Source organism: Scyliorhinus torazame, chromosome 8, assembly GCF_047496885.1.
Source record: "Scyliorhinus torazame isolate Kashiwa2021f chromosome 8, sScyTor2.1, whole genome shotgun sequence".
Classification (NCBI taxonomy): domain Eukaryota; kingdom Metazoa; phylum Chordata; class Chondrichthyes; order Carcharhiniformes; family Scyliorhinidae; genus Scyliorhinus; species Scyliorhinus torazame.
Window position 1 is genome coordinate 43488454 of NC_092714.1, and position 144179 is coordinate 43632632.

A 144179-nucleotide genomic window follows, 5' to 3' on the forward strand; every position below is an offset into this window, starting at 1 on the left:
TGTGGATGAGCAGAGGGATCTAGGTGTCCATGTACATAGATCCCTGAAAGTTGCCACCCAGGTTGATAGGGTTGTGAAGAAGGCCTATGGAGTGTTGGCCTTTATTGGTAGAGGGATTGAGTTCCGGAGTCAGGAGGTCATGTTGCAGCTGTACAAAACTCTGGTAAGGCTGCATTTGGAGTATTGCGTACAGTTCTGGTCACCGCATTATAGGAAGGACGTGGAGGCTTTGGAGCGGGTGCAGAGGAGATTTACCAGGATGTTGCCTGGTATGGAGGGAAAATCTTATGATGAAAGGCTGATGGACTTGAGGTTGTTTTCGTTAGAGAGCAGAAGGTTAAGAGGAGACTTAATAGAGGCATACAAAATGATCAGGGGGTTGGATAGGGTGGACAGTGAGAGCCTTCTCCCGCGGATGGAAATGGCTGGCACGAGGGGACATAGCTTTAAACTGAGGGGTAATAGATATAGGACAGATGTCAGAGGTAGGTTCTTTACGCAAAGTGTAGTGAGGCCGTGGCATGCCCTACCTGCAACAGTAGTGAACTCGCCAACATTGAGGGCATTTAAAAGTTTATTGGATAAACATATGGATGATAATGGCATAGTGTAGGTTAGATGGCTTTTGTTTCGGTGCAACATCGTGGGCCGAAGGGCCTGTACTGCGCTGTATCGTTCTATGTTCTATGTTCTACAGCCAAACAACACAGAGGGGAAAGTGTAGTGGAAAGAGAAAGAAACTATTAATAAAATAAAAGGATGAAGATCTTTGATGCACTGGGATGACCTCCGGTTAATGTCTCTCCGAAGTTCAGCTTTCATTTTGATACTTCTTCCTTCTCGGCTTGAGTTGGTTTTCCCTTGCTAGGCTTTCTATCTTCTCTGCATTATTCCAAGTTCACAGCATAGGATGTACTGGACACTCACTGCTTTCAGAACAATAAAGCAGTTCTTTCACTTCAGTGAGCAAGACAGAGCATTCCTTTCAGTTCTGCCCAGTTCTCTTAGAAAGCGTCATGCAGGAACCAATCGCTGACCATTGCCAGGCAGGACATTGTCCCTGGCCAACCCATCGGTTGCCAGCCAACCAATCGATCCGACTCCCTCCAAATCTGGTTCCTAAGATCCACTCAGTGTCAAGGGGCAAAATTCTCCCCCAACGGCGCGATGTTCGCCGACTGGCGCCAAAAACAGCGCCAATCAGACGGGCATCGCGCCGGCCCAAAGGTGCGAGAATGCTCCGCATCTTTGGGGGCTGAGCCCCAACATTGAGGGGCTAGGCCGGCGCCGGAGGGATTTCCGCCCCGCCAGCTGGCGGAAATGGCGTTTGTTGCCCCGCCAGCTGGCGCGGAAATGCGGCGAATGCACGGGAGCGTCAGCGGCCGGCGACAGTTTCCCGCCCATGCGCAGTGGGGAGAGTCACTTCCTCCTCCGCCATGGTGGAGACCGTGGCAGAGGCGGAAGGGAAAGAGTGCCCCCACGGCACAGGCCCGCCCGCGGATCGGAGGGCCCCGATCGCGGGCCAGGCCACCGTGGGGGCACCCCCCGGGGTCAGATCGCCCCCCCAGGACCCCGGAGCCCGCCCGCGCCGCCTGGTCCCGCCGGTAAATACCAGGTTTAATTTACGCCGGCGGGACAGGCAATTTCTGGGCGGGACTTCGGCCCATCCGGGCCGGAGAATTGAGCGGGGGGTCCCGCCAACCGGCGCGGCCCGATTGCCGCCCCCGCCCAATCTCCAGTACCAGAGACTTCGGCGGGGGCGGGATTCACGGCGGCCAACGGCCATTCTCCGACCCGGCGGGGGGTCGGAGAATGACGCCCCTGGAGTCTGACCTTTCCTTCCTAAAAACAAAACCTGGAAACATTTAGTGTCCTGACAAGCAGGCTACTTCAACTTAGAGTCTCCTGCTTAAAGGCACATGTCGATTATGAGTCCACTGACCAAAATAATAAAATAACTTAAAAAATATGGTAACAAAGGAAATTAACAGGAAGGATTCTTACAACAGGAAGTTATTTTTTGATGAAACTAGAGGCAATCAAATAACTTTAAAAGGGAAAGAAAAGATCATTGTTGAGACGACCAATGTTAGTTGTGACAGAATGATGGTGCAATTGCAAGTGTTGATTTATTTTGCATGCTTTTTCACAGAAGCTGGATGAGGCACACATCGCAATTTTGACCATCATTACCGTCATTCTGACAAGAGGTAAGCTTGGATTTCAATTCAGCAATTATTCATACAGGCGTATTTTTATGAGTTAAAAAACACTAAAGCAATTAAGCAATGATCAATTTTTGTATTTTGGTGGTTTGTGACTGTTCTTTGTAGGGCAAGGGCCAGGAGGAGTGTGACATCACTGGGGGAGGGTTGTGACATCATAGGGGCCCAGAAGTGAAGGTGAGAGCATGGCCCCACAAAGTGCAAGTCCATAACTGCAGGTGGGGTTGTTAAGTACATTGTGGTTGGCGTGGAAGGGCTACTGGATCCAACAGGTCAATGGAATGGCATTTACCTCCTGGATCTAGCTGTCTTCGCCGTCCTTTAGGTGCCAGTTACCTGCAGCCTGGGAAACACACTCCAACAAAGTGAATAAAGGTGAGGTTACCAGCTTCCCATCCTGTTCCACCTCAGTTAAAACTGGAGGTGAAGCAGTTTGTGTTGGGGTTCAGATTGTTAATACGTTAACCTCCCCCCCCCCCCCCCCCCCCCCACCACCACCATCCGTCCTATCCATAGATGCCGATTTTGGGGGTAAAGCTACAGAAGTGGCTCCCTTGCTGATCTGAAGACTGCCAGTGAGGAATTGTTTGAGGACAGAGATGGGATAAATCTCTTCATTGAAGTGCTTACCTTTGGAATTCTCGACCCTAAGAGCCGTGGATGTTCTGTTATTGAAAACATTCAAGACAGAGAGCAATGGATTTTTGGATAGTAAGCCAATCAAGAGATATATGGATAGCGTGGAAAACTGCAGCTGAGGTAAAAGATCAGCAATGACCTTAATGAATGGTGGAGCATGCTTGATTGGCCAAATGGCCTACTCCTATTTCTTGTGTGAAAGCTATTACATAAATGCAGATTCGCTTCTTTCTATCATATGAAATATCCTTTTTTTCAGTACAACCTCTGTATTAAAAAGCATTTTATTGAAATGCACAAACTTTGAACAGTGTTGTCATCTGAATGACCAGATATTGATCCTAAATAATTCATCCGTGAGATCAGACTGCCCATTTCATCCATCAATGGTCCTATTCTTTACTGGGGGCACTTGTAGTGTTCACTGGATTTTTGATTATTGGGCTGGACATAGTGGATCAAAGGTGGAAAATGAAAAATGGCTGTTAGTCATTTATCTAGTTAATGTGAAACTTATATTGACATGGCTGATCAAGTATCTCCGTGATCTTTAATAAGAATATAAAACAGGTTATTTCAACTTGTTTCACTTCTTAAAAATGCCACAGTTGAAACACAGGTTGAAATTTTCCTGGTCCCGCAGAAGCAGGTTTCAAGGAGAGTAAGCATGTCGGTGAGGGTGCAGATCTGTGGACTGGCGATTTCCCACATCTGGACACTCTTGCTGGAGGCCGACGAATAATGGCACCTGGCAGCGACAGGTAACCAATAATTAGCAATTTAAGAGCCCATTAAGGAGGGAGAGAGCTCCGTCAGGTTCTTCCCAGTGTTGGGGCTCGCACACTTTCTATTCTGCTGGATCCCCACAGGTTCAGGGAGTTATAGATTGCACATAAGTGACGATGCAGGTGCCCTCAGATCACCCAGCAGTATTCATCGATCAAAAAGAATTTAGCTCCATCAATGTTCAGCTGTTACCCAATCACTGAAAGATCATCATGAATATCTGGCAAGATACCCAGGGAGCTGCCATGATCCCCCACAAAATATTAACGTCTTCATGCAGCGTCTGCAGAGATCTGCTTGGAGACAAAGGCTGTCATCTCAAGACTTGTCAAGGAGCCCAACCACTGATGCCCAGAACAGGTACAACCATATGAACAAAAGGAAGGTCAAGCGAGATCATGGCTGGTGGTACAATTCAGGTGCCTGGACAGACCTGGCGACACCCGTCAATATGCACAGGCTAGCGTTTCCAGAATGACTGTGCCATGCTGCATCATTTAAAAAATAAATTTAGAGTACCCAATTATTTTGTTTCCAATTAAGGGGCAATTTAGCGTGGCCAGTTCACCTACCCTGCACATCTTTGGGTTGTGGGGGTGAGACCCACGCACACACGGGGAGAATGTGCAAACTCCACACGGACAGTGACCCAGGGCCGGGATTCGAACCCGGGTCCTCAGCGCCGCAGTCCCAGTGCTAACCACTGCACCACCGTGCTGCCCGCCATGCTGCATCTTGCTTGACATGGTACAGCAGCAAGCCTGGAGCTCAAGGTAGAGAAAGGTAATGACTGCTCTACATCTTCAAACAGTGAGGAGGAAGCTACTGATCTGACAATGTAGCAACTCACCCAGTTTCCAGGGATGCCCAGGATGGATTGAGTCAGTGGCAGAGGCAGTGCAACCACCTGGTACAACAATTTGAAACCGCCACCCCTTTGCCCGACCAGCAACACCCCCACCCCCTGCCAAAGCCCAGAGCAATCCTGCAATTAGCGATGCTTGTAGAACTTGTGGGTGAGAACAGACATAAATTAGAACTGACAATGTGTGAGGTCCTACGTCATCATTACGCAGTTTCTCACAGTTCAGTGTCTGCTGACATCAATGATCAGATTTTTGGGATGGACTCTGAAGCCCTTTAAAAATGGCGAGCTGCCATTCGGGATCCCATTTTCGGAATTTTTTGTTGGCACAGAAGAGGGTGCAGGCAGTTAGACTTTGCAGGCTCCATTGTGGGGATGAGAAGTTCAAACCTCCCTCACCACCGTCAGCCCCTCACCCTCTGCAATTCCAATGGTGTCCAGAACCTTTGCGAAGTAGACGTAGGTCGCAACCTGTCACAGGAGTCATAAAACATGGGGGAACACCAGTTCCAAATGGGGAACAAAGAAAGTGTCTCCTGCTCCTGGAATTCTTTCATTGACAAACTTTGAAATACAAACAAAATTCACTCAGTTTCTATAGTTAGATGACATCTTGTAAGGTCCTCTGGAAACTTGGTCCTCAAAAACCAGATCTGTGCAAAGACCTCTATTGTTAGGGACTGTGGAGGGTGCCCAAAAAGACCCAACTCTGCCTGAATTCTCTGAAACATAATGGCTTTCAACTTGTGCTTCTCAGCTCTGATTATTTCCTTCCCCCGTAAGTGTTTTCGCTGAAGTGATTGACAATAAGACTGTCCTACAAAGGTAAGTTGATCATTATAGTGACCAAGATTGTGTAAGTGTTGAACTACATTAGTCATTTTTCCATTGGATAAAGTGCCCATATCCATTTATATCTGATGAAGCACTGTTTGGGAATGTTAATATGATGATGCGAAATGATTTAAGCGCCCAAAGCCTTTTAAAAGCTCAAAAAGATGCCATCAGCAGCTGTGAGTTGGAGAGAAAAAAAGCCTTTGTTCCTGGAATGCGTTGATTGACAAGCCATCTGGCATAACTAAGAAAAAAACTCAGCCATCTGCCTTTTGAAATATCAATAGACTCCATTGTCTCTGAGCTGGAATGATTTGTTACAACAGCTGAGCCCATTATGAATGCTTAGCTGAGTTTCAAAAAGTCCAGAATTACATACCTCGGCAGGAGGGGGGGGGGGGGGGGGGGGGCGCTGATAGACATCTTAATTGTTTTATGAGGTATTAAATAACTAGCTGTTTTTGAGGGAATTCAATTCTTTTTGTGATGCCCTTTTTTTGAAGGAAAGTTGATTTCAACATAATGTGTTTGAATATGATTTGACTGTTAGAAGTTTATATTTTTTATGTTCATTTCAATGACATCCTGAGGACTGGCGATAGTGGATAATGGGTCATTGGCTACGGATGGTACATGGGAAGCATGCAGGCCTGGCAGAGCATATTAGAGGGCATGAGAGTATATAGGTTATGAAGAAGCACGAAGGGCATGAGAGACATGCTGGAGTATGGAAAGGAGATGGGAAGATGAGAGGACCTGGAGGGGGCACAGTGAAATGAATGGGCATGACGAGAACAGGGTGGGGAGGGGGTGATAGGGGTGAGAGGTTTTCTGGGCCTGCTATTCACCATTAAAACTGATGTCCCAGTAAATGGAGGTGGACATTCTAGCATTCCAGCCCTACCATTTTCTGCCTCAGACCTGCCTCCATTCAACTTCCTCTCCCAAGAACAACAATATGGTGGGATCTCGTCCTTTTAAGCGCGATGGGTCTGCTGATTTGGGAAGTTTCCTGACTCGACCTTCCTGCCCCTTTCAATCAAATCTGGCCCAAAGTCTCCACAGGTGAGTGTTGTGTAGATTGTTTTGAATTCTGTCACTGTGAAGTTTGGAGAACCCCAACTCTCCATCTCCATTGGCCACGCATGATGACAATTTGCTTCTCTGCAGACCTCCCTTCTCGAGAACTGCCACAGTGGAGGTGCCTCAAGGGCTGGCTCTAATTCTCGGCCTCGCTGACTGTGCTCTCTTCCTGCAAGGAGAGAAAGGGGCGACCAATGACTGAGAGAAATGGAATGTCTTAAAATGATGGAAGGACATATGTCACTGTGAGGGTTGTGAAGGATATTACAATATGATCATGTTGGGTGTCAGTGGTGGCTGGTCAGTGGGGATGTCAGGATGTGCCTCTTTAACCCGAGAGAGAGGAATAAGTGCATGCACAAGGTGTGCTGGTCTGAGGAGAAGAGTTGTGGAAGGCAGAGTGAGGGGGTTTGTACATAAATATGTAATGCCACTCACCTGGTCTACCCTGCCCAGAACACAAGACTTCTTGCGACACTGAATCCAGGAGCAAGGCAATACTCTGTTACTGACCTCCTCAGTGACTACCATGCCTGTGTGTTCTCTGAGGTTGCCTTCTTCCCCTGTTGTTTTTTTTTCTTTTTTGTGTTCCATTATGGACTTTGAGAGTTCTGGAAACATCTTTGTGTTGGCGCCTGAATGGGAGGGAGGGAGGATACTAGAGAAGATAGCAGCGAGCAGAAGGAGCTGGGGAAGACAACACTGCTGGAAACCCTAAATAAAATGTTCCTCCAGAGTTCACAGTTGCAGATAAGGCGTGTACGATGTGTAACGTCTGGGGAAGTGCAGGTTGCCATCGTGCTGAGTGGTGCAGAATGCGTGAGCAGAAGAAGGAGGTGGAGTGAATTGAATTGTCGTGATTGTAGGAGAGTGGAAGAGGGGGTGTTGTCAGTTTTGGAGGTGGAGGTGGTGCAGGTGTGAGGAGAGTGCAATTGCAATGAGGTGCAGGGTTCTTACCTTCACAACTCTGCCAAGATCATTGAGCTTCTTCTCTCATTGCAGCCATATGCTGGCAGGTCTTTGCATTTTTCTCTTCATGCCTCTTCCTGCTGTTTTCTGAGGTCCTGCATGAAGTGTTCTCTGTATTTCTACCTCTTCCTGGGGGAACAGGATATCCCTCGTTCTGCCAACAGCTTGGAGAACCAGAAGCACGTTGCTGCCCCCTATGGGGCTTTTGCAACCATGTGAAATCTTTCAGAATGTTCTGTCCCCTTGAAGAGGTGCTGTCTATCTTTAATTGGTGTATGATTTCCCCCTCTCCAAGCAGGCACACACTTGGGTAGTGCTGCCTGTCTCAATATAATGAAGTCCCAGTGCCAATTCCCTACACTACCTTACCACTACTGCCCACCTCCTCAATGGTCCAGCGCCAGCACCCTCCACTCAATGGCCCTGCTCTCCCTGCCGTTGGAGCCCCTGTGCTCCATCCACCCTGTGTGGCCAGCTCTCAGCCCTCCCTGCTTCTGCTTGCATTGCCCCCTGTGCATCCATTATCATCAAATCTCCAGATCATAATCTAGAAAAATGTGCCTTGAAAATGTGATTTCAAGTATAGGATTTGGATGACACTCAGGAACCTCAAGACCAGCGGGCTGATCGCTCTTTGACCATCTTTCATTCTCCAAATTGCAAACAAACAAAAAAATTACAACATGAGATTGCAATGGTCACATATATCTATTATGTACACTTCACATTTTATAATGCCTAAACACTGAAACAAGAAACCAGATGTTGTAAGGCATGGCTTTTAAACCAGACAACGTTAAATATAGTCTTGAAAGGTCTACTGAAGTGAACTCTATTGAAAAGACAAATGATCTTAAATATCCCTTTGCAGATCAGGCAGCAGAGTTTTCTAATTCACTTTCTTGGATATAACTTCACAATGAAGATTAACACACAGGTCATCCTTCTGCTTTTTTCGATACTCTGACTGTGCTGTTAACTCAATGCGAAATAAAGTTAAAAGCTTCTGGTCAGACAAACATTGCCCTTTTAAGCTCCCGGCCAGTCTACTGTATAAAGTGGCAGCATTTGATGTGAATTTAACTAGAAGGTACTGGCTGTCAGTCAGCCCACTGCCAGTTACTGGCAGCAGCTGTTCTGAAAGATAAATTGAATGGATCATTAAAGTGTTTTTTTCCCCCCTATCTGCCAATTTGACATCTAGTTTCGAATGGGATCTAGTCAAGATGAAAGTTTAGTTTATCCTGACAAGATAGCTTTTTCTTTAGACTATTAACCTGATCAGTGACATGTGGCAGATTGGGACAGAATGCAAGAAGCTGAATCTTGTCTTCCACTGCCGCCCCCCCCCCCCCCCCCCCCCACTCCCCTTAGGAATACTGGTGTACCACTCCCCTTAGGAATACTGGTGTAAAGAGCAGACTAATGATAGTCCGCTGTAAGAATGCTTTTTCAATGAACAAATCACATGTTCCCTATTAATTTTTGTTATGAGCTACAGGATATCTCTTCTGGAATATCATTCCTGCTGCAATATTTAAATGTCTTTTGCTGTACTCCTGACCATGTAACAGGAAGCTTTTGGGTATATTTTAACATATTTTATCAGCAGTCCTGTGAATAATGAAAAATCCTTTCCGTGAACTGTTACATTTAGGTAGGAAGAACAAAGAGAGGAAGAACAAAATAAAGGGTATAATTTTGAAGGGTACAATTCTAAGGGTTGCAGGAGCAGAGGGACCAGGGGTATAATAGTCTCTTTGCAAACAAAATAAGTGGTCAATAAAATTAACCAATGCATGGGAGCCTCAGCCTCTGATGGAACACCAACAAAAATTTCAAAAGGAGACTTACAAAATCAGACCATAAATATAATTTCCGGGTCATATGAAGCATCTCAGCCTCTGTGGTGCCCATCGGTCACGGGAGGCCACAAGTGTACCGGTGGACACCTTGTGCTCCCTCTCCATGACCATCAAGCCGTGAATGTAACCGTGGAGAGGGGTAGAAAGTCAGGTCGGATGACCGCCCACTGCCTGGGCCTAATGGCTTATGAGGAGGTCCTCCTCCCTTCCTGCCGCCACCTCCATGCCAGGTGACCAAAGGCCAGGAGCGTGGAGCTGAAGTACAACCAAAGATTGAGGAGAACCCCCTTCAAATAATGAAAAAGGAGATGAATCGCAGGCAATTCTACGTACACATGGAATCCGGACTCACTTTTGCTATAGAAAACACATGCGGCCAGGAACCAGGGGTCTTTTGAATTAAACAAAAAAATCAGCAAATGAAACAAAAATGATAGGAGATGATAGCCCAGGTGGGACGCTGTAACTAAAGCAAAATGTCAAAGGAAACTTAACTAATTAAACCAAAGTATAATTCCATGGGGTGATGATACACCCCAGCCCCTGAGGCACCCACCAGTCACGGAAAGCCTGAAGCATACCTATGGCCACTTTGTGCTTCCTCCCCAGGGTATCCAGACCACATATGTACTTGCGGTCGAGGGACAGGCAACCTCTTGCTGCCTGGAGCTGGTGATGGCCAGTCCCAGGAGCAGGCTTAGGAGGAGGTCCTTCTCCCTCCCCTTTGCACCAGGTGACCAAAGTTCAGGAGCGTGGAGCTGAAATACAACCAAAGATTGAGGAGCAGCCCCTTCAAAGAATGAAAAAGCGGCTGAGCTTCAGGCAATCTACAGACACATGAAATCTGGAATGGAAAAGCTGATGCCAGTAAGTGTGACCATGAATCTCTTGGATTGTCATCAAAACCAATGCGATTTAAGCAAGGGAATTTGCCACCCTCACCTAGTCTGACACATGTGACTGCATCACAGACCAACATTTAACTGCCCTGCAAGCCACTCAGTTGTATCAATCCTCTACAATGAAGAAGAGCCACCTTCTCAAGGCAATTGAGAAAAGGGACTATAAATCATAGAATCCCTACAGTGCAGAAGGAGGCCATTCAGCCCATTGAGTCTGCACCCTACCTAGTCCTGCTCCCCTGCCTATCCCCATAACCCCACCTAACCTTGGGATACTAAGGGCCAATTGATCATGGCCAATCCACCTCACCTGAACATCTTTGGACTGTGGGAGGAAACCGAAGCATCCGAAGGAAACCCATGCAGACACGGGAGAAAGCGTAAATTCCACACAGGCAGTCACCCAAGGCCGGAATTGAACCCGGGTCCCGGGGCGCAGTGAGGCAGCAGTGCTAACCGCTATGCCACCGTGCTGCCACTTACCGGCCTTACCGGCGATATGCACGCACAAGATTGAGCAAGAACATGACCTAACCTGTGAATCACAGAATCAAGGAGCCACAGAATTGCAACAGCACAAAAAGTGACCATTCAGCCCATCATGTTTGCAGCTGATCTCAGAATGAGCAACTCATTCAGTGCCATTTGTCCACTTTCTCCCACTAACCTTCATATTCTTCCTTTTCAGATAACAATCTAACTCCCTTTTGAATGCCTCAATTGAACCTGCCTCCTCCACAATCTCAGAAAGTGCATTCCAGACCTTAACTACTCACTGTGTGGAAATGTATTACCTCATGCCTCCATTGCTTCTTTTGTCAATTACTTTAAATCTGTGCCCTCTAATTCTCGACCTTTTCATGTGTAAGAATAGTTTCCCGCCATCTACTTTGTCCAGATCCCTCAAGATTTTGAACATCTCTATCAAATCTCCTCTCAACCTTCTCGGGGATTTTCACAGTAACTTCATTGCAGTGTTAATGTAAGGCTACTTGTGACAATAATAAAAATTATTATTATTATTATTATTAAATAGTCCCAACTCCTCCAATCTAGCTATGCAACTGAAGTTCCTGATTCCCGGTACCATGCCCATGAACTTTTTCTGCACTGTCTCCATTGCCTTCACATCTTTCCTGAGGTGCAGTGCCCAGAACTGGACACAATACTTCCGCTGACACTGAACTAATGTTTTATGTAAGTTCAACATAGCCTCCTTGCTCTTGTACCCTATTGCCTCATTAATAAAGCCGAGTATACTGTATTCTTTATTAACTACTCTCTCAACCTATCCTGCCGTCTACAATGACAGGCACTTCCAATTGCACCCTCTATTTTATATTGTCTCTCCATGTTCTTCCCGCCAAAATTAATCACACCACATTTCTCCACATTGAATACCATCTGCCATCTGTCTGTCCATTCCACCAACTTGTCTGTGTTCTTTTGATGTGCTGAACTATCCCCCTTACAGTTCACATTGCTTCCAAATTTCATATCATCCACAAATTTTTAAATCATGCCATGTACATCAATGTCTAGATCATTTAATGCTGTAGGGAATGAATAGTGTGAATGTAAATAGTCTATTTAACTCAGATTTTGAGCAGTGATCTAGACAACTTGAGGAAAATGCTAATAAGCCCCAACTAAGTCCATATATGAAAACAAAACAAAGTAAACATTCGTCCCACAATGTGTGGGATATGAGCATCAGTATTTTAAGTACTAGTGTTATCCAACCAAGCCCACCTTGCCTGTAACCTCCTGGTTGGCATCCTGAGTTCAACTATACACAGATTTCAACTCACCTAGAACTTCCCTGTCCACATCTCACCCTCGGGACATGTTCAACTCTCATCCCTGGCATGAACGTTGAGAGGGTGAGGCACAGTGACACACCTGATCATTTTCTGTCAACACGCTTTTCAATTCTCTTACCCATTTGATACATGTATGTTCAGTATTAGAACGGCCTACATGCATAATCATTCTTTTCTAAGTTAAGAATAAGTTGCAAAACTCTCCCAGGGAAACAGAGGCTGGAATTTTACAGAGGTAATGGCCCTGCCCCTAGCTGAAACACCACCTTCATCTCCACAAGCCCTGACCTGATTTTACGTCCATCGGGCTTGTTAATTGGCTTATGCTGTGGCTCCCATCACCATCTGGGAGGAAGTCCCGGCTCCGAGAGCTGCTAGCCAATCAGATTTCTGGCAGGTCTCCAACCCAGTAGTGCCACCAACATCAATGGCACTAATGGAACTAGAATCAGTCTACCAAAAGGATCATTACTGGAGGCCGGACTGAGGTGAGTTGGGACAGTTTCACCAGGGCCTGCGGGGAGCGGCGGTGTTCGGCAGCGAGAGCGGAAAGTATTGCGAAACGACCAGTCACTTTCAGGTCAAGGTCAAAGCAGAAAGTGATTGTGCCCTCCCCCCATCAGTGGCGGGCCATGTTTTATGACAAATTAACATATAATTATCCGATCCATAAGCTGGAATCATCACCCCATGTTAAAAAATCCATCCACAGTGATGTGATGGCAGAACGGCATGAAGCATTACTGTTCTCAGAAGGTATGCACCTGGCAAGCAGTACTCCCAGGAAAGCTCAGAGGTGAGTGCAGCACTCAGCAGGGAGAGGGTTGTGCTGGAGTGTGTGTGCAGGGCAATGCCAAGTAGGTGCCAGGATGAGTGCCAGAGATGTGCCGGGGGTGCACCTGGGTGAAGATTGTTTCCCAGCTTGCGAGCTGAACACTGGACCGGCCTTTCAAAATGGTACCCCAATCATCGAGGGCCTAATTTGATGGGGGGTTGGGGGGGGGGGGGGGGGGGGGGAGGGACATGGGTGAATCAGAGACTGCCCCCAATGATACGTGGGCGGCAAGGTAGCACAGTGGTTAGCGTTGTGGCTTCACAGCACCAGGGTTTGATTCCAGGCTTGGGTCACTGTCTGTGTGGATTCTGCACGTTCTCCCCGTGTCTGCGTGGGTTTCCTCCGGGTGCTCCAGTTTCCTCCCACAGTCCAATGATGTACAGGTTAGGTGGATTGTCCATGCTAAATTGCCCGTTGTGTCCAAAAAGGTTTAGGTGGCGTTACTGGGTTACGGGGATAGGGTGGAGGTGTGGGCTTAAGTAGGGTGGTGTTTCCAAGGGCCGGCGCAGACTCGATGGGCTGAATGGCCTCCTTCTGCCCTGTAAATTCTGTGACTCTATGATCCCATGAACAAATGAGGAAAAACACCTTGCGTCTCAGTACTGGCTGCACTTGAATCAAGTCACATTCTGTATTTGTGATTATTAAACATGTGGCATGTCAGAGGGCACAGCTGGTGATAAAGAATGAACAGCAGATCCACATTGTTGTGGCAGCAATAATGAAAGGATCTAAATGAAAGGCCCTGGTTTATATTACCCCAACATATTTTTAGATGTCCTGGTAATGATTCTCAGCTCCAGCGAATGTCCTATTCCTAGATGATTATACAATGCAGTTTCATCAGGTCAGATTCTTAAATTGTTCCATACATCACAAGTCAATTGGCTTTGTACTTGGATCACAGCTCAAGCTCTTTAACAATTTTATTTGTTCAATTGCCCTGGCAACTGCTTCCAGGTCAAACAATTAACCCCAATGGTCGCAACTTAAATACTGAAATCTTCACAGGATCTCGACTACATCTTTAGCCCATTGTAAATAGCATAAGATGAAGAGACTCTCTTACAATTAAATAATATATAGATGCCAATGTGTGTGATGCCTCACCATATCCCTCTGCTAGAAAGTTCTTCATGAAATATGTAAACCAAATACTCATGGAATTCATTAGTTTGAATGCCTCTCCAGCAAAGACCAACAAACACAGAGAGATGCACACATCTTTTTCACTCTTCATTCCTTTGAAGGGTGAAGAAACCATACTATTTTGACATGACATTAATGCAGATAACCTTACTATTTCTCTTTGGCTAATTTTCCATGGACTCATCTCTACCAGCCATTGCAATGGAGTCCCTTTTATTGTTTCATGGGACGTGGGTGTTGGTGTAAAGGCCAGAGTTTGTTGCCCAGCTTTAATGACCCCTGTTGGTGGGAAGATACCTTCTTGAATTGCTGCAGTCTATCTGGTGTAGGTACACCCACAATGCTGCTGGAAAGGGAGTTGCGGGATTTTGATCATGTGGCAGTGAAAGAATGGCAACATGATTCCAAGTCAGGACGGTACATGGTTTAGAGGAGAGCTTGCAGGTGGTGGTGTTCCCTTGCATCTGCAGCCCTTGGCCTTCTAGCTGGTGGTGGGCTTGGAAGCTGCTGTTGGTGGAGATCTAGTGAGTATCCTCGGTGTGAAGCTTGCATATGGTACACATTTCTGCCACTGTGCATTGGTGGTGGAGGGAGCAAATGTTTCATTTGGTGGATGGATTGCCGATCAAACTTTGTCCTGGATGGTTTTGAGCTTGTTGACTATTGTTGGAGCTACGCTAATGCAGACAAGTGGAGAATATTCCATCATACGTCTACCTTCTCCCTTGTAGATGGTGCACAGACTTTGGGGAGTCAGGAGGTGAATTACTCTCCAAACTCCCAGTTTCTGACCTGAACTTGTAGTCATTGTATTTATATGCGCGGTTCGGTTCAGTTTCTGGTCAATGATAACCTCAAGGATGTTGATAGTGGGGGATTTAGTGACGGTATTGACATTGAATGTAATGGGGTGATGGTTAGATTCTCTCTTGTTGGCAATGACCTGGTACTTGTAATGTTACTTACCAATTTATCAGCACAAGCCTGAATGATTTCCAGGTCTTCCTGCAGCATGGCATGGACTGCTTCAGTATCTGAGAAGTCACAAATGGTACTTTACACTGCGCAATCATCAGCAAACATTCCCACTTCTGACCTAATAATGGAAGAAAGGACATTGATGAAGCCAGCTGAACAATAATTGGGCTGATGACACTACTGCACGAATGTCTTGGGATAGATATGATTGACCTCCATCAACCATCTTCCTTTGTGCTAGGTGTGACCCCAACCAGTGGAGAGTTTTGTCCCAATTCCCATTGACTTTAATTTTGCCGGGGCTTCTTGATACCGCACTCAGTCAAATGCTGCCGTAATAAGAACATAAGATCTAGGAGCAGGAGTGGGTAATTCAGCCCATTGGGCCTGCTCCGCCATTCAATACGATCATGGCTGATCTCATCTCGACCTCATCTCCACCTTCCTACCTATTCCCCATAATCCTTCAACCTGCTACTAATTAAAAGCCTATCTCCCTCCTCTTTGAATTTGTTTAGTGTTCCGACATCTACTGCACTCTGGGAATTGCACAGATTCACAACCCTTTGAGAGAAGTAATTCCTCCTCCTTTCTCTTTGCCACCCATAGCCTAAAACTATGGGCTCTTATTCTAGAATGTCAAATAAGGGGAAACATCCTCTGTGCATCTAGCCTGTCAATCCCCTTTACCATCTTGTATATCTCAATTAGATCTCCTCTCATTCTTCTAAACTCCAGTGAGTATAAGCCTAAACTTTTCAATCTATCTTCATAAGACAAGTCCTTCATCCCTGGAATCAAGGGATGAAGGACATGTCTAGATGTCAACGGCAGGCGCTCTCTCCTCCATCACCTCCCGACTCCCTCTCCATGAACCCCACGAATAAGAATGATCCCAAATGCCAGAGAGGAAGGATAAAGTGAACACCCCATGTCTGTTGTGTGATGTCTGTATTGACAGAAGGTGACAAGGTCAGCATATCAGATAACCCAGGGAAACTAATATCGAATCGGGCCAGCGACTCAACAAAATAAACATAAGTGAAGTAACAGCACTGAAGAAAATAAGGACTAAAGCCTTTTGAAATCTGCAGGACCCAATGATTTCCTTCTGTGATAGAGAATTCCACAGGGAATTCTCCAGGTCACTACCCTTTAATTGAAGAAACGTTTCCTCACATTAGTCCTAAATGTTCTACCCTGTATTCTGAGAGTATGTCCACTGTTTCTAGACTCCCTAACCAGGGAAAATAACCTCCTGCATCTAGTCTGCCCAGTATTATGTTGTCTGGTATTATTAAGGTTACAGATATGTAGGTGAGGCCATTGATAAAGACCCTTGAGCACTAATAAAGAGACTTCATGCCCTTTAAGACTCTGTTAATTTGTTTAATTTGTTTTATACTTTTATGCTCAAGAGTGTAGTGATCGGCAGGATTCTCCGATTCAGCACTGCGTTGGAGAATTGGCGGGTACATGGGAAATTCTGATCACGCCGCTCCGACGGCGGGATACGATTCTTCAGCGACCGTAAAATTAGGGACAATTGCAACCGTGCAGTTGCCGCGGCGCCAGTCAAGGGCCGCTGAAAGTGGCCCCCACGGCAATTCCCCGCGGGCGCCCGGCCGAACCCCAGCCGCGTCCCGCCAGCGTGGTTCAAACCTGGTACCACCCGGCGGGAGCTCGGACCTGCGGTCGCGGTGGACGTCCTGCTGGGGGGGGGGGGCGGGGGGATCTGACTCCGGGGGGGGGGCCTCCACGGGGTCCAGGCCCGCGATCGGGGTCTTCCGATCGGTGTGCCCCAGCGATCTGGAGGGGGTCTACTTCCTTTCACGCGGGCCCGCTGTAGGTCTCTGCCATGTTGCTCGGAGGCGACGCGGAGACAGCAACCATGTCTCTGTGCCGGCACGGAGACATCTGTCATGTGCATGCGCGAACCTGTGCCAGGCTGCCTTTCAGCGCCAGAGCAGCGCACAGCACTCCAGCACCGTGCTGGCCCCCTGAAGACCGCTGAATTGCTGGACCAGGAGGCCCGTTGACGCCGGCGTACACCACTACGCCGGTGTCAACACTTGGCCGGGATTTCGGAGAATCCCCGCCGATATGTACAATCTAGGGAGAGTAAAGGGCTAACAAAATGATCTTCATGTGTTTCAACACTAGATGGCATCACTGAGTAGTCTTATAAAAGGCTGCATCTCTAAGCATTCTGGGAGAAGCAGTTGGCGAAGTTGATGATGAAGGACAGTGTGAGGTTGAGTTAGAGTGTAGGTTGTATTAGAGAGAGATAATTAATTGCTATAACATAGGTCCAATACTATTATTTTGTTAGCTGTTACTCAGTAGAGTGTGCAAACCATTTCAAGTAGTGTAAAATAAACTAGCTTTGATTTAAACAGATAGCTTTATGTTCTTTGCAAACACTATGACTTTGGCTAACTTGGAGAACAATACAAGGAACATAACAAAGAGTATATAGAGACTTCTATCCATTGTCTTGTAGCACGGTGGGCAGTGTCCCTGGCTCTGAGCCAGAAACTCTTGGTCCAAGTCCCACCCCAGGGCTTTCCAACAAATCTGTACTCAACACTTTGTCAAACAGGTGATTATCAACCTGTATATCCTTCCCAGCCCAATGGCAGGCAACAAGAATGAGAGATTCTTGCTTAGCCATATAATGGAAAGAATGTTGGAGGTTTTGCGAATCACAATTCTTGGCACCTGACTACAACATGCGTGCGAAATTGCATGTTGCCACAGCAACTCAGACTCCCCGTGTGAGCTGTGATGTACCAACTCCATTTTGCAAAGGTAAATATGGACAGTGAATCGAGTCATGAGTGAACCCTACGTGGCATTTACACAGACCTCTGGGTCATTGGCTTTTGGGGGGAGGCAGTCAATTGAAATGTTGTATTCTGTATTAAGATATAAATCTACATTGGTGTCTGATTTCCTACTTCATCGACTGGCCCCGATGTGAATTAACATGGCAGCAGAATGGTTGCAGAAAGGTGAAGATTGGAAGCTAAGAATTCTTTTTAAGACAGAAGATTGTAATCTGAGTTGCTTTTGTGAAAAAATGGCTGAAAGGCGGTATAATGTGTCAGAGTATGATTACCCACTGCTGTTCTCTGAATATGAACCTATTACCAGTAGACAAATAGAGTGGATATGTGTACAAGTGTAATGGCATTACTAAAGGTAAAACAAGGTATGTTTTGGCATTGTCAGTTCCTGACAAGTAAAATCAATGGTTTGTGAGCTGGATGCTCAACAGTTCGATACTGGTGAAGGTTTGGATATTCTATTAAGTTCCGTGGATAAAATTTACAGGAAAGGTGACTAAATGCCTATGAGGCATGGCCAGACTTTGATAGATGTCAAAAAACAGGCTGTTATTCCACTGAGGAATATATCATGGACTTTAACACACTGTATAAAAGATTGCAGAAATTCAGTTTTGAAATTCTTTGTTTCGTGCATGCATGTAAAGTGCTGAATTGGGCCAAGGCACGTCATGGACGGACTGCTGGTCTCAATGGGGATTAGATTCTCAGCAAGGGACAATCTCCTGGATCAAATGTTACATGTTTAAAATAATTCCTGGGAAAGCAAGCCTTTCCAGCAGCCACGGGGATATTCACAAAAGATGGACGACTGAATGATTGTGGCCTTTTGAGATCATTCAGATACAGGGTACAGGTACCCATACAATGGAAGAATGCTGATATAGATCAGTTTGAGGTAATTGTTTTAATCACAAGAAACTTTAGTCTCATGTATTACTTATGGATTCATTTAACAGTGTGTAGTTAAAATGTTATTTAGATTCACTCAGTAAAGGGTGGCACCGAGGTTAGCACTGTTGTTTCACATTGCCAGGGACCTGGGTTCGATCCTGGCTTGGGTCACTGTTTGTGCGGAGTCTGCATGTTCTCCCTGTGTCTCCAGGTGCACTGGTTTCCTCCTACAAGTCCCGAAGGACTTGCTTGTTAAGTGAATTGGATGTTCTGAATTCTCCCTCAGTGTACCCGAACAGGCACTGTAGTGTGGCGACTAGGGGTTTTCCACAGTAACATCATTGTAGTGTTAATGTAAGCCTACTTGTGACAGTAATAAAGATTATTTTTATTATTAAGAGCGAAGTAAGTTCGGGATTATGAAAGTTTCAGGTTCAGAGTTGACAACACATTAAGGTTACTAAAAGAAATGATGATTCCTTACAAGATATCTGGGGTAAGCCTCTTTATTAGTACCAATAGTAGAGTGAGATACCCTTGCTGCTGAGCAAACCTTCCATGAAAAATGTACAAATTGAACTGCACATGTAACATGATAAAATGGTTGTTTTTGAAAAGTCAATGGATCTGCAGTTTACACAATCAAGGCATTACTGCATCCCTTAAGAAAACCTAATATCTCTAACCAGAATGTTAGTGGTAATGGCATCAGGAGATAAGAATCATGGGAAAAAAGCAAATTGTCCTAAAGTTATATTTACTCACCCTTGTCAAAGATTTAAAATCCTGCTAAAGGATGTTTTGTTACCTGTGTTGTTAGGTAACATGTGCTACTCAATCCTTGGTTAGTGATGAGGTATCCTGAATCTCGATGAAGAAGATTCGAACTCGTCCAGTAGTAACAAAAGGTTTATTGAGTAATTACAACAATAATTGCATAAGTTCTTTACCTTAACTTTGATACTAGTGATAAGGCTAACAAGATCTAACTATGGTAACTATACATAACTCCACTAGCCATCTGAACTAGTCTGCTATTGCCCTGGTCACTGTGCACTCAAGAGAGAGCGAGAGACCCAATGTGGCTGCCTTTTATACCCCTGTTGGCTCGACCCTCTAGTGATCATGTGGTGCTACTGATTACACATTAACCCCTTGTGTACATGCACATATAGAGATCACTATATCCCCCTTTTTTTTGTGTTCCATATTTTCTGTATGTTGTAAAGAAAATTGAACAAACAATTTTGCTAAATGCATTCCATAAAATCAATGAGTTAGTCCGTCAAATGTTAATACATTTAGCTTCTTAGGTTTTTTCCCTTGCATGAAATAGGTAGACAAATGATGTTATGTACAAGTTGTGATGATCTTGATGATTATACAAAGCCAATTAATATTTATGAGTCCAATCTTAATTTTAAAAAATTTGTGAGTCCATACATTATGAGTTTGTTAGGTCGAGTTGCTTTCTTCTTCTGTTGTTGAAGTGATGATGTTGTTGAAGTGGTGATATTGATGTTGTTATTTCTTTGTGAACGTCGTCAGTGTTCCAGTGTTTAAGTAACCAAGAAGTCATCAATGAGGTATTTGAATGGTCAAATCACTTTGTTGTCTAATTTCTGCCTTTTTTTCTATGCTTGTGGTAGCGATTCTGTGCGACATCTTTGTTGTCTGACCTGAACCTTTTCCTATGCTTGTGGTATTGATTCTGTATGTCATCTTTGTTGAAAGCTGGTTTGCTTGTTTGTTGTGGAGCAAATGTGAATTTGTGAGATTTGTTGTCATGCCATGGCATGTTTGTACTCTTGCCATTGTTTTGCAGTGTGCTGTGGCATTGTCCTTCATGTGCAGAGTTGTACCATGTTGTACAGGTCGTTGTTTCATTGGTGTCATTGCTGTCTTGGTCGTTTTCATTGTTGTTCTTGTTATTGTCATTCTTGTTGTTGTTTTTGTCGTGCTTGTTGTTTCTGTTTTTTGTTTTTTGTTTTCGCTGGTGTTCTTGTTGTTTTTCTTGTCGTGCTTGTTGTTTCTGTTTTTGTTATGCTTCTTCTTGTTTTTGCTGTTGTTCTTGTAGTTTTTGTTGTTACTGTCGTTATTCTTGTTTCTGCAGTGCTTCTTGTTGTTTTTGTTGCTCTTGTTGCTCTGCATGTTGTTTTCGTTGTTGCTGTTGTTGTTCTTGTGTCTACTGTGCTTCTTGCGGTTTTTGTTGTTCTTGTTGCGCTCAATGAGTGTTCCGTGTGGATGATGTGAGTCATTGTCACAGTCATTGGTGTCAGTGTCCTTTGTGGTATCTGTTACATTGAGCGTTTCGTCTTGAGAATTGTGAGAATTATCTGATGTTGCATTGATGTTAGTGACATCAGTCATTTGTGGTGGATTTGATCCCTCTTCTTTGCTTCCTTGGTACTCCTCTTCTAGAGTCATTGCTGGTTCAGAATCATCTGTGATCCCTTTGTGCTCCTCTTCTGGAGTTATTTCTGGTTCATTTGAATCACCTTTGGTTTCTTGGTGCTCCTCTTCTGGAGTCAAAATCTTCAAGATTTCTATTGACGTGGTCTCTCTGGACTCTTGGTGATCCTCTTCTGGAGTCAAAATCTTCAGGATTTCTATTGACGTGGTCTCTCTGGACTCTTGGTTAGCCCTCCTCTGATTGTTGAGTGCTTCTGTGCAGACGAGCTGAGATCTGTCAGTCTCGCTGTGATCCTGCACATCCTGTATGGGAATTGTGATTTCTTCGTCACTTGTCTCACATACAGTGGGTAGACATTCAGTGTCTTCTTGTTGGTGAAATGAGCTGGGTAGACTTTCATAGTCTTCTTCTGGTGGCTCAAATAAGCTGGGGCGACTGTCATAGTATCAAATAAGCTTGATAGACCTTCATGGTCTTGTTCATGTATGGACTTCACTTTGGAGTGATTGCTTGCTTCCGTTTTTGAGTCTGTCACAAAGCTGTCTGTGGAGGCTTGCGTCGCTCTCTTTGTGGAGGCTTGCATCGCTCTCTCTGTGGAATCTTTCATCGCACTCTCTGTGGAGTCATGCAGTGCTCTCGCTGTAGAGTCGATCTGTGCTCTCTCAATGGAGTCATTCTGTGCTCTCTGTGTGGCATCGTCTTCGTCTTGGGCATTGCGGTCATCCAATGTATCGATGATCTGCCATGGCACCATGGTATTGGATTCATCTACCATGAATAGAGTTGTGTTGAGCTTTTCAACCGTGTTGCTGATGCTATGATCAGCATATCCGAATAACTCAGCCATGTCTTTTTTTAAATAAGTTTAGTGTACCCAATTAATTTTTTCCAATTAAGGGGCAATTTAGCATGGCCAATCCACCTACCCTGCACATCTTTGGGTTGTGAGGGCGAAACACACGCAAACACGGGGAGAATGTACAAACTCCACGCGGACAGTGACCCAGAGCCGGGATCGAACCTGGGACCTTAGCGCCATGAGACAGCAGGGCTAACCCACTGCGCCACCATGCTGCCCAATTCAGCCATGTCTGAGTAGTATTGTGTGTATTGTTCATAAGACAAATCATCTCTTTTTGTTTCGGAGTCGTTATTGTTCTCTTCATGTTCAATGAACAAATCATCTTCTTGGGTTTCGGATTTGTCATTGTGTTCTTCACTTTGGGTGGTGCAGACTGCTTCTTCCGGGGTGTGGTTAAAGTTATTTTCAACTGCTGGTGTAAGTTTTGGCATTGTTCTGTCTTTTGAGGTAAGAAAATTGGGTTTTGCAGCTTTAAATTTCTTTTTGTTCCTTTTCGTGCATTTCCCTTTTAAGTGGGCGTGGTCCGGGTCCTCTGACGTCATGACGCTCGTGACGTCATGCGTAAGATTCGATTGCGCATGCGCAATTCAAGTTTCCTTTACTGTGTGCTCTTTTCGCAACTGCGCATGCGCGGCTTCTCAAGTGTATTTTGCCTTTTTCCTTCTTTTTAAGAAGTACGCATGTGCATACTGGCCGGAACGCTCTCACTCAAGATGGCTGCCAATCAAAAAGTGCTGTTGCATCGAGATGAGTGTTCGCGCCATTTTTACCGATTTTGTTTTCTAGATACTGATTGTGTTTGTAAAGACTCACAGTATTGATTTTGTTTTTGTTCATAAGCAAGGCATTTTTATATAGCAGTTTCTAGAGTTAGATACTTATCTTTTGAAAGTTCTTCCTTCAAATTTTTGTCAGATAGTCCATAAATTAATTGATCCATTATCATAGTGTCTCTGAAATCAGCATAATCACAGCCTTGTGGTATTAACTTGAGATTTGTTATAAAATCAATGATGGGCCCTCCGTTTCTCTGGCATTTATGACAAGAGTTAAATCTTTCCAGCATCTTACCAGACTGACTCTTACAGCGTTCAGCAAATGTTTTGAGTATTACTTCTAATTTGGTGTTGTCTTCACCTTCTGAGTAATTAAAGCAATTATAGATTTCTCTAGCTTCATGCCCTCCTATTGAGAGTAGTAGTGCTATTTTCGTTGCGTCAGAGATCGTGCTTTAATCATTAGCTGCGATAAATATTTGGAATATCTGTTCAAATCTTTTCCAGTCATAACTTAAATTACCGGTTGTTTCCAGCTGCCCCAGTGGTCCAATGCGTCCCATAGTTAGTCGTCGAGGATCCACTTGCTGCAAAGTCTTCCACAGTCGAATATCCGGTCTGAACTTTCTTCTCTTTTTGTCTAATCTAATCTAACTAGTTCTGTTAAAGCCAACTCGCCTGGTACCATGTTTTGTTACCTGTGTGGTAGGTAACATGTGCTACTCAATCCTTGGTTAGTGATGAGGTATTCTGAATCTTGATGAAGAAGATTCGAACTCGTCCAGTAGTAACAAAAGGTTTATTGAGTAACTACAACAATAATTGCATGAGTTCTTTACTTTAACTTTGATACTAGTGATAAGGTTAACAAGATCTAAGTACGGTAACTATACGTAACTCCACTAGCCATCTGAACTAGTCTGCTATTGCCCTGGTCACAGTGCACCCAAGAGAGAGCGAGAGACCCAATGTGGATGCTTTTTATACCCCTGTTGGTCCGGCCCTCTAGTGATCATGTGGTGCTACTGATTACACATTAACCCCTTGTGTACATGCACATATAGAGATCACTACAAAGGATACTGGTAATTGACAACGAGTGTACAAGACTCATCAAAGAGCCTAGTACAAAGTGTAACTGATGTAAAAGGTATTGGAAGACAAAGCCATGTCCCATTGTAAGCCTTCCATTGGAAAGAGACATGAATTAAGTAGTAGCCATGGATTTAGAGGTGCGCCAAAGGCAAACATTTTCATTTTACACTTTATTGACATTGTAACTAGATTCAGCCTTTCTACAATAACAGCAAAAAAAGTGCGTGTAGTTAATGTCGTGGAGAAATGAATCGGGATTGAACTGTGAGCCCCAGCTAAACTTCTGTTTAACAATGGGGGAAATTTATTAATGACAAGTTTAGAGACAAATGTGAAAATAGGACCAGTATGTAAATGTTGCAGCTGGCAGTCCTTTCAACAATGGACACTCTCTCTTTAACTACCATGTCCTGCAAAGGTGTTGGCAAACATGGACTCGCATGGTTACGCTTGCCAAAGTACTGCAGTGGTTTTCCGTTGCCTTTTACAGGCTCTGGCTGGCTGACTCTCCCATTCTTGCCATCCACCATAGGTTTGGAAGAATAATCAATGACCTGTTTGGCCACATTCTGAATACACTTTCCATGGCTGCCAAGTCCCAAAGTGGGGTTTGAGCTTAGAGCTTCTTGTCCAGACATAGAGCTACTAGCATAGTGCCACAAGATCTTGGCTAATTAGTCAACTGTAAGTTAACAATTACACTGGCCTGGACACACCATGACATAAATTTGCTTCTTATGGTTGAGGTGGGAGCTGAGTACTTATCAAAAGGCCCATGGAAGAAATCCCAACTTACCTTCTGTGCTGTATGATAGTCCTCCGTCCTAGAATTAGTTTCGTTTTTTTCTGCACACGTGTATGCTTTACATAGTGGTAAGCAAAGGCATGGGGGGAGGCAATGGTGTAGTGGCATTGTCACTGGATTAGTAATCCAGAGACCCAGGTGGATGTTAACATTTGAATTCAATTTTTTTTAAATCTGGAATTAAAAATCTAATGATGACCGTGAAACTATTGTCGATTGTCTTAAAAACAATGATCTGGTTCAATAATACGCTTTCAGGGAAGGAATTCTGCCATTCTTACCAGGCCTGGCCTACAAGTGACTCCAGACCCACAGCAATGTGGTTGTCTCTTAAAGGCACTCTGAAATGGCCCAGCAGGTCATGCAGTTCAAGGGTAATTAGGGATGGGCAACAAATGTTTGCCCAGCCAGCGATGCCCACATCCCATGAACAAATAAACAAAATACATGAATAAAGGATTTATTAAGGCTGAACATTCAGAGCTCTAAGATATTATATAAGTCAGTCCAATATAAACGTTAATCTTGTGCATTCCAAATGGGAGGAACATAAAGAGTAGGAAGGTCTGGGTAATGGTGGGAAGGATCTAGGTGTGATGGGAAGACTGTGACTCTCCAACATGGTAGTCAAACTATTAAGGTCCATTCTTCACAATTAATTGGGATTGATAACACACTTTCATAATCTGAGTTAGTAGAAGATGATGAGGCACCCTATACCTCACATATTTGTGTTTGACAGTTATGAGGAACTGAATGCAGTTGATGAAGGGCCAGATGGTCTCAGGCAGAAGGACAGGGCTATTGAATCCAAATGATAATTCTGTCAAATGGTTACTAGGATGAGGCACCAGAAGAGTCCAGTGAATGGAGGGATATGACAATTCTGAGGAGAACGGGGGGAAGGTGACAGCAAATTTAAACATTTGGCTGAATGCCCAAGTTAATGGACAAGAAGTAAGATAGATGGACTGGCAAAATGGGATGAAAGAGTGGAAAGCAAGAAAATGCAATTAAAGTCCTCATAGTGTATCTGTGAGTGACTCTTGTGCTGGAAAATGATCATGTACCAGTGATAGAACCTCTGATCTTGGGAGGGGGGGATCCTGTAGTAGTCACCCAGAAAGACATTGGAGGGAAAGTATAGGCCATAGCTTGACTAGATCTCTCAATAGAGCAAGGATTATAGAACAATCTAGAAAAACTATCAGAAGTAGTGACTTGCGGGACTTAATGGGTGTCAACAAATAAGAAGATTAATTACTAAGAGAGGCAGAACAAAAAAAATCGGATAGTTGGAAGGAATGTGACGTCTACTCTGAAGTGCCAGATAAGGAATAGCCAGCTTAGTCAGCCAGATGGATATGTATGGGAAAAGGTCCTCCCAGGTAGTACTTGTAAGGCTAAAGTAAGGTTAGTGGCTTGGGATTTAGAAGAAAAACTTGGAGATCGAGATGTTAGAGTGGACTGACCCAGAATGGGAAAAGTCATCCTGAAAGTTTCTTCAGCACTGCTGGCCACATATTCATGGGAATGTAGGTTGACTGATGCAAAAACCACACTTTTGCAAGGAGAACATTTTCGGAGAAGTGTTTTTGAAATCACGTAAATAGACTAGTGATGTAGAAGGGAATCTTCGGAAATGTATTTATGATTTGAAAGATGCTTTGAAGTTCTGGTACTTCTCAGTTAGATTTGTTTTGCTGAAGGTGGTGGGTTCTGTTTTCAACTGAAAGAAGATACAGCAATGTTCTATCAGTACCACAAAGGGAAACTCTCAGGCATCTTTATGATGCAGGTTAATGATTTACTATGGGGAATTTCTATGGTATTTGAACAATTTTTTATAAATAGGTTTAAAAGGAAATTTTCAGATTGGAAGTCAGGCTTTAGTAACCTTGAAATATATCGGCTTATACATTTATCCAGAACATGTTGGGAATAATATTGAATCAGCAAACTTGTCTCAAAAGCATTACTCGTATCTTGATAAATTAAAGTCCGTAATCACAGACAGATATTGTTACATCTAAAGAAGAAACAGAGCAATTAAGCCGCTTGATTGGGAAGTTGAATTGGCTATGCCCTCAGACAAGACCAAATGCTAGTTTTAATGTGTTGGAACTTAGAGGTACTGCCAGTCCAGGATGTTTTATGGGTAAATGAAATGTTAAAAAGATAAAACATGGAGAAAAAAATACTCATGTTTTCAGCCCTCGGGGAGCTGAAATGCATGAAACTAGATGTTTTTAGTGATGCTTCTCATGCTAATTGTATGTATGGGTATTCAAGTACAGCTAATTTTATAATATTCTTAGTGGATGCAAATGGAAAATTCTGTCCCTTGGCCTGGGAAGCTTAAAAAGAAGGTTGGCAAAAAGTACTTCAGCTGCGTAAACTTTGGCTCTTGTAAAAGCAATAGATATAGAGTTTGGAAATTCTATACAAGGGGTATTATGAGAATAGTTTACTCATTCAGTGTTACAGAGATGATCATTCCTTGTAGAATAATGTACAGTTAACCAAAAATTGACTAAAAAAGGTTAAAGATTGACTTTGCTTGTGTAAAACATCAAAAAAAGGTAAGTGCATTGGAATCACATGCTTGCGTGATTGGAATGCACTTAGTGATTGAAATTCACTTACCTCTCTTTGATGTGGTTGATGTTTTTAAACATTAGAGCTTCAGCACTTCGAATCATTCATCCATGCAGGGAGATGAATGAATCAAGGAGGCAGCTGTTTTATTGAAGCTGTCAATCACAGCCCACTACAAGAAATGGATGAATGGCTTGCAGCTACAGGATCTGAGGGTTTTAAACACAGGTCACAGCTGTTTTCTGTCCAGGAAGACATGTGCTGTTTCCAGGTAAGTGTTAAAACTGTAATTTCTGTCACTGCCCCTGTCCCCCTGTCTGGACTGCCGTCGAGCTTTCAGATCAAAGTTTTTTTTCTGAGGGCCTATGGGGGAGTCCCTCTAGTTAAGGGGTCTCTGTGGGGGCTTCCAGTAGTTAGGGGTCTCCCTATTAATGGGGTCTCTGAGGGCCAACTCATTTTAAGTGGGCCCGGTAGGGGAGGGGGGGGTCTTCCTAGTTAAGGACTCCCTGAGTCATACTTGGGGGAGGGAGGGACACCCAGAAAATCCGGGGGTTGGGGGCTGCTTTGCATTGTGGAGGGGGTGGGGGGCTGTTTTGTAATGAGGGTTGGGGGGGCTGCTTGGCGATGCAGGGGTTGGGGGCTGATTTGTGATGTGGGGGGAAGGGGCTGATTTACGGTGCTGGGGGGTGGCCAGCCGCTGGATTTCACTACCAGGCAGCCCACACAAAATGGCGGCCTGAGAGCGGGATTCCTTTGAGAATTCCTCCTATTCCTCACCATGTATAAATTTGCTTGGCCAAGGATACTGAATTGTTTCCTGATTTGCGCTCCCAAGGGGAATGTGAATCGGTAGCAATTTTCCGGCGGGAGAATATTGTGTCCCAAACGAAGAATCTCGCCCGAGGAGACATTTCTTCACTCACCCGCGGAGACGTTTCTCTCCCACAGAAGGCTGTGGATGCCAAGTCATTGAATATACTTAAGAAGGAAATAGATAGATTTCTAGTCTCGAAAAGTGTCAAGGGGTAAGGAATAGCGTTGGAGTATGCACTGAGATATGCTCCTATTTTCTATGTTTAATCAAAATTAGCTAAGTTTCCTTTCAAGATTTGGTTTGGTTCCAGCCCCCCTTTAAGGAGGCTGTCAATTTGTCAATTTCATTATTGGTTTGCTGAAAAGAGTTAGGAGACATTTCTGGCCTGGTGAAAATGTCCATAAACACATCCAGGCAGTGGGCAATTGAGGGGGCTCTTTGACCTGACTGTTTGCTTCTCTTTTATGGTTGCGTCCATGCCCAGCCATGAGAGGGAACACACGTCGTCCACTGGTACACTTGTGGTCTTCTGTGATCATTGGGCCCCACAGGGACTTGAGTGCATCATCTGCACCCTAAATGATATTTTAAGTTAATCATGATAAGCTCTCTTTAAAGTTTGGGATTTTGTTCGTGTCTCTTCAAGGGGTGGTTCATTAGTTAATTTGTTTATTCGACTTACTCGAGAGAGAGACTTGTGTGATACGAGGGCCTAAAATTCTCACTCCCAGGCAGATTGCACAGGGCTGAGACATTTCCCTGGTCTCTGAACCCAACCCGGGGCAATGTGGCTGTAAAATGTTCCTTTCAGTGGTAGACCGGGGTGCTGGATGAGAAGTCTGTCTCATGGTGGCATCATGGAATATCAAGGTAAAAGATACGAAGACTGAAGATATGTAAATAATTGTATTGAATTGTGAGCTCAAAACACAAAGCATGATGGTCAAGTTCGTCAAGTCAACGCTTTGCTAGCATCAGCAAAGCTCTGCAAAGTTACCTAAACTGTAGGAGGAATTGTACCATGGAAAATAAGCAGACAGTGCCTCATTAAGCACAGTAAATGTGCCGCTTTCCCCCAGTTTTGAGACTGATAACAGTGTTGGAGATAGCAAAGCATAGTTAAGCTGACTTGAAGTATGACCTTTGAATGGGGCCTACCAGGGACATCTGCGAAGGCATGGAAATGAGCACTAATGTAATTGAAAACCAATTAAATGAACTGAAAAGCAAGCTTTACCTTTCGCAAAAAAAGGTTTAAAGAGAGATCCCACATAACCATCGTGGATATAGTGGTTGAAACAATTTTGAAAGTTGCTCAGAGGATGCGCACGGAGGAATTCAACATCAGATTGACCACTGAGACAGATCTTGACACACAGGGAAACTGAGCAACCATTATTGTTGTATGTACTGTTGCTTAATGGTTCAATAAAGGTCGATCACCTTGGTGAAACATCATCCAAGTTGTTGTGTCAGTTTTATCCAGATCAGAGACAAAGGAACCTTTAGACCAGGTAGCGGGTCTACAGGATTCGCGAGCCAGCCCAGGATTCTTGAAGATAAAGAAATAGCAGAATGTACTATGGATGTATTCGTCATGAAGTCCATGGCAGGAAAATTGCCTCTTAAATAGAGGTGGGTTTGGGTTATCCTGGAAGGGGACAATACAGTTGCTGAGGCAGAAGAGGGTCCATTTGTGAGGCTGCATTGATGAAAGGAGTTTGACTGTTGGAATATCAATGACAGTACAGGAAGACAAAGACAGTACAGGAGAAACAAACAAATGCTTCAGCAGGAGCTTGAGGAGAGGGACGGACGGCATGTGGCTATTAATGGGTTAATGAAACAGCAGGCAGAAGAGAGTGAGAGATGAGGAAAAATGACAGCAAACGATTCTAAATCTTCTAACGTTCCCTCAATTTGGATACCGTTCCTTTAGATTGGAAAACTGTACACGTCATTTCACTATTTAAGACGATGAGAAAGGAAGCCAGGGAATTATAGACCAATTAGCCTTACATTAGTTGCTGGAAAATTTCTAGAGCTTAAAAATAAGGATGGGATGGGCAGCACGGTAGCACAAGTGGCTAGCACTGTGGCTTCACAGCGCCAGGATCCCAGGTTCGATTCCCCGCTGGGTCACTGTCTTTGCGGAGTCTGCACGTTCACCCTGTGTCTGCGTGGGTTTCCTCCGGGTGCTCCGGTTTTCTCCGACGGTCCAAAGACGTGCAGGTTAGGTGGATTGACCAAGATAAATTGCCCTCAGTGTCCAAAAAATAAAACATGCTCTACGTGCTCTCATCCCATGTACTCTCTGCATTGGAGATCTCCACTGCCTCCCGAAAATACATAAGGCCAACACACCAGGCCGCCCTATCGTTTCAGGCAATGGGACCTTGTGTGAGAACATCTCTGGCTACATCGAGGGCATCTTGAAACCCATCGTACAAGGTACGCCCAGCTTCTGTCGCGACACGACGGACTTCCTACAGAAACTCAGCAACCATGGACCAGTTGAACCAGGAACATTCCTCGTCACAATGGACGTCTCGGCACTCTACACCAGCATCCCCCATGACGACGGCATTGCTGCAACAGTCTCAGTACTCAACACCGACAACTGCCAATCTCCAGACGCAATTCTGCAACTCATCCGCTTCATTCTGGATCACAACGTCTTCACCTTCGACAACAAGTTCTTCATCCAGACGCACAGAACAGCCATGGGGACCAAATTCGCACCCCAATACGCCAACATCTTCATGCACAAGTTTGAACAGGACCTACTCACCGCATAGGACCTTCAACCGACGTTATACACCAGATACATCGATGACATTTTTTTCCTTTGGACCCACAGCGAAGAATCACTGAAACGACTACACGATGACGTTAATAAGTTCCATCCAACCATCAGACTCACCATGGACTACTCTCCAAAATCAGTTGCATTCTTGGACACACTCGTCTCCATCAAGGACGGTCAGCTCAGCACTTCGCTTTACCGCAAACCCACGGATAACCTCACGATGCTCCACTTCTCCAGCTTCCACCCTAAACACATTAAAGAAGCCATCCCCTATGGACAAGCTCTCCGTATACATAGGATCTGCTCAGACGAGGAGGAGCGTAACAGACATCTACAGACATTGAAAGATGCCCTCGTACGAACAGGATATGGCACTCGACTCATCGATCGACAGTTCCAACGCGCCACAGCGAAAAACCGCACCAACCTCCTCAGAAGACAAACATGGGACACAACCAAAAGAATACCCTTCGTCGTCTAGTACTTCCCCGGAGCGGAGAAACGATGTCATCTTCTTCACAGCCTTCAACACGTCATTGATGACGATGAACATCTTGCCAAGGTCATCCCCACACCCCCACTACTTGCCTTCAAACAGCCGCGCAACCTCAAACAAACCATTGTTTGCAGCAAACTACCCAGTCTTCAGAACAGTGACCACGACACCACACAACCCTGCCATGGCAATCTCTGCAAGATGTGCCAGATCATCGACATGGATACCACTATTACACGTGAGAACACCACCCACCAGGTACGCGGTATACTCGTGCGACTCGGCCAACGTTGTCTACCTCATACGCTGCAGGAAAGGATGTCCCGAAGCGTGGTACATTGGCGAGACCATGCAGACGCTGCAACAACGAATGAATGGACATCGCGCGACAATCACCAGGCAGGAATGTTCCCTTCCAGTCGGGGAACACTTCAGCAGTCAAGGGCATTCAGCCTCTGATCTCCGAGTAAGCGTTCTCCAAGGCGGCCTTCAGGACGCGCGACAACGCAGAATCGCCGAGCAGAAACTTATAGCCAAGTTCCGCACACATGAGTGCGGCCTCAACCGGGACCTGGGATTCATGTCGCATTACATTCATCCCCCACCGTCTGGCCTGCGAAATCCTACCAACTGTCCTGGCTTGATACAATTCACACCTCTTTAACCTGGGGTTACCCCATCTCTGGATCTGTAAAGATTTAATCACCTGCTAATGGTCGCATTCCAAGCATTATTTGGCATCTTTGAATTTGTCTATATATATGTTTCTGGAACATACCTCTTCATTCACCTGAGGAAGGAGCAGCGCTCCGAAAGCTAGTGACATCGAAACAAACCTGTTGGACTTTAACCTGGTGTTGTAAGACTTCGTACTGTGTACTCACCCCAGTCCAACGCCGGCATCTCCACATCAAAAAATAAAAGGTTAGGCAGGGTTATTGAGTTATGGGGATAGAGTGGAAGTGAGGTCTTAAATGGGTCGGTGCAGACTCGATGGGTCGAATGGCCTCCTTCTGCACTGTACGTTCTATGTCGTGACAACTGAAATTTTCAGCTGACCAGAGAGTATGGATTTATAAATGTTAGATCATGCATGATAAACCTGATTTTTTGAAAAGTTGACTGAAATGGCTTCCAGTAGATATTTGTTAAGATTCCCCCATAAGAGATGATTGTTTTAATTAAAATTGAAGTTCATGGAACTGAAGAAACTATTGAGCTAGTCTGGAAATTGACTGAGTTGCATGAGTCAGAGTAAGAATAATGGGCAGGTATTCTAATTGGCAGTAAGGGCCCAGTGATCTCCTGCAAAGATTTGTGTTGGGGTCACTCTGTTCACCATATTTATTAAGGACTTACATGTTGGGATAGAAAGTCATATGTATAAGTTTGTCAAGGACACAGAGACATCAAACAGTGTAGATAGAGGCATGAAAATAACGGGACAGAAACAGAGTCCCGCTTCCGGCACATTTAGTTGCGTGTTTCTTGGTCCCGAAAGCATCGAGGAAGACCCGCTATTGAACGGCACTTTGCCAGATTTTCTTTTAAATGTATTTCATTACAAACATGTAATCAAAACAGGTTACAGCAAATAAACACTCCGGGAAACATACTTCCCAGCAATCAATTATATAGTCTACAGATTTTTCCCCTTTTTCACCACCCACCCCCCGCCTGCGACGAACAGCTCCTCAAACACGGTCACAAACATCCCCCACCCATTGGGTCACCCAACCATGCTGCTACCCACTGGCGGCGATGCCGACCCCCACTCAAGTAAAATTTGCCGCTGTGCAATCAGAGAGGCGAAGGCCACGACATCGGCTTTCCTCCTCTCCATGAGCTCCGGCTTCTCTGAAACGCCAAACACCATCACCGAAGGGTCCGGGTCCACCTCCTCCTCCACTGTCCTGGCTAACACTCCCGCCCAGAATCTCCCCAATTTTTCACAACTCCAAAACATGTGCGCGTGATTCGCTGGCCCCGCCCACACCTCTCACACTCATCTGCTACCCCCTGAAAGAACCCATTCATTCACACCCGAGTCATATGCACCCTGTGCACCACCTTAAACTGTTTCAAGCTCATCCTTGTGCAAGAGGAGGTCCCGTTTACTCTACGCAGTGCCTCACTCCATACTCCCCTATTGATCTCCACTCCCAACTCCGCTTCTCATTTCTCCTTGATCTTCACCACCTGTTCGCCTCCCTGCTGCCCCAGCCACTTGGATATATCCCCAACTCTTCCTCCCCTTCCACATCCGGAAACAGCAGTCACTCTAGCAGGGTGCATCCCGGCAACCTAGGGAACCCCCTCCAGGCCTTTTGTGCAAATTCCGTAACCTGCAGATACCTGAGCTGACCCCCCTTTGGCAGCTCTACCCTCTCCCTTAGCTCCTCCAGACTGTTGAACCCTTCCTCCAAATACAGATCGCTCACCTTGACCAGCCCCACTTCCCCCCCCCCCCCCCGATTCTCGCACAGCGGCGTTAACACTGACATCCCTTCCACCCTAAAATGCTTCCTGAATACCGACTCGGAGCCATTGGCAATGCTGCTATCACCTTAGCCTTAAACTAGGCCAGTTTTATGGCCTTGGCAGGGAACGCCCCAGGGATCTCTATTGGCCTGGGAGACCCCCAGGTGCCATTAAGCCTTGCCCACATTTGTGGAAGCCAGTGCTAAACGACGCTATGGCAAGGTCTCCCAGGCTTGGCCATTAGCTCCCGGGCCCCGGGACAATATGGCGCAGACGTACTTAAATGAGCCGAATGGCTCACTTAAATATGCTAATCTGGATCTCGCCCAGTGAGGGCGAGATCCAGGTCACGATGTTTCATGAGATTCTCTTAAATCTTGCGAGACGCTTTGAGCATCACGATTCTCGCCTCTCCTGAGATTAAGCAGCATGAGGAGGCAATTAAATCACGCTCCTGGTCTCCAATGGTTAAATTATGGGGAGACATTACACAAACGAGGATTGTATTCCCTGGAATTTTGAAGGGTGAGGGGTGATTTTCTCAGTGTTTTTAAAATATTAAGGGAAACTGATAGGGGAGGAACAATTTCCTTTGGTTGCAAAGTCTCGGACTGGGGGTATAGTCTGAAAATTAGACTCAGACTTTTTAGGAGTTAAGTTAGTAAACATTTTCATGTGCATAAATGTGAGAAGGAGGAAGCCAGGATTAAGGTAGAAGGTACCTGTTATATCCCCTGGGAAGTAAGGGTGTGCGCAATATCCGATTCCCATTACTTCATAATGAACACCCCAGTGTTTGGGGGCGGAGCTTCCCCCTTAACAGGGAAGGCTCCACAGTATTAAAACCATGACCTGGGTGCAGGTCGGGGAGGGCAATCCTGTGGGGCATGGGCGTTTAATAGTGTATCTGAATAAATCTCTGTGATATACCCTACCGTATGTCCAATGAGTGTTTCTCGCCTGTCGGATTCTACAGTACCAAACTGTGGTCAACAGGGAGATCCGACTTGCTTGAATTAGCTGGCCAGGACAGAAAACGGCAGGAAAATTCAGAGGTGCATTAAATCAAGGAGAGTGAATGATACCGGAATACCAATTCTGCATATAGAGGATAAGTTATTGCTGGATGACAAGGAAAATATAGGTGCTCTTGGACTCTTAAATCACAATTCCAGATTGTCTTCGGGAAAGGATTTGAAATGTTCTTGTCGGATGGCCTGATTTATATTACAAGAACACTTGTAGCTAAAGCGATAAATTTATTATTAACATTAACTGTGGGTCAACTATATAAAAAACAACAGATGAATAACAATATGAACATGCACAAGTAATCCCTCTCCCAGCTCTACAGTCAGCCTAAAGTCAGCTAACTGAAACATTCACTTATACACTAATGAGACTCCTAGTGGTCAGTCGATGAATTACAACAGAACCATGATATAGCTACATCCACTTTCCTTTGAAGGAATAAATTATTTACATGTATATTTATATGTGATATCATTAGCCTGTGAGTTTAACAGTATTAATTTTTTTCTTTAAAATTTTTAAAACTGGTTTAGCAAATATATATATATATATATATATATACACACAAGAACAGCAAGCATAGTAAGTATAAATAGCCCAAATCTACAAATTGAATCGATCAGATTTTCTTCACTTTGATCTTCTCAAAGTTTGATCTTGCTGCTCAGAACTAGTAGATTCAATGTTCTCCATGATATTCTCATGCTCAGAAACTGCTTAACTATCTGACACTGCAGCTGACATTGATTCCGACGTAAATTCGTCATCCATCACGTTTTTGTGAAAGTCTCCTGTTTTTTTTCGAAGAATTGATAGTAATAGAATTATTTTACTTGTAAGCATCAGCAAAAGAATGCAAAGCATAAAGTCAAAAACTTTTGTTTATCAGTAACCTTTTTGACAAAAAACAATACCAACAAGGCTTCAAACATCCATGTGTCACGGCCTGAACGGTTATGCTGGCTTTTCACCAGCCCGTGACATTCAGCATTGACCCAGCCATAGTTCAGTGATGGGGGTGAGTCATTTACCTCGTGAAGGTAGCCACTACTACCCCACCTCTGGCATCTGCCTAATCAATGCAGATGGAAAACCTGGCACCCACCAGGCACCGGAGGTGGGGTACTGAGGGGAATAACTGCGCAAAACACCCACGCCCACAATGTCCCTGTACAGCCACATCCCCGGTATCTGAAGTCTTATCAGTAAATCAGCAGTCTTGGCACAACTGTCACAATATATGTGGTGGCTACGGTGTAGACTGCTGGCATAAAAGAAATTCTTATTACAAAAATAAACAATAGAATATCAAGTTTATTCCAGAAGAAGATCTTAACAATGCCCTAGTGATGATTAAATTAAATATTCCACTGCTCCCCATTCACCTTATTTTCTACAGACAGAGAGGGCATTCATAAACCATAAATGGAGGATGGCAAGGATCCAGCAATGTGAGGGATCTCAGATCACATAGCTCACTGATACTACAGGCATGAATGACTTATGTGGCCCAGTAATCTGAGTGGTAATTGTTTATTGGACATTCATTTCTGATTCTCTTTTTTCCCCAAAATCTTCCCATCATAAATATTTGGGGCCAGTCTGAAAGTGCCTTGTAAAATGGCAAAGCGTTATTTATCCCAGGCCCCCTCAGTCTGGAGGAGGGACGGAATGCGAGGGGGAAGTGCTGGGACTGGAAACGCGATCAGATGCAATGCTTGGCAGCTGGCACAGTGTGAGGTGATCATGTAGAGTGGGTTCCCGCTGTGACAAGTTCAAGTCATAAATCACGGCGTGGAACCACCAGCTCATGCAGTGTGAAGGAAAATAAACAAGAGTGCCATCCTGCTAATCCCAATGAAGAAATAAATGTCAGTACGATGGAGTTCATTTAAACAAGAGGCGTTCACAGTTCCCCATGACAGTCAAACGGCCGCAAAGGATTCTCATAAACCCATGCTTCATTTTCCTTTCTCTTTTTTTACAGTTGTGTAAATTGTCATCACCGACAATGGTTCGGGGGATTTACTGAACCCAATAGCGTAACTGGAGTACAGTTAGCATCAAAATAACACTCTTACAAGCCCAGGATGATTCAGCTACAGCTGTGTATACATCACTTTGGTTCTGTCACATCACAGAGCTCAGATCCGCCTTCAATTATATTGTCACCAGACCAGCAAAAACCAGCAAGCAATCAAACAGATGTTAGAGGTTATCTCAATTGTCTTAACTGATTGATTGTAAAGGATCTCCTGGTTGCTTTGACATGAGCTACAAAAACTAAAATGATGATTATATCCAGGATCTGATATTTTCATTGTGATCATCATGAAAAATTGTAACTTACTTAAATTGAATTACATGGAATATCTAGCATAGAAACAAGCCATTCAGCCCAACTCGTGTGTGCTGGACAACTCTCACAACTCTTCCCCATTTCATCTGCCGCTTCTCAGCACACCTTTCTATTTCCTTTACTCTCATGTCTAGTTTCCTTCTGAAAGCAAGTAAGCTACTTTCCTCAAGCACTCCCCGTGGTAATGATTTCAACTTTCTAACCACTCTGAGTAAATACATTTCTATTAGATTTGTTGGTAATGACCTTGTATTTAGGGCTGTTGGGTTTGGAAGTGGCAATATTCTCTTCACATCTACCCTGTCAAAGCCATTTCCCTTCCCTCAGGTCACAAAGGAGGAAAGATTTAACCTGTTCAATCTTTTATTGAAATCCCTTAGTTCTGATAGATAATTTGATGGACCACGTAAACGTCCATTGACCTCGGGCTGAAATTTCCTGTCTTGGGGCAGATGCCACCAGACGATCCCGGCCTATGTTCCTCCTTTAGTATGGGGAGCACAGCGCTTTAGGGGTGGAATTTTACACTGCTGGGATTGTCCCGCCAAAGACAATGGACTTTTGAATGGCTTGCTGCATTTTATGACCCTGCCCCCAATGCAATGGGGCCATAAGATTCTACCGTATCTGTGGCCGGACCAGGGTTCCATACAAATCTAATACAACTTCACTTGCTATATTTAATTCTATATCCTAGAAATAAATCCTAGTGCTTTGTCAGCATTTCTAATTGCTTTGCTGGCCTGCAATGATATTTTTAATGATTTGTTGACCCGTATTTTCCAGATTTTCAGGCCTATCCTGCTGGCAGGATCTTCTAATCCCGTCAAAGTTGACCCCTGCTGCAGGTTCCCTGGTGGTGGAGTGGGCGAGCCATACAAAATGGCATAGACTTCGGTGAGAACAGTGTGGAAATGTACAATGTGGTACTGAGCCCTACAGAACAGAGAGATCCCACAATCAATTTTCCTTTCAGGTCCTCAATTAGATAAAACAAAAATAGGAAAAACTCAGCAGGTCTGGCAGCGTCTGTGCACAGAGAAACAGAGTAAAGTTTTGAGTCTGTATGACTTTGGGCAGCACGGTAGCATTGTGGATAGCACAGTTGCTTCACAGCTCCAGGGCCCCAGGTTCGATTCCGGCTTGGGCCACTGTCTGTGTGGAGTCTGCACATCCTCCCCGTGTGTGCGTGGGTTTCCTCCGGGTGCTCCAGTTTCCTCCCACAGTCCAAAGATGTGCAGGTTAGGGGGATTGGCCATAATAAATTGCCCTTAGTGTCCAAAATTGCCCAGAGTGTTGGTGGGGTTACTGGGTTATGGGGATAGGGTGGAGGTGTTGACCTTGGGAAGGGTGCTCTTTCCAAGAGCCGGTGCAGACTCGATGGGCCGAATGGCCTCCTTCTGCACTGTAAATTCTATGATAATCTATGATAATCTTCTTCAGAGCTGTCGAGGTAGCAATGTGATGAGTTTTATACTAGGAATATAGTATAGTGGGAGGGTTTAGCTGCTGTTGAGAGACGGACGTGAGGCCTCGCCCTGAATCACTGGGCCCAACCGCCATCTTTCCCACCATGATGGGCTGCATTAAATCTGGTCATACTTAATTGGCTGTAAAATGTAGAGTCAACATCAGGAGCATATACTTTTAAATGGGCAAGAAGGCTGGCTTGGAGTCGGGCATGGAATGCGAGTGCCTAGTGGAACATCTTTGGTAAGCAGAACGGGCACTGCGGGCGACCACAGCGCTGTTGGGGCCTATAGTCATCAGGAGACCTGAGAAAAGGGAAGAAATTGGAGGAAAAAATGACTCAGTTGGAAAGTTGGAAAATTTCAAAATCCATCTGGAATGCCTCACAACGTCTGTTTCTCATTTTGCCCAAAGTAGATTTAGAACCAGTAGGAAGAAAAATGCCTTGTGTGTTTATTTATTCCTTCCTTCCTTCCTTTCAGGGCAAGCCAATTGTGATTGAACATCCTGCTTCTGTATCTTAAATCAATTGCCATCGCCACAGTGTAACCCGAGAATCTATACGCCGCTTCGTTCTCAGTCTAGCATGCGAAGGCCACCAAGTACTGATATGCTTGCAGCTAGTCTTGTTTAATATTATTGTGCTGACACAAGCTATTTGTTGCTGTCTGAGACAGCTGAGTTTGAGATGATTATTGCTTTTACCCCATATTTACAGCCGGAATGGAGTGTGACAAATACTCACCTGATCCACGATTGGTCTCCCCAGTGTAGAAGAGATTGCACCGTGAACAGCGACTACAATATACTGGAGGAGAGGAAGTGTAAACCGATGCCGAACATAGAAGAGTGGTTAACAGCCTGAATTGTACATGGGAGGAAACAAAAGGACAGAGTTGTCTCTCCTGTTGTGAAAAAGGAAGGTATCGCAGGATCGTCTTGCTGGAGAGTGGAAACAGAGAATCAGGGTGGCGCAGAAGGAACAGCTCTTTTAAAAAGTATTGAGGGGAGGAGGAGATATGTTTGGGGATTGGGTCAAGTCGTAGGCTGTGTACATATTAGGAGATGATTCTGGCAGGATCTCCCTCCGCACTTTCCACTCTTGTGGCTTCTGCATTCACCAATCATGTGAGGAGGAAGAGGGAGTAAGAGCAAAAGCAGGAAAAATGGGATGGACCCAATCAATGATCCGAGCGAGAGCGAGAGGAAAATTCGACTGAAGAGAATGTAGAATATTTCAGGTGCAGCAGTGCAGGAGATGGAGTCATCAGATCAGATGTAATGGAGCCAGAAGAAAGGAAAATAATAATAATTTTATTATTGTCACAAGTAGGCTTACATTAATACTGCAATGAAGTTACGGTGAAAAGCCCCTAGTCGCCACACGTCGGCGCCTGTTCAGGAACACCGAGGGAGAATTCAGAATGTCTAATTCACCTAAGAGCGCGTCTTTCGGGACTTGTGGGAGGAAACCGGAGCACCCGGAGGAAACCCACGCAGACACAGGGAGAAGGTGCAGTCTCCGCACAATGACCCAAGCCGGGAATTGAACCCGGGTCCCTGGCACTGTGAAGCAACAGTGCTGACCAATGTGCTACTGTGCTGCCCAGCACCTGTCCAGCACCTGTTCCAGATCTAGTCGGGGGGGGGGGGGGGGGGCTGCCAGGAAACCTGCGCCAAGATTTGTGGTGGGAGCCCTGATCAAACTCCTGGATGGTGTGCAGCAGAGGTGGGATCCTCTTCTCGCAAGATCACCACCCTCGTCTGGGAGACTGTCGCAGCCTTAGTCAGTGCCAGCTCACTGCAGGAGAAGGCAGTGCCACAAGAAGATGAATGACCTTCTTCGTGCAGCCAGGGTAAATCTGCCCCTCCAGTCTCCCGCTGCACCGTCTCAGACACCCTCGCACCTCCAAGGTGATCTGTCACACAGCCACCTCGCGGGTTACCAATGACTATCGAACAGCCCTCTTCCCCCTCCCCCCCCCAACCCACCCACCCACCCACCCTCAATTCCCATGGTCTGCCCCAGTAGCTACTTTGTTCCTCACATCTCTGCCTCCCACTCAAGTCCAACGCATACCGTACCTCATCACCATCTGAACTGGCAGGACGTCCACCTACACTCTCCTGACTTGTCTCTCCGCAGGGTAAAATCAAGCATAACAGGGATGAGCGGGCGCAGTCGGCTGGAGTAATGCCTGAGCTCCGATGCCTCACATCCTTTGAGGAAAGAGCCCTTGATCTGGCTGGAGGGGACGAAGACCTAAGCAGAGGGTGAAGTGGGGGAATGAGACAAAAGTGAGAATCATCAAGACATCCAGTCATAGTTCAAGCCTCACATGAGTAACCGTTCCTCCCCATCAGATATCGCCAGGGATGTACCAATGCCACCTCCACCTCAGATAATCACACATTGGTGGGAATAAGTAGTAGGCAGCCTTTTGAGCCACGCACTGGTGAGCACCTCACAGCTGATGATCCACAGCAGGTGGAGGCAGAGACCTTCCAGGTTCCGTCATTCGGCAGGATGCTGGAGCCCAGGTCTCAACTGAGCAGGTCAAAGAGACACAGCCTGAGTGAGACACATCCAGAGTGGGAATTTGGAACTTGGTAATTTGGTGCAGTGAGGTAATCAGGCAAGGGAAAGAACCAGAAAGCATCTGAGACCCTCGGAAGGTAAGTAAGTGATTTTTACTCATTTTTACTTTTATTACCTCTTCAAATTGTGTGTGTGTGTGTGTGTGTGTGTTGGGGGGGGGGGGGGGGGACTGAAGTGACATCACAGAAAAGCTGTGACCTGATTGGCTGGTTGGGAATGTACACTAAATCAAAAAAATGAATTAAACATAATTACTTAATTATAATTTAGAGGGGTATCTAAGCCAGAAATTGGAGAGTACTGTATTCAGCTTTCACATTTATAGTAGAAATCTAGTGCTAGGAAACATATAGTTACCTTTTTTTTTTACTTTTAAATTTAATTTATTAATTAATTGACGCAATGTCAATTAGAGAGGTGCAGTGCTCTGACTGTGTGATGTGGCAGATCCGGGAGGCTTCCAGCGTCCCGGATGGCTTCATCTTCAGGAAGTGCACCAACTGGAGCTCCTCACAGACGGCATGGTTCGGTTGGAGCAGCAGTTGAATGCACTTAGGAGCATGCAGGTGGCAGAAAGCGTCATAGATAGCAGATATATAAATGTGATCACGCCCAAGGTGCAGGCAGAGAAATGGTGACCACCAGAAAGGGCAGGCAGTCAGTGCAGGAATCCCCTGTGGTTGTCCCCCTCTCTAACAGATATACCCCTTATGATACCTGTCGAGGGGTATTGCTTATCAGGGGAAAACAGCAGCAGCCAGAGCAGTGGCACCACGGCTGGCTCTGATGTTCAGAAGGGAGGGTCAAAACGCAGAACAGCAATAGTCATAGGGGACTCTATAGTCAGGGGCACAGATAGGCGCTTCTGTGGACGTGAAAGAGACTCCAGGATGGTATGGTGCCAGGGTCCAGGATGTCTCCGAACGGGTAGAGGGCATCCTGAAGGGGGAGGGCAAACAGGCAGAGGTCGTTGCACATATTGGTACTAACGACATAGGCAGGAAGGGGCATGAGGTCCTGCAGCAGGAGTTCAGGGAGCTGGGCAGAAAGTTAAAAGACAGGACCTCTAGAGTTGTAATCTCAGGATTACTCCCTGTGCCACGTGCCAGTGAGGCTAGAAATAGGAAGATAGAGAGCTAAACTCGTGGCTAAACAGCTGGTGTAGGAGGGAGGGTTTCCGTTATCTGGACCACTGGGTGCTCTTCCAGGACGGGTTGCATCTAAACTGGAGAGGCATAAATACCCTTGCCGCGAGGTTTGCTAGTGTCACACGGGAGGGTTTAAACTAGTATGGCAGTGGGATGGGTACTGGAGCAATAGGCCAGAAGGTGAAAACATTGAGGGAGAACTAGGGAATAGGGCCAGTATGGCTCTGAGGCAGAGCAGACAGGGAGAAGTTGCTGAACACAGCGGGTCTGGTGGCCTGAAGTGCATATGTTTTAATGCAAGAAGTATTACGGGTAAGGCAGATGAACTTAGAGCTTAGATTAGTACTTGGAACTATGATGTTGTGGCCATTACAGAGACCTGGTTGAGGGAAGGGCAGGATTGGCAGCTAAACGTTCCAGGATTTAGATGTTTCAGGCGGGATAGAGGGGGATGTAAAAGGGGTGGCGGAGTTGCGCTACTGGTTAGGGAGAATATCACAGCTGTACTATGGGAGGACACCTCAGAGGGCAGTGAGGCTATATGGGTAGAGATCAGGAATAAGAAGGGTAAGGATAAGAATGCAGTCACAATGTTGGGGGTTTACTACAGGCCTCCCAACAGCCAGCGGGAGATAGAGGAGCAGATAGGTAGACAGATTTTGGAAAAGAGTAGAAACACCAGGGTTGTTGTGATGGGAGACTTCAACTTCCCCAATATTGACTGGGACTCACTTAGTACCAGGGACTTAGACGGGACAGAGTTTGTAAGGAGCATCCAGGAGGGCTTCTTAAAACAATATGGAGACAGTCCAACTAGGGAAGGGGCTGTACTGGACCTGGTATTGGGGAATGAGCCCGGCCAGGTGGTAGAAGTTTCAGTAGGGGAGCATTTTGGGAACAGTGACCACGATTCAGTAAGTTTTAAAGTGCTGGTGGACAAGGATAAGAGTGGTCCTAGGATGAATGTGTTAAATTGGGGGAAGGCTAATTATAACAATATTAGGCGGGAACTGAGGAACCTAGATTGGGGGCGGATGTTTGAGGGTAAATCAACATCTGACATGTGGGAGGCTTTCAAGTGTCAGTTGAAAGGGATTCAGGACCGGCATGTTCCTGTGAGGAAGATGGATAAATACGGCAATTTTCGGGAACCTTGAATAACGAGAGATATTGTAGGCCTCGTCAAAAAGAAAAAGGAGGCATTTGTCAGGGCTAAAAGGCTGGGAACAGATGAACAAGAACAAAGAACAAAGAAATGTACAGCACAGGAACAGGCCCTTCGGCCCTCCACGCCCGTGCCGACCATGCTGCCCGACTAAACTGAAATCTTCTACACTTCCTGGGTCCGTATCCGTCTATTCCCATCCTATTCATGTATTTGTCAAGATGCCCCATAAATGTCACTATCGTCCCTGCTTCCACCACCTCCTTTCGTAGCGAGTTCCAGGCACCCACTACCCTCTACGTAAAAAACTTGCCTCGTACATCTACTCTAAACCTTGCCCCTCTCACCTTAAACCTATGCCCCCTAGTAATTGACCCCTCTACCCCGGGGAAAAGCCTCTGACTATCCACTCTGTCTATGCCCCTCATAATTTTGTAGACCTCTATCAGGTCGCCCCTCAACCTCCGTCATTCCAGTGAGAACAAACCGAGTTTATTCAACCGCTCCTCATAGGTAATGCCCTCCATACCAGGCAACATTCTGGTAAATATCTTCTGCACCCTCTCGAAAGCCTCCACATCCTTCTGGTAGTGCGGCGACCAGAATTGAACACTATACTCCAAGTGTGGCCTAACTAAGGTTCTATACAGCCGCAACATGACTTGCCAATTCTTATACTCAATGCCCCGGCCAATGAAGGCAAGCATGCCGTATGCCTTCTTGACTACCTTCTCCACCTCTGTTGCCCCTTTCAGTGACCTGTGGACCTGTACTCCTCGATCTCTTTGACTTTCAAAACTCTTGAGGGTTCTACCATTCACTGTATATTCCCTACCTGCATTAGACCTTCCAAAGGCCTGTGTGAAGCCTGTGTGGAATATAAGTAAAGTAGGAAGGAACTTAAGCAAGGAGTCAGGAGGGCTAGAAGGGGTCACAAAAAGTCATTGGCAAATAGGGTTAAGGAAAATCCCAAGGCTTTTTTCACGTACATAAAAAGCAAGAGGGTAGCCAGGGAAACGGTTGGCCCACTGAAGGATAGGCAAGGGAATCTATGTGTGGAGCCAGTGGAAATGGGGGTGGTACTAAATGAATACTTTGCATCAGTATTCACCAAAGAGAAGGAATTGCTGGATGTTGAGTCTGGAGAAGGGTGTGTAGATAGCCTGGGTCACATTGAGATCCAAAAAGACGAGGTGTTGGGCCTCTTGAAAAATATTAAGGTAGATAAGTCCCCAGGGCCTGATGGGATCTAGCCCAGAATACTGAAGGAGGCTAGAGAGGAAATTGCTGAAGCCTTGACAGAAATCTCTGGATCCTCACTGTCTTCAGGTGATGTCCCGGAGGACTGGAGAATAGCCAATGTTGTTCCTCTGTTTAAGAAGGGTAGCAAGGATAATCCTGGGAACTACAGGCCGGTGAGCCTTACGTCAGTGGTAGGGCAATTACTGGAGAGAATTCTTCGAGATAGGATCTACTCCCATTTGGAAGCAAATGGACGTATTAGTGAGAGGCAGCATGGTTTTGTGAAAGGGAGGTCGTGTCTCACTAACTTGATAGAGTTTTTCGAAGAGGTCACAAAGATGATTGATGCAGGTAGGGCAGTGGATGTTGTCTATATGGACTTCAGTAATGCCTTTGACAAGGTCCCTCATGGTAGACGAGTACAAAAGGTGAAGTCACACGGGATCAGAGGTGAGCTGGCAAGGTGGATACAGAACTGGCTAGGTCATAGAAGGCAGAGAGTAGCAATGGAAGGATGCTTTTCTAATTGGAGGGCTGTGAATAGTGGTGTTCCGCAGGGATCAGTACTGGGACCTTTGCTGTTTGTAGTATATATAAATGATTTGGAGGAAAATGTAACTGGTCTGATTAGTAAGTTTGCAGACGACACAAAGGTTGGTGGAATTGTGGATAGCGATGAGGACTGTCAGAGGATACAGCAGGATTTAGATTGTTTGGAGACTTGGGTGGAGAGATGGCAGATGGAGTTTTAATCCGGACAAATGTGAGGTAATGCATTTTGGAAGATCACATGCAGGTAGGGAATATACAGTGAATGGTAGAACCCTCAAGAGTATTGAAAGTCAGAGAGATCTAGGTGTACAGGTCCACAGGTCACTGAAAGGAACAACACAGGTAGAGAAGGTAGTCAAGAAGGCATACGGCATGCTTGCCTTCATTGGCCGGGGCATTGAGTATAAGAATTGGCAAGTCATGTTGCAGCTGTATAGAACCTTAGTTAGGCCACACTTGGAGTATAGTGTTCAATTCTGGTCGCCACAGTACCAGAAGGATGTGGAGGCTTTAGAGAGGGTGCAGAAGTGATTTACCAGAATGTTGCCTGGTATGGAGGGCATTAGCTATGAGGAGCGGTTGAATAAACTCGGTTTGTTCTCACTGGAACGACGGAGGTTGAGGGGAGACCTGATAGAGGTCTACAAAATTATGAGGGGCATAGACAGAGTGGATAGTCAGAGGCTTTTCCCCAGGGTAGAGGGGTCAATTACTCGGGCCATAGGTTTAAGGTGCGAGGGGCAAGGTTTAGAGTAGATGTACGAGGCAAGTTTTTTACACAGAGGGTAGTGGGTGCCTGGAACTCGCTGCCGGAGGAGGTGGTGGAAGCAGGGACGATAGTGACATTTAAGGAGCATCTTGACAAATACATGAATAGGATGGGAATAGAGGGATACGGACCCAGGAAGTGTAGAAGATTGTAGTTTAGTCGGGCAACATGGTCGGCACGGGCTTGGAGGGCCGAAGAGCCTTTTCCTGTGCTTCACTTTTCTTTGTTCTTTGTTGATCCCCTGGCCAATGATGTGGCCCTGGGTCCAGACGTCCCAGAGCTGCTGAAGCTTGAAAGGCAGAGTTGAGAGCATCAGGAGGGGATGGCAGCATCCCTCCCCGGACTGGGGGAGTCCCATCGCCTTCTATCCGAGTTGTTGCCATCACTCCGATGCAATGAAGCCAACACTGTGAGGCTGGCAGCCGCAGTGGAGACTTTGGTGCAGGATGTGGACTCCATGGCAGCAGTTGCCCACTCCATTGTTCAGCTCATGATCTCCATGGCTGAGGACATCAACTCCATGCCGCAGGGCTTCAACTGCATGGTGCAAGCACTAGTGGGATCCACATATGCCATGCCAGAGGACGGCGGGGCTTCTAGATCTCACTCCAGTTGCCCCTGTCTTCCATGGAATAATGTAGGGACCCTGGGCACGCGAAGGGAAGAGGATCAGCAGGAGCGCAGCCCAGAGCCCACCACTGAGGAGACCCTTGGGGTGTCCAGCCCATCTGACACCCCCCTCCCCCCACTGTGAGCAACACACCTCCAGCCTCGCAACACTGAGGAAGGCAGCACTGCAACACCGTGTGGCCCGAAAGCAGGCTGGGACCCTCAAGGTCCTGGGGCGTCATTCTCCGACCCCCCAGCTGGTCGGAGAATGGCCGTTGGCCGCCGTGGATCCCGCCCCCGCCGGTTGCCGAAGTCTCCGAAGGGTGAAAAGTCGGCGGGGCGTTAATGTCGCCGCTGCCGTCGGAGAACGGCACAGGTCTGCGCAAGGCAGCCGATTTTCGGCCTGCCGATATTCTCCCTTCCGGATGGCCCGAAGTCCCGTCGACGTGATGACCGTTCACGTCGACGTAAATTAAACCTTCTTTTCATCGGCGTGACCCTGTGCTCCAGGGTCACACCGACCAGCGAGGAGGTGAGTGACGGCCTGGGGGGTTGGCTCTGGGCAGGCGATGGTGTGGCCGCAGTCTGAATGTGTGGGGAGAGGTGTGTCTCGGGTTGTGTGTGTGTGTGTGTGTGTGCGGCGGGGGGGGGGGGGGGGGGGGGGGTGGGGGGGGGGGTGGTTAGAGTGGGCTGGGCTCCGGGGAGTGCCGGGAGGGGGGTCCGTGCCGGGGAGGGGGATGAGGGGTCCGTGCCGGGGAGGAGGTTGGGTTCCATGCCGGGGAGGAGGTTGGGGGGTGGGGGTCCGTGCCGGGGAGGGGGATGGGGGGGGGTCCGTGCCGGGGTGGAGGTTGGGGGGGTCCGTGCCGAAGAGGGGGATGGGGGGGTCCGTGCCGGGGAGGAGGTTGGGGTCCGTGCCGGGGTGGAGGTTGGGGGGGGTGGTCCGTGCCGGGGAGGGGGATGGGGGGGGTCCGTGCCGGGGTGGAGGTTGGGGGGGGGTCCGTGCCGGGGAGGGGAATGGGGGGTCCGTGCCGGGGAGGAGGTTGGGGTCCGTGCCGGGGTGGAGGTTGAGGGGGGGGGTCCGTGCCGGGGAGGGGGATGGGGGGTCCGTGCCGGGAGGAGGTTGGGGTCCGTGCCGGGGAGGAGATTAGGGGGGGGTCCGTGCCGGGGAGGGGGATGGGGGGTCCGTGCCGGGGAGGAGGTTGGGGTCCGTGCCAGGGAGCAGGTTGGGGGGGGGTCCGTGCCGGGGAGGGGGATGGGTGGGTCCGTGCCGGGGAGGAGGTTGGGGGGGGTCCATGCCGGGGAGAGGGATGGGGGGTCCGTGCCGGGGAGGAGGTTGGGGTGGTCCGTGCCGGGGAGGAGGTTGGGGGGGGGGTCCGTGCCGGGGAGGGGGATGGGGGGGTCCGTGCCGGGGAGGAGGTTGGGCGGGGGTCCGTGCCGGGGAGGGTGATGGGGGGTCCGTGCCAGGGAGGAGGTTGGAGGGGGGTCCGTGCCGGGGAGGAGGTTGGGGTCCGTGCCGGGGTGGAGGTTGGGGGGGGGGGTCCATACCGGGGAGGGGGATGGGGAGTCCGTGCCGGGTAGGAGGTTGGGGTCCGTGCCGGAGAGTGGGATGGGGGGTCCATGCCGGGGAGGAGGTTGGGGGGGGGGTCCATGCCGGGGAGGGGGATGAGAGGGCAAGTGAGTTGGTCCACCTGGCCAGGTGCCAGCCTCCAACAGTTGGACCCATGCGGTCCATGCCACCTGGCTGGGGGGAGGAGGGGATATGGGCAATGATGGTCGTCGTTCCCCTCCCCCCCACCAGGCCGTCATGTTTTCCGATCATCCAGCGATGTTGGCTGCCGTGGCGGCAGCCGCTAATGTCTATGTTGCCCTGGATGAGGAGGAGGAGGAGCGTGCCAGAGAGGCGCCGCAGGCTGCCGCAGAGGGACAGGCGGCAGCCGCCCAGGCTGGAGGGACACCTGACCGACAGGACGAGGAGGGGGAGGAGGACGTCGCGGCCCCACAGCAACGGAGGCACCCGAGGGCGCCCCGTGTGTACCGGCCCCGGCAGTCATACCAGGACCTACGGACTGGGAATGCAGGAGGAGACTCCGGATGAGGCGGGAAACCGTGGCACACATCTGCCACCTGCTGGCACACCTGTCACCGCGTGGCACTGGCGGGGGACACCCTCTCCCCATGTCCGTCAAGGTTACGGCGGCCCTGAACTTTTATGCAACGGGGTCATTCCAGGCACCGAGTGGGGACCTGTCCGGCATATCGCAGACATCGGTGCATCGGTGCATCCGGGCAGTGACAGATGCCCTATATGCCATGGCGCACCGCTACATCCGCTTCCCTGTGGACCGGGCCAGCCAAGATGCCCGGGCCCTGGGCTTCTCTGCCGTGGCCGGGCTCCCCATCGCCCAGGGTGCGATTGATGGGATGCACGTCGCCGTGCGGCCACCTGCAGATAACAGGGCCGTGTTCACCAATAGGAAGGGGACCTATTCGATGAACATACAGGTGGTCTGCGACCACCGCATGATGATCCTGCACGTCTGCGCCCGTTACCCAGGCAGTGTACACGACTCATACGTGTTGTCACGGTCATCCATCCCCGGCATGGACGAGGGACGCCATCCCCGGCTGAGGGGCTGGTTGCTGGGCGACAGGGGCTACCCATTGCGATCGTGGCTGATGACGCCTATACGGAGACCACGCAATGAGGCGGAGAACCGCTACAATGATGCCCATGTAGCGACAAGGGGAGTGATAGAGAGGTGCTTTGGCGTGCTGAACATGCGTTTCAGGTGCCTGGACCTCTCTGGGGGCGCCCTCCAGTATCGGTCAGATAGGGTCGGCCGCATCATTGTGGTGTGCTGCGTCCTGCACAACATAGCCCAGCAGAGGGGCGATGTGCCGCAGGCAGAGGAGGGCGGAGTGGAGGAGCAGCAGGAAGAGGCGCAGTCCTCCCCAGATGAGGGTGATGGGGGTAATGGTCAGGGCAGACGGGGTAGACACAGGCGGGTGGCTGTCCACCGTTAACGGCTGGCCCAGCGGGCACGGGACAGACTGATAGCCGCCCGCTTCACTGACTAGATGGGCGTGGGAATCGGGTAGTATGGCCACAGACCGCACACCATGGCAACAGCCGACCACCCACACCCCCCACCCATCCACCCACCCAGCACCCTCACCCCCCTCCCCAACCCCAGCCACCCCACCCGCATGCACACCACCCCCCCCCATTGCCGATCCACCTGCGGCACAACGGGCCGGGCTCACACAGTTGCGGGTGGACGCGTGTCTATTGCAGGCCATGGAGGATGATGACATCCCGCCCTGCGGTGAGCTCCTGGCTCCACATCGTTGGACTATGTCTGACCCATGGCCACAGTACCATCATCCACCCGGACCATCCCTGCATGCGGCTGTGACACTGCAGCGCACGGTCCCGTCCTCTGCCCGGGGGATGTTGATGGCGGCCCAGGGGGAAGGGGGCAGACTCACCTGCGGCTGAGGTAAGACCACCCCTCACACACACACTTGCGCTCAACGTACATGACACCCCCGCACGCTTTGGACAGAGCACAAAGGCAGCTTCTGTAGGTGTAACATTGACTTTAATAACCAAAGGAGTTCATGCACGTTCCCTAGCCCCTAAAACTCATCTGTGCCCTGCACCCATGCCAACTTACTCAGTGTCTAATTGTTTGGCCTTACGGGCCCTTTGACTACGTCTACATGGTTCCCCAGACGGTACAGCAGAACTGGAGGTGGATTCCTGTGATTCCTGCCCTCTGACACTGGATCCCTTTGGCGGCCGTTTCCTGGGGCGTCCTGGCCTAGATGGGCCAGGCTGCGGCCCGGGCGACTGGGATGGCGAGCTGCCAGCCTGTCCTGCCCGTTGCCCACCCGATGCACCTGGGACGGAAGGGGGGGAGTCCGAGGTGTCGCGGTGTACCAGGACCTCCCCTACAGGGGGAGCCGGGACGGACCACACCACCTCCTCCTCCCTTGGGGTGCCCAATGGCCCCCAGGCCTCTACATGGGTGGGGGATGCGAACGGACTGGCAATCCGACGCCCCCCGACATCTGGCGCTGCCAGTCCTGGAGGCCCGTGCTGGTATCGACAGGGGTCTGCAGGTTTGCAGCCATGGAGCCCAGGGGGTTGGCAAAAACTGTCTGACAGTGCGACGCCGGCTCGCACATGGCCACGGGCGCCGATGCCCTCAGCGATAGCCTGCAGAGACTGGGCCATGGCCTGCTGAGACTGGGCCATGGCCTGCAGAGACTGGGCTATGGCGTTGAGCGCCTCTGCCATCTGGCGCTGGCACTGGCTCATGGCCTCCTGTGAGAGGGCAGCCATGTCCTGGGCCACAGACGCCGCCTGCACGGAAAGCCCCAGGCCTCGCAAACCGTTCCCCATGTCTGACACCATCGCACCCATTGCCTCCACCGCGGACGCCACCCGTGCGGTGTCAGCCTGGGTGGCACGCATGACCGGCACCACTCCCAGCTCCTGGACGCGAGTGGACTCCTCCACCTGCGACTGCAGCCGCCGCAAGCCGGCCGTCACCCTCTTCGCTCGTCTCCGGGTCGGTGGTTGCATCGGATCTATGTGTGGGTGTGGTAACTCCAGGAACCCGGGATCCATCTGTGCGGCAGATGTTCGCTTGGGCTGGGCTGCCCTCCGACCGCCCGGCCCCTCTGCTGCTCCTACCTCCACCTGCTGTACCGGGACGGCTGTGTTGTGCGCACCAGTGAGTGTACCAGACGCCTCATCACTAAAGTGCCCAACCGAGGTGAGTGTTTCTGCGATGGTGGAGGGTGTTGGTGACAGCAGTGGCATTGTGTCGTGCTCTTCGTCCCTCTCTGAGTCCATGGCACTTTGGGGTGGGGATTCGTCTCCACCCATCCACTCTGAGTCACTGTCCGGTATTTTGTCTTCCTGGGTAGTGCTGTCCCGGGTAGGGGTGTCCTGGGCAGTGCTGTCCCGGGTAGTGGTGTCCTGGGTAGTGGTGTCCTGGGTAGTGGTGTCCTGGGTAGTGGTGTCCTGGCTCGGATGTGACGGGGGTCTGTGGCTGCCCCCCTCGTCGCTGGGTGGTCGCTCCCGCACGTGACGGGGGTGTCGTCTCCCTGTTGCTCCAGGTCGCTCCGTCTCCCATGGTGTGCGAGGGGCATCCTGCGGACGTCGCATGCTGGAGGGTCCGGGTCTCTCTGTCTCCCGTGGCCTCCGAGGGGCATCCTGCGGGCGTCGCATGCTGGAGGGTCCGGGTCTCTCCGTCTCCCGTGGCCTCCGAGGGGCATCCTGCGGGCGTCGCATGCTGGAGGGTCCGGGTCTCTCCGTCTCCCGTGGCCTCCGAGGGGCATCCTGCGGGCGTCGCATGCTGGAGGGTCCGGGTCTCTCTGTCTCCCGTGGCCTCCGAGGGGCATCCTGCGGGCGGTCTGCATCTGCGGGGATGGGTGCCTGGACGTTTGGTCCTGCGATACACAATGAAGCATGCATGGTTAGACATCAGGCAGTGATCAGGTGATATGGGGGAGGGGGATATAGGGGAGGGGGGATATGTGGACGGGCTGTCGGTGGCTCACTTGCTAGTATGCCCCCGACCTCTGCATCAGCAACCTCCCGGTCCTCAGGTCCGCCAGCCAGTTCCAGGGCCCTTTCCTCGTGTTCGGTCAGTGGCCTCTCATCAGCGGGGCCTCCTCCAGTCCTCACATGCTCCCTATTGTTGTGTGCGCGCTTCTCCTGTGGGGGGGGGGGGGGGGTGGCAGGGGTAAAAGGCAACACTGTTAGGCAGGTATATGAATGCACGCCATCGGTTGCGCGTGCATTGCAGAGGTTAAGGTTAGGGCTGGATTCACTTGGTGATATGGGGGATGGGGATATGGGGGAGGGGGATATGGTGGATATGGGGGAGGGGGATATGGGGGAGGGGGGATATGGGTAGGGGGGATATGGGGGAGGGGGGGATATGGGGATATGGGGGAGGGGGATATGGGGAGGGGGATATGGGGAGGGGATATGGGGAAGGGGGGATATGGGGGAGGGGGGATATGGGGGAGGGGGAATATGGGGAGGGGGGATATGGGGGAAGGGGGGATATGGGGAGGGGGATATGGGGGAGGGGGGATATGGGGAGGGGGGATATGGGGGAGGGGGGATATGGGGGAGGGGGGATATGGGGGATATGGGGGAGGGGCGATATGGGGGAAGGGGGGAAATGGGGGAGGGGGGATATGGGGAGGGGGGATATTGTGGAGGAGGGATATGGGGGAAGGGGGGATATGGGGAGGGGGGATATGGGGGAGGGAGTATATGGGGAGGGGGATATGGGGAGGGGGATATGGGGGAGGGGGGATATGGGGGAGGGGGGATATGGGGGAGGGGGGATATGGGGGAGGGGGGATATGGGGGAGGGGGGATATGGGGGAGGGGGGATATGGGGGGAATATGGGGGAGGGGGGATATGGGGGAGGGGGGATATGGGGGAGGCTCACCCTGCCTGCTCTGACGATGTTGTTCACCTTCTTGTGGCACTGGGTGCCTGTCCGTGGTGTCAGGGCCGCAGCGGTGACGGCCTCTGCCACTTCCCTCCACAGACACCGGCTGTGGCGTGGAGCTACTCTGCGCCCGTGCCCGGGATACAGGGCGTCCCTCCTCTGCTCCACCGCGTCCAGGAGTGCCTCCACATCCCGTGACTCGAACCTCGGGGTGAGCGGCGGCCAGCCATCCAGTCGGGTGTTCCGGTCGGGTGTTCCGGTCGGGTGGGGGGGGAGCAGCGCGGCCTTATGAGCCGTCACGCCGTGCGGCGCGTATGATGCTGCACGGCGTGAACCACTGCGCAAGCGCGGATCCCGTTACGTCGCTGCTAGCCCATTTTGGGCCGGAGACTTTCGACCCATTTTTCCGACGTGACGCAAGTCGGACTTGCGCCGTTCTTAGCGCCGATCGGCGGACTTTCCGCCGATAATGTAGAATTTCGTCCCTGGTTCCTCTGGGGACACCTGTGAAGGTCATCTCGGGCAACAGGATGTGGAAGGCTGCCTCAAATTTGGCTGTGGATCCTGGGGATACATCCAGATGTAGCGGGAGGTTATGAAAGAATAAGAAACTATAGGTACTTAGTGGGCATGAGTGAACCGAGGCACCAGTTGAGAAAAGTCACCATTGTAATATTGCTCTTATATTAAACATCACTTTGTTCACCAGTAGATCCTCCATGTTTTCAGGGCATGGTGCCATGCTCCACAAACCCCCGCGCATGCTTGACACTTTATCCCTGTTGAGTGTGAGAATTGTAGCGCTATGTCCCTGCCACCTCCCACACTGATTACCCAGTAACGATGTGCTGCTGCTGTCATGGACCCCACCCCCCCCAACCCCCTAGCATCAATGCTCAGTCCTCGCACATCTGCAACTCTTCTCTAATGATGAAGAGGTCATGGCTGACAAAATGGGCAGCACGGTAGCATAGTGGTTAACGCTATGGCTTCACAGCGCCACAGTCTCAAGTTCGATTCCCGACTTGGGTCACTGTCTGTGCGGAGTCTGCACGTTCTCCCTGTGTCCGCGTGGGTTTCCTCCGGGCGCTCTGGTTTCCTCCCCCAAGTTCTGAAAGACGTGCAGTTAGGTAATTGGGACATTCTGAATTCTCCCTCTGTGTACCCGAACAGGTGCCAGAATGTGGTGACTAGGGGCTTTTCACAGTAACTTCATTGCAGTGTTAATGTAAGCCTACTTGTCACAATAAAGATTATTTTTTAAAAAGGTGGCAAGATGGATACAGAACTGACTCGGTCACAGAAGGAAAAGGGTAGCAATTAAGTGTAGAGAGGCTGCCCACCTCGAATGTTAGCTGGAGGACACCAAGGCGGATGACACCAATGTTGGTGAACTGGCAGATAGTGTTGAGGATTGTCAGAAGATACACCATGACATAGATAGGTTGGAGACTTGGGCAGAGAAATGGCAAATGGAGTATAATCCAGACAAATGTGAGGTAGGTCTATTTTGGTACGTCTAACGTAGAAGGGAAATATACCGTAAATGGTAAAACTCTTAGGAATATAGAAAGTCAGAGAGATCTGGGCGTGCAAGTTCACAGATCTTTGAAGGTGGCAACATAAATGGACAAGATAGTCAAGAAAGCATACGGAATGCTTGCTTTCATTGGACGGGGCATCGAGTTCCATTATCTGGACCACTGGGAGCTCTTCCGGGGCAGGTGTGACCTGTATAAGAAGGACGGGTTGCATCTAAACCGGAGAGGCATAAATATCCTGACCGCGAGGTTTGCTAGTGTCACACGGGAGGGTTTAAACTAGTATGGCAGGGGGGTGGGCACGGGAGCAATAGGTCAGAAGGTGAGAGCATTGAGGGAGAACTAGGGAATAGGGACAGTGTGGCTCTGAGGCAGAGCAGACGGGGAGAAGTTGCTGAACACAGCGGGTCTGGTGGCCTGAAGTGCATATGTTTTAATGCAAGGAGCATTACGGGTAAGGCAGATGAACTTAGAGCTTGGATTACTACTTGGAACTATGATGTTGTTGCCATTACAGAGACCTGGTTGAGGGAAGGGCAGGATTGGCAGCTAAACGTTCCAGGATTTAGATGTTTCAGGCGGGATAGAGGGGGATGTAAAAGGGGAGGTGGAGTTGCGCTACTTGTTCGGGAGAATATCACAGCTATACTGCGAGAGGACACCTCAGAGGGCAGTGAGGCTATATGGGTAGAGATCAGGAATAAGAAGGGTGCAGTCACAATGTTGGGGGTATACTACAGGCCTCCCAACAGCCAGCGGGAGATAGAGGAGCAGATAGGTAGACAGATTTTGGAAAAGAGTAAAAACAACAGGGTTGTGGTGATGGGAGACTTCAACTTCCCCAATATTGACTGGGACTCACTTAGTGCCAGGGGCTTAGACGGGGCGGAGTTTGTAAGGAGCATCCAGGAGGGCTTCTTAAAACAATATGTAAACAGTCCAACTAGGGAAGGGGCGGTACTGGACCTGGTATTGGGGAATGAGCCCGGCCAGGTGGTAGATGTTTCAGTAGGGGAGCATTTCGGTAACAGTGACCACAATTCAGTAAGTTTTAAAGTACTGGTGGACAAGGATAAGAGTGGTCCGAGGATGAATGTGCTAAATTGGGGGAAGGCTAATTATAACAATATTAGGCGAGAACTGAAGAACATAGATTGGGGGCGGATGTTTGAGGGCAAATCAACATCTGACATGTGGGAGGCTTTCAAGTGTCAGTTGAAAGGAATACAGGACCGGCATGTTCCTGTGAGGAAGAAAGATAAATACAGCAATTTTCGGGAACCTTGGATGACGAGTGATATTGTAGGCCTCGTCAAAAAGATAAAGGAGGCATTTGTCAGGGCTAAAAGGCTGGGAACAGACGAAGCCTGTGTGGCATATAAGGAAAGTAGGAAGGAACTTAAGCAAGGAGTCAGGAGGGCTAGAAGGGGTCACGAAAAGTCATTAGCAAATAGGGTTAAGGAAAATCCCAAGGCTTTTTACACGTACATAAAAAGCAAGAGGGTAGCCAGGGAAAGGGTTGGCCCACTGAAGGATAGGCAAGGGAATCTATGTGTGGAGCCAGAGGAAATGGGCGAGGTACTAAATGAATACTTTGCATCAGTATTCACCAAAGAGAAGGAATTGGTAGATGTTGAGTCTGGAGAAGGGGGTGTAGATAGCCTGGGTCACATTGTGATCCAAAAAGACGAGGTGTTGGGTGTCTTAAAAAATATTAAGGTAGATAAGTCCCCAGGGCCTGATGGGATCTACCCCAGAATACTGAAGGAGGCTGGAGAGGAAATTGCTGAGGCCTTGACAGAAATCTTTGGATCCTCGCTGTCGCCAGGGGATGTCCCGGAGGACTGGAGAATAGCCAATGTTGTTCCTCTGTTTAAGAAGGATAATCCCGGGAACTACAGGCCGGTGAGCCTTACGTCAGTGGTAGGGAAATTACTGGAGAGAATTCTTAGAGACAGGATCTACTCCCATTTGGAAGCAAATGGACGTATTAGTGAGAGGCAGCACGGTTTTGTGAAGGGGAGGTCGTGTCTCACTAACTTGATAGAGTTTTTCGAGGAGGTCACTAAGATGATTGATGCAGGTAGGGCAGTAGATGTTGTCTATATGGACTTCAGTAAGGCCTTTGACAAGGTCCCTCATGGTAGATTAGTACAAAAGGTGAAGTCACACGGGATCAGGGGTGAACTGGCAAGGTGGATACAGAACTGGCTAGGCCATAGAAGGCAGAGGGTAGCAATGGAGGGATGCTTTTCTAATTGGAGGGCTGTGACCAGTGGTGTTCCACAGGGATCAGTGCTGGGACCTTTGCTCTTTGTAGTATATATAAATGATTTGGAGGAAAATGTAACTGGTCTGATTAGTAAGTTTGCAGACGACACAAAGGTTGGTGGAATTGCGGATAGCGATGAGAACTGTCTGAGGATACAGCAGGATTTAGATTGTCTGGAGACTTGGGCGGAGAGATGGCAGATGGAGTTTAATCCGGACAAATGTGAGGTAATGCATTTTGGAAGGTCTAATGCAGGTAGGGAATATACAGTGAATGGTAGAACCCTCAAGAGTATTGAAAGTCAAAGAGATCTAGGAGTACAGGTCCACAGGTCATTGAAAGGGGCAACACAGGTAGAGAAGGTAGTCAAGAAGGCATACGGCATGCTTGCCTTCATTGGCCGGGGCATTGAGTATAAGAATTGGCAAGTCATGTTGCAGCTGTACAGAACCTTAGTTAGGCCACACTTGGAGTATAGTGTTCAATTCTGGTCGCCACACTACCAGAAGGATGTGGAGGCTTTAGAGAGGGTGCAGAAGAGATTTACCAGAATGTTGCCTGGTATGGAGGGCATTAGCTATGAGGAGCGATTGAATAAACTCGGTTTGTTCTCACTGGAACGAAGGAGGTTGAGGGGAGACCTGATAGAGGTATACAAAATTATGAGGGGCATAGACAGAGTGGATAGTCAGAGGCTTTTCCCCAGGGTAGAGGGGTCAATTACTAGGGGGCATAGGTTTAAGGTGAGAGGGGCAAGGTTTAGAGTAGATGTACGAGGCAAGTTTTTTACGCAGAGGGTAGTGGGTGCCTGGAACTCGCTACCGGAGGAGGTAGTGGAAGCAGGGACGATAGGGACATTTAAGGGGCATCTTGACAAATATATGAATAGGATGGGAATAGAAGGATACGGACCCAGGAAGTGTAGAAGATTGTAGTTTAGTCGGGCAGTATGGTCGGCACGGGCTTGGAGGGCCGAAGGGCCTGTTCCTGTGCTGTACATTTCTTTGTTCTTTGTTCTTATCTGGCAAGTCATGCTATAGTTGTACAGAACCTTGGTAAGGCCGCACTTGGAATATTGCGCACAATTTTGGTCGCCACACTACCAGAAGGATGTGGAGGCTTTGAAGAGGGTGCAGAGGAGGTTTACCAGGATGTTGCCTGGTATGGAGCGTGTTAGCTATGTAGAGAGGCTGAATAGACTCGGACTGTTTTCATTAGAAAAACAGAGGTTGAGGGGTGACCTGATAGAGGTCTAGAAGATTATGAGGGGCATGGTAGAGTGGATGGGCAGGCACTCTTTCCCAGGGTGGAGGGGTCAGTCACCAGGGGGCATCGGTTTAAGGTCGGCGGGGCAAAGTTTGGAGGAGGTGTGCGAGGCAGGTTTTTTACTCAGGGTGGTAAGTGCCTGGAACGCGTTGCCAGGGGAGGTTGTGGAAGCAGTTACATTAACGGCATTCAAAAGGCATCTTGACAAACACATGGATAGGATGGGTATAGAGGGATATGGCACAAGGAAGTGCTGAGGGTTTTGGCAAAAGCGGTACAGGCTTGGATGGCCGAAGGGCCTGTTCCTGTATTGTTCTTTGTTCTTTGAAAACACCAGGACCCCTGACAGGTTTTCCAGCATCCCTGAACCCCATGATTAGTCACGTTCAGCGCTCTGTCAGGCAGGAGTCACACATATCATTGAGGATGAGAGGAGCATTGCTGTGTCGTCAATGAAAGTCACCATCATTCTCTTGCAGAGTCCGGGCAATGCTTTTAGAACCCTGTCCATGAACTTGGGGACCATCATGAGAACCTATCATTAGCACCACAACACTGATGAGAGTCATACTTCATCATGGGAGAGCTCTTCGCTCCCTGGTAATATCCAAACTGAGAGGCTACGAGGGAGTCCATAGCCCTGTGCCCCATGTGAGTCCTAGACATCACCCGAGGTCGTTTTTCCTCCTCCTCTGCAGGTTGACCCTCACCACCTTCCTTGACCGCCTCCTCAACTGAAGAGATGCATCGCTCCCCCATCTCCTCCTGGTCCAGCTGGTCTCCCCTATGTGGCACCAAGTTGTGGAACGAGCAGCAGACCACAATTATGTTGGAGATCTCTGGGGGCTGTACTAGGGGGTCCAACTGGTCGAAGCATTCGGAACCACATCTTCAGCAGTCCTTTCGCATGCTCGACCAGCGCGCACGTTGAAGCCTGAGCCTCATTGTAGCGAGTCTCCGCAGGTGTTTGTGGCCTCCACACTGGGATCATCAGCCACCTCATGAGTGGGTACTCTCTGTCCCCGAGGACCCATCCCTCCAGCCATGGCTTCTCCTCAAAAACATCTCAGATCTGCAATCGGTCCAAGGTTTAACTATGATGAACTGTCCCCAGGAAATGGGCACACACTTGCATTACACGCTTCATGTGGTCACAGACGATCTACCAACCTACACCAAATGTTTGTAAGTATAACTAAGGTCTTGCCTGTGATACTTGGGGGGCCCCCAAGCTCTGCTGACAGTCACTAGGATACTGAAGCCACCCTCTGGACTGATGACACGTGAAGGCTTTGTGCAGCGCGGATCAGAGGTTGACAGGCCAATGATTGAGGAAGCCACACCTTGGATTGTGCTGTGCAACTTTAAGTCTGGACTGTGATTATGGAAGGCGTGTAGTGGGAAGTCCAGAATTTAGCCTGCGCCACTCTAGTACATTGGATAAGTAAACAAGGCTTCTAAGCCTGCAGCCAGTCAAAACAATCTCATGAAAAGGTAATGCTCGTGCTTTTGCGAAGAATAGGAATATCTGGAAAGAATGTGGAGTCAGAATTGCGCAATTTTAAAACTTCTCACATGTAAACAAGCCTTTATTTTCCATAGAATATTTTGGGGCATCTGGAAAAGGGTCTGGGCTGATTAAACAGTCATGGGAATTTCAGCACATAAAGAACAGAGGTGACCCAGAGCAACACTAACCATTTGAGCAGGACCGAGACTGTCAGCAAAAATGCAGAAATCAATTGAGGGTGAGAAAGTACTGCAGCTGCCCGAGCCATTGTGTGTCTGAAAGCAAATTAAGCTGGACTGACCTGAGGGGGACTCTGTAAGGGGAATCCAGGAGAGTCGGAGGAAAAGAGGTTAACAGAATTATGTCAGAAAGCTTAAAAAGGGAAGCAGCAGAATGAATCGTCTGGATGTCATTCAGCTTATTAGAAAAAGGACAGAGTTGAGTAAAAGAGAGTGGTGAATGGAAAGATTGGCATACAATTACTGCCCGTGTTTATTATTCTAAAGACTGCTGAAAACCTTATCACCTTGAATTGCTACTAAGCATTGTTTTGCCTTTTGCAATTCAATCCTTCTCTGCTTGTTTCTGTAACTAAGATTATTGCATTATTGTGGTGTAAAAAGACCTCCCCTTAACACAAGGATACAAAGGAACTTGAGAGTATGACCTTTTCAAGAACCTTAGTCAATGAAACATACGGAATATAAAACTTGGGAGGATCCCTACATCTGTTGTTGAGTAATAAATAGAAAGTTCCATGCACTTCAGAATTCCAGAAGTCTCACAGAAAGACATTTATGGTATATTCTCAATTAAAGTGGCCTGGGTGGATAAGCTATTTACATGAGTATTTTTAATGTATCTGTGTCTATTCCTCTTAGGAAGCCTTTTACAGTCTCATTTCATTAGCTGCAAATCTGATTATCTGGCATGAACAGACTGTGGCTTAATTTTTAAAAAAATATTTTGAGAAAGTGCTGATCATATCAACCAGTGGTTTTGAACTTTCAATGCAACAAGATTCATTTTTATCTTAATTTTAATTATGATAAACTAATTGAAATTACTACAATTATTGAAACACTGAGGAAGAGTGGTCCATAACCTTCACTAAGATACAGTTGACCTTGCATGACATTATTTCAAGTGATGTGGAGGGGAGGGTGGTGCTTAGCAAGCATGGGAGGATTACACTTGGAATAATTCAGTCTGCCTGCTAAAGTCATAGATTCTACCTTTATTTTACATAATATATTGGTTTGCTACTAATAATATTTGTTCTTAAATAGCGACACCACAGCAACCTGGGAGGCAGAGAAGTAGGGGTGAGATGGCACTCTGAGGAGCAAGAAGACAGAAAACTGAGATACTGTAGTGTCACCAGTGGTGGGAGGGTGCAATTACAGTGCAACAAATTTATATAGGAGCAATTTCCCATTGTGAATATTGTAAATGTTCAACGTATGTGTGATAATTAACTATAATTATCTCAATGTATAACATGAGAATTCAGTTTTCTGCCTTTCCTTGCTATCAATACATTGTGACTTGCATACCTATCTTTCCCACACACAGGGGAGTCAAACTTAAAGCCTTTCCCTCCTATATGTCAAACATATAATAACAATTCATAAGTACTGATGTATTCGAATCTCACAATTGTAGAGCTTTGATTTTTTTTAATTGATCCTTCCATGGGATGCGGGCATTGCTGGCAATGATGCCCATCCTAAGTTGCCTTGAAACTGAGTAGCTTGCCAGGACATTTGAGAGGGGAAGCTAAGAGTCATTGCTGTGGGTCTGTAGTCACATACGGGCCGGATCAGGGAAGGATGGCGGATTTCCTTCCCCAAAGGACATTAGTAAACCGGATGGGGTTTTATGATAATCGAGGATAGCTTCAAAGTCACTTTCACTGAAACTAGCTTTGCAACTCCAGATTTATTAATTGAACTTAAATTCGACCAGCTGCCATGGTGGGAATTGAACCCCTGTCCCAGTGCAATAGCCTGGGCCTCTGGATTACTAGTCCAATGACATTACCACCACGTCACTGTCTCCTTAATCATGATCATTTGCAGTGTGTGTGAATTGTATGGAAATAAATAAATATAGGTCATTGCCATTATTTAGAAATTGGAATTTGTGATGTGGAAAGGTTGGCACCATCATCTCACAAAGATGGGATAACAGAACGTAAGATTTGTAGGTTGGAAGTATGCAATAAAGCTGTGCCGAAAGGTTAAATGTCACCATTAGCACTTATTCGCACCATTGTAAAGGCCAGTATATTTCCACCTCTGTGTAATATCAACCAACTAAACAGAGGAGGCTGAGGGGAGATTTGATTGAGATGTACAAATTTGTGAGGGGCCTGGATAGAGTGGATGGGAGGGCCCATTTACCTGAGCATAGAGGTCACTGACAAGTCGAAAGTGACTGGTAGAGGGTCGATGAGGAAAATGTTTTCATGCAGACTGTGGTCAGGGTCTGGGACTCACTGCCTGATGGACAACACAATGGCACAGTGGTTAGCACTGTTGCCTCACAGCGCCAAGTACACTTGGGTGACTGTCTGTGTGGAGTTTGGACTTTCTCCCCATGTCTGCGTGGGTTTCCCTGGGTGCTCTGTTTTCCTCCCACAGTCCTGCAGGTTAGGTGGATTTGCTATGCTAAAATTACCGTTTGGTGTTCAAAAGATGTGTAGGTGAGGTTATGGGGATTCAGCAGGGGAGACGGTCAGTGCAGACTTGATGAGCCGAATGACCTATTTCTACACTGAAGGGATTCTATAGAAAGGTAGCAAAGTCAGAAACAATCAACTCATTTAAAAGGTGCCTGTATGAGCACCTCAAGTACCATTACCTACAGGATTATGAGCTCAACATGGGCATTTTCTGTGCCATTAACTAACTATGATCAGCTCATCTGCTGTTGAAACCCCCATTCGTGCTTTAGTTACCTCTATACTTTGTTATTACAATGCACTCCTGGCTGTTCGCTCACATTCTACCTACCATAAATTTTCGGTCATCCAAAACGCTACTCACACCATGTCCTGCTCACCTTATAACCCTTGTGTGCTCGGTGACTTCCAATGGCTCATGGTCAAGCAACGTCTTCATTTTAAAATTCTCACCCTTCTTTTCAACTCCTTCAATGCGCCTATCATCTTTGTCATCTGCTCCATTCCCACAAACCTCAAAACTATCTGTCTTTTCTTCTCCAATTCTAAAGTCTCAAGCATCCTCAATTCTGATCTGTCCACCAATGGTGGCCACCCTTTCCATTGTCTATGTCCTAAGCTCTGGAATTCCCTCCCTACCCATCTGTACCATTCTATTTTCCACCAAGACACTTCTTAAAACCTCCTTTCTTGACCAAGATTTCAATCATCTGACCTATTATCTCCTTATGTCCTTTCACTGTTGCTGGATCAAAATCTTGGAACTCCCTGCCAAACAGCATTGTGGGTGTACCTACACCACATGGACTGCAGCCGTTCAAGAAGGCATCTCACCACCGCCTTCAGAAGGGCATTAAATGATGGCCTAGCCAGTGACACCACAACCCATGAATAAATAGGGAAAAACATTGCTCAGTGTCATATTTTGTTTGATAATGGGCGCGATCTACCAGTCACGTCCCACCCGAACGGGAGCGCAGTGCACCCAGTAGATGCCGGGAGAGGCCTCTTCAAGGATAAACCCAGTTCGCCACACCTTGCGAGATCTAACCGAATCCTGCCCACAATGGGCAGGATCAGTATTTGGCAAATTGGAGTGAACAGCTCGCCTCACTCTAATATGAGCTTTCTGGAGCCGGTTTAGCTCACTTGGCTCGCAAGTTGGTTTGTGATGTAGAGCAATGCGAGCAGCACGGTTCAATTCCCGGACAGGCTGAGGTTATTCATGAAGACCTCGTCTTCTCAACCTTGCTCCTCGCCTGAGGTGTGGTGATCCTCAGGTTAAATCACCACCAGTCAGCTCCCCCCCCTCAAAGGGCAAAGCAACCTATGGTCATCTGGTACTATGGCGACTTTACCTTTAATATGCGCTTGCCTGATCTACCCTAGGCTTTGGGATCTGCCTCGGAGACTTTACACGAGCACCATTCAGTACCAGTCAGCACAACAGGAGACCAGGAAGGACGGCACTTGAAAGCATCTTCCAGTGGATCGGAGGTCCCTGAGTGGTCGGCCTCTGGGCAGGGTGGTACGGTGGCACTGCTAGCCAGGGTGCCCAGGTGACACTGCCAGGCTGACAGGGGAACTACCAGGATGGGTGCCAGGCTGGCATTTTACCTGCTCAGGGGACCGGGCCTTTGAAAATGGCATCCCGATCTCCTTCTGCACTGAGGAGCTCCGTGTGCTGGAAGTGCAACTGAGTGCAGCCTCAGGGAGCGTTCCCCACTGGGCCACCAAAAAAAGGAGTGCCGCTAGATAGCGGGGTCGTTCCAGCCACAACAATTGCTGGGAACGACCCCTCAATTCCCGCGCGATCTAGCCAAGAAAAAACACTGTTCCTGTGAAGTCCCTTTGCGTGTTTTAATTATGATGTCATATAAATATAAATACTTGTTCTTTGCCCCAGAAGGGCAAGGGAATACCTCAGGTGGAACAATTGTGGGCTCCTCCATCTTACAAGGCTGGATCGAGGCAGACGTAACTGAAGTTTCCCTGGGAGATGGTGACTGTCCAACCCATAAACACAAATGTTCCCAAATACAGGATTTGTGACAGGGTCTCCAGCCTACTGTGGGAGATGGTTCTTCTATTGCTCTTCCACTGGTAGTGTAGCCTCTATGGAATGTTGGGGGTCTACTTTGTCATTGTGATTGCATTTCTGAAAATTAGATTCTAAAAAGGAATCATGTATAATATCCCTCTTTCTAAGGCAAATGCAAACTTGGCAGTTTTGGAGACTGTGATATATGCCTTTCTTCCATCATCATGGTCAGGTGGAAATAATATTTTGAACGGTAAACTACTGAAAGGAATCCTGGTGCCTCAATTTGCAATGTTGTTGTCATGCTATCGAGTAATCAGAGAAGGCAACACTTAACATGCTGCTCCTCTCCTTGAGGAAAGAGTCTGTTACAGCTTCTAATAATTAGGGTGGCATAGTGGTTAGAGTGCAGCGGAACTGTGGCACAGTGATTAGCATTGCTGCCTCACTGCACCAGAGACCCGGGTTCGATTTCAGCCTTGGTGACTGTCTGTGTGGAGCTTGCACCTTACCCAAATGTCTGTATGCGTTTCCTCCGGCTGCTCCAGTTTCCTCCCACAGCCCAAAGGTGTGCAGGTTAGATGTAAATTTGCTCCTCAATGTCCAAAGATGTGCAGGTTAGGTGGATTGGCCACGATAAAATTGCTCCTCCGTGTCCAATGATGTGCAGGTTAGGTGGGGTTACAGGGTTACGGGGACAGGGTGGGGGAGTGGGCCTAGGTAGGTGCTCTTTTGGAGAGTCGGTGCAGACTCGATAGGCCGAATGGCCTCCTTCTGCACTGTAGGGATTCCATGATTCTATGAATATGGCTCTACATATATTCTCAAACCGGTCAATACCAACTGTCAGGACTTGAAATGATTAACATGTTTATTTATTTACAGTTTTAAAGTTTTGCTAAATTCTGTTCAAAGTATGAATGAAGTCTAATCCCCCATGTTTCCAATTAATAAAAGTGGAAGCTAATTATAGCAGTTACATTAAAATATTTTAAAAGGTACAAAGGGAAAAAGCGCATGAAAATCACATCTGCTAAAGGCATCATTTAACATTAAGTGACCACTGATGAACAATTTAAATGCTTTCCAGGCTGTAAATTGCTTAGTACGGTCGAGTATCTCCCATCTAATTTGACTTGAGCAAGATGCCCCCAAAACACCTTAATATGAGGTGTAAAGTAAGGATTTTACCCTGGTTTAACCAATGTAGATCTAGGAGGGAAGCAGAGGCACCTATCTATGGCTTGTTCATCACGTTTTAAAATTTAGTTTCTAATAGCTGGGGCAAGATTGAGAATTCATGTTGTGGAGCTTGTGGTAGTCACCACTAGCAGTATTATATGTATTACGGTAAGACACGTATACTAGAGGTACATGGGTAAATCCCTGCCTGCTGGCACCGCCCAGTAGGCGGCGTATAAATGTGTGTGCTCATCGGTGCTGCAGCCATTCTGGTTCCAGCTACAGGAGGCACAACATCTTTGCTCAATAAAGCCTCAATTATTCCACTACTCTCGTCGTTGTGGTAATTGATAGTGCATCAGAGCTCTGGAACACAAACCATAGAACCACAGAATTACTACAGTGCAGAAGGAGGCCATTCGGCCCATCACGTCTGCAGCGATCCTCTGAAAGAGCACCCTACCTAGGCCCACTGCCCTGCCATTTCCTTGTATCCCCACAACCCCACCTAACCTGTACACCTTTGGACTGTGGGAGGAAACCAGAACACCCGGAGGAAACCCACGCAGAACACGGGGAGAACATGCACACTCCACACAGACAATCACCCAAGGCCACAACCGAACCCGAGCCCCTGGCGCTGTGAGATGCTGTGAACCTGCAGTGGGCATAAGTAGGTGTTCTTTTGGAGAGTCAGTGCAAACGCTTTGGGCCAAATGACCTCCTTCTGCACTGTGGGTATGCTATGATTCTATGAATATGGCTCTGTACATATGTTCTAAAACAGGTCAATACAAATGGTCAGGACTTGAAATGATTGACATGTTTATTTACATTTTGAAAGTTGTGCTAAATTCCCCGTGAACTATGGTACTTTGTATTGCAGCACTAGTTACCTTGCTGGGATCAGTTCGTTCTGGGAGAGCCCCAAGCCTCTATTTAGATCTTCTGCTAAAAGACACTAAACATGGAGAATCTGTCTGCTACAGTTGGCCCTTACACATTTAAAAACTAGGCCAACTGCATTGAGGCCCTAGGCTGTGTATGTTGTCAACTCTGTCCTGACTTCTGGGTCCCACTTTCAGGCTGAACTGAACCTTCCAAAGAACATTAAAATTTTCCTTACAACCATTTTCAGAGACTGGGTGGCAACATTGCAAAGCTATTTCAGGAAAGTGGATTCAGTACCATAAAGATGACGACCTTCCTGTAAAATAAAGTGCTTGCTTTCAAGTACAATTGCACGTCAAAACATTCATCAGGGCATTAAGAGGGACAGCTTGGTAAGGCCCGTCATGATATTATTTTAATTCATTGCACTTCACGATAATGATTGTGTTAAACAGCTCGGAGAGCATTCTGGTTCCTTTGCACATTCTTTAAAACCAATGCAGCATTAAGCTGACTTTTACCATAATCAGGGAGGAGCATGGTTTGTTGACATTCAGGGCAGAATTTTCGAATTGTTTGGCTAAGTGCCAACTCGCGCAAGAAAAGTGGGGGCTGTAGCACACAGGATGCACTTCCGGCTTTTCCCTCCGAGTCTGCCCTGCCAGCAATTTCAACCCACAAAAGACTGGGAAGCCCTGATGTGAAAAAAAAATTTTTAAGGGAAAAATGAGGAACCCGCGGAAACGGATCCCGATCTCAGACTCCGGTGGCAGTTCCAGGGTACTGCCAAGGTATGATCCGGGGGCAGTGTCAGCGGGTAGTGCCAAGGTACTGCCCAGGCAAGACCCTCTCCCCTATGGAGGCTGTAATCAACTTTGCGTCTCTGGCAGGTTCTTCCGCCAGGTGTACGTCGGGTGGGAGACCTGCTGTGATTCATGTCAGTGTGCCTTCATGCTGGTGTGAACAGGCTAACATGGGGGGACGTAAATGCCTGATCTTCATTGTAAATTCAATGTAAATAGGAAAGTCGGGTTCCCCATTACATCGTTACATGACTTGGGTCTCCCGCTCAATTCCCTGCCTCTTCCTTCTTTCCTGCCCCCCCCACAAAATGAATAAATCCCTCCCTTCAGTCTTTCCATGTTCTTTTTAAACTGTAACACAAAATTTTAAAAAGTAATCAAGGTTGTGGTATATAACAGTAACACGCAGATAATATATGGTGTTAACATGATCTACCATGATGTCTTTCATAGGTAGGCAGCAGACTGGAGCAGGTTAGTGATTTCAAAATGCCAAGGTGTATCACCTAACTTGCCCTGTTCCATTCATGCCACTGCTGAAGCATTTTTAGGGAAATCAGTTAAAATAAGTACTTCTTTTTTAAGAAATATATTTATTAAAGTTTTTAAACACAATTTTTCTCCCTTACAAACAATAACCGCCCCCCCCGTAACAAAAAAAAAAACGAGAAATCGCGCAGAGCAAGATATATACATGGCAAAATGTTATATTTACACAGCTTTGTACACTGGCCCTCACCCGTACGTGCCAGTTTCCCCAACCCTTCATGTTATCTCTTGCTCATCCACCCTCCCAGGCAGCCCCCCCTTTCCCCCCCCCCCACCCCCTCCCAGGACGTGTCCCCCCCCCAAGGTTGCTGCTGCTGCTGACCGACCTTCCTCTAACGCTCCGCGAGATAGTCTAGGAACGGTTGCCACCACCTGTAGAACCCCTGCACAGACCCTCTCAAGGCGAACTTAATCCTCTCCAACTTTATGAACCCAGCCATATCATTTATCCAGGCCTCCAGGCTGGGGGGCTTCGCCTCCTTCCACATTAGCAAGATCCTTCGCCGGGCTACTAGGGACGCAAAGGCCAGAATGCCGGCCTCTTTCGCCTCCTGCACTCCCGGTTCGTCCACTACTCCACATATTGCTAGTCCCCAGCTTGGCTTGACCCGGACTTTCACCAGCTGAGATATTGCTCCCGCCACGCCTCTCCAGAACCCCTCCAGTGCCGGGCATGACCAAAACATATGGACATGGTTCGCCGGGCTCCCTGAGCACCTTCCACATCTGTCCTCTACCCAAAAGAACCTACTCAACCTCGCCCTCGTCAAGTGCGCTCTGTGGACCACCTTAAATTGTATCAGGCTGAGCCTGGCACACGAGGAGGAGGAATTAACCCTACCTAGGGCATCAGCCCACAGACCTTCCTCGATCTCCTCCCCCAGCTCCTGCTCCCATTTACCCTTCAACTCTTCTACCAGCGCTTCCCCCCCTTCTTTCAACGCCTGGTGTATTTCCGACACCTTGCCCTCCCCGACCCATACGCCCGAGATCACCCTATCTTGAACTTCTTGTGCCGGGAGCAACGGGAATTCCCTCACCTGTCACCTCACAAAAGCCCTCACCTGCATATATCTAAAGGCATTTCTCGGGGGTAACTCGAACATCTCCTCCAGTGCCCCTAGGCTCGCAAACGTCCCGTCGATGAACAGGTCCCCCATTCTTCCAATCCCCGCCCGATGCCAACTCTGGAACCCCCCCGTCCATCTTCCCCGGGACAAACCGGTGGTTACTCCTGATCGGGGACCACACTGATGCTCCCATTGCACCCCGGTGCCGTCTCCACTGGCCCCAGATCCTTAGCGTTGCCGCCACCACCGGGCTCGTGGTATACTTTGTCGGCGAGAGCGGCAGCGGTGCCGTCACCAACGCCCCCAGGCTCGTTCCTTTACAGGACGCCATTTCCATCCTCTTCCATGCCGCCCCCTCTCCCTCCATAACCCACTTGCGGATCATCGCCACATTTGCTGCCCAGTAGTAGCTACCCAGGTTTGGCAGCGCCAACCCTCCTCGGTCCCTACTGCGTTCCAGGAACCCTCTCCTTACTCTCGGGGTCTTATTCGCCCACACAAACCCCATAATACTCCTGCCTACTCTCTTAAAAAAGGCCTTAGTGATCACGATGGGAAGGCACTGAAACACAAACAGAAACCTTGGAAGGACCACCATTTTGACCGACTGCACTTTACCCGCCAGCGAGAGCGGTAACATGTGCCATCTTTTGAAATCCTCCTCCATTTGCTCCACCAACCTCGTCAGATTCAGTTCATGTAGGGTCCCCCAACTCCTGGCTATCTGGATCCCCAGATACCGAAAGCTCCCCTCCGCCCTCCTCAGCGGTAGGTCCCCTATCCCTCTTTCTTGGTCCCCGCCTGTAATACAAAGAGCTCACTCTTCCCTACATTGAGCTTATAGCCCGAAAACTCCCCAAACTCCCTTAGAGTCTGCATGACCTCCACCATCCCCTCCATTGGATCCGCCACGTACAGCAACAGGTCATCCGCATATAGCGACACCCGATGCTCTTCTCCCCCTCTGACCACCCCCCTCCATTATTAGACTCAAAATAAGTACTTCTAAGGTCAATGAGAAGACTAATTCTTGAGGAAAAGTTTGTAGGTCGTCAGTTACCTGTAAATATGACATTGGAGAGGGGCAAATTTATCATGTTCACCCCGGAGGATTACTGATAATCTGAAATGTAATGATTGGAGCATGAAGGATTCAGACTAGACGCAGTGACTGGAATATAGTGAGAACCAGAATAAAAACAACTTCTGATGCTGCTTCTCCAAATTTCTTTCAAAGTAAGGACTGGTAATTTGGAGAGCCCAAGGCTTTTATTTATATAAATATAAATTATTTAAGAACGCATATCAAATTTACCATTTGTCCCTTCATTATTTTTTGCAAGCTTTGTCCACAAATTCCATAGGGATTGGGGTTATTTCCTGGTATATTGTGAATTTAATAGACCATTCTCAGTATAATTCCTCTCTTAATCGTGTTTAATAAATCCATAAACAGAATTTTAAAAATACGTTTATATTTGACTATTGCTGGAAAGAGAGATGTGCTGCTGAAGCTTTTCATCTTGTGCTCGCCCTGTCAAACACAAGAATGCTAATTTTCAAATGATCACAATAATTCATACTGCAGGAGAAAAGGGCGCTGGTTGGTGGACTGTGGCCGACCTTGTCCTGGAGACAGCTATAGAACAATAGACCTCCAAGTTCAAAAAAAGTCAAGGCTTGAACACATGCCTTTTGTTTTCAGAGAACTGGTCACAGTGTATGAATGCATGTCACTTCTACCAAGCATACATGAGTCACATTACGAACTCGACTGATTAAATTAAATTGGTGGTTAGTGTAGCTATTACCCCACTCAGGATTGCTCATCAGGTGCTGCCCCCATTCAGCATTACATCTAACTGTAGAAATGTTGGTTTCGGTTTGTCTCAGAGACATTGGGGCAGATGACCAAAATGTTTCAGGAGAGTCTTAAAGGAGGAATGCGTGGCAAAAAAGTTTAGTTGATGTATTCCAGGGCTTAGGATCTGGGCAGCTAAAGGTGCAGCCACCATGGAGTAATTAAAATTGGGAATGCTGAAGAGTCCAGAGTTGGAAGTACCATGAAGTGTTGTCGAGTTTGAGACAGTGCAGTACCATGAAGTGTTGTCGAGTTTGAGGAGCTTAAAGAAATAGGAAAGGGCCAGGTCATGAAGAAATTTGAAAACAAGGAGAAGAATTTTAAAATGTAAGTATTGATTAACTGGGAGCGAGTGTAAGTCAATGGGAACAGGGGTGATGGGGAATAGGGCTTGTTGTAAGTAAAAGCAAGGGGAGTAGAGTATTGGATGACTTCGATTTTATGAAGGATAGAATGTGGGAGATTAGTCAGGAGTGTGTTAGATCAGTCAAGTCTGGGAGTAACAGTGTCAAAGGCATGCATGAGCATTTCAGTGGGTGACGGCATGTCACAGAGATGGAAATAGATGTGGCGGGATTCTCTGTCCCGCCGCACCCATTTTCCAGTGCGGCGCACCCCGGCAGCAGTGGGATTCTCCATCCCGGCAGCCAGCCAATGGGGTTTCCCATTGTGGGCATCCCCATGCCGACGGGGAATCAACGCGGCATGAGTGCGCTGCTGGCGAAATGGAGAATCCCGCCGACAGAGAATCCAGCCCATGGTTTTTGTAATATCCTGCAAGGAACCTACGGGGTGGAAATGCTGGTCTTCCCTGTGTTCCATGCGGAGTATGAGCAACCCGCTAGGGACAGAGTATCTCAATTCACCCATGTATATATAAGTCGGCCAATAAGGCACTGGCCTCAGCAGGAACCCGGTAGGAGTCTACGGGGTAGTGTACATATCGTTTGTGTAAATAAAACTTTGTTTCTTAATTTACTCAGTGTGGAATCTCCGTGTCCTTATTAAAGTTTTCGTCATGATGCAGGTATGTAGTTGATAGTTCATCCCGGGATCTAATATGACATCAAGGTTGTGAACAATGTGGATCAACCTCAGACAATTGCCAGGGAGCGGGATGGATTTGTGGGTGACGGAGCAGAGTTTGTGGTTGGGTCTCAAGACAATGGCTTCAGTTTTCCCAATACTTAATCAGGGAAAGTTTCTGCTCACCCAGCACTGGATGTGGGACAAGCAGTTTGACAGTTTCGAGACAGTGGAAGGAAGGGTCAAGAGACATAGGGATGAGTTAAAACTGGATAATGTTATCATATATTTGGAAACTTATGTGTTTTCAATCATGCCCCAGAGGGAAAGCAAGTAAATGAGAAATAGGAGGAGTTTGAGGAAAGATCTTTGGAGTACACTATAAGTAACTGTGTTGGAGTGGAAAGAAAGCCATTGATTGCAATTCTTTGGATATAATTATATAGATAAGAATGAAAGTTCCACCCAGCTGGACAACAGTGGAGAGGCATTGGAGGAGGTGGTGACATCAACCGTGTCAAAGGCCGCAGGCTGAGAAGGACAAGGAAGGATCATTTACCTTTGGCACAGTCACATTGGATGACATTTGTGACTTTGATGTGAACCATCCAGGACTATGACGGGGCATAAACCTGACCGGAAGAATCCCGGCCATGGAGTCCCAGGAAAGATGGGCACGAATTTGTTAGGCAATGACATTCAAGTCAAGTTTTTAGTCATTTCTCGCTTCTTGGTTCAATTTTGGTTTGCCCAATGCCTTTTGTGACGCTTCCATCATCCTCTTTTCCAGATAGGGAGTATATATGTGCTAATTATAGTGGTGGTGGTAATACATGTGCAATTTATATATTTTGTCCGAAGTCAATGTTAACATTTTGTGGATATCTCAGATAAGTCCTTTACATTTATCGTGGTGGTCTAGAATCACCAAATTGTTACTGAAGAGTTTTTTTTAACCTCTATTCTTTCATGGAACATGGGCATTGCTGGAAAGGCTAACATTTGTTAAACATCCCTACTTGCCTTTGAACTGATTGACTTGCTTAGGCCATTTCAGGGAGCAGTTAAGAGGAAACCACCCTGCTGTGAGTCTGGAGTCACATGTAGGCCAGACTAGGATGGCAGAGTTCCTACCAACATTAGTGAACCAGATGGGTTTTTGAAAAAAATGAAATGAAAATCGCTTATTGTCACAAGTAGGCTTCAAATGAAGTTACCGTGAAAAGCCCCTAGTCGCCACATTCTGGCGCCTGTTCAGGGAGGCTGGTACGGGAATTGAGCCGTGCTGCTGACCTGCCTTGGTCTGCTTTCAAAGCCAGCGATTTAGCCCTGTGCTAAACCAGCCCCTAACAACTCATTTTAAAAAAAATATTTGAGTAACCAATTCATTTTTCCAATTAAGGGGTAATTTAGTGTGGCCAATCCACCTAGCCTGCACATCTTTGGGTTGTGGGGGCGAACCCATGCAAACATGGGGATAATGTGCAAACTCCACACAGACAGTGACCCAGAGCCAGGATCGAACCTGGGACCTCGCCGCCATGAGGCAGCAGGGCTAACCCACTGCGCCACCGTGCTGCCCTTTCTGACAACTCATGATAGTATCTTCGTCACCATTACTGAGACTTCAATCCCAAATGATATTAATTGAATTGAAATTCCACCAGCTACTGTGGTGGTGTTTTAGCCCATGCCACCAGGACATTATTCTGGGCCTCTCGATTATAGTCCAGTGATATTTGCACTACACTACTGTCTCTCCAAAATACCCAGTCAATACCTTCTCACAATTCATAACTTTCTTGAAAACTGTTTACTTACCCACAGATTTTGAATTTATTGCTTTGGGAGTTGGGTAACCAATGGCGATCAGCACGGATAGGGCAATGGGTAGTCAAACTTAGTGGGACAAGACAAAATAGCAGGACGATGAAGGAGAACGGGAGAAAGGCAGAGCCGGTGATACAGCAGTCGGGTCTGCTAGGACAGAGACAGACCATATTGTAGAAGTGTAAATAAGCTGTCTTGGCGATGAATAGGACATGGGCTTTAAAGTTCAGTTCAAAGTTAAACAGGATGACAAGACTGCAACTGGTCTGGTTCAACCCCTGAAGTGTCTGGGGAGGTGCTTTGAGTCAGTCACAAGGGAGTAGAGTTTCTGGTGGAACTAAAGAGAAATGTTTACAGTTTTCCCTTTATTGAAGATGCCTATATAAACTTTAGGTTTTACAGTTAATGTTCGGTGGTGTGATCTACACTGCCCAGGAATAGTCTGGGTTTTTGTAGCCGCTGCACTATTATTAGTATTTGATGTATTTGCTAGATCTGTATATGAATGATTTGTTTATTTACTAATTTGTTTATCTTACAAAGGAGTATGTGGAACATACCGCACAATTGTGCACTTAAGATGCCAAGGCATACAAGGCTATGGGCCAAGTACGGTAAAACAGGATCAGAATGTTCTTGACCAGCGCAGATATGATAGGCTGATGAGCCTTTTCTGTGCTGTAACCCTCGGTGACTCAGAAACAGGCATTTTGGTCCAATCAGGACTGTGTTTATGCTTAACTGAACCTTCTTCCCATCCTTTCCAACGAACTCCTATCAGCATAACTCTGTACTCCATGCCCCCTCGTATTGAGGAGGCAGTGGCGTAGTGGTATTGTCACTGGACTAGTAAACCAGAAACCCAGAGTAATGCTCTGGGGACCCGGGTTCAAACTCCACCACTGCAGATGGTGAAATTTGAACTAAAAAAGAAATCTGGAACGAAAAGTCTAATGATGACTATGAAACCATTGCCAGTTGTCGTAAAAACCCATCTGGTTCACTAATGTCCTTTAGGGAAAGAAATCTACCATCCTTACCTGATCTGGCCTACATGTGACACCAGACCCACAGCAATGTGATTGACTCTTAGCTGCCCCCTCAAGGGAAATTAAGGATGGGCAATGAATGCTGGCCCAGCCTGCAATGCCCACATGCCATGAACGAATAAAAAAAAGGAGCAGAGGGATTGGGTGTCCATGTGCACAAGCCATTGAAGGTGCAGGGCAGGTTGAGAGAGCAGTTCATAGAACAGACAGTATCTGAAGTTTTATTGATCGGAGCATGGAGTTCATGAACAAGGAGGTTATATTGAACTTGTATAAAACATTAGTTCAGCCTCTGCTGGAGTATTGTGTCCAGTCCTAAGTGCTGCATCTTAGCAAGGATATGAGGCATTAGAGAGAGTGCAGAAAGGTTTCACTATAAATGGTTCCAGGGATGAGGAACTTCAGATATGAAGTTAGTCTGGAGAACCTAGAACTGTTTTCCTTGGAGAAAAGGAGGCTGGGAGGAGATCTGGTCGAGGTTTTCAAAATCATAAGAGTAGAGACGGAGAAACTGTTCCCACTCATGAATGAATCAAGAACTGGAAGGTACAGATTTAAAGTAACTGGCAACAGAAGCAATAATCATTTTAAGAAAAATCCTTTTCACTCACCAAGTCTGGAATGCTCTGCCTGTGTGTGCTTTTTCTCTTTTTTTAAATTCATTCATGGTATGTGGTCGTCGCTGGCTGGCCCAGCATTTATTCCCATCCCTAATTACCCTTGAATGGAGTGGCTTTGTCGGCCATTTCAGAGTCAGCCACATTGCTGTGGGTCTGGAGTCGCATGTAGGCCAGACCAGGTAAGGATGGCAGATTTCCTTCCCTAAAGGACATTTGCGAACCAGATGGGTTTTTACGACAATCAACAACGGTTTTGTGATCATCATTAGACTTTCAATTCTAGATTTTTACTGAATTCAAATTTCACTATCTGCCATGGGGGAATTCAAATCCAGGTCCCTAGAGCTTTACCCTGCATCTCTGGATTGCTAGTCCAGGGACAATACCACAAAGTCGCTACCTTCCCAGAAGGTGGACGTGGGTTCAATTGAATTAGACTGTTATCTGGAAAGGAAAAATGTGTAGAATAATGGGGAGAAGAAACAATATGGCAATAATGAATTGCTCATTCAAAGACCAAAGCGGACACAATGGACTGGACACCCATTGGTGCTGTAACCATCCTGCCTTGCTAAATGCACCTGTACCACTTGAATTAACCTTGTTCATCCTTTTTGATAGATATAACTTGGTGTCAATTAATGGTAGATCATTGTTAATTTTAAGTCAGAGATGGATAGATTTTTATTCACCAAAGATGTTAAGGAATATGGGGAAAGGCAGGTACCGTAAATGGAGCTAGGCCACAGATCAGCTATTATCTCATTGAATGACAAAATAGGCTCAACAGCCTAGTCTTCATTTCTTCCTCTTTGTAGATGATTTTTGCACCCCCTCCAGTGCCTTTAAATTATTTTTATGTTATGGTAATTAAAACTGTACACAGTACTCTAATTTTCGTCCAACAAAAATTCAATTTAAATTTAGCATAACATCCCTATTTTTCAATTCTATCTCTTTAGAAATAAATCCTAGTGCTTGATTTGGAGAGGCGGTGGCATGATGGTATTGTCACTGGACTAGTAATCCAGAGGCCCAAGGCACGATCTGGGGACCCCGGTTCAAATCTTGCCATGGCAGATGGTGACCGATGATGACCATTGTCAATTGTTGTAAAAACCCAACTGCACTAATATCCTTAGGGAAATAAATCTGCCACCCGCTTACCTGATCTGGCCCATATATGATTCTAGACCCACAGCATGTGATTGACTTGCAAATGCCCTCTGAAGTGAAGGGTAGTTAGGGATGGACAATAAATGCTGGCCCGGCCAGCAATGCCCGTGCCCCGTAAATTAATTTTTTTTAAATTGCTTTTTATAATGGTCTAATAAAAGCAAGCCCACCTGGATTTTACTGTGTGTGAAACTAAAGGTTCCTTAAAATCCCTGTCCGTGGGACAGGCAGGCACAAGAGTCACTCTAGATGCATCTCTGTTGAGCTGGACAACAGTTAATCGTAACCAGGCATTCAGTCTATTAAATGATCACTTCCATTATTTTTGCTGGAAGTCCAAGGCCTGAAGAATATACACACTTCTCACCCCATCCATTGCTAGTATCCTAGAAATAAAGCTACCAATAAGTGCCAAATGAGCTGCATGCCCTAATCCCAAGCACGCTGAATCCATGCATACAGCCAAAGGGCAGAAGAAGATTTTAATTTTACAATTACTTTAAACAATTTCACAACACAACCACAATATGAAGTGCCAACATCACAGTCCCACAAAACCCAAACCTCCCAATGTCACCACCCCCCCTTCCCTGATATAACTTTAACAACTTCATGTTGTCTCACATGATAAACTGTGAAATGTCATTCACTAAACTGTATATGTCGATGATTCCAGAAAGACTTAGTCAGGATGAGAAGGCACGGTCATGCATTGCTGTATCAGCTTCTCGTGAGTGGAACAGCAACCTCTCCTTGCGTGAGAGCAGAATATGCAAGAACTCTTAATCCCTGAGTACCCAAGCTTTAAAAATGCAACAGCTATACGCATGCTGCAGTAGCATGTAAGGCAGTGGCATAAATTATATTTTTTTAAAAATCAATGACAGAAGCTATTGTTTTAAAATGAAATGCACGTATTTCATCAAATTGTAAACTTTACAAATAGCAAAACAATTCAGAGGTTCCAATAGTATTATAAAATTGTGTCAAAAGCAGTTTTATCTTTGCCTCAATGTAACATGTAACACAGGTAGCAGAGGTGCTTCAATCAAATTTAGGTAAGTGGTGTGATACTGCCTTGAGGAGAGAGTACAGTAACCTCTTTAGCTTTTCACCAAGCTTCATTTTAATCATTTTACTGTGAGAAGATATCTCACTGTCCCGCCAGCTCATTGTCACATCAACATTTAACTGGCATTTGGGTGCCAGCGAGGAGTCCTTACGCAACAGCTCTCTTTACACTGGTCAGGGATCAATGTAGAGGGTTTATTGTAGCTCCAAGCCAATTCACTTTCATCAGGTGTGGCTCTGAATCGGATACCCGTATGACAACTGTCGTGTTGGGTGTTCTGCTGCACAAATGATCCAACACGGCTGTAGATGGTACAACGCTGTTTTATTATCTTAACACCGTTACAACTAACTGCTGACATAGGTACGTGCTTCACCAGCTAACCTGTGAACCCAGCCCTATCACTATCTTAGTGATGCACTCAGCACATGGACTATGTCTGAGTGTCACGCTGTGAGCTCTGTGCTCTGAGCTGTCTCCTGGTAGAATGAACGGGAACTGTGGTGTTCCCTGTTTTATAGTGCTCCCACTGGTGATTGGCTGCGATGTTATGTGTGTGCTGGTTGGTCCAACTGCCTGTCCATCAGTGTGTGTGTGATTGCACCATGATATGCTGATGTGGATATCATGACATACCCCAATTTCACAAAGGATATGTGCCTACATGCGAATAAATAGAAATGTGTACTGAGTGCATCTGAGTATGTGTGTGCAATATTTACAACATGTACATGAGGCTAAACTATATACAGAGGAAGGTGTCAGGTGCAACAGAACAATGAGGTTGTACCAATAAAATAACAAATGCAATCAGCAAACGACGTGAGAAAACTTCTGGAACAATGAACGACAAGAAAAGAAACTCGTTAACAGTACTGTAAATCAATTCAGTGAGTCCAATGTGCTAACAGGCTCATAAGTCAAGTCTCTCAGGTGGGCGACAAATTCGGGTTGACCGCCTCAAGGGTGGGTCAGGATCCATCGGCTGAGGAATGGGCCTGGCCATGGGCGAGAGAGGAAGAGGCAGAGTGGCAGGAAGCTCCACGAAGTCGACATCAGGGACAATAGGAGGGCGTGGCACCGGTGCATGATCTCGTAGCGAGCGCGGAACCAGACAAAGGGCCCGCCGATTACGGCAGCAAATGGAGCCATCAGGCATGCGAACCAGGAATGAGCGGGGAGCCACGTGGCGGAGAACCTTGGCGGTTGCCGACCAGCCACCCTCCGGTAGGTGTATGCGGATGTTGTCTCCAGGCGCCAGGGCAGGAAGATCAGTCGCCCGAGCGTCATGTGCCACCTTCTGCTGAGCTCGCTGTTGTTGCATCCTTCACAATACTGGAGCATGGTCGAGGTCAGGAGCATGAATGGACGGCACAGTGGTTCTGAGGGTGCGACCCATCAACAGCTGGGCTGGCGAGAGGCCCGTGGACAGTGGAGCCGAGCGATAGGCTCTGCACGCGGTGACCAGCACACAGCCCATCCTCGCGCCACCCGCCTCCTCAAACGCCGCAACCAATCGTGGACTGCCCGCGGCCGACACTCTTAAAACCGGTCATGGCAGTTGGGAACTTCTTCCCGCAATCGTGAATACCACAACGGATCGCTCCATGACCCTCCCGACACCCACCCGCGGCCCACCTGCAGGTCGCGACCCTGAGTTTGAAAACCCCTGCTCTATTCCATGCTCCAAGCAATCCTTGACCCCCCTCAGCTGACCCAGCTGAAGGCTACAAAAACAAACGGAGGATAACAAAGAGAGAAATAAGGAAAGAGAGGATCAAATATGAAGGTAGGCTAGCCAGTAACATTAGGAATGATAGTAAAAGTTTCTTTAAATACATTAAAAACAAACGGGAGGCAAAAGTTGACATTGGGCCGCTCCAAAATGACGCTGGTAATTTTGTGATGGGAGACAAGGAAATAGCTGAGGAACTAAATAAGTGCTTTGCGTCAGTCTTCACAGTAGAAGACATGAGTAATATCCCACCAATTCCGGAGAGTCAGGGGGCAGAGTTGAATATCGTAGCCATCACAAAGGAGAAAGTGCTAGAGAAACTAAGAGGTCTAAAAATTGATAAATCTCCGGGCCCAGATGGACTACATCCTAGAGTTCTAAAGGAGATAGCTGAAGAAATAGTGGAGGCATTAGTTATGATCTTTCAAAAGTCACTGGAGTCCGGGAAAGTCCCAGAGGATTGGAAAATCGCTGTTGTAACCCCCCTGTTCAAGAGGGAACACATGTGAAGAGATAACACATAGGTTCGACCAAGGAGAGCCAATGGATGTTATCTATCTTGACTTCCAAAAGACCTTTGATAAGGTGCCTCACGGGAGACTGCTGAGTAAAATAAGGGCCCATGGTATTCGAGGCAAGGTACTAACATGGATTGACGATTGGCTGTCAGGCAGAAGGCAGAGAGTTGGGATAAAAGGTTCTTTTTCGGAATGGCAACCGGTGACGAGTGGTGTCCCGCAGGGTTCAGTGTTGGGGCCACAGCTGTTCTCTTTATATATTAACGACCTAGATGACGGGACTGGGGGCATTCTGGCTAAGTTTGCCGATGATACAAAGATAGGTGGAGGGGCAGGTAGTATGGAGGAGGTGGGGAGGCTGCAGAAAGATTTAGACAGTTTAGGAGAGTGGTCCAAGAAATGGCTGATGAAATTCAACGTGGGCAAGAGGTCTTGCACTTTGGAAAAAAGAATAGAGGCATAGACTATTTTCTAAACGGTGACAAAATTCATAATGCTGAAGTGCAAAGGGACATGGGAGTCCTAGTCCAGGATTCTCTAAAGGTAAACTTGCAGGTTGAGTCCGTAATTAAGAAAGCAAATGCAATGTTGTCATTCATCTCAAGAGGCTTGGAATATAAAAGCAGGGATGTACTTCTGAAGCTTTATAAAGCATTAGTTAGGCCCCATTTAGAATACTGTGAGCAATTTTGGGCCCCACACCTCAGGAAGGACATACTGGCACTGGAGCGGGTCCAGCGGAGATTCACACGGATGATCCCAGGAATGGTAGGCCTAACATACGATGAACGTCTGAGGATCCTGGGATTATATTCATTGGAGTTTAGGAGGTTGAGGGGAGGTCTAATAGATACTTACAAGATAATGAATGGCTTAGATAGGGTGGACGTAGGGAAGTTGTTTCCATTAGAAGGGGAGACTAGGACCCGGGGGCACAGCCTTAGAATAAAAGGGAGTCACTTTAGAACAGAGATAAGGAGAAATTTCTTCAGCCAGAGAGTGGTGGGTCTGTGGAATTCATTGCCACAGAGGGCGGTGGAGGCCGGGATGTTGAGTGTCTTTAAGACAGAAGTTGATACATTCTTGATTTCTCGAGGAATTAAGGGCTATGGAGAGAGAGCGGGTAAATGGAGTTGAAATCAGCCATGAATTGAATGGCGGAGTGGACTCGATGGGCCGAATGGCCTTACTTCCGCTCCTATGTCTTATGGTCTTATGGTCTAAGGCTAAATAGAAGTCAGATCCGGCATCAGCAGCCTTGCAGAGGAGCCGCTTCACAATGTGGACGCCCTTTTCCACCTTGTCATTCGACTGAGGATGCAAGGGACTGGACGTCACGTGTGTGAAGTTGTATGAAGCGGCAAAGGAAGACCATTCTTGGCTCGCAAAGCAAGGCCCGTTGTCAGACATGACGGTAAGCGGAATTAAATGGCGAGGAAAGGTTTCTTTGCATGCCCGGATGACAGCTGATGACGTCGTGTCGTGCAGGCGATAATTTGAGAAGTAGTCAATCAGACTAATGTAGTCCCTGCCCAGCGCATGAAAGAGGTCCACGCCCACCTTCGCCCAGGGGGACGTGACCAACTCATGGGCCTGAAGGGTCTCAGTGGGCTGCGCCAGCTGAAACCTTTGGCAGGTGGGGCAGTTGAGCACCATGTTGGCGATGTCGTCGCTGATGCCCGGCCAGTACACAGCTTCTCGGGCCCTCCGCCTGCACTTTTCAACTCCGAGATGGCCTTCGTGCAGTTGTTCGAGGACAAGCCGGTGCATGCTGTGTGGGATCACAAATCACAAAAATGGTACAAAACATGTGCCTTTGAATATGCGTTTTGGAATGAATTTAATGCAAAAACCGGCTTTTACCATGAAGAAAGTCCGAAAGGATTTTTTAAAGAAAAACTTAAATATCAATTTAATATATCATGGGCGGGATTGCGTTCGGCGATCAGCTGGAGAATCAACGTTCGCGCTGAAATCGGGGGTGGCGCCACTTTTGCGATGCTCCAAAGCGGTGTACCACAGGAGGACCTGAGGCCCTCCCCCCCGATGCTCCCGCCCCTGACCGGCCGAGTTCCCGGCGGCATCGGTCGCGTGTGCTATTAATTGTCGGGAACTTGGCGTGGCGGCTGCGGACTCAGTTCAAGCCACCACAGTCGGGGGAGAGCGGATTCACGGGCAGGGGGGACTTTGGAAGAGGCTGGAGCGCTGTTGGGGAGTGGTCTGGGGGGTCGCGAGCCGGCCAAAGGGGGGGGGGCATTATTTGGCAGACCAGTCCGCGCGCGGCCGGTGCCACGTTGCACGGTGCAACCTCTGCAGGCCACCACGGTGCGCATGCGCGGCCACGGTCCCGGCAATTCTCCAACCATATCAGCAGCTAGAGCCAGGTGCTCTATGCTGCCTGCCTGCTAGCCCCCCACCAGACGGAGGACCGGTAGCCGTTTTGCACTGCATTTTCGGTCGTAAAACGCAACCGTTCCCATGCCGGCGTCAGGACTTAGCCTGAAAATCGGAGAATCCAGCCCCATGTGTCCTGGCTACAAATCATTTTAAAGCATACTTTGAATCAGTTCTTCATCCACTTATTTGCAGTTCCTTGATCACCTGGAATGCCAAGACAATTAAGTTGCAGGTCCTGTCCCCTTACGTGGCATTGGGTTGGACTTCAGGCAAAAAGGAGCATGGAGCTGAAATGTGCTCAGCCTGGCAGCTACAGAACTGTCGGGTATTGTGGTTCTCCTACAGGGTGAGTCATTGGGTCCTGATCCTGCCACTGCGAGGAGGAACCCAAGTGAAAGTCAAGTGCAGAAAGGAGTAGAAGAAAAAGATATCGGATGCATTACACCAGAGCAAGTTTGGGTAACTTCTAAGTGGCAGCTGTAAAATGTTCAGTACGAAAAAATGCTGGAAATGCAATATCTTAAAAAGGAAAATACAAGTTTTAGGTGTAGGCGCTTTGAACGAGAAAGATAAGGGGCGAGATTCTCCGACCCCCCGCCGGGTCGGAGAATCGCCGGGGGCTGGCGTGAATCCCGCCCCCGCCGGTTGCCGAAGTCTCCGGCACCGGAGATTCGGCGGGGGCGGGAATCGCGCCGCGCCGGTTGGCGGCCCCCCCCCACGTGATTCTCTGGCCCGGATGGGCCGAAGTCCCGCTGCTAAAATGCCTGTCCCGCCGGCGTAAATTAAACTATCTACCTTACCGGCGGGACAAGGCGGCGCGGGCGGGCTCCGGGGTCCTGGGGGGGCGCGGGGCGATCTGGCCCCGGGGAGTGCCCCCACGGTGGCCTGGCCCACGATCGGGGCCCACCGATCCGTGGGCGGGCCTGTGCCGTGGGGGCACTCTTTCCCTTCCGACCATGGCGGTGGCGTAAGAGACTCTCTCCACTGCGCATGCGCGGGAATGCTGTCAGCGGCCGCTAACGCTCCCGCGCATGCGCCGCCCGGAGATGTCATTTCCGTGCCAGGTGCCGGGGCACCAAAGGCCTTTTCCGCCAGCTGGCGGGGCGGAAATTCGTCCGGCGCCGACCTAGCCCCTTAAGGTTGGGGCTCAGCCCCCAAAGATGCGGAGCATTCCGCACCTTTGGGGCGACGCGATGCCTGTCTGATTTGCGCCGTTTTGGGCGCCAGTCGGCGGACATCGCGCCGTTTCCGGAGAATTTTGCCCAAGATATATTGTGTAGAACGAAACAAAGGTGCAAGAGAACAACAAATAAAAAGTAACAAACAAACAAAAAAAGGGAAAGGAACACCAGTGATGGTGAATAGAGTAAAAGCTTCCCGTACCGGCCTCCCCGAACAAGTGCCGGAATGTGGCGACTAGGGGCTTTTCGCAGTAACTTCATTGAAGCCTGTTTGTGACAATAAGCGATTATTATTAGATATCAATGAAAATCACAACAAAGAGTAATTGAAATCTTTCTGAGGCTAGCATTCCTAGAAAAGAAACGGCAATGAATCAAACGGTATATAAAGAAACTACAAAAGCAGGAAATGTGAAATTAAAACAGAAAGTGCACAGATAGACTTCAATGTCTTTTTAGTATTTTCTGTTTTTAAGGAAGATTTCCATCATTTGCAAATTTGTTTTACTTTAGATTTGTTCTGGAACAACATTATCGACAATCGGATCTTATTGTCCTTTGAAAAATCTTAATGCAATGCTGATACGGTCTTCAGTTTTATCCCATCGAGAATGCCAAATATTAGCCTGCTGCAGGATTTCTGATTTGATTGCATTGTGAAAAATGTTTGCATATGTTGCAGTCCAGATGTTACAGGAGAGAAGAAAATTGGCTTTGACCACAAACAGGACATGATTCAGCCAGAGTCAATTGTAGTTCTGCATCATAGAACGATGCAGAGTTACTCCTGGAGTCGAAGAGTTAATAGCTGGAAAATGATTCGAGGGCGTGGAGAAAGATGGAAAGATGGAAGCAGGAGAAAGGAAACCGAAAGAAAAATAAGGTTCTTCATTTTGAGTGACCATTAATTGTTGTGCTTTGACTCTTCAACAATCGCAGTGCCCAAACCCCTTTGTTTTTACTAGAAAGGGAAAAATGTGAAAAGCATTAAATTGAAAAGAAAAGATGCTTCTGAATAATTTACGTAAAGTAAAATTTAAGCATTAAAGTTACAGCCTTCACTGCGGATTGTGAGGCCAGTGCACGCGATTGAATGTAGCAATTCCCCGTGCTCTTTCTCAAGGTTTGACAATGATTGACTATCTGGTGACAGGAGCTCTGGCCAATTTGGCACGTTTGTTGTGAGAATGGCTTGATGCTAATGGTTCTTATTCACCTGATGTGCAGGAGTCAGCTTTGCTGAAACCTGCCACCATTAATAAGGTGTTTTGATTGAAAAAAGCAATCTATAGAAGCCACAGAATAAAAATACTTGCTTCTATTACGCAAAATTGAAAGAAAGAAATCTCGGGCAGCTTTGCCATGTTTAAAATTACAGACTGCATGGTTAAACTGCTGCAAAGACACCAGCCTTGCATTTTGCTATAATTACTAACAATATATTGTTACTCTCAGAAGCTCTGCATTTTTAGCTTCGAAATTCAAGGGTTATGATTTAGGACCTAGAACCAATTCTGGTGATGTCCTGCCCTTCAGATCAGACACCAATGCTAAAGGGTCAAGGTTTATAATAGCAATGGGGTTTGTACAAAATTAATAGCTTAGCTGTGTCAGGCAATGAATGATTCAAATCATAAAGGACAGGGGATTTGCCCCATACTAATTTCACACAAGAAACCTATTAGCCAATACTCCATCCGCTTTTCCCAGTTATTTTCCTGCTTTCTGCCCTGAACTGCTGCTTTTCGGAGTATGGGATTGACCTATGACCGCTGCAGGATTGTTAGCCCATTTGTTTTAACTGCACAGTGGCAAGGCCAGCCCCACTATTTATTACTTTGCTTAAAGTTCCCCAAGGTCAAAGTGCAAAAGATAATGCGATTATGGCGGTCGGTCTGAGCAAGCTCTGTCAATGGTGAAATGGTGAAAAGTAGCAAGGAAGAGAGCGAAAAAAGTCAGTGCTTAGGCGGGGATTAAACTGGAATGTTTAAGATGTGGTGACCTAATACATTCCGCGTTGTTCCAGTAACTCAGCAATGAGATCTGACCAATGTTGAGAATGTTTCCAAGTCCATTTATTTCTCTTTCATAATTCTTTTAGATGCAACACAAACTTTGCAAAATGAATCTCTCAATTGTTTTTCAGATCTGTTCTGTACAGAACAGTCATGACTCTTCTAAATATTTTTGATTTTCTGGTGCTTTACGCTTTTCTCAAATAGCCTGCTTTATTATTTTAGTCTTTCTTTACGTTACATAGATGGCGGGATTTACCGGCCCCTCCTGCCAGTGGGATCTTCCAGCCCCGCCAAAGTTGACCCCTGGCGGCGGGTTCCCCGGTGGTGGGGCGGGTGAAGCACGTAAAAGCCCATAGACTTCAGTGGGAACAGAAGATCCTGCCAGTGGCCAATGTCTCATTGCATCGTCCACAGGAAAATCCGCCATGGGGAGGCCATATAATCCTTAGTCCGTGGCGCGTGCATGCACTTTGGGATTTACTGAGGTCATAGGGTGGGATTTTCCAGACCTGACTGCCCCCGGACCTGAAATTCCTGCCCTAAGACCTTTCGATTGTCTGTGGAATTGTCCGCCCATCCCAATACGATTCCAGTGGCAGGTGGTGTGGTGATTCTTGTGAGGTTGTCGCCAGGATGGAAAGCGTAGTGTTCACAAAGACACTTGAAGCTAGGTTCATCAACGAAGCTAAATTTATTTATACTCCTTAAATTAAAGTTTGACACTTATTCCTACAGTAAACAAATAGATTATATTAAACTACACTCACTAACACTATCTCTATACTCTAACTGTAACTATATTCTATTCTCTCTAGCTCTACTATGCACTTCACTCCAGTCTCCTCTCCTCTATTCCAATCTCGCCCAAAAGCGGAAGAGTCAGTGCCTTTTATAGTATTGCCCTTAGCTCCATCTAGTGGCTAATTGTAACATGACATTAACTCTTCACATGCTGTACATTTCTATAATGTCACAGGTGGGACTGGAAAATCTACCTCATAAAAGTTGCTATTATATATATATATATATATATATATATATATACATACTATTTATATATATATATATTAACTATATACATATATATGGGGCAGGATTCTGCGTAGATCGGTAGGCAGGCAACTCCGGCGCCAAGAAGTGGCATGAACCACTCCGGCATCGGGCCACCCCAAAGGTGCGGAATCCTCCACAACTTCAGGGACTAGGCCGGTGCCAGGGTGGTTTGGCCGCGCCGGCCGACGGGGGAGGGGCTTGGCGCCACGCCAACCGGCGCCAAAGGGCCTCTGCTGGCCGGCGCGAGTTGGTGCATGCACGGGAGCGCCAGCATGTGCTGACATCATCCCAGCGCATGCGCAGGGGTGGTTCATCTCTGCATTGGCCACGGCAGAGGACCACAGCAGCTGACGCAGAAAAACAGAGTGCCCCACGGCACAGGCCCGCCCACGGATCGGTGGCCCCGATTGCGGGCCAGGACACCGTGGGGGCAGCTCCTGGAACTAGATCCCCCCGCGCCCCCCCCCCCCCCCGAGGACCCCGGAGGCCGTCCGCTCAGTTGGGTCCCGCCAGTAAATACTTACCCTAATTTACGCTGGCGGGACCGGCCGAAAACGGGCGGCCACTCGGCCCATCGCGGGCCGGAGAATCGCCGGGGGGGGGGGGGGCGCTGCCTGCGGCCGCCGACCGGCGCGGCACCATTTCTGCCCCCGCCAAATCCCTGGCGCCGGAGATTTCAGCAGCCAATGGGGGAGGGATTCACGCCGCCCCCCCGGCGATTCTCCGACCCGGCGGGGAGTCGGAGAATCCCGCCCCAGATGTGGGGCAAAATTCTCCTTAATCGGCGCGATGTCCGCCGACCGCCGCCAAAAACGGCGCAAATCAGTCCGACATCGCGCCGCCCCAAAGGTGCGGAATCCTCCGCCCATTGAGCAGCCGAGCCCTAACCTTGAGGGGCTAGGCCCGCGCCGGACTGATTTCCGCCCCGCCAGCTGGTGGGAAAGGCCTTTGGTGCCCCGCCAGCTGGTGCGGAAATGACATTGCAGGGCGGCGCATGCGCGGGAGCATCAGCGGCCGTCACGGCATCCCCACGCATGTGCAGTGGAGGGAGTCTCTTCCGCCTCCGCCATGGTGGAGACCGTGGCGAAGGCGGAAGGAAAAGAGTGCCCCCACAGCACAGGCCCGCCCGCGGATCGGTGGGCCCCGATCGCGGGCCAGGCCACCGTGGGGGCACCCCCCGGGGCCAGATGACCCCGCGCCCCCCCCCAGGACCCCGGAGCCCGCCCGCGCCGCCTTGTCCCGCCGGTAAGAGAGGTGGTTTAATCCACGCCGGTGGGACAGGCACTCTAACAGCGGGACTTCGGCCCATCCGGGCTGGAGAATCGCCGGGGGGGGGGGGGGCCTGCCAACCGGCGTGGCGCGATTCCCGCCCCCGCCGAATCTCCGGTGCCGGAGAATTCGGCAACCGCCGGGGGCGGGATTCACGCCAGCCCCCGGCGACTCTCCGACCTGGCAGGGAGTCGGAGAATCCCGCTCGTGATGTATCTGCTGTACTTGATGGAAAGTCTTTGACTCATGAGTCAGAATTCTCAGGCTGTTCACGCTGGCGGCGGGATCTGAGGATCCCGCCGATGGCGCACTCGTGGGTTTCCCAGAAGTGTGGGGTGGAATCAATAGGAAATCCCATTGACAGCGGCTGGAGCAGGCAAATGGCGGGCTGGCTCCTCACCGTGAGAAAGACGCTGCGGGGAGGTCAGAGAATTCCCCCTCCCCCCCCCCAGTATCTGCTGATGCTTCACCCTGAGCTGTTTTCTTCGCAGTTTGCTTTTTGCCAGCTATGGTTTGCCATTGTCTCCCACTGTCAGGGGCAGGGCGAGGAGGCAGGCCCCAAGTTACTTTTCATTGGTTTATTCGAAGCATCACAAATAGTAAATGAAATAACCGCACAAGAAAGTTTCTTCACTCGAGTAATTGAATTACTTAACAATATTACAACTGAGTCAGCTGAGCTGGGAATAAAACGCCCCATTACATTCAGCAGACTGAACTGCACAGTTCCGGGACTCATTGATTAGGTCAAATTATCATACTGGAGACAGGCATTGATTGGAGTTATTCTGCAAAAAGATTCCACACAGAATAAATCGCATTTCTGCAAACTGCACAGAATAATGGCAAACAGCACATTAAAGGCTGGATTTAATTCTGCCTTAACTTAGTTTTTCATTCACAGGCTATGGATGTCTCTGCCAGGGCCAACAGTTATTGCCAATCCCTAATTGCCCTCTAGAAGTTGAGCCGCTTCTTGAATCGCTGCGGTCTGTGTGGTGCAGGTGCATCTACGATGCTTCTTCGGAGGCAGTTCAAGATTTTGACCCAGCGACAGTGAAGCGATGGTGATACATTTCCAAGTCATATGCTTGCTGCGCTCATCCTTCCAGGCGGTATGGATTGCAGGTTTGGAAACGGCTGTTGAAACCATGGCTTGGCTGCAGGGCATCTTTTAGGTCCTGCATGTGTCAGCCCCTGCTGCAGTTAGAGGAAGAGGTTACAAATGCTCTTTCTCAGTGGGGGAATGTGGAGTAACTGGTCGGGGAAGTGTCTGATTCAGTAGTGGGATTTAGTGCAGCCCATTAAATTAGCCGCAGAATTAGTATCTCCCTTGCAGACTTCCTGAACAATTCGAGAGTGTGGGTGTAATGCGCTCTCTCTAAGGAAGAATTTCTAGAAAAAGGGACCTTGTCAGAGGTCAGAGTAGCTGAGTTCTACACTGATTCCAGAGGCTGCAGCAGCCACGAGGTCCTGTAGGGGGAGCAAAGGGAGTAAATTGAAGGGCTGTTTCCCACAGGCAGGAGAAAAAAATCTGAGGAAGTGAGAAACAGGAGAGTAGTAGTCTTTTGAACCAAGATACAGTGCCCTATGAGCCATAGAGTCATACAGCGCAGAAAAGGCCCTTCGGCCCATCACGTCTGCACCAACAATAATTGCCCCTAATCTCGTGCTAATCCCAGTTACCAGCACTTGTCCCATATCCTTGGATGTGATGGTGTTTCAAGTGTCTTCCAAGTGCTTTTTAACAGCTGTGAGTTTTCCAGCCTCCACTACCTTCCCAGGCAATGCATTCCAGATTCTCATCACCCTCTGGGTCATTTTTTTCCCCTCAATGCCAGCTTGCCAGCTGATTCGCCAGGACGTGCTCGCTTGTCCACTGCTAACAAAGTCGAGCAGCACTTAAGCTGCACTTGGTCAGCCAACCCCAGCCAGCTCGCGACAATGGCGCCGAGGAGACTGCCCCAAGATAGGGGGATGCTAACCTGGACGCGGTAGAGGCCAGGAGGGACCCCCTGTTCGCCCAAGGGTCCCGGGGAGTGAGCCACAAGGCAGCCAGTGCTGTCTGGTATAAGGTGACAGCAGCAGTCAGCTCGGGCAGTGTGGTGGTGACTCCCACACAGTGTCCAGGCATCAAGGTACGATTAGAATGCTAGGCAATGACTCCCACAAGCAACATGGCCCACCTACCCACCGAACCCACCAGGCATGTGTCAATTACTCACTTAACCATGATGGCCAAGTCTCTATTAGCGATTACCTTCAGCCCGCAGCCAAGACCTCAGCAGTCGGTAGGGGTTATGTGTGATCGGTGGGGCAGATGGGCCAGGGTCAGGGGTTGCCACCAGAATGGGGTTGGGATCCAGAGGTTTGCATGGTGGTGCTGCGAGCGATTGCTCCCCCAGTGCCTCCCCCCCCCCCACCCTCCTATGGCGGCCCACCCCTGCGGAGGATTTCCTACCCCCTGCCGAGCACTGGGGTGGCAAGTCCAGCACTCCCGGTCTCTTTGCCTCTGAGCAAAGATTACTACTCCGCTCCTCGGCTCCCCACAGAAACCCTTCCGCCAGGTTCACGTTTGTCAAAAGGAGTACCAATCGAAGCCAGCGTGAGCACTTGCTGGGGAGGCCGGTGAATGACAGAAGGACATTTGATGACGGGTGGCTCTCTTTAATTGCATGGAAATGGGACTTAAGTGGTGATAATTGGTTTCTCGCCACGCTATGGCGAGATTCCGAATTTAACTACGGCAGCAGGCCGGTTGCATCGCAAGCTGTTTGCCGCCTGCCGCGGTTTCCACTTTTGGCCTCCCCTGCTATTCAACGGCATCGTTACACGTGAGCGCGAGTGTAACGAGGCCGGAAGATCGCATCCAAAGGGGGCAGCTAGAAGACGTGTCTTTACACAGCTAGAGGAACGTGGAATGCTTTGCCACAAATGGTGATTGATGTTTACTGAATACAGAATTTAAAAAGCGATTGGATAATTACTGCGAGGAATGGAAAAGATAGACGCAGAACACAGAGAAATGGGATTAGTTTAGGGAGAGAGCACAGAAATGGGCCATTGTGAAGTCAGCACCCAAGAGGGGATTTAATAAGTAATAAAGGCCAATGCTTTCCTCCTGCGCTAAAACTTCAGTTTCTATGAACAATTTGCTCTCTCATGGATTCTGCTGTACCCAACTCATGGCATCCGCTAATCTCGTGACAAATCATCGAGATTTATTCTCAGCCCTTAAAAGTAATCATGCAAAACTCCAGGATATTAATCCATTCTTGTAACTCTGGCCAGATGCATTCCGCAAATGGAATCCATGATTCTAGCCCTCCAGGAATGATCAGGCTTCATCGAATGTCTGCTTATTCTATGCCAATCCTTATCTGTAAAACTTTCAGTCCTTTTCCAAACAAAGGGAATTTATGGAGCTAATGTTTTCTTGTGTGTATAAACACCGGGGGGAAGAGGGAGACATGTGGCAAACTTAATGATAGGCACCACAATCTCCTCAAACACAGTGGCTGGAGACAGTGCAATGCACAAAAATATCTCTACAGTAAATGCCTGTAGAATATACAAACACATGGAGGAAATTTTAAATATGCAGACTCTAGAACTCCGAGACCTTCCCTTATTTTATTCACAGATCCTAGTACACTTATCCTTTGTCCAACCTGCTGTTCAATTCTTCACCTGTATACCTCCGATGATTGGTATCATGCTCTCATGCATAAAATGTAGCCATAATACTAGTCATGAATGTGAGCAAACAATACTCAGTACAAACTCGATACATTTTGTGTTTCATTTGTTCCAAATCGACCCTTAAAGAAAGGGAGGCTTAGATTTATACAGTGCTTTTCACAACCTCATGATGTTCCCAAATGGATTAGAGTAAATGACATCCTTTTGTAATGCAGTTACTGCTGCATTGTCGGAACATTAATGAAAATACTACCCAAAATAGAGTGTCAAACAAAAAAAATCTGAGCCCTAACAACACATGCAGGAAAATGAATAATGCTCTAATAAATGTTTGAATAGATTACCTGATGGGAAGTAAGTCACACTTAACTGTAAGTCAAGCCAGCTGCTCTAAAGGAGTAGAATGACTAACAATCAATAAGAAACATGTCATTGCGAAACAACTATCAGCAGTTCTCCGACTCGTACACCTCTGTTGCTATGAAATATAGATGGGATAAAAGCTGCTATTATTACAGTAACAAATCAGTATCTTCACTTCCACAAACACAGTCAGAAGGAGCTTTTCCCTGCGCGTAAATTGAATTTACTCTTTCCCATCAAGAGATGTATTTTGGTTGCCGGAGCTACACAGAGGGCCAATCAGTTAGTGTGGCCCTGTACCCTCAACCAACATCCTGCAAGCACAAACTTGCACTTTGAGTGCTAAAGACTCCATGATGAAATAAAGGTTTGCATAATAATTCAAATTTGGGCGGCACAGTGGAACGAGAGATGACAGATATCGGTTGAGAGGCGGTAGATTTTGAACTGAGATGAGGAGGAACTACTTCTCGCAGAAGGTGGTGAATTTGTGGAACTTCCTGCCCCATAGTGTGGTGGAATCTGAGTCATCAAATGGTTTCAAGGAGATAAATATATTTCTGATTTTAAAAAGCAGGTTAAAGGGATATGGGGAATAGGTAAGGAGGTAGATTTGAGACCAGGAAGAGATCAGCCATGATCTGATTGAATGGTGGAGCAGGCTCGAAGGGCTGAATTGCCTACTTCTGCTCCTAATTCCTATATTCCTATGATATGGGGATGCCGGCGTTGGACTGGGGTGGGCACAGTAAGATGTTTTACAACATCAGTTTAAAGTCCAACAGCTAGGGATTCAAAACAAACCTGTTGGACTTTAACCTACTGTTTGTTGTAAGACTTATTACTATGTTCTTATGGTTAGCACTGCTGCCTCACAGCGCCAGGGACCCAGGTTCAATTCCAACCTTGGGTGACTGTGTGGAGTTTGCACTTTCTACACATGTCTGCGTGAGTTTCCTCCGGGTGCTCCGGTTTCCTCCCTCAGTCCAAAGATGTGCAGGTTAGGTGGATTGGCCATGCTAAATTGCCCCTTAGTGTCCAAACATGGCACATTAGGTGGATTGACCATGCTTATTTGCCCCTTTGTGTGCAAAGATGTGTAGATTAGGTGGGGTTACGGGGATAGGGTGGGAGAGTGGGCCTTTCAGAGGGTCGGTGCAGACTTGATGAGCCGAATGGCCTTCTTCTGCACTGTAGGAATTCTATGGCTCTAAAATACCAGACGGCAGCTTTAACTGTTTTAATTACCTTCTTGCTCCCTAATTCCAAAATTAAAGCTGTCTGAAAGTTGTGACACTGAGGCAATTTACACATGTGATTATTTCTCATTCATTGGTCTCTTTAAGAATGTTTGGGGAGAAAGTTTTAGAAATTCATAATCTCAAAATGTGGGATTCTATTGGAGAAAGATCAGCGCTGGACTTGCATCCAAAGGGATCACGTTATTGTAAAGCTATCCAACGATTAAACTGATGAATGTAACAGAATCATCACTTTCATTTCATTCATAGAGCATTGCCAGTTACTAAGTATTAATTTCCTTAAGTTTCATGAAAGGACTCTAGTCGGCAGATTGGGAGAGTGGGGTCCCTCTAAGCAGAAGATTGCGTGTTCCAAGTAACAGTAACTCAGGCACAGAGACCACATGTAATTTAAACAATCTATCCACATCATCAAAGGTAGCCCAGCCCGCTAAACTATCTGTATGATCTAAACTTACTTTTGCACTTGTAATAGTTCCAGGAGGCACGGAGTGAGAGGCCAAACTAGTTTATTTTAATCTGAAAGTAAAGCCGCTACCACGTCACACAAAACAAACGTCCCAGCCCAGGGCTATCAGGAACTGCCGGTCCGGCTTTGGGAGTTACATTTAAATAGCCTGATGATGAGCCCCAGCAGGGCTGGCCTCCACCCGCTCAGCACGGGAACCTGTACTCTACATATCCCATGAGGAGATCAATCATTGATACCCCCGTGGTCCTCGTGAGGATTATCACAGCAATAAACAACATAATAACCATCTGGTTGAAGTCCAATTCTGGTAGTCCGGTTTGTTGATAACGTAAAGGGGATTATGTTTTACCTGGCTTTATGCTGTCATGTATCTGTTTCGTCACCTAGATGGCTGATATTCCCAGTCACTGGTTGCACTGTTCCAGATGCCAGGGAGCCAAAGTTAAAGAGGTAAACTTTGAGAATTTATTTACGATGAAACTAAAGTTTCTCCTATCATAGATTATCATAGAATTTACAGTGCAGAAGGAGGCCATTCGGCCCATCGAGTCTGCACCGGCTCTTGGAAAGAGCACCCTACCCAAGGTCAACACCGCCACCCTATCCCCATAACCCAGTAACCCCACCCAACACTAAGGGCAATTTTGGACACTAAGGGCAATTTATCATGGCCAATCCACCTAACCTGCACATCTTTGGACTGTGGGAGGAAACCGGAGCACCCGGAGGAAACCCACGCACACACGGGGAGGATGTGCAGACTCCGCACAGACAGTGACCCAAGCTGGAATCGAACCTGGGACCCTGGAGCTGTGAAGCAATTGTGCTATCCACAAGGCTACCGTGCTGCCCTATCAGTGATGAATCCACCTCCCAAGCAAGGAGAGCATGTACATGATTGTTCTAACAGGTCGACAGTACTCTTGCTGAGGTGATCAGCTTACTATGTCCCCCCCCACCCCCCCCCTTTTCTTTTCGCTTTCGAGGGAATTCATTCTTATTAGGGTTTGGTTCTGCAGTCACCAAATCCTACAGGACAATCCCACCCTAAAGGCTTAACCCAAAGTGCTGCATTAAAATTTGGACTGAACTGGATGTCGGAAACAGTCCAGCCCTGTTGTTCTGTTCTCCATGGCCACTAAGCATGCCATCTCACATGCTTTGAATATGGGAAAGAACCTACTGATTGAGAAATTAAATTAAAAATAAAATTTCTCAGGCATCAGCTGTCTCTACCACTGCCTTTAATGGCACAGCAGCATGGAACGGTGCCCGCTGCTGATCAGCAATTAGCCGTGACTTTCAGAGTATTTTTTATTCATCCTTTCCTGATGTATCTGGCCTATTTATGTGACCTTGCTAAATTCTAGTGCAAACGTCAACACTCCTTGAAAATGAGATCATGCAGGATCATCTGTCTTCCTCGCCTCTTTCATTATGTCAAGGCTTTCATTGGAGTTGACAATATTTTTGGATTCTCTGCAAATTCTGTGAGGTGAGCTGTTCACACAGAGCAGAAACTTCAAAACAACTGAAGTGGATGAAAGAATTCCCCACGAACACCAAAACCTGCATGTCTGCGCTTCAGCAAACATACTGAATAACTTAAAAATGTAATGGATGCTGGAAATGGAAACAGAAACTGCTGGCACGGTGGTACCATGGTTAGCACTGCTGCCTCATTGTGACAGGGACACCGGTTCAATTCCCACCTTGGGTGACTGTCTGTGAGGAGTTTGCACTTTCTCCCTGTGTCCGAGTGGTTCAGTTTCCATGTGCCAAATGGCTTCCTTCTGCACTGCAGGGATTCTGCGGATTCTAATATGCAACAGCAGCTGTGAAGAGAGAAACGGTGCACTCTACCAGCCGATTATGCTGGAACCGGGGTGCGGCCTGGCCGGTAGATCCCAGAGGAGGCCTCTCCCAGGATTCCCGATGGCCGTTACACCTCACGAGACTAACCAGATCTTGCAAGATATCGCAAACTGTAGGAGGGATGCATTCTTGCACGGCTAAGTGAGTTCAAGAACCCACTTAGCCGTGCTCACGCCGGATCTAACAGCTGCCCACCATCTACCGGCCTCACTGAGGAGACCCCAGTCGGGCACCGTTCAGTACTGGTCCCAACGGGAAATGATACCTGCGGGTGTCTCCCAGGCAGTCGGACACCCTGGGTGGTCAGCCTCCGGGCAGGATGGCACCCAGGTGGTACTGCCAGTGTACCCAGATGACACTGCCAGACTGGCATTTTGTCCATGCTGGGATCGGGCCTGGGGATGCCCTGCCCGTGTGAAGTGGGTGCAGGTGGGGTGGGGGCTGATGACCACCTTATAGGTGAGCTGGGGCATTGGTGGGGGTCTGAGGGGTTTTGTCTGGTGGTTGACCTCTTTCTGCACAGAGGAACTCTAATGAGCGGAGCTCCTCAGTGCAGGAAATGATGCTGAGTGCAACCTCGGGGGGAGCGTTCCCCAACATGGCACTAAAAAAAACAGAGTGCCGTTAGACAACGGGGTCATACCCGACACATGTAGGACCGGGAATGACCCCGCTAATCCCAACTAGAACAGACTGTTTTTTTTTTAAATTAGATCATGCCCAGTGTTATTGTTTTGGGTGGGTGACCTTTCATCAGATTTGTGGAGAGTTGGAGATGCAATGGATATTCAAAGGCAGGGAGAAGGGAGGGTTTGAATGCAGGAAAGAACAGAAGGGGAGATTTATGATAGGATGATATAGAGTTCATACGAAGAGCGGTTGAAGACTCTGTGTCTGTACTTGATGGTGTTTAGAAGGATATGGGGGGATCTCATTGAAACGTACAGAATAGTGAGAGGCCTAGATAGAGTGGACATGGAGAAGATGTTTCCACTAGTAGGTAAAACTAGAACCTAAGGGTGCAACATCAGACTGAAGGGACGAACCATTAAAACTGATATGAGGAGGAATATTTTTCAGCCAGAGGGTGATGGATCTGTGGAGACCAAGTTATCAAGTCTCTTTAAGATAGAGATAGATAGGTTCTTGATTAATAAGGTTTTGTAAGGGCCACGAAGAATCCAGCACGAGTTTAAGGATACAAAGTAATAACATTTATTTACAATAACATATATATATATAACAGCAGCAGCAACTTCCCTTGCTGCACACTCCTTCCTGCTGGTTCCTAAACTGGCCAGCTTTATTTATACTTGGAGTTTACTAATGGTTTCTCCGCCCCCCCTCATTGGGGAAGCACATACTCCCACAGAATTGTGGGATTGTCATTAGTCCCCAGCCAATGGTAAGCAGGCAGGTTATAACATAAGGGGATCAGAGGTTACGTGGTGAAGGCAGGAGAATGGGGGTGAGGAACATATCAGCCATGATAGAATGGCGGAGCAGACCCGACGGGCCAAATGGTCTAATTCTGCTCCTTTAGCTGATGGTTTTATGGTGTCTGACAGGAGGATTGAATGGCAAAAGTGATGAGAGTGCCAGGCAAAATGGGATGATAATGGATCAGGTAAAATGACAAATGATGGGTTCAGACGATGTGAAAATGGTTACAACAGAAAACAACAAATATTGTGTCCAGTTCTGGTCACCTCATTACAGGAAGGATGTGGATGCTTTGGAGAGGGGACAGAGGAGATTTACCAGGATGCTGTCTAGACTGGAGGGCATGTCTAATGAAGAAAGGTTGAGGGAACTAGGGCTTTTCTCACTGGAGCGACGAAGGCAGAGAGGTGACTTGATCGAGGTGTACAAGGTGATGAGAGGCATGGATAGAGTGGATAGCCAGAGACTTTTCCCCAGGGTGGAAATGGCTGTCACGAGGGGACATAATTTTAAGGTGATTGGAGGAAGGTATAGGGGAGATGTCAGAGGTAGGTTATTTACACAGAGAGTGGTGGGTGTATGGAATGCACATGAAGAACATTAAAAACAGATCAAATATTGGTATAATTTTAGGTGACATTTCTGAGGTGATTTGCAAGCCACTGGCCCCTTCCATAATAATGGTGAAATCCTATTCCACAGTAAGAGAGAGAAAGTTACAGCTCAATGTTGTGATTTTGTTGCACTGAATAGCTTAACTCTGTACCACCAGCAGAGGTGGTGGAGTCAGAGTCATTAGGGACATTTAAGTGACTCTTAGACAGGTTAGGTTGATCTTAGATTAGGATAAATGGTCGGCACAACATCGTGGCTGAAGGGCCTGTACTGTGCTGTACTGTTCTATGTTCTAAGGAGGATGTGGGTCGCAGAAATAATCTGGCCAAGAGTTGAATGTCCCCATGGCTTGGAAAGTGGTGCGAGGGGCAAGGTTCAGAGGAGATGTACGAGGCAAGTTTTTTTACACAGAGGGTAGTGGGTGCCTGGAACTCGCTACCGGAGGAGGTGGTGGAAGCAGGGACGATAGTGACATTTAAGGGGCATCTTGACCAATACATGAATAGGATGGAAATAGAGCGATATGGACCCAAGAAGTGTAGAAGATTGTTGTTTAGTCGGGCAGCATAGTCGGCACAGGCTTGGAGGGCAGAACGGCCTGTTCCTGTGCTCTACTTTTCTTTGTTCTTTGTGGCGGAAGAAAGGCAATGCTGGAAACCATGTAGCCATACACCAATAGTGGATCCGCAGCCAATCACCAACCCACACCTCCCCATATCCTATTAATTCTGGCATAACTAACCCCCATGACAATAGTACCTATTGTCTGAGATAAAATGGGAGAAGTGGTTACAATCTAAACACCTAAAAGTTCTATTTAAAGATCAAGGAGAAAATAAAACACCACGGACACGCTATGAGGAAGTGCTGAAGGTTTTGGCTTAGAGTGGTATTGTGACCGGTACAGGCTTGGCGGGCTGAAGGGCCTCTTCCTGTGCTGTATTGTTACTTATTCTTCCATTAGGAAGGAGATACAGAAGTCCGAGAACACACACTAACAGGGGGCGTCATTCTCCGAACCCCCGCCGGGTCGGAGAATGGCCGTTGGCCGCCGTGAATCCGCCCCCGCCCCCGCCGAAGTCTCCGCTCCCGGAGATTGGGCGGGGGCGGGAATCCGGCCATGCCGGTTGGCGGGACCCCCCGCTGGATTCTCCGGCCCGGATGGGCCGAAGTCCCACCCAGGAATTGCCTGTCCCGCCGACGTAAATCAAACCTGGTATTTACCGGTGGGACCAGGTGGCGTGGGCGGGCTCCGGGGTCCTGGGGGGGGCGCGGGGCGATCTGACCCCGGGGGATGCCCCCACGGTGGCCTGGCCCGCGATCGGGGCCCACCGATCCGCGGGCGGGCCTGTGCCGTGGGGGCACTCTTTCCCTTCCGCCTCCACCACGGCCTCCACCATGGCGGAGGCGGAAGAGACTCTCCCCACTGCGCATGCACGGGAAACTGTCAGCGGCCGCTGACGCTCCCGCGCATGCGCCGCATTTCCGCGCCAGCTGGCGGGGCAACAAACGCCATTTCCGCCAGCTGGCGGGGCGGAAATCCCTCCGGCGTCGGCCTAGCCCCTCAATGTTGGGGCTAGGCCGCCAAAGATGCGGAGCATTCCGCACCTTTGGGCCGGCGCGATGCCCGTCTGATTGGCGCCGTCTTTGGCGCCAGTCGGCGGACATCCCGCCGTTGGGGGAGAATTTCGCCCGAGGTTTGTATGGCAACATGAAGAACATTAAAAACAGATCAAATATTGATATAATTTTAGGTGACATTTCTGAGGTGATTTGCAAGCCACTGGCCCCTTCCATAATAATGGTGAAATCCTATTCCACAGTAAGAGAGGGAAAGCTACACCTCAATGTTGTGATTTTGTAGCACTGAATAGCTTAACACTGTACCCAGTTATTAATGCCATTCATGTTATTCTTTAGTGCTGGTCACCGATTGAATAGACTCTCAGCAGCTAAGTGATGAGAAACATGCGGAATTTGACATAAACTCTTATGGGGATAATAGCCAATGCAAGGGGAAATTATTATAATAGATACATTTTTGGTCACACCAAAATTAGTTGCTGAAGAGGGTGTCAGTGTCATGGATAGAAATAATTCTAGGAAATTGAGGCCCAATTTTCATGTATTTCTATTGATTCCAAATAGCTAAGAAGTTGTGCTGATTGGGCCAGAACAGCATTGTACTGATAGTTTTATGAATTATTCTAGGTCAGATTTAGATCCATGCAAAGAGTACACTGATAGCGGGAGTGTCAAATTGCATTGAGGTAAAATTTAAAGATATGCAAACAATTAACGAGTGACAGAATTTGGGGAAACCTTTCTTACAGCCCCTGAAAGGCTCAGGAGGAAAAACTGTTCCTTACATCCCAGCTCTTTCAGCTCAAACTTGGTTACTCTTTTCACAGTAACTTCATTGAAATGTAAGCCTACTTGTGACAATAAAGATTATTATTATTACATTTAATATAGAGAGGCAAGATTAGGATGTGATGTTATTCTGGTGCAATGACAAAAAAAATGTATAGACAATTAGCGGTGAAATTTCCAGATCATTCAAATATTATCAAGAAGCTCTGCGTTTCCCAGATGGAAGATTCCCATATCTTCTCGCAGAATCACCTGAAGCCTTCATGATATGCAAAAATGGTGCAGTCTCATCTTCACCCCTTTTTTCCCATCCTGTCACACACCATGAACTGGTGCACAGTAGGCACAATTGATACTAAGGGCAGCCCAAATGAATAGGTACAAAATAGAAGGAATAATGATGAAGTGAGTGATCATTGACATGAGTGAGAATTAGTGGCATCTAAATAAGAGTGAAATGGCTAAAAGAAAACACTGAGCAATGGGTGAGCGACGACACAAGGATTTGGGAAGGGGAGAGACCCTTTGTGGTATTACCGAAAAAATGCTTCAAGTGTTTGCGCCAACATTCTCACTCTGTTACACTTAGCAGTGGCACTTATCAAAAATGGGTTAACAACCCTGGGCGGGATTCTCCGATCCCCCGCCCGGTCGGAGAATCGGCGGGGGATCGGAGAATCCCGCCCCCTCCGGCCGCCGAATTCTCCCCCATCGGAAATTCAGCGGGTGCGGGAATCGCGCCGCGCTGGTCGGCGCCCCCCCCGGTGATTCTCTGGCCCGCGATGGCCCGAAGTCCCGCTGCGGTCATGCCTGTCCCGCCGGCGTGAATCAAACCACCTACCTTCCCGGCGGGACTGCCGGCATGGGCGGGATCCGGGGTCCTGGGGGGGGGGGCGATCTGGCCCCGGGGGGGGCACCCACGGTGGCCTGGCCCGCGATCAGGGCCCACCGATCCGCGGGCGGGCCTGTGCCATGGGGGCACTCTTTTCCTTCCGCCTCGGCCAAAGCCTCCGCGATGGCCGATGCGGAAGTGATACCCCGCCCTGCGCATGCGCGGACTGCCGCCGACTGGTCCCTTCGGTCCCGGCTGGCGTGGCGCCAAAGGCTTTCCCGCCGACTGGCAGCGCGCCAACCACTCCGGCACGGGCCTAGCCCCTCAAGGTGAGAACTTGGCCCCTAAACCTGCGGAGAAATCCCCACCTTTGGGGCTGCCTGACGCCGGAGTGGTTCACGCCACTCCATCCCGCCGGGACCCCCCGCCCCGCCGGGTAGGGGAGAATCCCGGCCCCTGTTACATTAGCAGAGAAGAATGTCATACAAATCTATTGAAGTTTATGCAGTAACACTAGCCACAACTAGCTTTTGAATGAACATATATATTTTTTCTTGTAAGTTTAAAATTGTATTTCATTCAAATACTTTTGATGGTTTATCTAGTACCTATTCTAAAATATTCAATGGAATTAAGATTTATCTATCACTTCAGTGTGTCATACTCATTGCCTTATTTGTTACTTTAATCATAATATTTTCCATTGTTGTCATTTTAATTCAGTTAACTTTCCCTGCAGGGGTTTAATAGAAGTTGTCACTTTCTTGAACTGAACCCACCAGTCCTTTGAAGTAGCATGTATAAAAACAACTGAGATGGAAGAGGTAGTGTAGTGAGTTAGCAAACGAGGCTTTCACCTCTGGGAGGTTTGAAACCAGCTTAGACTTACGGAATGTAAGTCTCCTGTCTCTGATGGATGTAAGGGTCATAAGTGAAATGAGTTTGGCAGAGTCTCAAGCTAGTTCCTAGGGGACACAAATCCACAACACAACACTGCCCATTGTATGGCATTAATTGAATTGGCAATCTTGCTCAGAATGGGCCATCGGGATGGTTCGTATGGGAAGTGGAAAAAAGCGCACTGGTGTACTGGGGCTGCTTTCTGTGGTTGAAGGTTAAGATACATTGTTGGAAACAAATGGAGAGAGCTTTATTGTGCTCTGATTCATTCAATACCTAACCTTGAAATGTTTGATGTTGCTACTGCTTGCAAGAAGTAGGACCAGCTTACTTCCCAGCCTAGGGCATCTCAGACCTTGGATAAAGTAAACTTTAATGTAAATCAGAGGATATCTGCTTCCCATTCCCCATGAAAGCCTAAAGGTTTTGTGGCACCTTGTTCTTCAGGCTTGTACCAACCAATAAAGATGATGCCATTGTTTGAATGGCCCCATTTTGACTTTGCTGCTGAAAGATGATAAACATGGGCTCTAAGTACTGCACTGCTTCACTTGATAAAACTGAAATGAAACAGGCTTAAATACTTTAAAAGGTTATTGCATGGTTCTCTCAAAAGTTCAGCAAGTTTTTAGTATAAGCAGCTGAGCCATACAGACCATGTAAGTTCCCGACTTGTTACCTGGTCTATGCTGAGTTAGCAACCCAAGCTGGAGCAATTGTAGCACTTGGGGAAAATTGGCTCAGGTCCTTTTGGGTAAATCCTTTGGGGAGTGTAGCTGAGTGAAGGTCCAGCAAGGACAATAAAGGGATCACGTCTAATGCTCCCCAATGCCAAAATAATCTGCAAAAACTTCAAAGCTCGTAATAGAAGAAAATTCACTTGGATGAGGTACTGAATGGGTGCCCAAAAGATCAAGTGCCAACAAGGAGGCAAAGCCTTCATGGAAAGGTTAAAATTAGAAGAAAGACACTAAAATGAAATAATCTACTGCAGGGAATTCTTTGAAAATTTTTGTTGCATAAAAGGATGAGCTCCGTGTTTTGGGCAGACATCTGGCATTGCTTTTCTAAGATCTATGTACTTTCACACATATAAGTAAAATGACAAAAAAATGCACAGAAAAAGTTATTTATCATAGGTGAGTAAAAGTTCTTCAAACTTGCAAATGGGCACTCCTTCTTGGGCATGGTGCTGATGTACAGCACACTGAAGGAAATCATAGTTGTGCTGTCCATGGTTTTAATCATAAGTGGCACTCCCTAAAATGACCAGAGTGTATTCCCAGTGAGCCCTGATCCCCACTGGAGCAGACAAATGTTTATTTAGAGTATTTCCATGTGCAATTCATCTCACGAGGGAAGTAAATAACAACAAGTAAAAATTCACAGAAAGGGAAACATGGTGGAAACTTTCCCTTCCCTCTGGTAATATGGTAAGAAACCATGCAATTTTAAAACAAAACCCTGTTTCTACAACTGGGCTGCTGCCCTGAGCTCCCGTGGGGGGAGGGGGAGGGGGGGGGAGTGGGGGTCTGTCTCCTTTGCTCTATGGGTTAGTAATCCAACGCAACCCCATATATCTGCCTGCATTATTGGGTATCAGTCTGCCAACATGTAAATGAATGTCTACCATAAAACTGTTCTTTAAGAAAAACAGCTCTTAAACACAACAAATATATGGGCATGCCTCAGAAAGTTGGTTCCATCAAGAGTACAACCGCTGGTTACCTTGCTCATAGAACACACAACAACTTGATTCTGACCCTACGTGAGTTTAAGTTCTGGTAATATTCAGGCAGTTTCACTTATTGCACAGGAATATTGCAACAGTAAATCTTGTGGCTCCCATTGAGTTGAGGACAAAGTCAGGCAGCGAGACTCATAGGAAAGAGGAAATGGCAAACTGGATGATTCCATGCTCTATATGGAGGGTAGAATGGGGGAAGTTCTTCAAAGAAACGACTGAGATACTGTGCTAAGGATGAAGGAAATTGAAGACACAGTGAAAACAGCGGCAAGGAGATTACACTCTACTCGGGTAAAAGCCAACTGTATTATTTTACATTTCAATAGAAATAATATTTAATAGTGTATATCTAAGAAGCTGACCACTTGCACTGTGTCTCCCTTAATTAGGTCTAAGTAATTTGCTTTCATTTATGATTTAAGCAAAGATTTTCTTGCGCTTTTCAATTTCTGGCTATTCACGTTTGTGTTTCAGAGCTAAGATGCGTGTGCTGAGCCACGAGGCTGATGATGCTGACATCATGAAATTTTCATTATTTTCATGAGGTTTTAAAAAAAATCTTTGTTACTGGCAGAGTCCACATTTGCGTGCTTTAAATATGTTATCTGTCACGCACTGCTCCGTGGCATACTCTTCCAGAAGAAGTCAAAAGTTTAACCCCTTCCCTCTCTCGTCCCTCTCCACGTTTCAGACTGGGAGGAGGTTGCTTTTCACTCATTACTTTGATTTCGTCCTTATCTGGAGCATTACTTACTAACGGCTTCAACCCTGCTCCAACCTTCAAACGAATATCACACAAGCATAATAGTAAACTGCCTGCCTCAGGATGCAAATTTAAACTCTGCACAACTCAACTCAGCTCGGATGTTTTATTTAAACCTATGTGGGGGGGACATTTCCTCTCCCTACCAGATGCAGCAAAAAGGTTTTCATGATAAATGGATTTATGATTTCACTGCATCTTGCACTTGGAGAAATTCTCCCCCAACCACCCCACCCCACCCACATTGGCCTAGAAATTGCAATGAGTGATGTTAACATATAAAAGCTTAACACAGTCATATCAAATTCCCTTCTTCAATGTTTCAACAGAGGAACTAACCCATTTTTTTTGGTAAATTAGTTAAAGTCTCCATTAAAATAATGGAGAGATGAATTTGATACAAATACATCAAGCATTCGCACAATAACATTACTCAGTGATTCCCAAGTTAATATTCTCCTGCTAAGTGTACAACTGATTTTCAATCTTCTTAAATACTTCTATTATCTTGAATATGCACACAGTAAAGGAGCAAATTTAAAATCACGCTAGCATAAAAGTAATTTATTTAGTGGAACGTATTTAAAATAAAAGAAATTTTCCTGCTCATATCCATACCAGATTTAGAATATTTTGAGCTGAGACTAACTGCCTAAAATGAAAAGTATTCCAATTCCCAGCACCAACATTCCTCATCTTGAGCAGCACAAAATCCTTCCTTTGTTTTTAAGTGCAATTTAAAGCTGTATAGGATTGAAGTCAAATACATAGATTTGTTTAAAAAAAAGCTTAGGGTCTTTTGCAGGGAGCAGAAAACATGAACTGCAATATTTTGTATGTAAGGGAGAATTCCCTTCAGACTCTGCTAAGAATTAGATCCTAAATATAGCACAATATTCAATACCTGCCAGTGATCCATAATTAAAAACATTGTGGTTTTAAAAATACACGTGGTATATTTTAAAAATATATTTAGTATAATGCACTGCAGAATAATTCATTTGTAAATCGATCTGAGTTTAATTCTTTTATATTTTCTATTCTTCCCATTTTCTGTAAATCGTTTTTTTAGTCTCTGCTGAAAAGGAAGAAGACATGGGGCGAAATTCTCCGGAAACGGCGTGATGTCCGCCGACTGGCGCCCAAAATGGCGCAAATCAGACGGGCATCGCGCCGCCCCAAAGGTGCGAAATGCTCCGCATCTTTGGGGGCCGAGCCCCAACCTTAAGGGGCTAGGTCGGCGCCGGTCGAATTTCCGCCCCGCAAGCTGGCGGAAAAGGCCTTTGGTGCCCCGCCAGCTGGCGCGGAAATGACATCTCCGGGCGGCGCATGCGCGGGAGCGTTAGCGGCCGCTGACGGCATTCCCGCGCATGCGCAGTGGAGGGAGTCTCTTCTGCCTCCGCCATGGTGGAGACCGTGGCGAAGGCGGAAGGGAAAGAGTGCCCCCACGGCACAGGCCCGCCCGCGGATCGGTGGGCCCCGATTGCGGGCCAGGCCATCGTGGGGGCACCCCCCCAGGGCCAGATCGCCCCGCGCCCCCCCCCAGGACCCCGGAGCCCGCCCGCGCCACCTTGTCCCGCCGGTAAGGTAGGTGGTTTAATCTACGCCGGCGGGACAGGCATTTTAGCGGCGGGACTTCGGCCCATCAGGGCCGGAGAATCGCGCGGGGGGGCCCGCCAACCGGCGCAGCGCGATTCCTGCCCCTGCCGAATCTCCGGTGCCAGAGACGTCGGCAACCGGCGGGGGCGGGATTCACGCCAGCCCCCGGCGATTCTCCGACCCGGCGGGGGGTCGGAGAATCTCGCCCATGATCCCAGGCCTGCACAAATGTTGATCCTGCTCTGGCCATGAGGAGGCAAGCGTGAGTTGGGCGAATTTGCACACTCTGCTCAAGGGAAAACATCTGCCAAAGAGCAAATCAAAATGGCAGCTCACCCTTGTGAACAACGTCCTGATGACCCAGAGCACAGCACAATGGCAGCACGCTACCAAAACAGCTATGGCATTCACCGTTACTGGCAGCTTACCCAGCGTGTGGCTTCACCAAAAAATGATGCAACAGCAAAGCAGAGGCCTATTTCTTCAGCCCAGGATCATTTATAGCAACTGCCATTTATGAGTTTCCTGTTCAAACAAAATTATTTTCATGAATAAAAGAACTGATAAATAGTCAGTTTGATATTACAATGTAAGGGAGAAGAGCAGCCTCTACATTTTTCCTTCAATTAATTATATAATCGAAGCAGAGGAAAACTACTCATAATTTTTCAGCAACAAAAGCAAAAGTGTTGCAAAGCACAAGTCGGTTCGCATCTCAGAAAATTCAGGTTAATTTTGTGAAATGTGGACCCACTTCAGTTATGATGAAGAACCTTCAAAAAAAAGCATGAATCCATCTTTCCTCTTTACAGATATTGACAGACCTTTTATATGTTTCTGGCATTTCAGTTTTCATTTCAGATTCCCAGCATTTGCAGCTTTTTAAAATCTCTACTTTTTTCAGTATTCACAGATGCTACATTAACGGAACAACGGATTAACTAAGAGCAGCTCCCTCTTGCAGAGACAAAGGGGGGAAAATCAGTACGTTACTTCTCATTTATTATTCTGCTCAGATCCAGGTACTAACCAATCCATAGTATATAGTTGGAAAGATCTCACTTTAATAATGTTCCCGTTAAAAAATCTATAGTGTTTGTTAACACAAGTTTCAAACAACTTTGCAAAATATTAAAATGGTATAACTGACTACCCATTTTTACTCACAGATCACTAAAAGGCATTTTATTGGTTGGTAACCATTAATGTATACCTGTGTAATTTCAATTGTCAAACTATTGATTTTACCAACAGTTTTGTATCAGAGCCCAAATGTTCTTATACAAATATTTTTTTCACAATGGAAAAGCCACTGTTAAATATTAATCAAATAAATATAATTTTATGAGTGCCATAAGTTATAGTTCTGCAGCAGCTAATATCACATTCTGCTAGTGAGCTGCAGGCAGGAATACAAAGAATTGCAGAGATTAAAGGAAACTCTTTTAAACAATTGCATTATCACATCGCTGGATGAAGTAAATGTTTCCTGCTGTATTTTAATGTAAAATTACTGTGTTAAAACAAGGCTAAATCTGACTCTTTCTGAGACACAGTAAATGAACGAATACAATGTACAGTGTCATGTGACGAAAAGAGAATCAGGCACTATTTGGGATGAAGTGTATGACTAACATTAATACCCCTGAAGTCTGCTATTTAACAGATCCCATAGCACTCTGATTAGGCGACTTCAAGTCTTTTCTTCAGGAACCATTCTATAAAATAGTAACATATGTGCATAGAGACTGAACTCCACACAGAAGCAATGCCATATTTGGTGTTTCACAATACTGGTAGCCTGGTATTATTTACCCCACTTTCTGGTGACTAGTGACCATGATTGAAACAGTTTCCTAGCCCATGGGTTTGGTTTTGAATGTCCCTCAGAATGTTATGTAGAGATAGGGTCATGCAGTGTGGCAGCAAGTAGAGAATCTACCTCCTCTCTGTGTCACAGTCTCAAAGTAGTCAGGGGAAGTTATCCATGCAGCCTCTAGCAGTCTAATCATCAATCTGTGCCCATCTAATGATGCCCAACAAAAAGATATGATACCATGACCTTCAAGAAGGGAATTACACTTCTGATCATTCTTAGAAACTCAAGAAGATGATAAAGCAAATTTGTATAATTAAATTATAAAAATCTGGGTGGTTCATGTCGCTTGCTGTTGGAGCTGAGGGAGCTCTGTTGCTGACAAATTAGAATTGATGTTTGGAGGCTTCACTGCTTTGCCCACAATGGAAAGTGATAATAATTGAACATTTGTCTCTATTAACCATCCACGTTCTAAATAATAAAAGCAAAATACATTTTAAACAGGAAGGTATTCAAGCTTTATTACTGAGATCTTCATGCCATCGGAGAAGGGACAGAGGAAAGGTCAGATTTTATGTGCTTGACTATTATTTTTCTGAACTATGTCCAATGGGCTGAGAGCTTCTGAAACAGGCTTGATTTGGAGAGCATTCAGTAATCATGCCTCAGACCTCCTTAAACTGTTCAGTATAGCATGACTAATTTGCCCATATGAACAGTGGCGTAGTACGAAACAGGGAGTGGGGGGGTGGGGGGAGGTCTGCATAACTGAGAAAATATTGCACACCCTCTTATCTCGCATGCAGTCGTTTGACTGTGGTCGCAGTTTTGGGTTGTTCGACAATAAAGTACGCTGCTTCATAGTAAATCTTGTACCTCAGCCTTCGTATTCTTTAGTCTTTTTTAACGAGAGCTGGACTTTTGCTCTTGAATTCTGCAGTGTGCTGCAGGAGAGGCGGGGAAGGGGGTGGGAATAGTGAGGGATGTTAGCCCATGTAGAAAGAAGTCAAAAGTCCCTTGAATCTTGGCAAAATGCGGCCGAATTTGAAAAAAGGAGGTCGAATGTGTCAAAATATTCTTCAATGGCACTCAAAAGGAGAGGGGGGGGGGGGGGGGGAGAAAATCTAATTTGTTTTCTGCCTATAGACACTCATAAATTAAGTTGTTGTCTGGTAAAGGTTGCAAAATATTTGTTTGATATGAAGGTCATTGAATAATTTATACATTATTTAATAATGCAGTAAACCATGGAGAGTTCAATAAGACAAGCATACCACATTCTAATTTACTTCTTGTTTCCAAATAAACATGAAATTTAATGGCATTTGAATAGGTAAGTAAAACGGCTTTCTTGTCTAAAGATTTACAAGAATTAAATTCTTTCTGCCTTCTAATGAAAAAGGATTAACTGCTGTGGTGGAAATCGCCCAAGCCGGATCTACAATGAAGACAAAAGCTTGATAGAGACAGTCTTTTCTTTTGACAGGTCAGCATTCAAAATTTATGGAGTTGTGAGCAGATGCGATTTTTCTGTCTGTGATCTACATCTTTTTTTTTTCTCCCTGGCTTGTGTGGCATGACATCAATATTCCCTCAATCTCCTGCTAGCTGAGCTGAATGCTATTTTATAAAGTCTGGCTGTAGCCACTTCCACTCTGGTTCAAGGGAAGGGGGGGGGAGCAAAGGGGTTGGAAGCAAAGCTTCTCAAGTGTAACTAATCTCACAGGACAGCTCCTGCTTATTATAGAACCATCGCTGATAATAAAATCTGAATCAAACTGTGGACTGAAAGCCACTTGAGATCTTTCCCTCTTTAATTTTTAACGTTATGGAAGCACTTGACACGAAGGTGGATCCGATATCACCAGTTTGCGTGCAAGTACTTACTTAAGCAATACAGTGCATCCGAATCCGCGCTCTTCTGTGGGCATTTCAGGTGAGCACCCGTGTAAAGGCAACTAATTATGATGTTCCATTACTCTCTTCTAACTGTCACAATTGGTCCTAAGTGGTCATGAGTGATTTATTCAATTAGTTTTCACAAGACTAAGTTATGACAAATTTATGTTTTGGCTGCAGGAAACTGGTAGCAATCACGAAACCACCAAAACATCAAAACAGAAGGGAGTGCTCCTGTTAACATGCAGTCAACTGAAGTCTCAGCGCTGAGAATAGGTCTCACGAACACACAGCGGCTGAGCTGGCTGCCTGAGCCACGGCAAAGCATTGCCTGCAGGGCAGCCACAAGCAGCGGGAATCTCGCCTCACACTGGCTTTAAGCCACAGCCGTTGAGTTCTCTTGCTATCTCAATTGTTTGCTTCTTGTGGATGCACAGAATTTAATAAGCTCATCTTCAATCCCTTTTCCTCTTCTTCTGGCCTGCAAAGCTTGCTTTTCACAGTAACTTCATTCCAGTGTTAATGTAAGCCTACTTGTGACACTAATAAAGATTATTATTATTAAATGGTGGAGTGGTGTAGCGACAACAATCTCTCCTTCAATACCAGCAAAACTAAAGAGCTGAGGCGTCATTCTCCGACCCCCCCGCCGGGTCGGAGAATGGCCGTTGGCCGCCGTGAATCCCGCCTCCGCCGAAGTCTCCGGTACCGGAGATTGGGAGGGGGCGGGAATCGGGCCGCGCCGGTTGGCGGGACCCCCCGCTCAATTCTCCGGCCCGGATGGGCCGAAGTCCCGCCCAGAAATTGCCTGTCCCGCCGGCGTAAATCAAAGCTGGTATTTACCGGCGGGACCAGGCGGCGTGGGCGGGCTCCGGGGTCCTGGGGGGGGCGCGGGGCGATCTGACCCCGGGGGTTTTCTGTGACTCATGAACGAGTCTGTAACAGAGCACCCTGAAGTCTCTCTCCATTTAGATAATAAGTTGCCTTCCCATTTTTCCAACCAAAGTGCATGACCTCACACTTATCCATGTTAATCTCCATCTGCCACATTTTGGCCCACTTTCCTCACTATCTATATCCATTTGTAAGGTTCTTATTTCCTCATTGCAACTCACTGTCCCACCTATTTTTGTGTCATCTGCAAATTTGGCAATAGAACCTTCTATCCCTGTATCCAGGTCGTTACCATAGATTGTAAATAGCTGGGGCCCAACAATACTTTTCTTTAGTTTCATGGTTGTTGCTGGCATTCAAATAGTACCATGCAAGGAGTTATTCCTGTAAGGGTTCGAAAAGCAATCGAAAATTGATATGAGGAAGAAATAAATATTGACAGGAAAAATGGGTAATACTATTCTGCTTTGAAATAGTGTCAAGGGACCTTTCACCTCGACCTGAGAGGGCAGGTGGGAGTCTTAGTTTAATGTCCCATGCAAAAAAAAAGGATATTGCAGGGGACAACTGTGATCACTGGTTTTAAATTCCCAAGATATGCTACCATAGAATTGAACCATCTGCTGAGCAATGACCTGCCAACCACATTTGGATCAAGAACAACTTCTTCTGTACATGTGAACGTTGCCACAGTTTCAAGCTTTCATGCTTTTGGATCCTTCCTGGCCTGGCCAGGAGACCTATGCCACATCAAAAGCAAAAATGGTCTTGTAATTGTATAATGCCCTTCATGGCATCAGAACAGCCAATAATGCACTTTTGAAATGTGGTCACTTTTGTAATGGAGGAAACGGAGAACCCAATTTATGCAGAGAAAGCCACCAACAAAAAGGGAATATCATAACCGGTTAATCTGCCTGATGCCCAATTCTTCAGGAAGTGTGTAATATACTTGTGCATCTGCAGATCACACTTCTGGATTTTCAAGGGGCAAAATAAAACCCCAATGACTTGTCCTCTGAAAAAGAGATGAAAGCTGACAGAGCAGAAAGCTTTCACTGGGTGTCAGGGGTTCCCCCAGTCCAACACCAAACACGTACGGTTCCCATGTGAGCATCAGGGCTCTTTGCAATAGCCCATGGTTTTTCTGAAGAGAAAGGACCGGTGTTCAATTATTGGTCAGAAGATGTCTGACCAGAGCAATATCGTTGTGCAGCAGGAAACTGTAATGATGGGTGTGATTCTCCAGCCTCGTTGCACTCTCGCTCAAGTGAAAGAAGACCTGCGAAGAGTGGGGGAGGCCAAAACGAGATCCACACCAGGCGGCAAAAAGTTTGCAATGCAGCCGACCGGCTCCCGTAGGCAAAATCAGGACCTCACCGTAGCAGTTATCATCACTTAAGCCCAATTTCCATACAATTAACGGGAGCTATCCCACATCCAATGGCCTCCAGCCTTTCAGCAGCCTGCCCAGCAAGTGCTCACGCTGGCGCTGATTACCACTCATTTTTAAAAACCTGAACCTGGCGGAAGAGCTTCTGTGAGGTTCCGAGGAGGTGAGCAACCGTCTTCGCTCACAGGCAACGAGACGGGGGGCCTGAGCATACCATCCCAGAGCTCTGTGTACGGCGAGGGACCCTCGGCTGTGGCTAGGGGACCCTGAGCTGGGGGTGGGGGCCCTCTGCAGGGTGTGGGCCGCCATGGCAGGGTGCCGGGGGGGGGGGGGGAGTGGGTGGAGGCGCTGGGGGGGGGGCAACCACTCATGGCACCACCATGCCAACTTCTGGATCGTGTGTACCTGTTCCGGTAGCAACCCTTTTTCCTGCAACATGTTTAATGGTTAATAATGATTACTCAGGAGGCTTCCGGGTGTGGCGATGACCAGCTGAATCGCACGTTTCGGCAGCTCCCGGTGGAACGGACTTTTGGGCTCTTAATAAGAGCCCCAACGGCAATTTTAACGGCTAAAAGTACTGTGCGGTGAACCAGAAGGGAATCCCCCCTGGATACGGATGAAAAAAGGAGAGGAAGGTGGCCGGATTGCGGTGATCCTTTAGAGCAGCGGCAAGGAAGGCAAGCAAAAACCAAGATGGCGTCGGAAGGTGGCAGTTTAATATGGGGCCCTGAACAACACGAGTTTTTGAAACGCTGTGTGGAAGAACTCAAAAAGGAAATGAAGAAGGAGCTGTTGGCCCCGATATTACAGGCGATCGAAGGGCTAAAGGAGGAGCAAAAGACCCAGGAGCGAGAGCTTCAGGTCGTGAAGGCAAAGGCTGCCGAGAATGAGGATGACATACAGGGCCTGGTGGTGAAGACGGAGACGCACGAGGCACACCATAAACGATGTGTGGAAAGGCTGGAGGCGCTGGAGAACAACGCGAGGAGGAACAACCTAAGGATTCTTGGTCTTCCTGAAGGTGCGGAGGGAGTGGACGTCAGGGCATATGTGAGCACGATGCTGCACTCGTTAATGGGAGCGGAGGCCCCGGCGGGTCCGCTGGAGGTGGAGGGAGCATACCGAGTGATGGCGCGAGGACCGAGAGCAGGAGAAATTCCTAGAGCCATAGTGGTGAGATTCCTCCGTTTTAAGGACAAAGAGATGGTCCTTAGATGGGCAAAGAAAACTCGGAGCAGTAAGTGGGAGAACCCGGTGATCCGCGTATACCAAGACTGGAGTGCGGAGGTGGCGAGAAGGAGGGCGAGCTTTAATCGGGCCAAGGCGGTGCTTCACAAAAAGAAGATAAAATTCGGAATGCTGCAACCGGCAAGACTGTGGGTCACATATCAAGGGAGGCACCACTACTTTGAGATGGCGGATGAGGCGTGGACTGTTATTGTGGAAGAAAAATTGGAATGAGCGGGTTATTAAAAAAAAGAACGTTTGAAACAAAGTGGTGGGGCGAAGAGGGGGGTAAAAAGGGGGGAAAGAGGAGTTTTATGTTATTAATCCTGCGATGTGGTAACTTTTCTCTCTTCCACAGGAGGTGGTGGGGGGAGGAAAGGAGGTGGAGGAGATGGGGCGTTGGCCATTGGGGGCGGGGCCAAGGGGGAAGCGCGGGCTCAGTTCCCGCGCTATGATAATCATGGCGGGAATAGGGAAGCAGGAAGGAGGGGGCGTCGCACGGTGCGAGCCGAGGTCACGGGCGGAAGCCGAGGTCGGCCCGAGTTTGCTGACTTCTGGGAGCAACATGGGGGGTGTAACTACGCGAGTGGGGGATCTAGCGGGGGGGGGGGGGTGGGAGGGGGGAACTATTGGGCTGCTGCTGCTGGGGGGAGGGGGAGCTGTTATGGGGTGGGATGGGTGGGGGGGCACCGCCTGGGGGGGACACAGCTGCGTGGGAACCGGGTGAGGAGCTGGAAAAAGGGGATGGCTAATCGACAAGGGGGGGGGTAAAAAGCCCCCCAACCCGGCTGATCACGTGGAATGTGAGAGGGCTGAACGGGCCGATAAAGAGGGCACGGGTACTCGCACACCTTAAGAAACTTAAGGCAGACGTGGTTATGTTACAGGAAACGCACTTGAAACTGATAGACCAGGTGAGACTACGCAAAGGTTGGGTGGGGCAGGTGTTCCATTCGGGGCTAGATGCGAAAAACAGGGGGGTGGCTATATTAGTGGGGAAGTGGGTAATGTTTGAGGCAAAGACTATAGTGGCGGATAGCGGGGGCAGATACGTGATGGTGAGTGGCAAACTACAGGGGGAGACGGTGGTTTTGGTAAACGTATATGCCCCGAACTGGGATGATGCCAATTTTATGAGGCGTATGCTAGGACGCATCCCAGACCTAGAGGTGGGAAAGTTGGTAATGGGGGGAGATTTCAATATGGTGTTGGAACCATGGCTGGACAGGTCGAGGTCCAGGACTGGAAGGAGGCCGGCAGCAGCCAAGGTGCTTAAAGATTTTATGGAGCAGATGGGAGGAGTAGACCCGTGGATATTTAGCAGACCTAGGAGTAAGGAGTTTTCGTTTTTCTCCTATGTCCACAAAGTCTATTCGCGAATAGACTTTTTTGTTTTGGGAACGGCGTTGATCCCGAAGGTGAGGGGAACGGAGTATACGGCTATAGCCATTTCGGATCACGCTCCACATTGGGTGGACTTGGAGATAGGGGAGGAAACAGAAGGGCGCCCACCCTGGAGAATGGACATGGGACTAATGGCAGATGAGGGGGTGTGTCTAAGGGTGAGGGGGTGCATTGAAAAGTACTTGGAACTCAATGATAATGGGGAGGTCCAGGTGGGAGTGGTCTGGGAGGCGCTGAAGGCAGTGGTTAGAGGGGAGCTGATATCAATAAGGGCACATAAAGGAAAGCAGGAGAGTAGGGAACGGGAGCGGTTGCTGCAAGAACTTCTGAGGGTGGACAGACAATATGCGGAGGCACCGGAGGAGGGACTGTACAGGGAAAGGCAAAGGCTACACGTAGAATTTGACTTGCTGACAACGGGTACTGCAGGGGCACAGTGGAGGAAGGCACAGGGTGTACAGTACGAATATGGGGAGAAGGCGAGCAGGTTGCTGGCCCACCAATTGAGGAAAAGTGGAGCAGCGAGGGAAATAGGGGGAGTGAGGGATGAGGAAGGAGAGATGGAGCGGGGAGCGGAGAGAGTGAATGGAGTGTTCAAGGCATTTTATAAAAAATTATACGAAGCTCAACCCCTGGATGGGAGGGAGAGAATGATGGGCTTTCTGGACCGGCTGGAATTTCCCAAGGTGGAGGAGCAGGAAAGGGTGGGACTGGGAGCACAGATTGAAACAGAGGAAGTAGTGAAAGGAATTAGGAGCATGCAGGCGGGGAAGGCTCCGGGACCGGATGGATTCCCAGTTGAATTTTACAGGAAATATGTGGACTTGCTCGCCCCGATACTGATGAGGACCTTTAATGAGGCAAAGGAAAGGGGACAGCTGCCCCCGACTATGTCTGAGGCAACGATATCGCTTCTCCTAAAGAAGGAAAAGGACCCGCTGCAATGCGGGTCCTATAGACCTATTTCCCTCCTAAATGTAGACGCTAAGATTCTGGCCAAGGTAATGGCAATGAGGATAGAGGATTGTGTCCCGAGGGTGGTCCATGAGGACCAAACTGGGTTCGTGAAGGGGAGACAGCTGAATACGAATATACGGAGGCTGCGAGGGGTAATGATGATGCCCCCACCAGAGGGGGAAGCGGAGATAGTGGTGGCGATGGATGCCGAGAAAGCATTTGAATGAGTGGAGTGGGACTATCTGTGGGAGGTGCTGAGGAGATTTGGTTTTGGAGATGAGTATGTTGGATGGGTGCAGCTGTTGTATAGGGCCCCAGTGGCGAGTGTGGTCACGAATGGACGGGGATCTGCATACTTTCAGCTCCATAGAGGGACAAGTCAGGGATGCCCTCTGTCCCCATTATTGTTTGCACTGGCGATTGAGCCCCTGGCAATAGCATTGAGGGGTTCCAAGAAGTGGAGGGGAGTACTTAGAGGAGGAGAAGAACACCGGGTATCTCTGTATGCGGATGATTTGTTGTTATATGTAGCGGACCCGGCGGAGGGGATGCCAGAGATAATGCGGACACTTCGGGAGTTTGGAGAATTCTCAGGATATAAACTGAACATGGGGAAAAGTGAGTTGTTTTTGGTGCATCCAGGGGAGCAGAGCAGAGAAATAGAGGACTTTCCGCTGAGGAAGGTAACAAGGGACTTTCGTCACTTGGGGATCCAGATAGCCAAGAATTGGGGTACATTGCATAGGTTAAATTTAACGCGATTGGTGGAACAAATGGAGGAGGACTTCAAGAGATTGGACATGGTATCCCTGTCACTGGCAGGGAGGGTGCAGGCGGTTAAAATGGTAGTCCTCCCGAGATTCCTCTTTGTGTTTCAGTGCCTCCTGGTGGTGATCACGAAGGCTTTTTTAAAAAGGATCGAAAAGAGCATCATGAGTTTTGTGTGGGCCGGGAAGACCCCGAGAGTGAGGAAGGGATTCTTACAGCGTAGTAGGGATAGAGGGGGGCTGGCACTACCGAGCCTAAGTGAGTACTACTGGGCCGCCAATATCTCGATGGTGAGTAAGTGGATGGGAGAAGAGGAGGGAGCAGCGTGGAAGAGATTGGAGAGGGCGTCCTGTAGGGGGACTAGCCTACAAGCTATGGTGACGGCCCCATTGCCGTTCTCACCGAAGAAATACACCACAAGCCCGGTGGTGGTGGCGACTTTGAAAATTTGGGGACAGTGGAGACGGCATAGGGGAAAGACGGGAGCCTTGGTGGGGTCCCCGATAAGAAATAACCATAGGTTTGCCCCGGGGAGAATGGATGGGGGATTTGGAATATGGCAAAGAGCAGGAGTAATGCAACTGAAAGATCTGTTTGTGGATGGGAAGTTCGCAAGTCTGGGAGCGCTGACCGAGAAATATGGGTTGCCCAAAGGGAATGCATTCCGGTATATGCAACTGAGGGCTTTTGCGAGGCAACAGGTGGGGGAATTCCCGCAGCACCCGACGCATGAGGTGCAGGACAGAGTGATCTCAAAGACATGGGTGGGGGACGGTAAGGTGTCATATATATATAGGGAAATGAGGGACGAGGGGGAGATTATGGCAGATGAGCTGAAAGGGAAATGGGAAGAAGAGCTGGGGGAAGAGATTGAGGAGGGGCTGTGGGCGGATGCCTGAAGTAGGGTAAACTCATCGTCCTCGTGTGCCAGGCTAAGCCTGATTCAATTTAGGGTGTTACACAGGGCGCATATGACTGGAGCACGGCTCAGTAAATTTTTGGGGGTAGAGGATAGGTGTGCGAGATGCTCGAGAAGCCCAGCGAATCACACCCACATGTTCTGGTCATGTCCGGCACTACAGGGGTTTTGGGTGGGGGTGACAAAGGTGCTTTCGAAAGTAGTGGGGGTCCAGGTCGAACCAAGCTGGGGGTTGGCTATATTTGGGGTTGCACAAGAGCCGGGAGTACAGGAGGCGAGAGAGGCCGATGTTTTGGCCTTTGCGTCCCTCGTAGCCCGGCGCAGGATACTGTTGATGTGGAAGGAAGCCAAGCCCCCGGGGGGTGGAGACCTGGATAAATTACATGGCAGGGTTTATAAAGCTGGAACGGATTAAGTTCGTCCTAAGGGGATCGGCTCAAGGGTTCACCAGGCGGTGGCAACCGTTCGTCGAATACCTCACAGAAAGATAGAGGGAATGGAAAAGAAGAAGGTAGCAGCAGCAGCCCAGGGGGGTGGGGGAGGAACCAGAAGGACTCTCAGGGTTGTTAATATATATGTATAATATGTATAGGTCGTTGCTATAAATCATTGTATATTGGACTGTTAAATCATTTTGGAGAGTGCTTATCTGAGACAAGGCAGTTGCCATTTAGTTTTAGTTTTCGTTTTTGTTATATATCATTTATTCTTTGTTTATAAAACAGGTCATTGTTATTTATACGGTTATATTATTGTGTAAAGGATACACAATGTACTGTGATGGTTGACCAAAAATTTTCAATAAAATATTAAAAAAAAAAAAAAATAATGATTACTCAGTACTCTTCCTATAATTCATCTAAATCCTCAATAAAGTAACTTATATAAAACTACTCTGGTCGCATGCTAGCTATTCAGCTTTAAGCGGTATCATCGCTGAACCCCCCCCCCCCCCCCACCCCCACCCCCCCGCTTTCCGTCTGCCCCAATGACCACTCATAACCCCCACCGACTGCTGAGGCCTCTGGCTGCACAGTTGAAGGCTATTGCCAATAGGGAATTGGTAGTCATGGTTCAGTGAGCACTTCACAGATGTCAAGTGGATTCCTGTGGGTAGGCAGGCCATGTAGTCCCATCTAGAAGGACAAGGGCTGCAAATACATGGGAACAACATCACATGGAGGTTCCCCTCCAAGTCACTCACCACACCCACTTGGAAATATATCGCCATTCCTTCACTACTGCTGAGTCAGAACCCTGGATCTCCCTCCTTAACAGCACTGTGGGTACACCTCAGGCACTGCAATAGTTCTAGAAGGCAATTCACCATCATCTTGTCAAGGTGAGATACCCTCAATTACAACTCAAGAGAGATGATTGGTAATACAAAGGCTTTAATTAGCAGAGAACCAGTCAGCTACCGAGAAGTGTGCTCACTGCACACTGCCCACTGGACATTACCTTATATATGGCTCCCTGGGGGGGTGGAGCCGGAGGCGGAGTCCCCCAGGGTTCCAATCCCGGTCTCAAAGGGATCATTACAAAAAAGGTGCAGTAACCATTCATCACATTCACCCCGTTTTAAAAGAAAACACAGAGTCCGTTGGGGGTGAAGTGGAATTACATGTCCAGCCTTTTGGGTGGTCTGATTGTCCTTGTTGACCTTCTCAGCTCTGGCGGTGGTGCGGCGGACGCAGGCGTCTTCAGTGGGGGTATATCCGGGAGCACGGTGGTCTGAGCCTTTGCCTGTGTTGGAGCAGGAGGGGTATCCAGGGTAACTAGGGTGATTGGTGCCGGCGCCGGCGGGGGGGGGGGGAGCGGGCGCTAGAGGGGGGGCGCTGTTGGTGTCGGCAGCCGGTGCGGAGAGGGGAGCGTCGGTAGAGAGAGGGGGCATCAGTGGGAGAGCCAGCGGGTGCCAGGTCTCGCTAGGAAACTGGGTCTTGCCTTCCATCGATGTGCTCAACGTAGGCATATTGGGGGTTCGCATGCAGCAGCTCGACCCTCTCGACTAGAGGGTCCGTCTTATTGCTCCTCGCGTGCCTCCGGAGTAGAACTGGGCCCGGAGTCGTCAGCCAACGTGGAAGTGAGACCACAGAGGTGGACTTCCTGGGGAAGACAAACAAGCGATTGTGAGGGGTCTCGTTCGTGGTCGTGCAGAGGGGCCACCTAATGGAGTGTAGGGCATCGGGTAGGACCTCCTGCCAGTGGGTGGTTGTGAGACTTCTTGACCGTAGGGCTAGAAAGACAGCCTTCCAAACTGTCGAGTTCTCCCTCTCCACCTGCCCATTTCCCCGCGGGTCGTTCTGCTTGAGGCGATGCCCTTGTTGAGCAGATACTGATGCAGCTCATCGCTCATGAACGATGTACCCCGGTCGCTGTGGATATAAGCGGGGAAACCAAACAGGGTGAAGATGCTGTGCAGTGCCTTGATTACGGAGGCCGAGGTCATATCGGGGCAGGGGACAGCGAATGGGAAGCGGGAGAATTCGTCGATGACAGTGAGGAAGTAGATGTTGCGGTTGGTGGACGGGAGGGGCCGTTTGAAGTCCATGCTTAGTCGCTCAAAGGGCCCAGAGGCTTTCACCAGGCAAGCCTTGTCTGGTCGATAGAAGTGCAGTTTGCAGTCCGCACATATCTAGCAAGCCTTGGTCATGGCCTTGACCTCCTCGGTGGAGTAAGGTAGATTGCGGGACATGATGAAATGAACAAACCGGGTGACCCCCGGGTGACAGAGGTCATCGTGGATGACCAGCAGACGGTCTTTCTGTGCGTTGGCGCACGTGCCACGGGACAGGGCACCTGGGAACTCGTTGAGCTTCCCCGGACAATATGTACTTTCGTACGCGTAGGTGGAGAGTTCAATCCTCCACCTCAACATTTTATCATTTTTTATTTTGCCCCGTTGTGCGCTCTCAAACATGAAGGCTACCGACCGTTGGTCGGTGACGAGGGCGAACCTCCTACCGGCTAGGTAGTGCCTCCAGTGCTGCACGGCCTCCACAATGGCTTGTGCCTCCTTCTCGACTGCAGAGTGCCGAATTTCCGAGGCGGTGAGAGTTCAGGAGAAAAATGCTACTGGCCTGCCTGCCTGGTTGAGGGTAGCAGCCAGGGCGACGTCAGATGCATCGTTTTCTACCTGAAAGGGGCTGGTTTCGTCCACCACATGCATGGCGGCCTTGATGATATCGGCCTTGATACGACTGAAGGCCGACCGGGCCTCAGCCGTCAGGGGAAAAACTGTGGTCTTAATGAATGGTTGGGCTTTGTCCGCATATCTGGGGACCCACTGGGCGCAATAGGAAAAGAGCCCCAAGCACCGTTTTAGTGCCTTGAGGCTATGGGGAAGGGAAAGTTCGTCGCGCCCCCTTAAGGAACTTTCCCTTCCCCAAGGGTGACCCCAAGTGTGACTTCAAAATGGACCCTGAGGAAGTGAAAAAGCCGACCGGCTGCTTCGAAGGGTGTGTAGAGGCGGTCCTCCGGGCGGATAGGGAGCTGATGGTAGGCCGATTTTAGGTCAACCGTGGAGAATACCCGGTACTGGACGATCTGGTTAACCATTTCTGCTATGTGGGGAACGGGGTACGCATCGAGCTGCGTAAAACGGTTTATAGTCTGACTATAGTCCACCACCATCCGTTTCTTTTCACCAGACCAGACTACCAATACTTGTGCTCTCCAGGGGCTGTTGCTAGACTCTGACCACTTCTTTCAGCGACCGCTGAATCATCTCTCTCGAGTTGTAATTGAGGGTATCTCAATTTAATTAGCAGAGAACCAGTCACCGAGAAGTGTGCTCACTGCACACTGCCCACTGGACATTACCTTATATATGGCTCCATGCGGGGTGGAGCCGGAGGCGGAGTCCCCCAGGGTTCCAAACCCGGTCTTAAAGGGATCATTACATTAAAGGTGCAGTAACCATTCATCACACAAGGGCAATAAGGGATGGGGAATAAACGTCCACTTCCCATAAAAAAATGTTTTAAATGTCAATGTCTCAGCCAGCTTTCCCTGTGCCATCAGAAAATGTGGTGCCGATTACATCCTCAGCTATATGACACAGACGCGATTACAGAGCGGACATCTCAATTAATTTATGCACAGAATCACAGAATTGTTACGGTGCAGAAGGAGGCTATTTGGTCCATCGTGTCCGTACTAGCTCTCCGAATGAGAATTATGACAGAGCTATTCCTTTGCCTTTTCCCTGTCCCCCTGGACACCATAAAGCCATCGCTTTACTTTCCGCTCATTTCCAGTGGAGGGGTGCCTTCTCCTTCAAATGACTAACTTACATCTTCCTTCACAGCTTAATAGGCAATTTGACATTTAGTTTCACTGGGAATTAGTCCAATTTTTAATTGTATTTTTATGTTAAGAGTATAACCATAGGCAGCACGGTAGAACAGTGGTGCCTCACAGCTCCAGGGTCCCAAGTTCGATTACAGGCTTTAGTCACTGACTGTGTGGAATCTGCACGTTCTCCCTGTGTCTGCGTGGGTTTCCTCCAGATTCTCCGGTTTCTTCCCACAGTTCCTGAAAGACCTTGCTGTTAGGTAATTTGGACATTCTGAATTCTCCCTCTGTGAACCCGAACAGGTGCCGGAATGTGGCAACTAGGGGCTTTTCACAGGAACTTCATTGCCGTGTTAATGTAAGCCTACTTGTCACAATAAAGATTACTTTATTTTACTTTAATGTAAACAAATTCAATTGTCACAAGGATATGGGGCGAAATTCTCCGTTATCGGCGGAAACTCCGCCGATCGGCGCACAAAACGGCGCAAATCCCACTTGCGTCACGTCATAAAAATGGGCCGATAGTCTGCGGCCCGAAATGGGCTAGCAGCGACGTAACGGGATCCGCGCTTGCGCAGTGGTTCACGCCGTGCAGCGTCATACGCGCTGCACGGCGTGACGGCTCATAAGGCCGCGCAGCTCCCCCCCACCCGACCGGAACAGCCGACCGCAACACCCGACTTGATGGCTGGCCGTCGCTCAGCCCCGAGGTTCGAGTCACGCGATGTGGAGGCGCTCCTGGATGCGGTGGAGCAGAGGAGGGACGCCCTGTATCCCGGGCACGGCCGCAGAGTTGCCCCACGCCACAGCCGGCGTCTGTGGAGGGAGGTGGCAGAGGCCGTCACCGCTGTGGCCCTAACACCACGGACAGGCACCCAGTGCCACAAGAAGGTGAACGACCTCGTCAGAGCAGGCAGGGTGAGCGTCCCCCATATCCCCCATATCCCCTCTCCCCCAAATCCCCCCCTCCCCCATATCCCCCCCTCCCCCATATCCCCCCCTCCCCCATATCCCCCATATCCCCCCTCCCCATATCCCCCCCTCCCCCATATCCCCCCTCCCCCATATCCCCCATATCCCCCCTCCCCCATATCCCCCCTCCCCCATATCCCCCCTCCCCCATATCCCCCATATTCCCCCCTCCCCCATATCCCCCCCTCCCCCATATCCCCCATATCCCCCTCCCCCATATCCGCCCCTCCCCCATATCCCCCATATCCCCCCTCCCCCATATCCCCCATATCCCCCCTCCCCCATATTCCCCATATCCCCCCCTCCCCCATATCCCCCCTCCCACATATCCCCCCTCCCCCATATCCCCATATCCCCCCTCCCCCATATCCCCCATATCCCCCCTCCCCCATATCCCCCATATTCCCCCCTCCCCCATATCCCCCCTCCCCCATATCCCCCCTCCCCCATATCCCCCATATTCCCCCCTTCCCCCATATCCCCCATATCCCCCCCTCCCCATATCCCCCCTCCCCCATATCCCCCCTCCCCCATATCCCCCATATCCCCAAGTGAATCCAGCCCTAACCTTAACCTCTGCAGTGCACGCGCAACCGATGGCGTGCATTCATATACCTGCCTAACACTGTTGCCTTTTACCCCTGCCACCCCCCCCCCCCCCCAGGAGAAGCGCGCACACAACAATAGGGAGCATGTGAGGACTGGAGGAGGGCCCGCTGATGAGAGGCCACTGACCGTACACGAGGAAAGGGCCCTGGAACTGGCTGGCGGACCTGAGGACCGGGAGGTTGCTGATGCAGAGGTCGGGGCCCCACGAGCAAGTGAGCCACCAACAGCCCGTCCCCATATCCCCGCTCCCCTATATCCCCCTCTCCCGTATCACCTGATCACTGCCTGATGTCTAACCATGCATGCTTCATTGTGTATCGCAGGACCAAACGTCCAGGCACCCATCCCCGCAGATGCAGACCGCCCGCAGGATGCCCCTCGGAGACCACGGGAGACGGAGAGACCCGCACCCTCCAGCATGCGACGCCCGCAGGATGCCCCTTGGAGACCACGGGAGACGGAGAGACCCGAACCCTCCAGCATGCGACGCCCGCAGGATGCCCCTCGGAGACCACGGGAGACGGAGAGACCCGAACCCTCCAGCATGCGACGCCCGCAGGATGCCCCTCGGAGACCACGGGAGACGGAGAGACCTGGAGCAACAGGGAGACGACACCCCCGTCACGTGCGGGAGCGACCACCCAGCGATGAGGGGGGTAGCCACAGGCCCCCGTCACATCCGAGCCAGGACACCACTACCCAGGACACCACTATCCAGGACACCACTATCCAGGACACCACTACCCAGGACACCACTATCCAGGACACCCCTACCCGGGACACCACTACCCGGGACACCACTACCCGGGACAGCACTACCCGGGACAGCACTACCCGGGACACCACTACCCAGGACACCCCTACCCGGGAAGACGAAATACCGGACAGTGACTCAGAGTGGATGGGTGGAGACGAACCCCCACCCCAAAGTGCCATGGACTCAGAGTGGGACGAAGAGCACGACACAACGCCACTGCTGTCACCAACACCCTCCACCATCGCAGAAACACTCACCACGGTTGGGCACTTTAGTGATGAGGCGTCTGGTACACTCACTGGTGCGCACAACACAGCCGTCCCGGTACAGCAGGTGGAGGTAGGAGCAGCAGAGGGACTGGGCGGTCGGAGGGCAGCCCAGGCCAAGCGAACATCTGCCGCCCAGATGGATCCCGGGTTCCTGCAGTTACCACACCCACACATAGATCCGATGCAACCACCGACACGGAGACGAGCGAATAGGGTGACGGGTGGCTTGCGGCGGCTGCGGTCGCAGGTGGAGGAGTCCACCCGCGTCCAGGAGCTGGGAGTGGTCCCGGTCATGCGTGCCACCCAGGCTGACACCGCACGGGTGGCGTCCGCGGTGGAGGCAATGGGTGCGACGGTGTCAGACATGGGGAACGGTTTGCGAGGCCTGGGGCCTTCCGTGCAGGCGGCGTCTGTGGCCCAGGAAATGGCTGCCCTCTCACAGGAGGCCATGAGCCAGTGCCAGCGCCAGATGGCAGAGGCGCTCAACGCCATAGCCCAGTCTCAGCAGGCCATGGCCCAGTCTCAGCAGGCCATAGCCCAGTCTCTGCAGGCCATAGCCCAGTCTCAGCAGGCCATGGCCCAGTCTCAGCAGGCCATAGCCCAGTCTCTGCAGGCCATGGCCCAGTCTCTGCAGGCCATGGCCCAGTCTCAGCAGGCCATCGCTGAGGGCATCGGCGCCAGTGGCCATGTGCGAGCTGGCGTCGCACTGTCGCAGACAGGGTTCGACAACCCCCTGGGCTCCATGGCTGCAAACCTGCAGACCCCTGTCGATACCAGCACGGGCCTCCAGGACTGGCAGCGCCAGATGTCGGGGGCGCGTCGGATGGCCAGTCCGTTCGCATCCCCCACCCATGTAGAGGCCTGGGGGCCATCGGGCACCCCGAGGGAGGAGGAGGTGGTGTGGTCCGTCCCGGCTCCCTCTGTAGGGGAGGTCCCGGTACACCGCGACACCTCGGACTCCCCCCCTTCCGTCCCAGGTGCATCGGGTGGGCAACGGGCAGGACAGGCTGGCAGCTCGCCATCCCAGTCGCCCGGGCCGCAGCCTGGCCCATCTAGGCCAGGACGCCCCAGGAAACGGCCGCCAAAGGGATCCAGTGTCAGAGGGCAGGAATCACAGGAGTCCACCTCCAGTTCTGCTGTACCGTCTGGGGAACCACGTAGACGTAGTCAAAGGGCCCGTAAGGCTAAACAATTAGACACTGAGTAAGTTGGCACGGGTGCAGGGCACAGATGAGTTTTAGGCGCTAGGGCACATGCATGAACTCCTTTGGTTATTAAAGTCAATGTTACACCTACCGAAGCTGCCTTTGTGCTCTGTCCAAAGTGTGCGGGGGTGTCATGTACGTTGAGCGCAAGTGTGTGTGTGAGGGGTGGTCTTACCTCAGCCCCAGGTGAGTCTGCCCCCTTCCCCCTGGGCCACCATCAACATCCCCCGGGCAGAGGACGGGACCGTGCGCTGCAGTGTCACAGCCGCATGCAGGGATGGTCCGGGTGGATGGTGGTACTGTGGCCATGGGTCAGACATAGTCCAACGATGTAGAGCCAGGAGCTCATCGGAGGCGGGTTGTCATCATTCTCCATGGCCTGCGATAGACACGCGTCCACCCGCAACTGGGTGAGCCCGGCCCGTTGTGCCGCCGGTGGATCGGCAATTGGGAGTGGGGGGGTGGTGTGCATGCGGGTGGGGTGTGTGGGGTTGGGGAGGGGGGTGAGGGTGCTGGGTGGGTGGATGGGTGGGGGGTGTGGGTGGTCGGCTGTTGTCATGGTGTGCGGTCTGTGGCCATACTACCCGATTCCCACGCCCATCTAGTCAGTGAAGCGGGCGGCTATCAGCCTGTCCCGTGCCCGCTGGGCCAGCCGGTAACGGTGGACAGCCACCCGTCTGTGTCTACCCCGTCTGCCCTGACCATTGCCCCCATCCCCCTCATCTGGGGAGGACTGGGCCTCTTCCTGCTGCTCCTCCACTCCGCCCTCCTCTGCCTGCGGCACATCGCCCCTCTGCTGGGCTATGTTGTGCAGGACGCAGCACACCACAATGATGCGGCCGACCCTATCTGACCGATACTGGAGGGCGCCCCCAGAGAGGTCCAGGCACCTGAAACGCATCTTCAGCACGCCAAAGCACCTCTCGATCACTCCCCTTGTCGCTACATGGGCATCATTGTAGCGGTTCTCCGCCTCATTGCGTGGCCTCCACCCCGGCACGGACCCCCTCCCCAACCCCCAACCTCCACCCCGGCACGGACCCCCTCCCCAACCCCCAACCTCCACCCCAGCACGGACCCCCTCCCCAACCTCCACCCCGGCACGGACCCCCTCCCCAACCCCCAACCTCCACCCCGGCACGGACCCCCTCCCCAACCCCCAACCTCCACCCCAGCACGGACCCCCTCCCCAACCTCCACCCCGGCACGGACCCCCTCCCCAACCCCCAACCTCCACCCCGGCACGGACCCCCTCCTCAACCCCCAACCTCCACCCCGGCACGGACCCCCTCCCCAACCCCCAACCTCCACCCCGGCACGGACCCCCTCCCCAACCCCCAACCTCCACCCTGGCACGGACCCCCTCCCCAACCCCCAACCTCCACCCCGGCACGGACCCCCTCCCCAACCCCCAACCTCCACCCCAGCACGGACCCCCTCCCCAACCTCCACCCCGGCACGGACCCCCTCCCCAACCCCCAACCTCCACCCCGGCACGGACCCCCTCCCCAACCCCCAACCTCCACCCCGGCACGGACCCCCTCCCCAACCCCCAACCTCCACCCCAGCACGGACCCCCTCCCCAACCTCCACCCCGGCACGGACCCCCTCCCCAACCCCCAACCTCCACCCCGGCACGGACCCCCTCCCCAACCTCCACCCCGGCACGGACCCCCTCCCCAACCCCCAACCTCCACCCCGGCACGGACCCCCTCCCCAACCTCCACCCCGGCATGGACCCCCTCCCCAACCCCCAACCTCCACCCCGGCACGGACCCCCTCCCCAACCCCCAACCTCCACCCCGGCACGGACCCCCTCCCCAACCCCCAACCTCCACCCCGGCACGGACCCCCTCCCCAACCCCCAACCTCCACCCCGGCACGGACCCCGTCCCCAACCCCCAACCTCCACCCCGGCACGGACGCCCTCCACAACCCCCAACCTCCACCCCGGCACGGACCCCCTCCCGGCACTCCCCCGGAGCCCAGCCTACTCTAACCACCACCCCCCCCCCCCCCCCCCCGCCGCACACACACACAAGCCGAGACACACCTCTCCTCAGGCAATCAGTCTGCGGCCACGCCATTTCCTGCCCAGAGCCAACCCCCCAGGCCGTCACTCACCTCCTCGCTGGTCGGCGTGAGCCTGGAGCACCGGGTCACGCCGATGAAAAGGAGGTTTGATTGACGTCGACGTGAACGGTCATCACGTCGACGGGACTTCGGCCCATCCGGAAGGGAGAATATCGGCAGGCCGAAAATCGGCTGCCTTGCGCAGACCCGTGACATTCTCCGCGGCAGTGGCGCCATTAACGCCCCGCCGACTTTTCTCCCTTCGGAGACTTCGGCGGGGGCGGGGGCGGGATTCACGGCGGCCAACGGCCATTCTCCGACCCGGCGGGGGGTCGGAGAATGACGCCCATGGTGACACAACTTACAAATCCATTCTTCTGCCTCTGGAATCAAATTCAAATCCAGCCTATTTAAAGTTAATGAAGATTCTCTCTGACGTTTGAGGCTTGATAATGGAATGTGTGTGGTCAGTTTTCATCCAGGCTCCCATACTGCTTTTAACACCCAACTGTCCATACACCAAATTTCTTGGATTAATATGTTCTTATTTTGTGTCCAGTGTTAACAACCGATTGCAATACTTCGACAAAGTAATTGCAATGCAACTTCTCATTCAATTTTTTTAATATATGGGGCGGGATTCTCCCCCAACTGGCGGGCGGGCTGTACCGGTGCCAAAGACTGGCGAGGCCCACCCACAGATCAGTAGGCCCTGATTGCGGGCCAGGCCATTGTGGGGGTCCCCCCAGTTCCGGAACCCCCCCCAGAGGACTCCGCACGCCGCCCTCAAAGCCAGGTCCCGCCGGTATGGACCTTGTCTAACCCACACCGGCGGGCACCGCCCCCGCCCAAAAGTCGGCACCGGAGAATTCGGCAGCCGGCAGAGGAGCAGCGGTGCAGGATTCACGCCACCCCCCAGCGGTTCTTCAACCCGGCAATCACGTTTGCCGATCGGCCGGAGAATCCCCGTTCACGACCAAATCGTGGCGGCCCCACTTTTGCGATGCCTCGCCCCATCCAAAGCGGCGTACTCGGCCCCCGACCAGCCGAGTTCCCGGCGACGTCGGTCTCATCCGTCGGGAACTCGGTGTGGCGGCTGTGGACCCAGTCCAGCGCCACCACAGTCGGGGGGAGGGTTAACCCCCAGGCAGGGGGAACATTGCCAGAGGCTGGGGGCACTCTTGGGGGGTGGTCTGGGGCGCACAAGCCGGCCAAAGGGGGGCACTATTTTGCAAGCCGGGTCCGCGCGCAGCTAACGTCGTGTAGCACCAAGCGGTGGCTGCCGGCCGCCACCGTCGTGTGCATGCGCGGCCCCGGACCCGGCAATTCTCCGGGTCGTATTGGCAGCTAGAGCCATGTGCTCTACTCTGCCTTGATGCTAGCCCTCAGCCAAATGGAGGATCGGTGGCCATTTTACGCCATTTTCTTTTGTTGAAAACGGCACCGTTCCCACTCTGGCATGGGGACATAGCCTCAAAATGAGAGAATCCAGCCCCCTGTACAGTAAGAGGAGACAACATTATGTAACAAAATTTGGAAGAGGAGATTACTTATTGGTGCAATGAAACATTGATCAGGCCACAGTTGGAATATCATGTGCAGTTCTAGTCACCACACCATCAGAAGGACAAGATTACACTGGAGAGGGTGTAGGAGAGATTCACCAGGATTTGGCTGGAATGGAAAGTTTCAGCTAAGAGGAGAGGCTGGGTAGGCTGGGTTTGCTTTCCCTGGAGCAGAGGAGGTAGAGGCTGAGGGCTGATAGAGGTATACAAAATTATGGGAGGCACAGGGGAGATCATAAGAACGTGTTTCACATGGCAGAGACGTTTAAGACCAGAGGGCATTGGCTTAAAGTGAGGAGTAAGTGGGCAGCATGTGACGCACTGGTTAGCACTGGGACTGCGGCGCTGAGTACCCAGGTTCGAATACCGGCCCTGGGTCACTGTCCATGTGGAGTTTACACATTCTCCCCATGTCTGCGTGGGTTTAATCCCCGCAACCCCAAAGATGCGAGCTGATTCATTTTGGTAGATAAAATTTGAATGCGGATTACAGGGTCAATGGCAGGGTTCTGAGGAATGTGGAGGAACAGCGAGATCTTGAGGTTCACGTCCACAGATCTCTGAAGGTTGCTACTCAAGTGGATAGAGCCATGAAGAAGGCCTAAAGTGTGTTAGCGTTTAGTAACAGGGGCCTTGTGTTTAAGAGCCGCGGGGTTATGCTGCAACTGTACATGACCCTGGTGAGACCACCTTTGGAGTATTGTATGCAGTTCTGGTCACCTCACTATAGGAAGGATGTGGAAGCATTGGAAAGAGTGCAAAGGAGATTTACCAGGATGCTGCCTGGTTTGCAGGATAGGTCTTATGAGAAAAGGTTGAGGGAGCTAGGGCTTTTCTCATTGGAGCAGAGGAGGATGAGAGGTGACTTAATAGAGGTTTATAAGATGTTGAGGGGGATAGAGTGGACGTTCAGGGACTATTTCCTCGGGTGGATGTAGCTGTTACAAGGGGGCATAACTATAAGGTTCAGGGTGGGAGATATAGGAGGGATGTCCGAGGTAGGTTCTTTACTCAGAGAGTGGTTAGGGTGTGGAATGGACTGCCTGCTGTGATAGTGGAATCGGACACTTTAGGAACTTTCAAGCGGTTATTGGATAGGCACATGGAGCATACCAGAATGACAGGGAGTGGGATAGCTTGATCTTGGTTTCGGACAATGCTCGGCACAACATCGAGGGCCGAAGGGCCTGTTCTGTGCTGTACTGTTCTATGTTCTATGTTCAGGTTAGGTGGATTGGCCACGCTAAATTGCCCCTTAATTGGAAAAATATATATAATTTGGTACTCTAAATGTTTTTAAATAGTGAGGAGTAAGTGTTTTACAGGGGACCAGAGAAAACGTTTTTTCCAGAGGGTGGTGGATATATGGAACGCTCTGCCTGAGAGGGTGGTGGAGGCAGAAGCACCTGGAGGAGTGCTTAAATCACCAAGGCATAGTAGGCTATGGACCAGTGCTAGCAAATGGGATTGGTATAGATTGGTATTTGATGATCGGAATAGACATGGTGGGCCGAAGGGTCTGTATCTGTGCTGTATGACTGTATGATTCTTTAACAGGTAATATGGGCCCTCTTTTCAGGAACTTTGTGGCAAAATATAAGTCAGGTTTCCGTGATGGTTTTGCAGATTGTTAAAGCCGCAGATTAAAGGCCATCATCCTGAAATGTTAACACTGCTTCTCTCTCCAGAGATGCTGCCGGACCTGCTGAATGTTTCCACCATCCACAGTATTTCACTTCTGTGCAAGTCTGAATCTGCATATTTATTTTCTTCCATGGTATAGTCGGTGGCTATTGGCGGTTGTATGTGGTGGGGAAGAAGGTATTCGTTCTTTCTTTGGGGAATTCATCGCCGGGGTGCGGCGTGAATCCCGCCTCCGCCGGCTGCCGAATTCTCCGGCGCCGGGGATTTGCCGGGGGCGGGAATCGCACCGCGCCGGTCGGCGACCGCTAGCAGCGCCCCCCCCCCCCCCCCCCCGGCGATTCTCCGGCCCACAATGGGCCGAGTGGCCGCCCGTTTCGGCCGGTCCCGCCGGCGTAAATTAGAGTAGGTCCTTACCGACGGGACCTGGCGGTGTGGGCGGCTTCCTGGGTCCTCGGGAGGGCGCGGGGGTATCTGGTCCAGGGAGGTGCCCCCACGGTGGCCTGGCCCACGATCGGGGCCCACCGATTCGCGGGCGGGCCTGTGCCGTGGGGGCACTCTATTCCTCCTTGTCGGCTGGTGTGGTCCTCCACTATGGCCGACGCAGAAAAGATCCCCCCTGCGCATGTGCTGGGGTGACGTGGCGCCAAGCCCCTTCCGCGCCGGTCGGCACGGCGCAAACCACTCTGGCGCCGGCCCACCCCTGAAGGTGCAGAGGATTCCGCACCTTTGGGGCGGCCCGACGCCAGAGTGGTTCACGCCACTCCATGGCGCCGGGAGCCCCCGCCCCGCCGGGTAGGGGAGAATCCCGCCCCTGATGTTTTATTTTGTGCCATTACAAACGCAGAGCATCTGCCCAAGTAGTTCTAATGGCACCTTCCACAGGGTTTGGAATGGGGTCATCAGTTGGCCAAAGAGAAGGCTTACCAAACACCACTTCCATCTCTTCAAAAGGATTTGCAAACATCCTGCCGAGGAATTCTTCCTATGTTTAAAATGATGCCGACACATAGCGACCAGAGGAAATCTATCCTTGTGATCGTGTTCAGTGTGGTGAGCTGCATCACTGTATATACACACGGGGTTAATGTAAATACACTATGACTAAGTAAACACTAGAGGGAGCACCAGAGACGTCATGACATGCAGACATACAGCTAATGAACACATAGAATAGGACACGACCAATGGGCAGTCAAGACACCCAGAGGTGAGACTACCACAAGGGGGCATTACACAACCCAAATATAAGGACAGGGCACACATGCTCTGACTATTGCGTGGGTTTCCTCCGGGTGCTCCGGTTTCCTCCCACAGTCCAAAGACGTGCAGGTTAGGTGGATTGGCCATGCTAAATTACCCGTAGTGTCCATAAGGGTTGGGAGGGGTGATTGGGTTGCGGGGATAAGGTGGAAGTGAGGGATTAATGTGGGTCGGTGCAGACTCGATGGGCCGAATGGCCTCCTTCTGCACTGTATGTTCTATGTAATTTCCAAAGGCGGCACTTAGAGAGTAGGACAGGGGCGGATCAGAAGCATCACACCCACCACGTGGCTTAGAGCAGACTGGTTAGTTAGACTGAGTTATTATAGCAAGATTAGCAGGAGAGTCGAACTCATAGAGAACTGTGCTAATGGTTCAATAAATCACATTGAACTTACTTCAAAGTCTGGAGTATCTTTTGGTCAAAGCTGCATCGAGTTGCAGCCTGTGTTATCCCAGAGTACATAACACAACATTCAGGAGCAGAATATTTCCTGCTCCTGAGGCCAGGGGTACTGAAGCAAGCCGGAGCAATCGCCGAGATCAGATAATTAAGCACAGATCAGTGATCAAACCCCGGCTTGAAATGTATCTAGCACATTGCTTACACAAGAGCTTTTCCTTGATGGAAATTAATTCTGCAGTGATCCCACTCCAGAATAAAAAGAAGACTCCATGTCATCGCTGGCAGACAATATAATCCGAAGTAAACAGACTTTTGTGGAATCCCTCCAAAGCCTGAAGACATACTAACAGGGCAGTAGAAGTGACGATACATAACTTCACCTTTTGAAGCCTGTTAAAGCTTTAAAGACCCATTCTGCCCATTACGTGAAATTTAATTTGGTGCCTCGTAAATAGAGCAGCTCTCTGTGACTGCAGCAAAGGACGCCTGGTCTGATTGCATGCCGAATCACAAGTGTAAATGGCGCATTAGAACAGTTGGTGCAAGGTGACAGTCGGATTTATTAGATGAAGTCACCTACACTTTAGCTGAAAGAAATAGAACCATTTTCAAGCTACACCATTGTAATATATGTGTCTGCCAATTTGTCCTTGTAACAGACCAATAAAAATATATCTGCAATCGTCAGGAACTGGTGAGTTAAGTGCTGGTGTTGTGCTTCTGCTGTTGTTGACTGGATCATTTATATTTGTGTATTTGTCAAGCTGAGGGATGTTCGTGCTAGGGAATGGCACATTTTCAATTCCAGGCACTCCACTGTTGGGGGTTGGGGGGGGGGGTGCACACACACACACACACTCCTTTTGCTCTGCCCCAAGGAAATATCTTAGTCCCAACCTCAGAAAGGTTGTTGCATTTTTCCCAATTCTGACATGAGCCATTCTGTAGACTATCTAAATAAGATTGTGAATGTAATACCAATGTTGGTTGTAAATTGGTGCAGTTCTCGGTTATGGACCCATGCTCAAGCTATCTGAACAAACTCGGTTCGCATTGAATCTTTACAGTCATTATCTACCACAGAAATGTTATGGTGCAGAAGGAGGCCATTTGGCCCATTATGGCCGCACCTGCTTTCCAAATCAGCATCAAGACTTAGTGACACTTCCCTGACTTTCCCCCATACCCTTTCACATTCTTACTATTCAAATAATCATCTAATGCCCTCTTGAATGTCTCAATTGAACCTATCTCTGCCACACTCCCAGGCAGAACATTCCAGACTCGAACCACTTGCTGTGTAAAAAAGATACTTCTCAGGTCACATTTGCCTCTTTTGCCAATCACTTTAAATCTGCACCTTCTCATTCTCAATCCTTTTACGAGCGGGAAATGTTTTTGCCCTATCTGCTCTGTCCAGCTTCCTCATGATTTTGAACACCAAACTAGAGGGTGGAAGTGAAATTGATTAAGTAATACCACTTCAGTCACTAGTTTCTTTTCAGGGGAGAGACGTATCGAAGTAATCCGATATAGGGCAGTTTCAATAGGGGCTTTGTAAAGTGGTGAGCCATGACAGCCATTAGATCCTGGGATATTGTAGCAATTCATTTCAGTCCAGTGCTAATTCATTGCTTTGATGGAAGCAGTGCAGCTGAACTGGAATAAGGTTTGTCTGCTTCATGTTATGATTTCCACATCTAATTTATGCCCAGTATAAACATTTGTCAAGAAAATCATAATATAATAGGGGTATTATTCAGAGCTAACAGAAACAGGCAGTACCTCGAAATGTTATCCAGAATTTCCTGGGCGCGATTCTCCGCTCCCGCGACTAAGTGCCCACGCCGTCATGAACGCCGTGGAGTTTCACGAGGGCGCGAAACGGCCCCGATCGCGATCGATTCAAGGCCCGAAAATGGGCTAGGAGCGGGGCTGCGAGGAACTCGGGTGGTGAGTCGCGAAAGCAGCGTCGTCAGCGCGCGCCGGGCATTGGCGCCGTGTAAAAGCGGCGCCGCGTCATCCGCCGCCTAACTGGGGTCACCCGCCCATGCGTGGTTGCCGTCCTCCCCAAGGCCACCCCGCAAGAAGATGTCGGATGGATCTTGAGGGGCGCGGAGGAAAGGAGGTCCTCCTTCAGAGACGCTGGCCCACCGATCGGTGGGCACCGATCGCAGGCCAGACCCCATTTGAGGCCATCCCCGGTGCAAGAACCCCACTCTCTCCCCCCCCCCCGCCTCACAGGCCGACCCCCCAGCGTTCCCGCGCTGTTCCCGTTGGCAGCGACCAGGTGTGGACGGCACCGGTGGGAACTTGTCATATTGGGCAGGCAGTTCAGCCCATCCGGGCTGGAGAATAGCGGTGATAGCGGAGAATAGCCATTTTGGGTGTCTCGGGCGATTCTCCGGCCTGCGCCGCGCAGAACACGATGGGGCCGTTCTCGCCGCTTGGGTGAATCGCGGGAGGGCGTCGGACCAGCGTCGCTTGGTAAAATGGCGTGCCAGGCGATTCTCCCAACCGGCGCGGGAGCGGAGAATTACGCCCCCTATGCTGGGAGATCAAAGGCTGACGGCCCATCAAATTTTATAAACAAACATAAACACAATAAAACCCAAAACAATAAAAAATACATGCGCCCCTCCCCCCCTCATGCAGCATGACCCCCAACAGAAACCAACCCCCTCCTCCACCTATCAATTAACGGTAACCTGGGGCAGGATTCACCGACCCCCCGCCGGGTCGGAGAATCGCCGGTGGGGGGGGGGGCGTGAATCCTGCCCCGCAACCCCGACGCCGGCTGCCGAATTCTCCGGTGCCGGGGTTTTGGCGGGGCGGGAATCACGCCGCGCCGGTCGGCGGCCGCTAGCAGCGGCCCCCTGGCAATTCTCCGCCCCGCGATGGGCCGGGTGGCAGGTCCCGCCGGTGTAAATCAAACCAGGTCCGTACCGGCGGGACCTGGCTCCACGGGCGGCCTGCGGAGTCCTCTGGGGGGTCGGGTCGATCTGGCCCTGGGGGGGGCCCCACAGTGGCCTGGCCTGCGATCGGGGCCCACCTATCCGCGGGCGGGCCTGTGCCGTGGGAGTACTCTTTCCCTCTGCACGGGCTGCTGTCAACCTCCACCATGGCCGTCACGGAGAAGAACCCCTCAGCATGCGCTGGGATGACGCCAGCACATGCTGGTGCCACCGCGCATGCGCCAACTCGCGCCGGCTGGCGGAGGCCCTTCGGCAGCGGTTGATGCGGGGACAAGCCCTTCCGTGCCGGCTGGCGCGGCGCCAACCCCGCCGGTGCTGGCCTAGCCACTGAAGGTGTGGAGAATTCTGCAACTTCCGGGCGGCCCAACGCCGGGGATGTTCACACCACTCCTCGGCGCCGGTACGGCATGCCCCGCCGGGTAGGGGAAAATCCCGCCCCAGGTCTTTAAAGTACTGGATTAGCGGCTGCCATCTCAGGTAGAACCCCTCAATTGCTCCCCTCAGGTTGTACTTAACTTTCTCGAGATATAATAATTCCATAAAATCCCTCAGCCACACTGAGGCAACTGGGCGGAGAAGATGACCTCCACCCCAGCTGCACCCACCTTCAAACAATCCATGAGGTGAAGGCCAGAACATCTACCCCAGCCTCTGTCTGCATCTCTGACAGTTCATTTATGGCCCCTAAGGGATGAAGTTCAATTAGTAAATCGCTAAAGAAGGAGACCTACAACCTCACAATCTTCGGACACGATCAGAACATGTGCACATGATTAGCCTGGCCCCTCCCACACCGCTCACACTCATCCTCCACACCCACAAATAACCTGCTCATCCTGGATTTAGTCAAATGGGCCCTATGCACGACCTTCAACTATATCAACCCTAACCTTGCGCGTGACGATGTTGCATTCACCCTACGCGGAGCTTCGCACCATACCCCAATCTCTATCGCCAACCCCAGCTCCTCCTCCCACTTAGACTTTACCCCCTCCACAAACACTGCCTCCTCCATAATCGTGTCATAAATCCGTAACGTTCTCCACTCCTCCACCCCTGCCAGCAACATAACCCTCTCCAACAACGTGGATAGCGGTATCAGAGGGAATGTCGGCAAGGCATTTTTTCCAAAATCGAGAACCTGTAGGTACCTAAAAACATTCCCCTATGAAAGTCCAAATTTCTCTGACAATTCCTCCATGCTTTCAAATCACCCTTCTAAAAACAAGTCCTTCACCCTTTCCACCTCCTTCTCCTCATATCCCCTGAACCTAGCACCCAACATCGCCGGCTTAAACAAATGGTTTGCACAGAGCGGCATCGACTTCAATACCGCCACCAGGTTGGCTGAATATTGCCCCGGACAGAACGGCAGCGAGGCCGTCACAAACACCCTTTATCCCGACCCCTTACCCGACCCTGCCTCCATCCGCACCCATACAGCCTCCATCCGCACACCAGCCCAGCACCTTCTCCGCATTAGCCACCCAATAGTAATATATCAGGCTCAGCATCACCAATCTTCTGCTGGTCCCTCTGAAGGACTGTCTTCCGAATCCTAGCCACTTCACCCACCCAAATAAAAGACAAAATCAATTTCTCCACCCATCCCCGCAAAAAAAAGGATTTCAGCAGAAAAACCGACAAACACTGGAATAGAAAAAGGGACCGCAGCAAAACATTCATTTTCACCAACTGCATCCTTCACGCCAAGGACAGAGGGAGGCTATTCCACTTTTGTAAGTCTGCCTTAACCCTGCTCACCAAACCCGTGAAGTTCAATTTCCGAAGCCGGGCCCAATCCCGAGTTACCTGCAGCCCAGATATCTAATATGGAGACCCATTAGGTGGAGCAGTTAAACCCCCTCCCACCCCACCCTTCCCCAGGTTAGCTCTCCTCTCCAGTGCGGTGACAGGAAAACACTCACTTTTCCCCCAATTCAATTTATAGCAGGAAAAAGCCCCAAAACGCTTCAGCAATGCCATGATATCATCCAATAAGGGGATCGGAACCGTCACATACAAAAAAAGATAATCAGCGTACACGGACACCACCCCCCCCCCCCCCGCCGCCCCCCCCCCCCCCCCCCAACCCCCCTCCTCTGCCCATTATCCCTTTCCACTTGTCTGAGGCCCTCAAGGCAATGGCCAAAGGCTCTCAATTGTCAATGGAAACAAGAGGGAGGACATGGGGCATACTCCCTTGTCCCCGGGCCTGTGTAACTGAAAATATTCTGAACTCACATTATTTGTATGGAATCTGGCCTTAGGTGCCTTATACAGCAACTGAATCCATGCTACAAATTTAATCCCTATCCCAAACCATTCCAACGCTGTAAACAAATACCCCGATTCTACCCTCTCTACAGCCTTCACAGCATCCAACACCACAATAAACGCCTCTATCTTCTGCCAGGGCCAAAACTAAGTTTAAAAGCTGCCTCATATTCGACAACAACTTCCGCCCCTTCACAAAACCTGTCTGATCTTCCCCAATAAGCTGAAGGAGACACTCCTCAAGCCTTAACGCTAAAATCTTGACATCCACATTTAATAAAGAAATGGGGCGGTACGTCCCACACTCCACCGGTTCCTTATCCTTCTTTAGCAGAAGCGAGATGGACCCTTGCATCATTGTCTCTGGAAAAGACTCCCGCGCTACCGAGTCCTCCACCAATAACAGCACCAGTCGATCAGCAAATTTTCAATAAAATTCCACTGGGAACCCATCTGGCCCCGGCACCTTACTCGTCTGCGTGCGCCCAATCGCAGTCCAGACCTCCTCCATTCCCAATGGCTCCTCATCTATTCCCCACGCCTCCCCCACCCCAGTCAAATATTGCCTCTAAACCATAAATGCCCTTAGAAAAAGAAAACGCCACAACCAAAAGTAAAAGCTCCAAACGGATCACATCAATTGCAATTAACAACCATTCTGTACATAAAAGGCAGAGGGATAAGGGGAACAGGGAAAAAAATAAGACAAATCACACTTTACATCTTTACAAAAAACTATGAGTTTGGCCCCATACAAACCCATCCCAACAACCAGCAAGGTTTCTTGAAAACCCACTCAGTTCAACCCAAGTCCTTGAGCCTTAATGTAAGCCTCAGCTTTCCTCCACCAACTTCAATCCAGCAGATTTCCATACCTAGCTCAGTTCCCCAGAAGATCTACTGCTGACACCTTTCTTCCCAGTAACCTTTTTTGCGCCTTTTGACATCCTCACGCAAAAGACTTTCAAATGGGATGAATTTGCCCGCCAATATTTTCGATTTCGGCGGCGGGAGAACAGCTGGTGAGTCAGTTTCAGCAGGAGCACTGCGGAAGGAGGTTGCTGGGAGGTAAGTCAACCTTTAAAAGCACTTGTCTTTGCAGGGGCAGGCCAGTCGATTTCAGCGGCGTGAGAACAGCTGGCTGGTTAGTCAATTTCAGCAGGAGCTGAGAATTTTTCTTTTTTTTTAAATTAGTTTTTTAGGCGGGATCAGGAAGTCGACCCGCGGACGTCTGGGAAGACCCTCACCAATAAATTCTGGTGGAGAGGAAACCCGAGACACTACACGTGTAGTGTCTCCCACCCGCCCTCCTCCTCTAACCTAATAATAAAACCCATTGGTGTGAGGTAAGTACCATATTTTATTATTATTATTATTTTTTTTTTAAATTTAATTTAGTTGTTAGCCAGATCTTGGTAGAAAGTTAGAGGGATGGCAGGGAAGGGAGTGCAATGTTCCTCCTGCAGGATGTTTGAGGTGAGGGATGCCGTTAGTGTCCCTGCTGATTTTACCTGCAGGAAGTGCTGCCATCTCCAGCTCCTCCAAGACCGAGTTAGGGAACTGGAGCTGGAGTTGGAAGAACTTCGGATCATTCGGGAGGCAGAAGGGGTCATAGATAGCAGCTTCAGGGAATTAGTTACACCAAAGATTGGAGATAGGTGAGTAACTGTAAGAGGGACTGGGAAAAAACAGTCAGTGCAGGGATCCCCTGTGGTCGTTCCCCTGAGAAACAAGTATACCGCTTTGGATACTTGTGGGGGGGGGGGGACTTACCAGGGGTAAGCCATGGGGTACGGGCCTCTGGCACGGAGTCTGTCCCTGTTGCTCAGAAGGGAAGGGGGGAGAGGAGCAGAGCATTAGTAATTGGGGACTCTATAGTCAGGGGCACAGATAGGAGATTTTGTGGGAGCGTGAGAGACTCACGTTTGGTATGTTGCCTCCCAGGTGCAAGGGTACGTGATGTCTCGGATCGTATTTTCCGGGTCCTTAGAGGGGAGGGGGAGCAGCCCCAAGTCGTGGTCCACATTGGCACCAACGACATAGGTAGGAAAGAGGACAAGGATGTCAGGCAGGCTTTCAGGGAGCTAGGATGGAAGCTCAGAACTAGAACAAACAGAGTTGTTATCTCTGGGTTGTTGCCCGTGCCACGTGATAGTGAGATGAGGAATAGGGAGAGAGAGCATTTAAACACGTGGCTACAGGGATGGTGCAGGCGGGAGGGATTCAGATTTTTGGATAGCTGGGGCTCTTTCTGGGGAAGGTGGGACCTCTACAGACAGGATGGTCTACATCTGAACCTGAGGGGCACAAATATCCTGGGGGGGAGATTTGTTAGTACTCTTTGGGGGGGTTTAAACTAATGCAGCAGGGGCATGGGAACCTGGATTGTAGTTTTAGGGTAAGGGAGAATGAGAGTATAGAGGTCAGGAGCATAGATTTGACGTCGCAGGAGGGGGCCAGCGTTCAGGTAGGTGGTTTGAAGTGTGTCTACTTCAATGCCAGGAGTATACGAAACAAGGTAGGGGAACTGGCAGCGTGGGTTGGTACCTGGGACTTCGATGTTGTGGCCATTTCGGAGACATGGATAGAGCAGGGACAGGAATGGATGTCGCAGGTTCCGGGGTTTAGGTGTTTTAGTAAGCTCAGAGAAGGAGGCAAAAGAGGGGGAGGTGTGGCGCTGCTAGTCAAGAGCAGTATTACGGTGGCGGAGAGGATGCTAGATGGGGACTCTTCTTCCGAGGTAGTATTGGCTGAAGTTAGAAACAGGAAAGGAGAGGTCACCCTGTTGGGAGTTTTTTATAGGCCTCCTAATAGTTCTAGGGATGTAGAGGAAAGGATGGCGAAGATGATTCTGGATATGAGCGAAAGTAACAGGGTAGTTATTATGGGAGACTTTAACTTTCCAAATATTGACTGGAAAAGATATAGTTCGAGTACAATAGATGGGTCGTTTTTTGTACAGTGTGTGCAGGAGGGTTTCCTGAAACAATATGTTGACAGGCCAACAAGAGGCGAGGCCACGTTGGATTTGGTTTTGGGTAATGAACCAGGCCAGGTGTTGGATTTGGAGGTAGGAGAGCACTTTGGGGACAGTGACCACAATTCGGTGACGTTTACGTTAATGATGGAAAGGGATAAGTATACACCGCAGGGCAAGAGTTATAGCTGGGGGAAGGGCAATTATGATGCCATTAGACGTGACTTGGGGGGGGATAAGGTGGAGAAGTAGGCTGCAAGTGTTGGGCACACTGGATAAGTGGGGCTTGTTCAAGGATCAGCTACTGCGTGTTCTTGATAAGTATGTACCGGTCAGACAGGGAGGAAGGCGTCGAGCGAGGGAACCGTGGTTTACCAAGGAAGTGGAATCTCTTGTTAAGAGGAAGAAGGAGGCCTATGTGAAGATGAAGTGTGAAGTTTCGGTTGGGGCGATGGATAGTTACAAGGTAGCGAGGAAGGATCTAAAGAGAGAGCTAAGACGAGCAAGGAGGGGACATGAGAAGTATTTGGCAGGAAGGATCAAGGGAAACCCAAAAGCTTTCTATAGGTATGTCAGGAATAAGCGAATGACTAGGGAAAGAGTAGGACCAGTCAAGGACAGGGATGGGAAATTGTGTGTGGAGTCTGAAGAGATAGGCGAGATACTAAATGAATATTTTTCGTCAGTATTCACTCAGGAAAAAGATAATGTTGTGGAGGAGAATGCTGAGCCCCAGGCTAATAGAATAGATGGCATTGAGGTACGTAGGGAAGAGGTGTTGGCAATTCTGGACAGGCTGAAAATAGATAAGTCCCCGGGACCTGATGGGATTTATCCTAGGATTCTATGGGAGGCCAGGGAAGAGATTGCTGGACCTTTGGCTTTGATTTTTATGTCATCATTGGCTACAGGAATAGTGCCAGAGGACTGGAGGACAGCAAATGTGGTCCCTTTGTTCAAAAAGGGGAGCAGAGACAACTCCGGCAACTATAGACCGGTGAGCCTCACGTCTGTAGTGGGTAAAGTCTTGGAGGGGATTATAAGAGACAAGATTTATAATCATCTAGATAGGAATAATATGATCAGGGATAGTCAGCATGGCTTTGTGAAGGGTAGGTCATGCCTCACAAACCTTATTGAGTTCTTTGAGAAGGTGACTGAACAGGTAGACAAGGGTAGAGCAGTTGATGTGGTGTATATGGATTTCAGCAAAGCGTTTGATAAGGTTCCCCACGGTAGGCTATTGCAAAAAATACGGAGGCTGGGGATTGAGGGTGATTTCGAGATGTGGATCAGAAATTGGCTAGCTGAAAGAAGACAGAGGGTGGTGGTTGATGGGAAATGTTCAGAATGGAGTACAGTCACAAGTGGAGTACCACAAGGATCTGTTCTGGGGCCGTTGCTGTTTGTCATTTTTATCAATGACCTAGAGGAAGGCGCAGAAGGGTGGGTGAGTAAATTTGCAGACGATACTAAAGTTGGTGGTGTTGTCGATAGTGTGGAAGGATGTAGCAGGTTACAGAGGGATATAGATAAGCTGCAGAGCTGGGCTGAGAGGTGGCAAATGGAGTTTAATGTAGAGAAGTGTGAGGTGATTCACTTTGGAAGGAATAACAGGAATGCGGAATATTTGGCTAATGGTAAAGTTCTTGAAAGTGTGGATGAGCAGAGGATCTAGGTGTCCATGTACATAGATCCCTGAAAGTTGCCACCCAGGTTGATAGGGTTGTGAAGAAGGCCTATGGAGTGTTGGCCTTTATTGGTAGAGGGATTGAGTTCCGGAGTCGGGAGGTCATGTTGCAGCTGTACAGAACTCTGGTACGGCCGCATTTGGAGTATTGCGTACAGTTCTGGTCACCGCATTATAGGAAGGACGTGGAGGCTTTGGAGCGGGTGCAGAGGAGATTTACCAGGATGTCGCCTGGTATGGAGGGAAAATCTTATGAGGAAAGGCTGATGGACTTGAGGTTGTTTTCGTTGGAGAGAAGAAGGTTAAGAGGAGACTTAATAGAGGCATACAAAATGATCAGGGGGTTGGATAGGGTGGACAGTGAGAGCCTTCTCCCGCGGATGGATATGGCTGGCATGAGGGGACATAACTTTAAACTGAGGGGTAATAGATATAGGACAGAGGTCAGAGGTAGGTTCTTTACGCAAAGAGTAGTGAGGCCGTGGAATGCCCTACCTGCTACAGTAGTGAACTCACCAACATTGAGGGCATTTAAACGTTTATTGGATAAACATATGGATGATAATGGCATAGTGTAGGTTAGATGGCTTTTGTTTCGGTGCAACATCGTGGGCCGAAGGGCCTGTACTGCGCTGTATTGTTCTATGTTCTAATATGGGCGGCACAGTAGCACAGTGCTTAGCATTGTTGCTTCACAGCTCCAGGCTCTCAGGTTTGATTCCCGGCTTGGATCACTGTCTGTGCGGAGTCGGCACGTTCTCCCCGTGTGTGCGTGGGTTTCCTCCGGGTGCTCCAGTTTCCTCCCACAGTCCAAAGATGCGCAGGTTAGGTGGATTGCCCTTGCTAAATTACCCTTTGTGTCCAAAAAGGTCAGGTGAGGTTTCTGGGTTACGGGGATAGGGTGGAGGTGTGGGCTTAAGTAGGGTGCTCTTTCCAAGGGCCGGTGCAGATTTGATGTGCTGAATGGCCGCCTTCTGCACTGTAAATGATTCTATGAATCACCCCTGAGAACCGGGTGAAAAGAACCAGGAACCAAGGACTCGAGCGGGAGCTACCTTACGTGCCACCTCCTCTGACATGTCACCACCAGAAGCCCCTGAAAATTGTTTCTATTCAAATAATTATCTAATGCCTTTGTGAATGCCTCGATTGAACCTGCTTCCACCACACTTCCAGGCAGTGCATTCCAGACCCGAATCACTCGATTTGTGAAAAGGTTTTTTCTCGCATCATATTTGCTTCTCATGCGAATCACTTTAAATCTGTGCCCTGCCATTCTTGGTCCAACAGTCCCAACCTCTCCAATCTCTCCTCGTATTTGAAGTTTCTCATCCCTGGAACCATTCTTGTAAATCTCTTTGGCACTCTCTCCAATGCTTTCACATCCTTCATAGAGTGTGGCACTGTTGCTAATAATAACCACAAGCTGCGAGTATGCTTCTTGTATTGACCAAATTAACCACACAACCAGTATGTTAGTTCAAAGGACAGTTTATGATTAAACACAAGACTTATCTCTATGTGCAATGATACATGCGGCTACATATTAATCTACACCTATCAAATAAGATGACCTTTACTTAATTTCTGGGAGACCGGCCCTGTGCAAGTAGATAAGGCCTTTATCTGAATCCCCACGTGTGTCGACTGGAAGTCGTCAGGTTCGTCTCGGCTGCGGCTCATCTCTCTCAGGTAGTGATCGTGGGCCTTCAGCTTGGCTGGTCGTTATGCTGCAGTTGGTTTGGGCACAGGCCGGTCCCAAAAGAGATCGATCCCTAGTGGCACAGTACAAAAGAACAAAGAACAAAGAAATGTACAGCACAGGAACAGGCCCTTCGGCCCTCCAAGCCCGTGCCGACCATGCTCCCGACTAAACTACAATCTTCTACACTTCCTGGGTCCGTATCCCTCTATTCCCATCCTATTCATGTATTTGTCAAGATGCCCCTTAAATGTCACTATCGTCCCTGCTTCCACCACCTCCTCCGGTAGCGGGTTCCAGGCACCCACTACCCTCTGCGTAAGAAACTTGCCTCGTACATCTACTCTAAACCTTGCCCCTCTCACCTTAAACCTATGC